Source organism: Pelmatolapia mariae, linkage group LG22, assembly GCF_036321145.2.
Source record: "Pelmatolapia mariae isolate MD_Pm_ZW linkage group LG22, Pm_UMD_F_2, whole genome shotgun sequence".
NCBI lineage: Eukaryota > Metazoa > Chordata > Actinopteri > Cichliformes > Cichlidae > Pelmatolapia > Pelmatolapia mariae.
The window spans coordinates 14,238,201-14,359,754 of NC_086245.2; the positions used below are offsets into that span (position 1 = coordinate 14,238,201).

At 40.6% G+C, this 121,554-nt stretch overlaps 8 protein-coding genes across 15 annotated transcripts; 6 read left to right on the forward strand and 2 right to left on the reverse strand.

The window, feature by feature from the left end:
* Nucleotides 1–31,841: 31,841 nt before the first annotated feature.
* cks1b (CDC28 protein kinase regulatory subunit 1B) lies at nt 31,842–33,834 on the reverse strand. Its single transcript, XM_065471955.1, has 4 exons — nt 33,704–33,834; nt 33,425–33,492; nt 33,138–33,265; nt 31,842–32,533 (listed from the first exon to the last, which is right to left on the reverse strand). Exons 2-4 carry the CDS (start codon nt 33,481–33,483, stop codon nt 32,484–32,486), a joined length of 237 nt encoding a protein of 78 aa, XP_065328027.1. The 5' UTR covers nt 33,484–33,492; nt 33,704–33,834; the 3' UTR covers nt 31,842–32,483.
* Nucleotides 33,835–36,328: 2,494 nt separating this feature from the next.
* On the forward strand, nt 36,329–50,140 carry pbxip1a (pre-B-cell leukemia homeobox interacting protein 1a). Of its 3 annotated transcripts, none has more exons than XM_065470678.1 (10): nt 36,329–36,453; nt 37,226–37,354; nt 38,571–38,655; nt 38,752–38,819; nt 41,223–41,862; nt 44,722–44,955; nt 46,145–46,188; nt 46,314–46,409; nt 46,568–46,748; nt 46,870–50,140. In XM_065470678.1, exons 2-10 carry the CDS (start codon nt 37,283–37,285, stop codon nt 48,144–48,146), a joined length of 2,697 nt encoding a protein of 898 aa, XP_065326750.1. In that variant the 5' UTR covers nt 36,329–36,453; nt 37,226–37,282; the 3' UTR covers nt 48,147–50,140. The 3 variants fall into 3 exon arrangements, with proteins under 3 accessions (XP_065326750.1, XP_065326751.1, XP_065326753.1); XM_065470679.1 differs by having other exon boundaries at nt 36,329–36,440; XM_065470681.1 differs by lacking the exon at nt 36,329–36,453 and adding an exon at nt 36,505–36,696.
* A 1,513-nt stretch (nt 50,141–51,653) lies between these two features.
* Nucleotides 51,654–53,576, forward strand: s100a11 (S100 calcium binding protein A11). Its single transcript, XM_065470684.1, has 3 exons — nt 51,654–51,780; nt 51,871–52,005; nt 53,254–53,576. Exons 2-3 carry the CDS (start codon nt 51,877–51,879, stop codon nt 53,386–53,388), a joined length of 264 nt encoding a protein of 87 aa, XP_065326756.1. The 5' UTR covers nt 51,654–51,780; nt 51,871–51,876; the 3' UTR covers nt 53,389–53,576.
* A 1,366-nt stretch (nt 53,577–54,942) lies between these two features.
* Nucleotides 54,943–61,938, forward strand: s100u (S100 calcium binding protein U). Its single transcript, XM_065470685.1, has 3 exons — nt 54,943–55,188; nt 57,805–57,937; nt 58,268–61,938. Exons 2-3 carry the CDS (start codon nt 57,818–57,820, stop codon nt 58,787–58,789), a joined length of 642 nt encoding a protein of 213 aa, XP_065326757.1. The 5' UTR covers nt 54,943–55,188; nt 57,805–57,817; the 3' UTR covers nt 58,790–61,938.
* A 1,750-nt stretch (nt 61,939–63,688) lies between these two features.
* On the forward strand, nt 63,689–65,905 carry s100s (S100 calcium binding protein S). Its single transcript, XM_065471958.1, has 3 exons — nt 63,689–63,698; nt 65,371–65,524; nt 65,717–65,905. The coding sequence occupies exons 2-3, from the start codon at nt 65,372–65,374 to the stop codon at nt 65,903–65,905; spliced, it is 342 nt and encodes a 113-aa protein (XP_065328030.1). The 5' UTR covers nt 63,689–63,698; nt 65,371.
* A 5,849-nt stretch (nt 65,906–71,754) lies between these two features.
* Nucleotides 71,755–82,246, reverse strand: LOC135932930 (SH2 domain-containing adapter protein E-like). Its single transcript, XM_065470689.1, has 6 exons — nt 81,252–82,246; nt 78,777–78,903; nt 76,280–76,516; nt 75,624–75,858; nt 75,171–75,290; nt 71,755–74,506 (listed from the first exon to the last, which is right to left on the reverse strand). The coding sequence occupies exons 1-6, from the start codon at nt 81,768–81,770 to the stop codon at nt 74,323–74,325; spliced, it is 1,422 nt and encodes a 473-aa protein (XP_065326761.1). The 5' UTR covers nt 81,771–82,246; the 3' UTR covers nt 71,755–74,322.
* Nucleotides 82,247–83,387: 1,141 nt separating this feature from the next.
* Nucleotides 83,388–89,947, forward strand: pygo2 (pygopus homolog 2 (Drosophila)). 3 transcript variants are annotated; one of them, XM_065470693.1, is made up of 4 exons: nt 83,388–83,578; nt 84,288–84,351; nt 84,965–85,017; nt 86,748–89,947. In XM_065470693.1, the coding sequence occupies exons 2-4, from the start codon at nt 84,300–84,302 to the stop codon at nt 88,410–88,412; spliced, it is 1,770 nt and encodes a 589-aa protein (XP_065326765.1). In that variant the 5' UTR covers nt 83,388–83,578; nt 84,288–84,299; the 3' UTR covers nt 88,413–89,947. The 3 variants fall into 3 exon arrangements, with proteins under 3 accessions (XP_065326765.1, XP_065326763.1, XP_065326767.1); XM_065470691.1 differs by having other exon boundaries at nt 83,388–84,351; XM_065470695.1 differs by lacking the exon at nt 84,288–84,351.
* Nucleotides 89,948–91,874: 1,927 nt separating this feature from the next.
* On the forward strand, nt 91,875–115,718 carry cgnb (cingulin b). Of its 4 annotated transcripts, none has more exons than XM_065470698.1 (20): nt 91,875–92,052; nt 96,368–97,528; nt 97,624–97,712; nt 97,896–97,965; nt 104,367–104,464; nt 104,569–104,701; nt 104,786–104,998; nt 107,197–107,345; nt 108,220–108,340; nt 108,605–108,817; nt 109,039–109,137; nt 109,773–110,030; nt 110,117–110,287; nt 111,708–111,869; nt 112,121–112,210; nt 112,329–112,412; nt 112,495–112,613; nt 112,778–112,886; nt 113,740–113,903; nt 114,053–115,718. In XM_065470698.1, the coding sequence occupies exons 2-20, from the start codon at nt 96,398–96,400 to the stop codon at nt 114,150–114,152; spliced, it is 3,573 nt and encodes a 1,190-aa protein (XP_065326770.1). In that variant the 5' UTR covers nt 91,875–92,052; nt 96,368–96,397; the 3' UTR covers nt 114,153–115,718. The 4 variants fall into 4 exon arrangements, with proteins under 4 accessions (XP_065326770.1, XP_065326772.1, XP_065326773.1 ...); XM_065470700.1 differs by having other exon boundaries at nt 91,875–92,010; XM_065470699.1 differs by lacking the exon at nt 91,875–92,052 and adding an exon at nt 92,480–92,607.
* Nucleotides 115,719–121,554: the final 5,836 nt, after the last annotated feature.

Consider the following 121,554-nt stretch of genomic DNA (forward strand, 5'->3'; position numbering starts at 1 on the left):
TTTTTGTTTTCTCCAAGTAACATTACTGCTAATCATGGTTGTGTTTTTTTTCTCTTGCTCAAAAGTAATATTTCCTTTTAATAGGAAACAGAATACTTATCCAATTTGTGCCACTTTTTCATAATCCAAATCATGCTATTGTCACATAATCCAATTTTTGGAGTGGGAATGTAATATAGCCATTACTCGAGTCCAGAGCACACAATCTGCATTTTCAGTTTTATAAGAATATATTGCAACATGTGGGCTCTCTGCCACATGGGCTTTCTCTAATAGTTTCTCCATTTCTGTTTGTTTTGTCTTTGAGAGAGAGAGAGAAAATAAACATTAACCTTTAATAAAGGCAGGACAAGAAACCAGCATGGGATAAAAACATATTATTAAAAAAAGTTGAGAGGTAGTCAACAGGCTTCAGCTCCCACAACATCAAGGAAATCCCAAGAGGAAAAGACAAGGAAGGGAGCTAAGTCCAGGAAGGCCCGTAGGGAGGGCGGGAATACATTACTGTCAACGATGGCACAGTTCCCCACACTCACAGAGCTACAGATTAGTGTTTAGGGCAAAGGGACCGAAGCACACAACCAATTTTTAAAAACTACATAGACAAAGAGTCCTAACTGTTAATGAAGCTGTGAATGATGGGTTTTATAGCAGTATGCATATTTGAATGTAGTAATCCTTGTACTGTATAGACATGAATTACCTGGCATTTATTTCTGAAGCTTTTTACAAAGGTTTGCTTCATTTTTATAGATGTACAGTAAACCATAGGTTTGCGTACTTGAATCTGGAAAGGGCTGTTTTTGTTCTGCAGTTGCTCCTAAACAATGAAACTCTAGCTTTTTTTCTCCTATGGCACTTTGGAGAACATTTCTACTACAGAATATAGACAATTTCACAGAAACCACACCCTCAGTCCTCACCATTGCATGATTGCAAATTGCACTGGAGGGGACATCATAAGTGAAATGCAAAGAAAAATAGCGGTGGTTGGCAAACAAAATAATCCCTAGCCAGTTGGCTCTTCCATTGATCCTGGTCTTCTATCATCCTTTGCCAAGAGCTTCAGCTGTCTTTGTGTTCACATTATAATAACGTAACAGCCTGCCATTTAACATGATTGACAAGAAGTCCGAATTTAAGCCTGTATAAGAGAACATTACAGTCTCTTAGCAGCACTGCGTTTTATTCCTCATGTGTTAGACTGAAGTTGTTGTTACAGTATATTAGCTATATTAGAACTGTTTAACATGCTTACCTCAATAGACATCACAGTAACAAATACACTCACTGGCTAGTTCACTAGTTACACCTTGCTAGCACCAGGTTGGAGCCCCTTTGACTTCCGAACTGCTTTAATTCTTTGTGGCATAGATTCAACAAGCTGCTGGAAACATTCATCAGAGATTTTGGTCCATATGGCCATGATACCAGCACACCGTTGCTGCAGAACATCCATAATGTGAATCTCGCATTTCACCACATCCCAAAACTGCTTTGTGGATTGAGATCTGGTGACTGTGGAGGCCATTTGAGTACAGTGAACTCATTTTCATGCTCAGGAAGGCAGTTTGAGATGCTTTATGACAGGGCAAATTATCCCGATACCGTCAGAAGATGGGTATGCTGTCGTAACAAAGGGGCTGAAATCGTGCCAAGAAAATATTCCCCACAGCATTAGACCGGTTCAGCAGCCTAAACTGTTTGTATAAGGTACGATGGGACCATACTTTCATGTTCATGTCAGCTACCCTCACTGGCCACTTTATTAGGCACACATATTCTTATAATTATTAGCATACATATTTAATCAAGCAATCACTTGGCAACAACATGATGCATTTCAGCATTTAATGGTGGAACAGGAGATTCTCATCATGGATGTGCACCTGGAAATCTGCAGCGACTCTGTGACACTATCATGTCAATACGGACCAAAATCTCTGAGGAATGTTTGTAGGACCGTGTTGAATCTGTGCCGTGAAGAATTAAGACAGCTCTGAAAGCAAAAGAGGGTTCAACCCAATACTGGCAAGTTGTACTTGATAAAGTGGCTGGTGAGTCTATGTACTGTATTTTGGTCTTTATATGTGAAGTGGATGCAGTCTGGAAGTCTGACCACAGCCATTTAGGTACCACATCGACTGTGTGGTTTTGCAGCTGCAGTTTTAGCTGTTGGGGTTCAAACCATTTTCCAGCAGGAACACATCACCGCTGTCTCTAAAGACTCACTTTTATGTGCAGTTTAATAGCATTTTTCTAGGATAACTCTTTGGACTCCTACTATTTTGTTTACCATCATATCAAAAACAGCGGCCATCTGTTTACCTGCAGCACAAAGTTTCCCACACAATAGTAGAAAAAAACCCAGCTTGCTTTAAAGAAAAAACCTGTGCATTTATTTTCTAACAGCTGCAGTTAGAGCTAACCTGAGAGATGAATACATTGCATCTGTTCAGCAATGAAACGTACTCTTTGTTTCAGCAGTTCAAAACCTTAAATGATAAGCCGCTGCGGTAGGAAATATTAGCGGTGATTAATTACAGCTCTGATATGAAACTTATCAGTGAGATAAAATTACAAACAGTAATGTATTATTTGCGTGCACTGTTTCTTTTTCACAAATATCAACTGCAATAATGAGAGATAATTATAGAATACGAATACATTAGCAAAATATGGCTCAGATTTCTTAAAAATCTTTAAGATTGCATCGTACCTGTTGAAGCTCAACAGCACATAGTTAAATTTACTTATCAGTTCAGCTTCTGTGGATTAAAGTGCCCGACTTCTAATCTTCAAGAATTCCTCTCAGCTGGTATTTAAGGTATAATATGTATAATTTCATAGCAAACTAAAGGTATGAAAGAGACAAGCCTACTAAGGCACTCACATGTCCTTTTGCTGCTATTATTAACCCAGGAAAAAAATTGAATATAGAACTTAAAACGAATGAGATCAGTTTCTTGATGTTGCTCATTTCAAACATTAGCTAGATACGACAGTCCCTGCCCTCTCCAGGTTATTAAATTGCCCATTGAGGGCATCTATCTCCTTTGATAATTAGGAGCTGCCGGGAAGCTCTTCCTTTTATTTAACAATTACATGTCTGTGAGACAGTCTAAGTGTAAAGATATATTTTCTCCCGCCTATGCTTCGTTCTTTCTGGCCCAGTTTTGTGCTGCCATCTCTTCCTAGATCTAAAAAGCTCCAACGAGAGCGTGAAACTGTGAAGTTTGTGAGAAACTCTGAATTTAAACGTTTAAAGAAGCAGGGAGCTATAGGAGGAAGCGTTTAAGGAGGATGTAGGGGGATAATGTAAAGAAGTGTAGAAGAATTTTTTAAAAGGATAGAGAGAGGAATATAGAAATAGAGATCGAAATAGAGGCCAAAATTCAGAGTGTGTCCATCGGAGACAGAAGGAGGTGAGGATTTGTTCGTTCAGCACAGTCAGGGTGCAGTGACTGTGAAACTGCTTAAACAAACACTGCATGAGAGTCAGAAGGGGTGGAGGGAGGGGGAGAAACTTAGAAATTTGTCCCCTTTCAAGGAGACAGAAAAAGGAAGAGAAGAAAGTGTAAAAAAAAAAAAAAAGAACAGAGCCTTTAAGGAGTTAGGCACGAGGGTAAAGAAAGCGAGGTAGATGGTGTGTGTCACCAAAAAAAGAGAGATAAAGAGGCAGATTATGAACCAGACCGTGGAATTGAACTCAGAGGTGGGGAGTTGTAAAAGATGGAAGCAATGAAGGTGAAATGCGGTTGGCAAAATAAAGGGAAAGATAGTGAGTGAGTGAGGAAAGCGAACTGATGGAAAGAGATGACTGCCAGAGGGAGGGAAAAATGCCTCAGGGACCGTTTCAACCTTAACTCACATAACGCGGCTGTGACAGAAAACCCTTTACCTCCAATCCTGGTAATTTCCATTTTCAATTCAGCCAGTGTTGGCACAGTCTGTTATGTGAGGAGCCAGAGTCATGACTCTACAGGGATTATACAGCCTGTTTAAACCAACTGACATTTGCAAAAACAAATGGATATTTAACAGAAAGTGCTGGAGTTAAGATCTGAGCTTTTTATCCATCGGGTGTCCCGTCTTTTTTCCAGTACTGTGAGTGTACTTTTGCCAAAGGCAGAAAATAATTTTGTAGGAACAGGCATATAATTACTGTACACTATGCATGGGTGATTCAAAATACATTTCAAATGGCGTTATGTTTGGAATTTCTTGTATGTTTGACTTTTATTATCGTCACTCTTTCTAGTTCTACAAATTGCATTTTTTTAATATTATTTTTGGCATTTTTGCCTTTTATTTAATTGGACAGTGAAGGTTTTCCTGACAGAAAAGGGGAAAGTCATGGAGCAAAGGGCTCTGCAGTGGAAAAGAACCCACGCTGCTCAGTCAGATGGTTGAGCAGATGAGTTAAACTGGCACCCTCTAAATTGTATTTCTGACTTGTTTAGGCATTTCTGGCATCTGATGTTTATCTTTTATTGATATGACCGATCAGTAATCTAGCAACACAGCTAATTAGTGACTACATGTATGAAAAGGGGTAATCAGGGTTATGGTGGGGCTGGAGATGGACAAATGTGATATCCAGATTCTTATCTGACCACAGTTAATAATAGTCCACTCAAGGATCATTATCAGGTCTTAGACTAGTGTTATACCTTATGTGTATCCTGAGTCTTAGACCAGGATTTTAAATTCTTATTTATTATTTATTGGCAGTTTGAATCTTAGTTTGCTTACTGTTCTTTAGTTTTTAGTTCCAGTTACTGTTTGTATGAAAGATTATTTTAACTGTGTCTCCCTCTGTTTCATTGTACTGTGTCTAGTTCACGTGTGTTTGGTGTTATTATTTCCACTGAGGAGGTTGTGTTTTTAATAGCATTTGCATACATGTCACCATTCTGTCTGTTAACACAACAGCTCAAAAAGAGTGATGTTTTATTAACAATCCATTAAAACGTAGCATAGATTCACCAAGGTCTTTAAGATCAACTTAATAATTCATTGGTCAAAAATTGACAGAAAGCCTTATAACTTGTATTGTATTGTCACAATATATAAAGTACTGCATAAGGATTTAAAATATCAAATATCATTTGACCTCTGACCTGTCCTTCAAGGTCAATAGATTGATGCAAGGTCAAAGTGAAAATAATACTGTAGAGCTATTTAAACTGACAACCAGTTTTCAGACTGATTATTTTTAACATGACTGTGTTGTGTGCATTAGAGTAACAGGTTATAACCATTTACATTCACAACAATTTGAATACAAGAATACATCTTTGTAAATAAGAAAATATTATTTTTAGAAAACTGGATAAAATTTGTTTTCACTTGATATTAATTACTAGTCATTCGTATTACTTTTACTAAACATGAAATGAATGTACTACACACATGTACTACATGCATGTTAAATAAAATTATGTCAAGTATCTAAATGAGTTTAAAGGGGAAAATGGCAAAATTTGTATTTTACACTTGCTTTTATGCAACTATGGAACTTCTGAAAGTATGAGCAAAAAAAATCAAAATGAATATGTAGAAAATTCAACATGAATCCCTTAAAAGTAAATACTGCCCAGAGGGTGAGCTGCCCTGGCGGAGGTTTGCGTTCTCTGAGTGCTTCTTGTTGATTTTATAAAGTTCTCGTCTCTGCGTCTTCCTGTTCCAGTGATTACTTCTCACTTCCTTTTAGTATTTTGTTAGTCATTTGTCTCCTGTGTCTTGCATTCATTTTGAGTTCTTGTGTGTCATTACCTTGATTAGTTTCAGCTGTGTCTCATTACCCTCCTGTTTCCACTTCCCTCATTACCTTGTGTATTTATAGCCTGAGTGTCGCTGCATCTTCTGTTGTGTCATACTGGGTTTCTGCCCTGTTAATGTGGTCCCTGCATGTATCCCTGCATATTTCTTCTTATAATTCCAGTTGTTCTGAGCTTACTTTGGATTTTGGACTCTCTTTCACTGCTCTATTAAGGCGCACCTTTTTTCTGTCAAATTTGTCTAAGAAGTCTGCATTTGGGTCAGCAACTTTCACACACTTCCACCTTATGGCACCTGCAGTTTGTGTCAGTTTGTTCACACAGACGCTACAATACAATGCATCATTTCCACATCCTCTGGACTTCAAGTGGACTTGAAAAAAGTGCAGTTGTCCATAATTGCCTATACACATCCCAAAGCTGCTGTAGTCTTTGCATTATTGACAAATGCAGAACAGCTTCCTGCTCACAGCTCAGGAGCTCATCCAAGTAGACATGATGTGTGTGTACATATGAAATGTGAAAACGGATTAGATTTGCTACGGGTTGCCCCAATAACTGTTCTGTTACAGGTTATTTTAGAAGGAAAAGAAAATAAGTCATCCATAAAGAATATTTTATTTACATATGAGGTGAGTTTTTTTTTTTTTAATTTGCTTCTCATCAGTTTCCTTGAACATATAAAATAAAGCGCATGCAGCACATCCTCTGGTAAAGCTTCTCATGAAGTTCAGTGATTTCCACCCGTGAGACTTAAATTTAATATCTGGCTTTTAGACTTCAGTTTATGTTTTGGCAAGGAAAAACATCTCTGACATTTGAATCGACTGAAGATAATAAATGATTTCTTCAAAATGTTGGACTGTTCCTTTAAAGTTCTGCAGATAAGGCCAAATAATAGTTTTTCTGCTTGTTGGGGGAAGAATTACTTTTTTTTTTTTTTTCGATAATAAAAAAAAATCAAACAAATGTTTATTTTTTTGTTATTATAGCGAGGTTATGTCCTTTAACAAGGTATCATAAGAAAATGTGAACTTTCTGAATTGATGGATATTCTGCACAGGCCTAGTTTATCCACTGAGGAAGACCTCACTTATATGGGTATGATATAATTCTATGTATCCTCATTTCAACACTACACAAGTAAAGCTGACAGTGTTGTTATTGTTCTTGGGGAAGAGGTTTGCAACATCAGATTAGTTTGGAATGTTATTACTCTCATATATCATATTCTCATACACATTTCTATTTTGTACTACATTGCGATACCTTATGCGCTTCCCCAAACTCATCCAAAGCAAAAGTGTGTGTTTCATCTTTCTGGCTGTGTTTGTATATGTATGGCCTACCCATGTGTGCATGGGCACTGCTGCTCCAGCTGCCACTTTCTGTCTGTCGTCTCCGGACCAAAGGTCAGCAGCTCAACTGTCACATTTTGTCCGTCACAGGATCTGCTCTGTCCTACAACAATGGTGTGCAGTTCAAGCTCCGCTGACGACATTCGACCCTCCAGTGCGGGCTGCATGTGAGCCAGGACGAGAGTGACAGGGACGGGTTGAGAAATGGCAGTCGACACAGGGGTCATGGAGCCAAAGGGCCATGAAGAGAGTCGCAGGGATGACGAAAACACAGCCAGGGTGATGGAGGATAACCAGAAGAAAGGACAACTTCACCAGGTAGCATGTGGGTCTCTTGCATGCTCCCATGCTCCGTCTTCCTATATTTCATTCTTCCACACCTGACTCGGCCTCCCTCTGCCCCCACACCCTTTCTCTCTTCCTTTCTCTCCCTCTCCTTTGCTCGCTCTACTGCTCCGTTGGCTTCAGGCGATGCTGTCCGTTCCCCCCTCTCACTCTGTGATGGAGGAATGGTTTGTGGAGTGAAGGCGCGATGAAGCGATGGAGGCCTTCAGCACAAGGAAAAACTTCCTTCCACTTGCAGCTATTACGCTCCCTAAATATCAGTTTTAATAATTCTTAACTGGCTGAAAGTAAGACTTGTAAGAACACAACAGCCACATTTATGTTAAAATAAAGGGCCAGCTAACATTTTCTCTCATACCTGTAGCCATTGAGTTTTAGCTGTGCAGATCAATCTGTTGAATTTTATTTTTAGCTGGCTGGAAACTCTTGACAAAGAATAGTCGTGGTACAGACAATCCAGAGAAACAATTGTGGGTAGTAACGATGCCTTTCTTTATTAAAGAAGAAATTGTTCCCTGGCAACAAAGTGCTATATCCCTGTTCTTATATCCTTATTCTAATGGACAGTGGTTGTGGAAAGTACTGGGCTCCCTGCAGGGTGTGCATATTGAGCGTTGCACATACTACATTAGTATAAAAGTTGACTTTTCTAAAACTCAATGAGAATTACTGCCTCAAGTTAAAAGAAAAAAAGTGCCTTTTGAGTTTTTTAATATTCCCTAATCCGTTCTTTAATTTGTTTCTTGACGTAACCAAAAAAGGATGGAGCATTTTTTAGCTATAATTAGAGGATGGTGCATTTTAAAGCTGGATATGGTTGAGAAACATTTAAATAACTGCCATGAGATTTTTACTGATTTTGCTTTAATGATGTTTCCCATTTCCTAATTATGTTAATGAAAAATAATTTTAGACATAAGGCATTATGTCTCTCCCAAAGGTCTAGGCTATTGATTATAGCCGTCAGCCTATAGTTACACGCGTTTTACAGCGTAAATAAATGTGCCAATAATGCGTTAATATAAATACCTAAATGTACACATAGGAGAAAGGAAACACGCTGTGAAATTAGGCAACAGAGGGTAGCATAATCGACACATCCAAATTATTTAGGCATGATTTTAATTAACAGGTACCCATTCTGTTACAGGATACCGCGTGATCATTACCAAACAACAAAGATGGAAGTTTAGAAGATATGGTAATGAGTCCTGTGGCACCTAATAAACCTGCTCTAATTTACTTGCAAATTACCATAAACAACTACAGACAGTAGATTGGAACAGATGTTAAGAAAATGGGTGTAACTAAACTATAAATGCCTCTTTTTTTTACATTTGGGGTATTAACTGAATCACTATAAGGCAGATTTGTGTTTTTACACTGCATCAAAGAGTGCAGGAAAAAAGTTTGAATTAATTTGTAGTTTGAAGACAGTCTTGTTTTTATTACAGTTTATCCCTCGTCATTATCTAGCTTCACATCTTGTTCCCTTATAACAATGCTTCTCAAACTTTTTGTCTGGCACCAAGCTCTTGTTTATTTTCCCCGATAAAACTGTTTTCGTTCAACTTTATTTCACCAGTATTGTTTTTCATGCCTCTCTCTGTACTGACACATTATTAATACATAAAAACGATACTTTTCCATTATTGTGCTATATGTTACATGCCATAATTTAGCGTTAAGTATAGTTTCTAGGAGACAGGATTGGGCTGGATATGGTCTATTGGTTTGGTAGAAATTGGGTGGAAGCAATCTTCAGAGATATAAATTACAAGAACCCAGAAGAATATAACAGAATACATGCATGTCTAGGTATTTCTAGTAGTTAATGGGAAAAGTGGGTATTTGTAATTTGGTTAAAATGACCCTTTAATAAAACAACTCATTATGCACATTGAGCTGTACCCTTAACGATCTCAATTATTGGAAGCATGTGCTCCAAGTGTGTGCTTATTGAGCTGACACCGACGCGTGCATAAATGTGTCCATATAATGCCATGTGTGAATTGACTCTGCTTGGGATTTGCATGCGTTGACTTCACATTTTTCTTTAACTTTGCACTATCCTTCGTTATCTCCTTGCACACCGTAATGAGCCAGTTATTCACGATTGGACCAATTAGTCTCAGTAACCTGGTCAATTTAGCCTCTCTGCTGTCTCTCACTGCTCTCCTGTTCGATGCCTTAGCACTGAATTGAATGGTACTGGAGGAAAGAGGGATATATTTGGCTTGCGTGGAGGTCAGTGGGGGTGGTGGCGGGAGGAAGGTGGAAGCTATCGGCAGTTCAATATCATAATGGTGCATTACGGCTCGGAAAGCTCCCAGAGCGCCTCTGCTAGTTGCGTGCGAGGTCAGAGAGAGTATCATTTAGCTGTGATAGAAGCATCTGTGCTTTGAGCGGCAGCCTCTCTCTAGTTTTCTCTCCCAAAGGCATTATCGTTTAATTGCAGGTGTAGCGGGTACACAGGGTTAGCAGGGGTTATCCTTAATGTGAGGCAGTGTGGCTCTAACCATGTATTGCAGCTACTCGTTTCTCCATTAGACTGAGCCAAGCATTGGGGGGAATCGATCTTCAGGCTTCATTTACATCCATGCTTTAACAATTATCTGAGCTTTAATGAAGATTTTATATCTGTATTTGGATCTGGTGTGACCCCTGTGTCTAGATGTGTGGTCCGTGGCCCCGTGTGCCTTCCCCCTGACCCTGGCTCCATTTTCTCTCATTATATAGTGACATTTGTGCAGCAAGCATGACTTCAATCTAGCATAATTAGCCCCTACGTATAATTAAGGCAGCTCTTGTTGCCCTTCTCTATCTGATTGTTTTGCTGCGTTATGCTGTTATTAACTTTGCAGAGGAAAAAACTCCACGGCTTCTGCTTTTCTGCTGATTTTCTCCTCGGGAAGACACATTTAATACTTTAATGTATATGTTTTGCAACTCCCTATTATAGCTCTGTGGCAATTTTCTCTTTTTTGGGCTTGTGAACATGAAAAGACACATTATTCTTGTCTGAATAAATGAAATGGAATAAAATTATAGATAAATCTCAGATTTTAACAATAAAACAGTGCTATTACATCTTGTGCAACCCGCTGGTTTATTTGTCACATCATCTTTCACTCTTCCCTGCTTTAGGTGTGCATAAATGACTCCTTCATCAAAGTATACACTAGCAAAATGAGCAGTTAATTGAGATACAGCATGTTTGTCTGGGACTAAATATACTAACATCATATCGATCCCAGGACCTTGTTTATGTCACATTTGACTGAGCACAATCAATTCTGTCTTGGGACTTTGATTGATCACCAATATGCTGTCACAGGTATTGACTGGGGCTATGGTTAGAATAATGCCACTATCCTAAATGGAGTGAATGAAGACGAGCATGCTGAGCTGGCCCGATTTGGTTTTGGTCTGTCCCTTCTCCTTAAAGATTCTCAGTATGTTTCTCCCTGCTCTCTGTTTCGATTATTGTCAATGTTTTTCCATTTCTGTGTGAACATTTCTTTCCTTCCTTCCTAGGCTCTCTGCAATAAGCTTCCCCTTTTTCTCCATGTCCCTCTTGGCTTTGGTCCCCCTCCAATTTGCACACAAACACATACTTTCTCCTCTACATCTCTGCTCATTATCCCACCTTCCCCAACTTCTTGACTTGTCATTTTTTTCAAAGCCTCTCCCAGATCTCCTCTGTGCATCTGTGTATTGTCTCTCTCTTCATAGCAGTGCCCCTGTACAGCCAGACTCTTCACTCCATCCATCTCTGTCTGACTCCTGCCTCTCCCCACTCCTCTCATCCATCTCTCCTGCTCCCTTATTCATGTCCTCTGAGCTTTTGCTCCTCTCCACTTTGTTGCGTGTCATGGCAACCAAGTTTCTCCTTGACCCTTTACATCAGAGGAACACGCACATATTACTGTGAAATGTCAATACGTGAGGAAATCGGTTTTCCTGTGATGTTCATGTTACATTTTTCTACCTACCAAAATTTGTGATGTTGGCCACTGATGTTTAGCAACAAGGCAATGATGCCTGGTTTGCACTGTCATCCATCCCGGAGGTGTTGGTTGTGGTTAAGGTGGGATCTCGGTGCAGGCCGTGGGAAAGCATTTTTTTATGAGAGTCTCTTTGTGCTTGAAAAATATCCTTCTTATTAAAATTGAATGAGATATTGTGTAAAATATGTACCTTGAAGTACTGAAGGTCATTCTGGTTTATTTCCTCTAAATGTGGCCATTACAGTCTCATGGTCACTTTTATTCAAGACATTCAGCCTGCAGTGGTGCAAAAAACAGCAACAGTTTTACAAAAAAAAATAAAGTAAAACACCGAAAGTAGCCGGCAGAAGCAACCATTATACCTAACTGCATTAGAGTGACATCAGGGGCAACTCACACTCTCAGTTTGTGTTCACGAGCTAATAGCAAACAAGTGCCGATCCTAATTGCCAAAATGAAATGGTAAGAAATACAATGCTGCTCGATGACAAAGCCTCCAGCTGTGGCTAATTGACAAAAACACTGCTGTGAGATGTGACACTCATTTCATTTATTTATCCACTTATTCTTTTTAAACATTTGAAACTTTGGTTCAGCCTCGACTTTAATCTTATTAAGGCACACATTGCACTCCTTCACGTACATCCACAAGCCATTACACTTTGAAATCTCAGGCATTTGGTCTAGTTGGCCTCTGGCTCATCTTTAATTGTTGGTTAATGCCAGTTCAGGTAAATAGACCACCCATTCCATCCAAAAGCCAAATGCAATTCCCCTTAAAAACAGATAACTAAATGGTGTTTCCATCACTTTCAGAGTTCACTTTCAGCCCAAGACAAGTATTTAAAATTAGTAATTTAAAAATCCAGGAGGCTCTTGTTGCTTGCTATGCAGTCTTTTGTATAAGTCCTCATTTCTTTGCAACTATGGAAAGAGGTAAAAGGTGAAAAGTTAGCACAGGTGAAACACAGGAACTACTTTTAAGATATACTGTCAGTCCATAAGTATATGGACAATAACACAACTACAGTGAAAGTCAAATTAAACAAACAAGTAGGTCTCAGTGGGGTCTCACAAAAGTATTGCATTAACTGTTTAGGAATTACAGCCATTTTTACACATAGCCCCTGTTCCCAGATGCTCAAAAGTAATTGGACAATTGACTGACAAGCAGTTTCATGGCCATGTGAGACCTTTTCTCTTATTATGGACTTGTATGACAGTGTGCCACACATGTGCAAATGGATAATGACCCAAAGCATACTGAAAAAGAGTTTCTCAAGGAAAGAAATGGCTTCAGTTTCTAAGTTACTCATCTGATCTCAACCCAAAAGGCCTAGAAGCACATCTCAAAGAAATAAACACAGCATTTGGTAACACCCATGAATTAGATCAACCATTAAATCCTTAAAATTATATGTGACATCTTAACTCATCTAAAATCTACTGGTATGTTGTACAGAGTCAACATTGCAAAAATTTTGTCATTGTCCAAATATATATGGACCTAACTGTATGACAGGTGAAAAACAAAAACTGCAGTATTCCTTCCATATTTATCTTTAATGCAGTTAAACAGACCATGCTGGTAAAAGCATAATTTTTGTAGATGAGAAGTATAAGTAGAAATAAAATATCAACCTATGTTTAATATAAAATATTCCTGAATGTAAGATAGCACAAAAGCTCTGTAAGTATGTTTATTATGTTTATTTTTTAACATACAGGTAACATGACAAAACTTGAAGTAGTGATAAAAATTCAGGTTTTTATGTACATTGTCATAAATTACGCTTTTTTGTGTGTAGTAATTACACTACATGGTCATGGCGCTACTGATGCAAAAAGCCAAATGCAAAAACTTCTTCCCTCCTATAAATGTATTCCACGATCAGCTGTGAGTGGTATTACTGCACAGCGAAAGTGTTAGGGAACCACAGCCACTCAGCCTTGTAAAATTAAAGAGCAAGGTCGCCGAGTGCAAATGCGTAACAGTCACCATCACACTGCAGAGCTCCAAACCATCTGGCATTAAAATCAGCACAAAAACTATGCACTGTGAGCTTCGTGGCTTGGTTTTCCATAGCCAGGCAGCTCCTATAAGCCAAATGTGTAGAATTCTGCACCACTATATTTGAACCACTACATCATAGCTGAGCAGTTATATAACCTAAAACTAACCTCAAAAAGTATTTCAAGAACTGCTCTGAGACTGTCTTGTCTCTTAGGGCTTGCATCAGACTATCGGTTCTACTGTACCAGTTACTGTTCATTAAGCAACAGCAGATAGGAACTAAAAAAGAAGATCACTACATGCTTGCCTGATATACTGAAAGTAACTGGTTACTTTACGGAAGCCTGGCCTATGGAGACTAAAAGCAGGGGGGGGGATAATCCTCCAACCAGCAGTTTGTTTAATATGAATAAAAATGTTGCAGTTTTTATATTATCATTTCAACACATTACTATTAAGATAACTGTTTAAAACGTTATACAGAATGGGTCATTCCAACTTACCTATCAGCAGTTGCAGATGTTACAGAGATGTAGCACAAGGTGTACTTTGGGGTGTACATTTAAACACACCGGCCACCTCTATATTGGACACTGAGAGGTAATGATCACACTTTAAACAACATTTAACCCCACTGACGGCATTAAAAATGTAACATTTTAACTGCATTTGAATGTGATTTTCGGACATCCTCTGAAAATGTGATAAGTCAGGAGTGACAGACCCATCTCTCTATTACATTGTATCTGTGTGACACCGGCAGCTGTGACAAATTTTCTTTCATTGCCAAAGTACTCAACATGAGTAAAGTAAACTTACATAAGTAGTGAATACAGTAAATAAGGTTACATATCTACCAGACGAAAGTCCAGTCGTTTCTCCCACTTCTCTTCTCCTCCCTCTTGTGCCTGTCTCATCTGTGCTTCTTGCTTTTTCCTCCTTCCCTCCCTCTCCACAAAGCAAGGCCAATTAGAGAACATCCCATGCTCCTTCTTGGCTCAACCAAGACACTCTCCAGGGCCGCTAATTAAACACAACCCTTCCCCCTTTCTGTCTCTTTCTTCCTCTCTTTCTTCCTCTCTCTCTGCACTGTCACCTCTCTCCATCTGCCTCGCCTCCTCCTGCTCCCGTTCTCCCACCCTGCCTTCTTCCTCCACTCACAGCAACCTCTTTCCATCAATTCACTGGTGCTTCTCTCTTTTCACAACTCTCCCCCAGCCCTTTATCCCTCACCCTCTTTGCCTATTTGTCACGGTGGAGGTTTGATATTCACATTGGGACAGTCTTCAGAGTCAATCTGTACAAAGCACTGGACTTGTTATTCTCTTCTGCTAGTGTTAACCATGCGCCCTGTGACCTCATGTACACTTTAGGAGAATGTCCAGATCTGACAGTGCTGCTCCTTTTTAACAATGTTCCTCCAGAACTACTGTTGCCCGCTGTCCACAGCTGAGCCCACTGACACTGACAACCAACCCTGTTAATGGGCCAGTCATAGTTACTGGATGTTCTCCTATTTTCTCCCTCAGTTTCCATTTTTCTTTTTCACCCCTGCTCGTCAGGGAACTTCACGAGGAATATATGCGGCTTTTTAGAACCATTCACCTGGCTTGGCAAAGCGTTTGTTGTCTCTGCACATAAATGTTGGCATACAAAAAAGGAGGACATCTGTTGTTGCCATATTTTCACATAATGAGTTTCATCCAAGAAACTCAATTAGCCAAAGATATGATCCAGTTGTGGTGTTTATTCCCTTTAAGCACATATATTTGTTCTTTTTTTGGCAGCAATGCACACTCATGTAACAACCAGGGAGCTAGTTAGTGCTCCTTTTTTTTTTCTTTCCTTTTTTTCTCCCTCATATCCACACAACTTTGAAGAAAACTTCAGACACCACAAATGGTTTCTTGCATCATTTTCTTACCCTCTATCACAGGAAACAACACCCAGTTGAGCACTATTTCTATGTTAAAAACTCTCTTGACATCCTCAATAAAAGGAAAAAATATATCACAAGCAAATCTTTCATTTCCAAGGCAAAATAGGAGCAACGAGAGATTCCTGCCAACTGCAAAAGGAACAGCTGTAGAGGCTTTTTCTGAATCATGTGCTGTAAACTAGTTTCTTGTTTTTGGACTGTTCTGAGTAATTACTTGTGATTTTTAGGAATCCAAAAAAAAAGAAATCTGAATGCACTACTATTCGCACTAATTCGCACTTTGTTTACCCATAGCTTCCATAAGCAGACACAACATTAATGCATGATACTGGCTGCCAGCATGGGTGTAAAGACTTCAAGAATAAAAGATAGATCTGCATATGCAGAATGATTATTATTTTAGTAACAGCTGCAAAATAAAGCAAATGTTTATAGAGATGTAGCTTGTCCCACATTCTTTGTGAAATACTTGGTGATCCTAACACTGACTACAGTACTGTGCAAAAGGCTTGTGTCGCCACTCATTTCTTTATTTTTTGGGGATGAAAATGGAAAATAAGTACAGCAATTTATTGAAACAAGCAAACATACAGTATATGAGACAGAAGTTTTACAATTCTAACAAGCTTAAGAGTCAGTATTTGGTATGACCACATTTTATTCTTAAACGCAACCTGAACTCTCTTAGGAAGCTTTCTTGTAATTTCTTTAAGTAGTCTGCAGGAAAAGTTCTTGAAGGACATTCAAAGCTATTCTTTGGATGTTCTCTGTCAAGATGATCCCACACTGCTTCAACAATGTTGTGGTTTGTACTCTGGGGAGGCCAATGCATTACTGATAGTGTTCCAGTGTCTGTTTTTCTATCCATGTACAGTATGCTTCTACTGCATTTGATCTCTAAGTTTGCATCAATGTGATTTTAGCAGTCGGTTTCACAGTGGCTGCCAGTAACTTCAAGCAACTACTTCCTGTCAGTCGACAAATACACATTTTTCTGGTTTTGGGGGTTGGTAAACCAGTTTCCAGGCCTAAACAGCGCAGGTGTTGTGTACCTTTTAAAACATATGAAATTCAACATGGTGTTTATTTTATACATTATGGCCACCTTTAGTGACCAACGGGATGATAAAGCAGGGTTTCCTTGAGGGCTAGCATACCTTGTTAATGAAAACTCTCTATATGAGCACAGTGTCCCTCGATTTTACAGTGAAATCCACAGTTTAGCATCTTGTTTCAAAAGAGCTAAGACAGCCATGGATGAAATAATCAGCTTGAGGCTGCACAAACCAGTGAATGAGGTCATGGTGGCCAGGTCCATCTTTTCTACTCAGTGAGCGGGAATCAGCAAAGTCACTGTGATTCATCTTCTGGGAGTGCCTTAAAATTTCACAGCAATCAATCCAAAAGGTTGCCAAGAAAAATGACTAAAAGCCAAAAATGTCAACCTACAGAAGCAGCAGAGAAGGAGTTAAGGGATCACCATGTGAGTAGCATTTAACTCAGTAGTGGATAGGCATATGTATGTTGTTGTTTTTTAGTGTACCAAAAGTGATTACAAAGTTAGCAATATTTTTAGGTAATTTTTTCAAGTATAGACACTGCAGTTCAAATCTTTTATTAACTGCTGCATCATTAGTTATAAACTGTGCTGCAGGTGACGTTCAGTAGATAGACACATCCCAGAGGGCTGTGAGAGTAGGAAATGAGAGAGATTGCTCTGGGTCTCACTTTGTCAACAATTGATTGATAAGAGGTTTTGTTTTCATGACGCCAACCAGATCACCCAACTCTCTCTCCCTCATCCAATCCCCAGCCTCTGAAGCAAAACTAATCCTAACTAAACTCCCAGGATTCCTCCCATCTCCCACCCCACTCCTCTTTCTCTCACTCACCCATGTTCTGTCATTCCTGAAGTGGCACTAATCCTCCCCTCTTCTCTCCTTTTCATCTCCTCCTTCCTCCCCTTCGTGTTTTTATGATCTGTCGTTACCGGACCAAAACTAATCTTCACTCCTCCTCCTCTTCCAGCGTCCCAGTCCTCTTTGCCCCCACCGCCCTGCCCTCCCTCCTTCCCACTCTGGCTCCCACTTCTTCCCTCTGACACCCAGCTGTTATTTACCTCAGACCATAACTGTATTTACCTCTCAGCCTACTCCCTCCCCACCGCAGTACATCTCTTCTACTCTCTACAGGCAAAGTCATATTGACAGCAAAGCCTTTGGAAAAAGGCTCAGGTGAAAGCTGCCGCCACGCATGTGATGCTCCTCCTCAAAGCATCTTACACAAATAGACTTCATCTGACACTTTGTATCCAAGAGCTGCACTAGGAGGAAGAAGATGTACTGTGTGATTGTGTTCTCCCACCTTTCAAAGAGGAGACAGTGGCAGTGCACAAGGAATAAAAGCAGAGCCAAAGAATTTCCCCATACTTACCTGCAGCCCAGCTGGATTCAGACATCCTCAGACGTCTCATTCATATACTGAGATACACCCGTGAGTCCTCACAAAAATACTTGTGCATTTGTACTGAAAAATGCCCTGCAATTTTTTTTGCTGCATCTCAAAGTCCAAAGAGGGAAAGTGGATGTGGAGAGATCATGAGGCTGTCAGCTCATTCTTCACAGCTTTGCTACAAATGTGAATATCTGCTGTAGCCGCATAATTACAGAGTTATCAGAGCCTTTCTCAGGTCCTCTGCTACCGACAGCATATGAAAAGACCCCAATTAAGCAATTATCTTTAAAGGTAGAGCCTAATTCAGTCATTTGAGCTCCAAAGAAGCATTGAGAAGGAGACCACAGTGGCTGACAGCTAATTCAGAAAGTGGGGCTAAAAGCATTAAGGCTCAGATAAAAATGGAGAGGGCTTGTCATCATGTAACGCTCTGAAAAATTGCAATAGCGGCACGCAAATGTCAGACTCTTTTCAGAAAAGATTACAGTTTTTTACATGCATGCCTTAGACACTTATATTACTTTATCATACATGTCCATTCTTTCCAGTGGCTTTCACATTGCTATAGCACTTACTCATGGAGTGCAATTCACTTTTATAAGGCAATCGAGTGTGGACTGTTTTTGTTTTGTTTGTTTTTTAACTAATTGCTAACATCTCAATAAAATGTCATTTTCTGTTTCATGCCACAATTTAGTGGCTTAATGCTGCTGCCATTTTTACAATCAGTTTCTCACGCTTTCACTCTGTCTTTTTCACTCTCGCTGATGTGAGAGGACCTCCTCCCTAAACTGGCTTCTCGCTGTAATGATTCACACAAATCAGCAAAGCACTTACGAAATTCCACATCTTTTTGAAGCAAATTAGGGCATTTTCTTTGCACCCATTTGCCACTTTTGCTCTTTTTATTTATTTATTTTTTTTTAATTTTGTAACTTTTTCATTGTGCACATCCTTTGTATATCTCCTCTCCGTGCTTGATTACTGGAACGTAGTTGTCCAGAGCTTTCTGTATGTCTCTGCGGTTGTATTAATCTCAATTGTCTGTGTTATACTGTTTGTCAATGTGTCTGCACTACTGGGGCAAAGCGAAGTGATAGACGACTCGACTACCTTCTTGCCTCTTGAGCTTACACTTTATGGGGAAGGAACTGACAACTGCAGTTCTAGCGTTTTATAACTTTTGGGTGTAGTGCCACATTAAATTCAAACTGTATAGGGGAAGCTGAGTATAGATGTGTATATTTGCCTTCGGACAAAGTGAAAGAGCTGCGCTGAACATCTTTTCCCTTCAACAACAGTACTTTGGTTCATTCTGACAATAATCAACACTGTGATAACCAGACATATTGTGATGCATTATTCATTTTTGTCTGTCTGATTACCCGCCACCATTTGACAACCATCACACTCAAATGTGTTTGGATTACAAGCAGTGAGCAGTGCAAAGGGGGAAATGGCTCATATATTGCCTATCTATCATGCAAAGAGGGTATTTTGCAGCAGCAAGGGAAAAGAAGTAAACATCCGCTGACTCACCGTGGGTATAGTTCATAAACACTAAGCCCCAGCTTGACACAATGTCTACCCTGAGGGAGGATAAGTAGCCTCACGAGTGGTCAATAAGTCAGACAGTACCCCACCATCCACAAAGATAAATCCACTGTTGCAAAGGCAATTCATAATATTTGAGTTGTGTGGAGGGTCATTTAACCATTTCCATTGATTACTGTCATTTTGGAAGTGGTTACTGTCAAGGGGCCTGAATGGAGCGACTACTTAAGACTCGACACGCTGATCAATAGTGCAGTCTCTAGGTCCAGACAGCATCTCACACCTCAAGGCCATGTGGAAGTCCTCCCCAGCTCTCCTCCAGCTAGATCAATATGCCATGCATACTCGCATGCACTCCATTTGCTCCAAACCACACATCAACAGGTGCCGCTTAATATGCCTCATTTATATGAGTGAGTCCCTGATTCACCTCAGATTGAGCTGCCTTGTTCTACATAAAGAGCGCAGTCAGACGATTCGACCGCCACTTGCCAGTGCAAGAAATATACTAATGTTTAAAACACCCCTAAAGGATCTGCCAAGGTTGGAAATCAAGATAAAGCGCTCAGCCTATCCTAAAATTGATTTATAACTCACCTCTTACAAAGAGCTCTTGAAAATACACGAGCCAGTGCCACCGTGTTTAAGGCTGATTTCATTTTGAGCTTTTTCCCTTTCAACAGAGTCTCAAGACATAATCTGAAAATATTCTTGGATAATACCGCCACAGAATGATGGTGAGGAAAGAATGACACCTTGAAATGCTGGGTTATGTGTTTACTGTACAGCACTTTAAGGACAGGCAGCTTGACCCCTGCCGCTCATATCGACTGACATTACTGATTTTTCTGCTATACAACTTAGTGTGACGCTTGCTATCCCGACAGGTCGGCTTACGAAAGAACTCTTCCTGCCAATCTCATTATTCTTTTCAAAAGGCCAATTCATAGTACTGCTCTTACACAAACATGTCTAATGAGCAGTCTGCAAGGTTAGATCAATACAGCTAAACAGAAAAGTGCCCGGAACCAAACATCTTAAAATCAGTATCACCAGGTGATGGAGTCATTTCTCAGGCCAGATCAATGGCTGACCAGAAGACTCCATTAGAGGACCTTTTAACAGCAGCAGTGATTGGTGGAGGTGAACGGGTTAGGCTCGGGCTTTAACATTTTACAGCAATTTCCAGTTGTTGGATTTTTTTTGAAGAAGCATTCAATAAAAACAATTAAGCCACATTTAAACCCCTATACGGACTAATTGCAGAATTTAGGCCAAGTTTGGTACCCTCAACAGCAAGATAGTATGAAACTGAACACCCATGGGGTTCTGGGTAAAGGCTGTCAGTGCTTATAACATTTATACTTCTATGCACTACCATCAGAAAAGTATATTATTGGTCACAAAAGCAGTCATGAGGTGCCATAAAGAATTGCCTTCAGCAACAAGGAGAACAAAGAGCACTGCAAACAAAGGCTCCAACAGAGCCATCATTTCAACATTGTAGAATCAGTCTGAGGTTACACAAAGAGACAGAAGACACAGAGTCCACGGACAAAGTGTTATCTTCCAACCAAATCCCTTGAAAATATGTTTACCTTGGAAAATGTGCTATATTTTAAAGAATAACAGCAGTCACAGGAAAATATTTATCTTACTCAAGTTTTCATTCTGCTTCAATGACATGAAAAGAGGAGGAACTTAACAGAACTCCAACTCCTTTGTCCCAATCAGCCCAACAGCAAATTAAATCATTTTCTTTATACTGATCCACATCTGCCAACCCAGGAGGAGTGCAGCTGGTTAACATTACTGTTTTCATTCTGTCATGAGGACGAGCCACTTGTTGCAGATAGAGGAACACTTCTCCCGTGCAGTGTTTGGCAAATATGAAATATGTCTTTTATGAAAAACGCTCCTGAGGTTTTTGGATTAATGCTGATATATTTTATCTGTGAGGCATCATAAGAAGACTGCTCTTTGCTTCTACTATACTTGAGATACAGGAAGACAAGAGTCGAATTGGTCTATCACACCAAACAATAAATAAAAATAGGTTAAAAATAAGAATGCATTTTTAAAATGACAGAAAAGATATCTAAATTTGATTCTGGGAAGATCCAAACTCTGCCTGCCAGAGTTTGGATTTTATGCTCTGGTTTCTTTCCTCAATTGAAAGACATGCATGTTGGTAATTGGTTGTTCTGATTTGGCCTGAGAATGTGTGGCAGGAGTCCATCCAGGGTGTGCTTTGTGATATATTTGAGCTAACTTCAACTGCTGTAATAGGATCCATACAAAAAGCCTGTTAATTAGTTTGCACAGGGTTAAAACTGAACCTATGTATCAAGTCATCAAGTTTCTCTGACCTGTGCTTGATGACAAAAAACTCTGAAATTTGATTCAGCTTCAATAGATTAGTGACAGAATATATTCCTTGCACCATACGAGATACTGTTGTCATACTTATTTGCATTTCTCTTGTGCAGTGCAGAATAAGGTATCCAGATTTGACAATTACTGAACAATGTTAAATATCATAATGCAACACTTAAGCTGTCGCCATGACTGACGTTCCCTTTTTTTAAACTTTCGTTTAAAAAGAAAAAAAGAACCTGGCATCTGAAAAACTCACAGTAGGGTTTTTCAGATGCTCTTTTCATACCGAAACGAGTTATTTTTTCATTTCTTTTTGTCTTCTAAAATGTGCTCAGCTTTGTGCCTTTGGCTCTGGACAAATCCCACCAGGATCTTTAATTTAATATACACTACAGCACTCATTTCGACAGAATTGCCCTTCTAGCCTCAAGGTCTCATGTTGTGTGTCTTAGGGCTGGGAGATCATTTTTATATTTTCACTTTCCTTGACAGAATCAGTCTGAGGAAAATCGGTAAATCATATTAGCTGAATTATACATTTTGTGAAATGTATTATTAAAAGATTAATTTATCACAGACGGTTTGTTTTTTCACAGAATATTAACCTTAGAATGACTTCCAATCAAGTGGCTTTTTTGTATACTTTGATAGATTAGTCTTATAAATTATTCCATGCTTCATTTTTAGAATATGATTTTCTGGACAGTCTAATGGAGCAATTTTGGGCTCTTTGTTCCATCAGCCATCTTTCAAACACTAGCGCTCTCTCATCTCTCGCACTCTGTATCAAACTTGGCTTCTTTCAGGAGGTGTCCCACTGTGCTGACGACACCCAGACATAAATATCCCTTCTCGCCAGAGCACTTTTCATCTCTCTGTCTGACCTTCTTTCTCTCCTCTCCTAATGTCTTTCTTTCTCTGATTCCTCCCTTTTTGAATTTCTTTCCCATTCACGTCTCTCTTCCACCTGCTCCTGTGAAGACTTACCTTTTTGCCCAGTTTGGCTTTGTCTCTTTGTGTCTCAACTTCTTCTTTATTTTTGCAGTTTTCAAAATTTTCCTCCTCTTGTTCTCTTTTCACATCTTTAACTGAGCACATCTACACACCTCGCTGTCCTCCTTTACACCTTCTTAATCCTTTTCAGTTGAATTTTCTGGTTAAACTTACTGACACTTTCGAGGTCTTTCAGAAGTTGTCTTTTTTTAATTGAGGTAAGAAGTCATTTAATAATAAAGATATAGAAGAATCACACAGAAGCAAACTCAGATTCTGTCCCTGAGTCTTTTATCCACTGGGGCTTTTGGTGTTCGAGGTTTTTTCTAGCATTATTTTTGGTTATCTCTGGATTTTGGTTCAACATTCTGTATTGTTGGAATACAGATTTCTTGTTTCTGGTTTATTTTCTGATGTGTTGTAGAAGTTACTGTTAATTCATGCCTTCACATCTGAGCTTCAGTTTCATTCAGTTAAATCAATTTTGTGTTCCTATTGTGTCCCCCCAGCTTTGTCTTCATGTCTGTCTTTTGTCTCTCTGTGTTGAGTTTAGATGTTTGCGTCTGTGCCTAATTGGTTGTTATTTCCTGTTTTATTTTGATGATTTTCTGTCATTCATGAATTTTATATAATTCTACTTCCTTGTCTCGTCTTCATGTGATTAGTTTCAGCTGTTCTCCCAACTGTTTCCTTTCCCTGGTTACCTGGTGTGTCTTTATTGTCTGAGTCTCCCCCTGTCCTTTGTCATGTCCTCCCTCGTGGTTGTGTGTCTTCATCTTCGGTGTTTTCTAGTTTTTAGTTTCCCTCTTCCTGCCCTGCTATTGTGTTGGACTTTTGTATTCTGTTTAAACTACAGCATTAAAGTTAATTTTGAGTGCATTACCACCTCCTGTCCTTCATCTCAGTCAAAATCCTGCCTCCCGTGCCACAGATCTGTTTTATGAAATATTTGCTGTCATGTTGCATAAACATTTCGATTTGGTGTCCTAATCTAGCATGTACGATGGTGTAACGGTTCTAATCAATCACTGCTATCACAATCCAAAGTGAAATACCATTTTTACTGCTTTACTTGTTTAATTAACCAAGCCTTTACACAATTAACACAAGATTAATGATTGAGTGAATATAAGCTCTATTTGTGAAGAGTAACTTAGCACCAGACTGATAAGTAGCACCTTCACTACAGTAGGTGGACGTTTTAACTCTGAGCATGTTTTGAATCCTTGAAATGGGTGTTTCCATTTTACTATCTTGGTTGCAAAAAAATCAGATGTGACGAGGAAGGGCGAGTCTGACTGGGACTTGTGATTGACTAGTTGTTAGCTAATGAGCATCCACTTTAGTTAATGACTAATCAATCACAGTAGAGACTAGTCAGTTACTGATGGAGACAGTTGGATGCAGAAAGGACTGCAATCACCCCTGAAAAAAATTTGTACACCAGATGTTGCTGACTGGCCAGCACTTCTGACACACACACACACTGACGGACACACACACACACACACACACACACACACACACACACACACACACACACACACACACACACACACACACACACACACAAACAAGAGAAACTTATCTCAAATCACATTGTGCACCGTTTCAAGGAAACATGTTGTTTGACCCAGAAAAAGCAGAAAAACAATATTGTGCACCGTTTTCAGATTGAACATGCCCCAGGTGAGCTGTTGCACCTCTAAACACACCCAACAGTGATGTCACAGGGTCATGGAGCCCAACTGTGCATCGTTCAAGAGGATGAGGCATTAAACGTCAGGAGGTCAGCAAAAATGTTTTCAGACAGTTTTTCTGCAGAGAGGAATTTTTAGCAGAGCCAAAGGAAAATCACCACCATTGAAATAATAGTTGAGGCTTACCACTAAGGAATAATATTGGTCATCAAAACAGCAGAAATAACAAGAAAATTCATCAAGTGCTGTCAAACAGGAAACTGACCAACGGCCAACTGTACATGGAACAATGGAACAATACTTATTATGCTGTCACCCAAGGCCCAAATCTCAGCCAGGGAAAAATCCTGGCAGTGGGTATGAGGTTAGAATTTAACTAAAAATTGCTCTGTTTAAAATGCTGGATCAGTGCAGCACTGATACACAACACTGAGATAACTTTGCTTTGTAGAAATAGGTTGTTTCAGTCCTGTTTTTATATTACTGTTGGGGTTACTAGACCAAAGTAAAATATAATTATCTTTACAATGAGTTATAGAAGTTTTAAGAGTAAGATATTCACCTGAGGCTTCCTGTGTTTTGTTCATTTTCTACATTTAGACTGAAAAGGAAAGATGCAAAAGGGAAAATGCAATTTATCATCGGGCAATGGCAATTTTTTTACAAATGGGAAACGTGTCAGACATGCTTAATTTTCTTGTAACTAACGGTACAGATACGGTCAGTTCAGCAGTTGTTAGTTTAAAAAAAGATTTTCTGAGAATTGGAAGGAAGCCTTGTGTTTTATCATGAGTAGTAAAGAGGCAAAGAGAAGATACATGTCAGGTTGGGTGGGGGCCTCTGTCTGGAGTTTCTAACTTCTCCCAGCTTGAATTTTCTTCAAGTTCTCCCATAGAAAGTTTCAATAGTGAGAAATCATGTGAAGGAACTGAGCATGATTTATTGAAATACAGAGTTTGAGCAATACATTTTTTTATTATATTATTTTAATTCCTATATTAATTTATCATATTTATGTTGTAATCATTATTATTATTATAATGATTAATTATTATTATTACATATTTAAGCTATTTTAAACTATTATTTTAATCTGATTAAGTTTATTGATGGTAGGACAGGATCCAGAGTCTAACTAGGGGTGTCAAGCATAAGGCCCGTGGGCCAGAATCGGCCCAGCAAAGACTCCAATTCAACCCCCTGGAAGGCTTTGGAAAATTTGATTGCAGGCCATAAATGTTGGGACTTTAACTGTATTTTTTTTAGCTATTTTTGTTCATGAAGAGGTCCCCACAGCCATTCATATTCTAATAAAGTAATTAAGTAATAAACTATTAAATAGTTAAAGAGAAAAATTCCTGTTTTTCACTGTTGACTTCGGAAATTTAGGTTAAAAAAGAGAAAGTTTACATTAATCAACAAAAACTTTGTTTGATAAATGCGGGACAGTCTGGGCCGTGAGCTTCCACAACTTTTTCTGTAATTTTACACATTTATCATGTAGAAAAACTGAGGGGTGCTGTTGAAATGTGTGTAGTTAAACGCCTTCAGACAAGTGGATTTTCACTTTAAGTGGGCTGTATGTAGCCCTCTATGTAAAATGAGTTTGACATCTCTGGTCTACACGCTGGTGGTGGCAGAGGTGAAGCAGGTGGAGACTTAGACAAGGACCTCTATTTGTGATGGAGAGGAGGTGGGTGGCATGATTGAAAGTCTGAAAGGCAGAATGACTGAAAGGCAGTGAGATTTTAAGCACACAAGACAGAAGCTGATTAGCTCACAGAAGGTGGATAAGGTGGTGACTGGGTCACAGTGATGACAACAGATTTAATTTTGACAGTGTGAGAACCAGAAGTGATGTAAAGAATAGATTAGCAGCTCAAACACCCAGGAATGCAACCAGATGTGTCAATACAGGTCCTTCCTACAGTTCGTTATTAACAAATAATCTTGACATAAAATGTAGCTGCCATGATGTCAGCCATTGCTTTCTGAAGTCCCGTCTTAAAGCTTTTAAATGAGCGTTTCCATTTTTACATGGTTTCAAAAAATCAGGCAGAACAAAAGCGGTTCTGCCTGGGATTAGTCGTTAACTAATAAGCGTGCACTTTCATACCACAGATAACACTGTGTTTTACATAATAGACTTCATTTTTTATTCAATCTGTTCCAAAATGAGTGACTAGATCAAAAACTCATCAGTAGAGGTCAATACAGAACACAGTTTTCTCATTGACTTCTATAGGATCAAAGTCTTTACTAATGGTGAATAGTTGTCCTTCTCTACCTCTGTGATGTAGTAACAACCACCTCTCACCTAATGTCAGGTGACCCAAGCTAGATTACATGAAATCTAAAACTGCTTTAGTGATCATTTCTAAATTAATTTCAAGGAAAAAAATATTGAGTGCCAGTTTTTGAATTTGAATTAGAACATATACAGCATCTTTGGGTTTTAAGATGGCTAGTCAGAGAAACAGAAAAATCTGAACACAAGTGTTTGTTTGACATTTCCTAAACCAAATTATTCATGAATTATATGTGAGGAGAATCTGAAGCTTACTCAATAATGAAAATTATCGATGTTTGAAGCTCTAATTTCAGCTTTCATTCACTCTGTGTTTCCTTCCTGGACTTGAAGTCAGAGTGAAATAATCTCCTCCTCTAAAAATGACCACAGTTATATTAGTAATAATATTATAAGGCGCTGACTGGTCGAGTTTCAGTAAAAAGGTCGTCGGCCTCATAAGCTGGTTCACCATTTTATTTTGAGAGTACAGTGTAGGTTACCATTTACCTTTAAGATTCCACAGGAACCAATTTTCAGCATGATTCATAGATATCTGGCCCAGAGTCAAGGTTTTTTTTTTTCCACCTTAAGGCGCCAAACATCTTATTCTGCCCACTACACGTCTCTGAATCTCAGCAGGAGGCACAGATTGCTGGCCATCATATCCTAGTTATTACCTGTAAAACATTTCACAGAAACTGTGAGACATTTTGCTGAAATTCAAGAAACATTTTCTTTCCTCCATTACCTCTGACTTCCAAAGTTGTGTAGTTTCTACCCACAGTGTGTGATTGTTGCCATGAGCTGCTTTCACCCACTGTTAGTCTGCATGCGTCGGGGACCTGCACACTAACACGTTTGCTTTTAACCACAGAGACACTACAAGCCTACAGTTCAGAGATGGTTTTAAAAATGTGATTCATGCAAACATAAGATGCAGATTAATTCTAATATAACACTGAGTCAGACATTTGTGTTTATTTTCTGTGTTCATTGCAGAATATATGCAAGATACCTGCTGAATTAATGTAAATGAGCCCCTCTGCTTTATACCTGTGTTGCACTGCCCCCCACAGTCCAAAGTGTGCAACTATGATTTTGTGGATGGTTGCAGAAACATTTTGACACGATGCTGTATTTGATGAGGGGGTTCTTTTTCATTTGTTTCTCTGTGAATGAGTCCATCACTTTGTGACTAAAATCATTCAGCTTAAGGCATCTGGTGCGGATGGTAAGCACCTTTTATTTACATTTCTTTGTTCTCAGAAATGATCGATTTTTGACTGCCAAAACCAGGGGTGTCAATATTTTATCATATGCAGCTCAATTTGACCTTAAGTGGACCACACCAGTGAATCAGAGTAGGTTAAGAGTGAGGTACAACAGTGAGTGTCTATAGCCATCTTTAGAACACGACGGAGGTTCGGTCATGGTTTAGTGCTCCATTTCAGCCAGCAGTGTCCATGATCTTGTTAAAATTGACAAAAACATTATGCACAGAGAAAAGTGCTAATTTGTATCAGCACGTGCAATGCTATCTGGAGTTTCATTTTTCAGCATGACAATGGTTCCGAAGATACAGCCAGTGCAGTAAAGGCACACCTGGATAGAAAAACACACACTGGAACACTATCAGTCATAGACTGGCCTCCCGGAGCCAAGAGCTCAACATTATTGAAGAAGTGTGGGATAACCATGACAGAGAGCAGAAAAAAGGCAGCCAATATCCAAGGAAGAGCTTTAATTGTCCTCTGAGAAGCCTGTAGAAGTATTCCTGAAGATTACTTACTGTAGTTCCATTTATGTTTCAATAAATCTCGTGTCTCACTTTCCCTGGCAAAATACAAAGAAATGAAGTGTGACGCAAGACTTTTCACTGTACTATATTAAAAACAAGTGTTTCCCACAATAATCACCTGGACATTGTCTTGTAATTAAAACCCGAAAAGTTCGGTTAATTCACACACACACAAAATTTGTTGTTATGGACCAACAATTTCTATGGTACATATGAAAAAGTGTCATTTAATAGAATACTAGTGGTAAATATCTGTCATTGGCTCGGTCCGTGATTTACTTACATATTTTCATGGGATTGCCAAATGTCTTTGTCAGTGAGAAAACTGTAAAACTGAACATTGTTACATTGTTAGATATTTCTCCTTTGCAATTCTGACATTTTCTGAGCCATCCAGTGGGCCAGATTAGACCCTTTGGTCGGTTCACACCTTCAGGCTGCATGTTTGACACTTAAACAGCCTAACCATTTTTTATTGCCTGACCCATCTGAGGATTTATTACACTGCAGGACTGCTGATTTATAGACATACATAGTCTCAAATGTTGTAGGAAACTCAACCAAACTCTTAAGTTAAGAGGGAAAATTCATTTTTAACCTGCTCTGATTTCCTCCATGAAACTGAGGCGTTCTCATCTTTTATCTTAGCGACCTCTTTCAACTTCACGCAACATCCCTCCTGAAGTTTTCACAACAGCTCTGTTTTTTCTAACCTGGAAATGTTAAAGCTGAAGGGATCTGATTTTAGATGCACAGTGATTCTAATTGTGTACACAGTTAGTAGAGCTAAAGTTATTAGGCAAACAAAAATTTACTTTTTTTAAAGTCAGCAATGCAGTAAGCAAGCTAAAATTTCTCCAGTTTCTTGATAGCATCATTGTAGCATTATTCTTTGAAAGTCTGTTTGTAGTTTCTCAGAATCTGACACTTTAGAGATCAAATGATCAAAAAATAATAATCAGATTAAGGGAGAGAAAAAGTACTAGTTAGGCTATTTGACAAATGGACCTATTAAAATTCTGCTGTCAAGTATCAAACTCAGTATTTTTGCTGTTGCCGTCTGCTTGTTTTGAAACAAAGACATGACAAATGAGGGGCAGAGAAACTGAAGGATACTCCACTGTCATGGGCTAGTGACTTTTTAGTCACGTAGCAAAGTATACCATTCTTTCAATTTCAAATGTGTTCCATTTGAAAGACAAAGTCAGACATCCTGACTTCCCAAATTTGAGCTGGAACATCCCTTCAAGTCGACTTCCTACTCGTAAAGTCAGAGAAGCCACACCAACCACGTCTTTCCTATCCAAGAGGGGAGGAGTGTATAAAAAAAATAGTAAAACTGTAGAACATGTAATCTGTGCCTCCACCATCATGTATTTGTGACTCACTAAACCATACAAAGAGTACCAAGTAGGCTCTATCTTGTAACATTTTCCTCACTGCTACTACTGACATCCAACTTCTGAACGCAGCACAATTTTCCTTTTTGACCCTATAGCTGCTATAATATATAAAATGAACACCATGTTGTATTAAATAAGACTTTAAACTACCGATTTACGCCACAAACATTTCAGGAAAGTATTTACTGAGGTCACAGATCAATAAAACAAAAGGGACATCACCTCATTAATTTCATTACATTCTCACATTTTTTTTAAAACGCTGAAGGCCATTGGGAAGAATGCAGGTTTAAGCCTCTCTTCAGATCTTGAAGCTACAACATTCTTGCTCTAGTGAAGCAAGTCTTACACCATTCACCCTATCAAGGCTTTTTTGTCTCTAAATTCAAGCAGCTAAAGTTGGTTCATAAATAACTCGCAAAACAAGTCCTCTGAATTATTCAGCCTCATTTCTGGTTTTGATCCCTGTGGTTAAAACCCCCAGTACAACAATAATCCATTAACCTTTTACACAGAGCATAACTGCTAAATGTGTGGCAAACATTGTGCCCGTCTCTCCCTTTATGTAAGTACGCCATCGTAACAACATGCACGTTCAGGAAAACACTCCCAGAGAAAGCAACTCGTAGATGAGACACATGCTGCACATTAAACGGCAGGAACTGGTGGTGGTTTGTAAGCAACTAATAAGAAAAATGAGAGTCTAGTCACAGTGTCAGACAACAGATGCAGTATGACTGCCACTGGAAGAACACCAACTGTGCACCATAATGCCACAAGTCAGCTGTCTGGCACACAAGTCTATTTTGTGAGATCACACTTTAATCTAGCGGGGCTTGCCACACTACAGTATGACAGGTAAGGCAATAAGGCAAGCTTTTCAAAAAAAAAGGTGTACATGTGCCAATTTGAAAGCAGCTATAACTCGCCTTTATTTAAATGTTAAGTCACAGTCTTGGGTCCAAGGCTTTTGGGGGAGGGGGGAGGGGGGGAGACAACCTATACAACTAAAAAGATGTCACTGGAAAAAAAAAACTTGCATAATAACTGCTACTAACTATAGATGAGACCAAATATTGGCAAGGTAATATGCATCATGAATAAAAAATTTTAATGCTACAGGCATCAGTGTGTTATCGGATTATTTTAGCCCACACAGCAGAACCATGTCAATTTATCAGGATTATAGAGGCTAACCTGGTTCAGAATGGGCCTCTGGGGAGAACTTCCACAACATTAAGTGTGATTGATCAGCCTGCAGTTGATGTGTAGGTGGATGTCAGCTGGAAGTCACTGACATTATATACATATTTGGAGAAGATAGAGTTGCTGTTTCTTTGCTATCATTTTGCATGGGTTATTTGCCTTTTGGGGAACATCAAAACTCCCTATGCAGCTAAAACCTTATCAAATGCATTACTCATTCAGTGCTTCAATGCATGCAATAAGTCGTTCATGGAGATTTTTAGCATCTGATGCAGTTCAAGTATTAAGATTTGCAGACTATGGTGCAAAAGTCAGTTAATTAGTAGGTTTCCAGTTATGAGCTCCAAATATCTTGTTGCTTCTTCCTGTAGTAATTGTGAATTTCAAGAGAAGCCATCAAGGGCTTCATACAGATTTGTTTCCTCACAAACTGACACAAAATAGATTTATTGAATTCAACTCTGCGTGAGCTGAAAATGTCACAAAACTCCATGTTGTAAAGATTCCCCACCACCAAGCTCATTCAGGTTCATGCTGCATTTTTGAGATCAGTAAACCAGCATAACACAAGTCCACACTAAGATTTAAAAGATTACATTTATTTCAGAAAGGGCAAAACGTTTCATAAATACTGAGCAGCTCATTGGTATAGACCCAGACATTAAGCCAGAACTAATACACATGCTTGAGAAAACTGGATCAAGACTAGCATCAATCCAACTCAAATGCAGGCTTTCCCTCATCTGCATATGGCAAAATGTCATTAAATGCCAGTCTACAGTGTCATTTTAACCAAGCAGCAACATGAGACTTTGAAACCTTGATTTGTGGCGTCAAAGTCCAACTCAATTTAGGATCCAACTATTCTGCTAGAGCTCGACCCAGAAAGCACTTAGAATAACTCAAATGGTTGATCAAGTTTCACTCCCCACATCTTACAGCAATTGTTCTAAAAAGCTGGAAAAATCCAAGCATGTTCACAAGATGGACAGGTTAAGTCAAAAAAGGACAGTTTAAGCTGAATTGAAGGTTTCTGGCAAACGTCGTGTTGCTCTTAACACATGCAGAAGTCTTTTCCCCAAATAGGCGGGTCATAGTTTTTTCCTTCAACACAATCCATTCCATAATCACTGTTCATAAATGCAGCAGTCCTTCTCCAGGTCCAGCATAATCAGCCCACATGGCAATCAGAGCATGGTGATAAGTTGATCTGCGACATGGTAGACTGATGTCCCTGAAGGACCCAGAGAATCTCCTTTATGATTTTGGGTTGGGCAGAGGGCGCCGGAATAGCAAGATGTGCGGCTCTGGAGGAGGAACAACAAGAAAGGTTCATTATCTTGTGGAAACTAGCAATGTGAGTCTTTGGGGGGGGGGGCGCAAACATCTCTTGTAACTCTTAATTAAAAAGACGGTGTGCCAACTGGATTTTGTGCTTTGGCCCACAAAATCCAGTAGCGGTGACCTCTAGTCTGCATCACCTCAAATGCAGACACTTAAGTTTTAAATTACTTTGTTTATTTAAATGTTACATTATTATCTTCTGTAAAAATAAATTCCTTGTTTTAGACTACTGGTTGGTCAATACACTACCACGCCAACTGGTCATTCTCAGAGCTTTAGTTAAAGGTAATGTCACAGGGTGAGAACAACAATAGCAGTGAAAGTGATTAGCTACAGTTGTAGTCTAATTTTGAGTTGGCCTTTCCTGCAAAATGATCACTATGAAGAACGAATAGTTATGTCTATAACTTCTGTTCCCTGAAGGAGAGGAACGAGGTACAACACTCGTCTCAGTTTCAGGCCAATATGATCAACAAGCTACACCACTACACACCCACCCGCTAGCACAAACTACCAAACTAATATTCAAAATCATGACGCTGACATAACTGGCTTGTCAGTTATTACCTGGTTGGTGAATCATGTAATGCACCCATCCTTGACTCTGTTGGACACCAAGGTTTCTCCACTCGGTCTCCGACATAAGATGGGTTTTGGGAACACGCTTGGCAAGCTCTTTGGGTAGCATTACATGCCTGCGGGGGGAAAAAGTAATATTACATTCTCAACGTAGTTGTGTTGGGCATTAAAAATACTCATGAGGTGTCGTGTAACGAGTTGGAGCCATTTTCTGCAAAGCGTCATCTTAATAAAACTTAATATAACTGCATGTCGTAAAAGCATGTCTTACGTACCTGTACTCGTATTTATCGTCGTCATATTTGTCGGAGTAGTAGATCTGTTTGTGAGACATGGTGGTACCCTGTGGGAAATGTTTTTTAAACATTAACGGTCACAATTAGAGAAAAAGGCAAGAAGCTAAAGGAAGGCTACATGAGTGTAGCTATGCTATAGCCGTTCAAGCTAGGTCGACAACAAGACTTCAAGACAAACGTGTACGTATTTATAGTCTTAAAATTAAAATTCGTGTTGTTGTCAATGCCCAACACGACTAGTTAAGTTTAAAAACTTACCTCTTGTTTTGTTTTTTGTAATTAACAAAGTTTCCCAGAGGTTTTAAAAAAGCCAGCTATTCCAGTTCTTTCGCTTCCGACAGCGACGAATTGTTTGCTCTCTTTGTTTCCCTCCCGAATGCGTGCAAGCCCGCTTTTCACCGTTCAAATAGACCTCGCCTCGTCCTATTGGTCAATACGACGGAAAAATCCGTCTGCTATTGGTTACTTCTATCTGTCGCAGGACATTAACGTAACTTCTTCTTTGATTTCCTAATTCGTCATCAGGGTGGAAAAATCTGGGAAAAAAAAACAAAAAACAAAAAAAGCAAACATCCAGTTTCAGTCCAAAGTTCGACCACAATTCTGTCCTGACATGCTTTGGTGTGATTACATAACCAGTCCCAGACTGAGCTTATAATCGGTTTTAGCGGTGATATCGTGAGAAAGTTTTAAGTCTATTATAGTTTTTGACACTGTTTTATTCAATTGAGAGACAGATGACGTAAACGAGGTGCTGCAACAGTCAATTTTTCTTCTTATTTTAGATGTAAATTTTTAAAATTTCAAACCGTTTTCACTTCCAGAATGCATTTTCTCATTGTGTCTTAGTTTTTATTTTTATAAGAGTTTATACAAGTTTCCGTATTTTTTTATTATTAGAGTAGTAGTAGTAGTATGATATGTGAAGAAAGAATAGCATCTAGAATGAAGGTTAGAGAGGCAAGGATGAGATGGTTTGGAGATATTCAGAGGAGGGATAGTGGATATATTGGGCAAAGTTACTGGATATGGAGCTGCCAGAAAGAGGAAGACCTCTGAGATTATTCATGTATGTAGCAACATTAGTTTTAGTTAACCAGCCTATAATTTATAGTCTAATGTTATCATTTCCACACCTATGGGCATTTTCAACACCCTACATGTGTATCTAGAATCTCTTAACTTTTTACTTCTAAATAAATTCTAAACCGACCTTTGCCCTGAAACCCTTATAAACACTGTGTCTCACCAAGTTATTCTAGCTCACTTTAGCTTGGCCTGCAGTACTTCTGTCAGGATTCTTGGGCTTAAATCCCTCCTACTTAGGGGCTTAAAACTTTCCTTTTTAATCAAGCTCACATCAGGGACAGATCATGTGACCCTGAGCCACCCCTTATTTATGCTGCTATACACCCTGGCTGCCCATTATACTAAGCAATCCTTTGCTTTTCTCTCTTTCACTCTCCAGTTATTAATATATGCCACCATCACGTTATTATCTTTGTGCCCTCTCTTTCCCGTAGTTTGTCCATTGTCCTCTCTGTGTTTTTCTGCATCCTGAGCTGAATGTTCCCTTATCCCCCAAGCCTGCAGAGTATTTATTGTTATATTGTTTGCAGTGGCTTTGTGCTCTTCTTTTCTCACCCCACTGTCAGATGGCCACCCTCCCCGAGCTTTGTTCTGTGCAAGATTTCTTCCTGTTAGTAATGAAGGTTTCTCTTCCCATGCACTGTCCTCATTTGCTTGCACAAATGAATGTTTTTTTGTCTTTAATGTTGTAAGGCGAGGTTGTTATATTACAATGTAAGAGTCCTGGGATTACTTTTGTTGCTAATATGCATTACATTATGCACAATATAAATAAAATCTAAGAGATCCATCTTTATGCAAAAGTGTTTGCCTATTTCCCGATTTTTCCCTCTTATTTGTCACACTTACATGTTTCAAATCATCAAACAAATTGTAATATTAGACAAAGATAACCTGAGCAAATAGAAAATGCAGCATGTAAATGATGACTTCGAATATTAAGGGGAAAAAAGCTATCCAAACCCAGCCCTATGTAAAATAAAGAATTGCTCCCTAAACCTAATAACCGGTTATTAATGCAATTCCTTTATCACACAGGGCCAGGTAGGTTTGGATAACTTTTCGCCTTAATATTTGAAATCATCCCTTAAAAACAGCATTTTGTATTTACTAGGGTTTTTTTTTCTCTGATATTTTTTTTTTTGATGATCTGAAACATGTGTGACAAAAAAAAGAAGGAATGAGGGCAAATACTTTTTCACACCACTGTATGTGTACATTTACCTCTGGGGATAGACCACCACAGTAAACATGAGCAGGCCTAATCTTTACTTTTTTTTAACACCCTACAAGAGAAAGATATTCTGGGGAATGTAGTTATGTGATTGTTGTTGTTTGATTTAGGAGTACAGAGGTGTACAGAGGTGTAAAAAGGAAAGTGCTTATCCCAAAGAAAACACTTAAATGACTAATTTTAGAGGAGAAGGGGTCAGATGATGAAATGAATGCCCACATTGGAGCAATAGTGGGAAAGGGGTTGTCCACTCTGGCAAGTCCCGTACAAATATAGTTCAGCAGACGTGTCAGTGAGCGACTGGTGGCTCCTGTATATATATATGTGTGTGTGTGTGTGTCTTGTGGGATCACACATGAACTTGTATTATTATAAACCAAGGAGAAAGAGCCGCGACCATCACCTGCCACTTTCACCTGCGTGCGTCAATCATGCTGGGATGCACGTCGCTTTCCTGACGCGACACTTTTATCCGATTGGTCCAGCCATGATTCGGGGGCGGGTGCTCCCAAGGCTTTGATGAAATCCCATTGGATGTGAGACACGTTGGTCGACGTGACGCTACTTGGAATTCCCGAAGTTCCCAAGTTCAGAGGAGGAGAGGAGCTGTGCTCGTGCTAAACAAAACAAAAGCAAAGGGCTTTGAAGTGGAAAACGCCGAGCGACTCAAGTGTGAGCACGCGGGGTAAATAAACGTCTTGTTCGCGTTCGCGGTGATGGAGCCGAGCTCGTGTCGGGGGCAGCCTGCTTAACAGCTGGGCCTGAGTGAGAACGCGGAAGAGTGGGAGTGGGAATATTCAGCCAACCATCCTTTGTTTACCATCATGAGTGAACCTTGAATTTGGTTGCTACAACAACCACAGCCTCCCAGCATTTACCTCTTATATGAGCAAACCAGAACCTTAGCGCGCGCTAGCGTTGCCGATAAGTGAGTATTGACCTTTATTTGCACGCTTGGATCAATGAAGTACCCGTGCAGTTTGGGGGGGCGCTTGACCATTTTTGGGCATTTAACTGCTGCACAGATTGCCTGGATGAATGGATCTGAATGAATGGCTGGCTGGAAATAGCAGTAGCGATGAATGCAGTCAGGAGATTCTTGTTTTCTGCACTGACTGAAGCCTTTGTTTCACTGCGCAGCGGTGTATTATGGATGCCTCCGTTACATAACTTGAAGCGGCGACAATCTGCTCTTTATCCCGTTTGCGTTTGCAAGGTTTTAACTGTGCCACAACTGCGCGATTCTGCCCTCTTTTACCGTAGTTTTAAAATTGCGTGCGAATGCTGCATAAAATCACACACGGCTCATCGAGTTTGTGCATTTTTTTTAATGTTCTCAACTGCGCCTGATGCACCTGAACTCGTTGTAGTCGGGTTATTGCATGTTGATAATGAGGCTCACATGTGTGCATTAGGCGTGCTCGCTGAAGACACGTTGTTTCTGTCGTCATATGCAGGATTTTTAAAGCTCAATCTGTCCCGTGTGCTGTGCCAAGTTAAGCCTGACGGGGGCGATGTCTGACAGCAGCAACAGCACAGGCAGCACAGGCTCCTCCACCAACAGCTGGACCCTCCTCTCCCCCGAGGTAAGACGAGATGAGCATAGCTAAGGAAAGTCTGGGTATCATTTGGAGCACCATGATTATTATCCCGCTCCGTGAATACTGGTTCATTTATAATTTGTCTTGTCCTAACCTGCAGCCCAGAGCTGCTTAAAGTGGGAAACATCCTGGTGAATGTTTGCAGAGCGCCAAATTGTGACTCATCAGGCAGATAATGTGCACAGTTCAGATGAAAATAGGATTTATTTCACTTTGGCCTTTTATTTATGCTTTATTTATACTATTCTAGCAGTTCTCATACTTTATCCAATAATGTACCCCTCTGGAATAGCTTTCTATGCCACTTGGCTATCTGACCAGCACAAGGTATTTATAGCAAGCAAATATCCCAGTATACACTGTGCCAACTAAGATAATATTGTAGTCACACTGAACTGAGTCTTTCTGGTATGTTGCACCTCAGATTTAGTGACACACATGTGCTTGCACTTCCCTGTGAACCGTTGTCATTCTCAGTGGCAGAGAGGCAACTGCAGTCAGTCGGTGTGATATCCAGCACCAGGGTTTTTGAGTCATGATAGAAAAGCTGCAGCGGTTTCAACCACAAATTTCTGTTAATCATTAAATATCAGAAACGGGCTTCCCACTCACAGTGACCACACCGAGGTTTAACAGCAGCTAAGAGGTGGCACTCAAAACAGAAGTACTGAATGTAAAATGTATTTTTTTTATTGAAGTCATTACTGTTTAATTGCTTCCAAAACTATATATAACTGGCTTTTACATCAGCTTTTATATCAACAACTTGTATCCCGTACAGTACTCAACTTCACAGTTTTTGTGTGTGTGTGTATTAGCTCAGTGTGCAAGCATGACTTGGCCTGTAGTAAGGCTGCTGTGGTTTTAGGAAAACCTTGTGTTACGCTGAGAGGTGTTACTAATATTTTACCCAGCCTCGTTTGCTAGGATAGAAAACCCATGACAGCTGCATGGATATTGTTTTGTCAGTTTGGGTTGGAAAATGTGTAAAAGCTCATCAGACAGTAGTTTGACTGTGATTTGTAGCTTTTGTTATCAAGTATTTCAAGATCATTACAGGAAAATCTGACTCCATAATTAATTGGTAAGCAGTGCCAGTTGTAATCATTGGTGAGTGTGAATGCTACTCTAAATGTCAAGGTTATGGCTACAGGTGTAAATTTTTACCAGCCGGTTCTCATTAGGTCTTCTCACTCAACAGGAAGCTGCCATTGAGAATGTCGGGCCCGTGGATGATGGCACAGAGAGCCTGGGGGATGTCCCCAGTCTCTCCGAGGAGGTGGCAGGTACTGACAAGTCAACATATGTGCCTGGTGTCTAAAGCTTTGACCTTTTCTTGGGTTCTTCATCTTTGTTTTTGCATTGTGTCGGTGTTATTTCAGGAGCTGCTGTGGAGTTCAAACCCGTTGGTATCCCCATAGAAACTGTACTATCTGAAGAAGGCCACCAGGTTAGTAACTACACAGCAGTTCATTAAGAAGACAAAAATCCAATCACATCATATTTGGACTGAGATTACCAACTGTGCCAAATGTATTGCTGTTTGACAGGTCACAGCTGAAAGCCAGAATATCATCTTCTTTTCTGAGTTTCATAGCTGCTCAGAAGGTGCAGCTCCACCTACTTTACCACAGTGTGTAACCTCAGGGTATTTTTGCACATCAGGATAGATTTAAGGGGGGGGGAACACATCTGCAAAAATATTTTAAGTAGGAGCGCTTCCTGGATTCAAATTGTTTGTGTGAGGAGGTCTTTGGAAGTGATCTATGATTTAAAACCCCAAGCTCTCTATAAATAAATATCATGCCTTTCTTCTCATAACATGGTCACATTTCACCTAACAGGTTTCAAGCTTAAACCTTGGGAATTTTTAAAATCTTTTTATCTGTATCTTATCTTCCGATCCTCCATTTAAGAGAAATAGAGCTTCTTCTCGTCTGTCCTCACCCTGTCTCATAAAGCTTATGCAAGATTTCTGAATTATATTAAAAAAAAGCTTAAGCTTTGCCTCCCTATTTCCAAATAGAGCTTTTCATTATGTTAGCCTCTAATTTCAACTCTTACTTTGCAATTTTGTCTGCTTTCCCATTGCCCTCCACGCTAACATGAGCATAAGTCCAGCAGGACTATACACTCATGCCTACTCCATGTATTCTGACTATTTTTGTAAGTATTTCCTTCAAATATTTACCTCTGATTGTTTCTTTTGACTTCAAACTACGAAGGACTGGTACAGAGTCTCAATAACTCATAAATCAGGTCTTCTGATGTAGTAGGTCTACAACTGTAGCACCTGTTTCTGCTGTAAGTACAGATAATCTGTCTGTAGTCTTTTTCATATGACTGCACCTAATTCATACACATACACTGCCACCCGAAATCCAGTAGTAACTACTGGCTATATAGTTATCACAACGTTACCTGTAATATCCTTTCACTACAAATCCGATTAGCACAACAAATTGAAGGAACAGATGTTTATAATAATTCCTGTTTACACAGTAAAAGTAAAAATAAACATCCAGTGTTATTCATATTTCTACCAGTGAATTTTCTCTTCTGCTTCGGTCTATAGTGGGCACCAAAATATCCATGGGCAAATATAAGTCCACACACAGAATTTGGCCCATACTCTATTTAAACAACAGCTTAACTCCTCAACCTTTCTGTTGCTTTGAATACTCTCAACAATCACACAGCATCTACTCCAATATGCAGCTGACAGCTTTGATAGACTTACATGTAAATGAACGTTCATCAGCTTGCACCAGCAGCACATTAGTAGGAGTTTAATGTATTAAGAAGGCCCGAAGACGTCTAGAAGTGATTAATTAACTGTTTACTTTGTACAGTACGACATTAAAACTTAAGTTGCATTATCTAACCTTCTCTTCCTGGTAAAGAACACGTAGCATGACTTCATCACTCTTATTTTAAAACCACAGTCATATGACCACCTTTCTATCTTAAATGTTTACCCCTTAAAAGCCTGTAAGGAGTAACCCTTGAAGCTCTTTTCTGAACTTTACAGATGCCTGAAAAATGAATAAATAAAAATTTAACATTTTAATTTTAAAACCTGTAAGTAGAATAAGAGTAATGATTCATCTCTCTTCATCTACATAAAACTATTGCTCACTATTTCTACCAACATTTATAAAATATAATGTATCATTCTGTTAAAAACAATAGGACTAATAGCACAACGTTGGGGAGTACAGTTTGTAATCTCAAAATTCTCACAGAAAATTGATCTTTAATAATGACTTTGGATCCCTGCCTGCATCAAGACACTGAAAGGAGAAAACATAACAGTAGACATTGTGTTGTCTTTAAGTTGACTTAAAAAAAAGTTACAACTCCTTCAGTCTTACTGTCATGCTCATTTAATATCAATTAAAGGGTAATAAAATTGTCAAAGTAATCCTGGGCAGCATCACTTAATGAAAGAGAAATACTGTAAACGATACTGTTTGCAGGGAAATAACCTCAATAGCATGTAAAAGTCGCTGCACTTTATCAAAAAATAAAATAGAAAATAACAGCCAGCAAGTTATATTAGTGATCATTTTTATGCAAAGAGAAGTTTAATAAATTGTACACAGAGAATTACTTTCTCGATTCTTGCACGTGAACTGTTACTCGTTAACACTTTGAGCAACAAATGAAGTCATCATAGGCAGGGTGTTTTTTCATTCATTCATGACATTTCTAAACAAACATCTCGTTAGTAGACGTGTTTAAAATATTTTGTGCAGGAACAGTCAACACTGAAGTATTTAACAGTTTAACCACCACTCTGTTATTTGAAGATTAATTAAAATGACAGTTACATTTTTGTCCTTGTCATCAGGTGTGTCAAGAGACCTCTCCAGAGTCCAGTGAGGGTCCTGTCCCTTCTAGTCCATCCCGTATGAGCCCTCTCCCACCCAGCCTTCTTGACCCACCAGATGTGGATTTGGAGAGTCAGCCTCCAGTTATCCATGACATTGTAACCAGTTCTCCCAGTGACAATGAGCACCTAGGTGCCATGCCATTTGTCACCAACATTGACATGGGGGCTCCACTGGATATTACAGCTGTTGAAGTCCCCCCATTCGAGTCCGAGGAGTCCTGCTCTGCACCTCTGATGACTGAGATCCCCATCTCTGCAGAGCATGAGCTCCAGAAGCCTGCTGATGTTGGACTGATTCCCGCAAGTCCTCCTGGGGAGAGTCAAGTCTTCAGTGCTGAACCCGAGGTTAACATCCCCACCGAGACCCTTACAGCCACGGATCCCCCGTCTCATGTTGAAGCTGATATCAGCTTTGTTCCAGACAGCACAGAGTCACAAAGCCCAGTCCCTGAGAGCCTGATGACAGAACATCCTACTGATGAAAGTCCTGCACCAGAGACTGTTGGTTCAGCTGAGGCAGATGAGGAGGCGGCTGTTAAAAATGAGCCTGCAAAGCCATCAGAGCCAGTGAGGCAAGATGAGAGAGACGATGAAGAAGGTATTTGATTATCCTACATAAGCGTTTCAGTAAATGTAAAGGCACTCACACAGTATTCCCAAATCCAGCCAGGCACACACGGCTGTGTATTCTACTTTTCTTTGATTTTTCTTTTCTCAGTCGAAATAGATTCTTTCAAAAAATCTTCACATGAAATTATCAGTGATGGCGAAAACAGTGTGATTGGAAATCCTCAGTAAAGTCATGGTATGCAAATAGCTTCAAGCACACAACCTCATTTTAAGAGGTTGTAAATCAAAGAGTGTGGAAGATCCTGCAAATATATTTTCTAAAACTTAAATTTACTATCTTCTTTTAAATGAGAGATGAGATATCTTTTTTCAACAAGCAGGACAAAAGATTAATAAAATTAGAGATGTAACAAAAAAGAAAACTAGCGCAATAAGAAAATGTAATTAAACAACACAAGTTTCTCATTTCTGGGGAACCGGTCTTCTTATTCACCGTGGGAAATGGACACCGGAGGCTGAAGTCAGGGCAAAAATTTGTTGTTGGAGTCTTGTGAACGTCTGTCTCCTCTTTCTGTGTGCAGTCAGAAATATACATTATTGTGCAAAAGTCTTCATTTCTTTATATTCTACTAGAAAAATAGGAAATAAGTGCAGTGATTTCTTAAAATATGCACTAACATTAAATGAAAATACAACATGCTAACGAGGCTAAAGATCAGTATATGATATGACCACCATCTTCACCATAGCCTCTCTTTGGCAAGCGTCCTTCTTTAACTGGTCTTCAGGAATAGTTCTCTGCAAGGACATTCAAAGCTCTTCTTTGGATGTAGGCTGCCTTTTGTTCTGTTCTCCCACACTGCTTCAATAATGGTGAGGTCCGGGCTCTGGGGAGGCCAATCCATGGCTGATAGTGTTTCATTGTGTTTTTCTATCCAGGTATGCGTTTACTTCACTGGTAGCGTGTTTGAGATAATTGTCATGATTAAAATTAAGTTGTTTCAAATTAGACATTTTCCAGATTTTTTCCACTGCAGGTGAATTAAAATCTTTACTATGTTCAGAATTTCGTCAGATTTTACAATATTGCCAACACTACTGGCCAAAATGAGGCCCCATGACAAAGCCTCCACCATGTTTTACAGCCATCTGTAAAATATGGTGGCTTTCTGGCTCTCTTCCACAGCATGTCTTTTATCCTGCCTTCCTTCTCTCACCCAACCGGTCACGGCAGATGGCCCCGCCCCTCCCTGAGCCTGGTTCTGTCGGAGGTTTCTTCCTGTTAAAAGGGAGTTTTTCCTTCCCACTGTCGCCAAAGTGCTTGCTCATAGGGGGTCATATGACTGTTGGGTTTTTCTCTGTATGTATTATTGTAGAGTCTCAAGGCAACTGTAGCTGTGATTTGGCACCGTATAAATAAAATTAAATTGAATTGAATAGACACTCACTGTTGCACCTCTCTCCTGACCTCCTCTGTACATATTGATGACAATTTGAAATAGAAATGTGGATTCATCACTGCAAAAGAACTGCTGCCAGTGATTTTTCAGTCCAGTTCTTGTGTAATTTGGCATAATTCTGGCTTTTCTCTTTTTTCTTCATTAAAAATGGCTTATTGACAGCCATCCTTCCACTAAGACTACTTCTGTTGAGACTTTAGTGAACAGTAGATGGATCAACTGAGGTCCTGTGTCAGGGCTTTATCTGTTTCTTCCTCTACTGTAAATACTTTTTTTTTCTTCATTTGACCTCCCCTCATCCACGTTTAGTTCTTTTAAGGATACAGTCTTTTTTGTTTTTTGTTGTTTTGTTTTTGTTTTTTTTGTTTGGTTGGGTTTTTTTGTTTTTTTAATTTTTAATTTTTTAATTTTTTTCTTTTTTTGTTCTATTTTGTATAAAGGAAAAAGTAAATAAAAATATGATGATTAAGGATACACTGTACACTATGCTTATAAGTTTTCAGCTAATAGCTCTTTAGGAATCGTCTTGTTAGTGCAAAATTTTCTGTTTTATGTCTATTAAATCAGGACTTTTGCACAGTTCAGTATGTGAACCTCCCTTTCTTTGTTGTCAGTTAATCTTAAACCCAAACAACTGTAAAATGTCTTTTAATAATGGATGTCTTAAAGCTTGATTTTGACACAGTAACCCTCTTTTATTCTCAATCTCAAGATAAGATGACATTTTAAGTCAACGTTGTACCTGTGTGTAACAATATTACAGCTGATCTTATTTGTAAAGTGACATACAGTGAGCATCCTGCCTTTAAATATTTGCATCTAGGTCCCAGGCTCTGAGGCTCTTAGCAGGTTTTCCCAGCTGCCTCTGCAGCTTTTGAGGAAAGTAAGTGGTGCTTTATAATAGGAACAAGTTGATAAAAGCAGAAAAATGAGAGAATTTGTTAACATGTTTCTTATCTATGTCTCGCTAGCAGCTGGAAAGTGATTTATCAGTATGACAGGAGAGCCCACACCCCACTGAGAAAATGAAGAAACCCCCATGCATGAAATTACTGTTGTTGTAATTTAGTGAGAAAATGTCATCCATTCTGAGAACCAGCAGTCGCTTTTTTTGTCAGACACTTCACATGCTGTTTACACGCTGTTGTGTTTTGCAGCTCATTTGCTCACTTAGAGTCTGGTATTTTGCGTGAGGAAGTCGGCCAGCACATAATTATTCACTTCTGACAAAGATGCCACAGATGTTGAGATGATTTGTTGAAGTGACTCCAGCCCACAGTTGAATACATGTGGTTTAGGTTTAGGCACATTATCATCATCTGTCACAAAAATACATCAGAAAATGTGACAGCTCTTTGCTGTCTTGCCATTTCTTTCTCATGCTTAGAATTTCTTCTTATTTTCTTCTTACATTTTTCCTTTCTTAGAGCCTTCCATTAGGTATGACTCGGGTGACAGTGGCAGCTTTGATGATGGACTGCGGCGGAGAAATGTGCCCACCTTTGAGGCACAGAGACTAAGAACATCAGACGAGGAGGATGAGGAAGAGGAAGTAGAATTCAAGCTGGCTGAGAAGAAGGAGGAAAAGCCATGGTTCTCCTTGAACAAATGCATTGTGGGTGCTCTGGTCTTGCTATTTCTAGGTTCCCTCTTTCTCTCAGGTCAGTTCCTCTCATAACTAAGTTAGCTAGCTTGGTTCTGCTTTTATTGTTTGATTTAGTGCAGTATTGTGGCTACAATTTGTATGCTGCACATTAACAGTAAGAGTGAATGTTTTAATGCCATAAATTATAATATTTATAGAACTGTGCAAAAATCATGAGCCACACTGCATCTTTAAACTTTGCTTTAAAGTGCTTTTGAGCAATAGTTCTCAGGTTTTCCTGACCATTTTCAGAGTCCTCTGACCTATGAATCATTCAAGTATAAACGGACGAACCAGTGTTTTGTCTGCACACAACAGAAAAGAAAACAACGGTTTTTATGAGCAGCCTGTTGCAAAAGACAGATCATTTGTTCCCATTTCTTTAGATGAATCTTCAGAAAACAACTTTCAGACTTTTTAGAATTGTACAAGCTCTGTTTTTGTCTCGTATGCCGTGTTTCAGTATATGTTTGTGTCCCATCAAAACATAAAGAAATGAGGGGTTGGCTCAAGACTTTAGCACAGCACTGTATGTTAAAATGTCAGAAAAGAAACTGTGATCTTCCTACACAGCATCAGAGTTTGGCAGTGTTAGGCAGCATTAAGAGTTTAGAGTAAATATTGCCATAAATTTCCATCATTTCACAGTTTCTGTTTGACAATGACAGTATTTACGAGTTACATAAGCACCTTTATTTGCTGTTGTCAGCAATAGTTAGATGTCTGCTTTCAGATCTTGTTGACTAAGCTCTACTATGTCAACAGGCTTCCACAGTGACCTGGATAATGGTAGGTCCAGAGCTAAAGATAAGGCAGCAGTGTAAGCTTCTGCGCTCACTGGCTAATGCTCAATAGCTTGCCCAAGCACTTATCTGGGCTGACAGTTGATGCTGCAGCAGCAGAAAAAGGCAAATAACATGCATTCTGAATTTTAACGCTCCTTATAATATTTTTGAAGGACTCACTGAATGTTTTCTGGGGTTTAAATTAAATGGGAATGCGTCTAATGCAGTCACTGTGTTGAAGGTAAAATATGCCATACTTATTAATGAAATGGAAAAGAAAAACAGTTGGTGTGGTGTGCAGAGAGTGGCCTGAGCTCATAAAGTTCACATGAGCATCTTGAAAAGCAGCATGGCAGTTGTGTGTCAGTGAAAGTGCCTGTGGAAGGACTCGTTCTAAAACGTTGTCTTCCTGTCTGACAGGTGACTTTGACGCCTCCGATTTGAGTGACGGAGAACAAAGCCAGGTCTGTTTCCACAGATTCCTACTTCACATGATCATGTGATATTAAAATTTTAAAAACAAACATAAAGAGATAGACATTTTTTAAAAATATGTGTTCTATTCATGTGCCAATGATTTTAAATCCAGGACGGGCTTAGCAGTGATCCACAGGATATGAAAGAGCTATTGGATAAACTGACACAGGAAAACCAACAAATCATTCAGCTAGAGGCTCAACTTCAGGTCAGTATGGAGTCACACTGATGCTAATTATTTAGTTTTAATTGGTTTTATGATGTTTCAATGAATGTTTTTAATTGTTATACAACTTGCGCAGCACCTTAATTTACCTACAGCTTTGTCCACGTTATAAACTGTCACTATTTGACCATATTTCTCAGTCTAAGAAAGAAGAACTTGACTCAGCACTGAAGGCGTTAGCAGCAAGTGGCGATAAAAAGGGTGAAGCAGATCTGGAAAAAGAAAATGCAAAGCTGAAGGAGGAGCTGTCATCTCTGCCAGAGCTGAAGAAAGAGCTCGAGACTCTCAGAGCCAGAGTGACTGAACTCAGCCAGCTCGCAGGTATAATGTGACAACTACATCGCCCTTTAAGTTTATACTTATTGAACGTATCCTGCATGCGTAGAGACACACTGGTAACGACCAAGGTCATTTTAAGTTTGATATGTTAAATCCTTCACAGCTGATCAGGAAATACTTCCAGCTGCATCTAGTTCGGCCCCACAGCCTGAAGACAAAGATGGTCAAAGTAACCAGAAAACACCTGGACCAGAGAGGGGGAGGGACGCAAAGCAGGGAGGAAGGCTGAAGGAAGAGCTCCAGCGGCAGAAGGTTCTTTTGGAGGAGAGCAAGAAAAGGCTGGACGCAATGAAAAAAGATGGAGGCAAGAGAAAACAGGTCAGGGATCACTTGGAGGAGATCCAAAGGAAACTCTCCAAAGAAGTTGAGATGTGGGGGAAGAAGAAGCCCCAAGAGTCCAAATGGAAAGGGAACAAAGGCAAACACAATGAGCGGGACCACTACAAGAAAGAGGAGAGGGGAGGAGAGAAAGGGTGGAAGCACAACAACGAGGGAGAATGGAGGGATAAAGAAGAGAAGAAGCAGAGAAAGGGGGAAAAAGAGTGGAAAGATAAGGAGGGCGAATGGAGGCACAAAGACAAGAGGGAGGGACGAGGAAAAAAAGAGTGGAAAGACAAGAAGGAGGAAGACTGGAGGCATAAAGATGAGAGGGAGCAAAGAGGAGAAAAACAGTGGAAAGACAAGAAGGAGCAAGACTGGAGGCACAAAGACGAGAGGGAGCAAAGAGGAGAAAAACAGTGGAAAGACAGCAAAGAGGAAGGGTGGAGAGACAAAGAGGAGAAGAATGAGAAAGACTGGAAGCCTCAAAAGCAAAACTCTCATAAAGAGGCTTGGAGGAAACACCAGGACGAGTGGGAGAGCAAGAAGGGTGAGAGGAGAATGGACAGAGAGGAGAGGAGGAAGGAGAAACCGTGGCACAGCCGGTCTGCTAAAAACCACCAGCATCACCATCAGCAGCCCCGCCATCCTCATCAGCACCACAACAACGATTTCTGGAGAGACCAGGAGCAAAAGCTCCAACGCAACGTCCGTCCCCAGCTGGGCTGCACTTCCGTGGAGGACTGCGCCAGCAAGGAGGGGCTCTATCCAGTGGAGCTGTCCGAGTTTGAGGAACTTCTGGAGGGCTACCTGAGCAAGCTTGAAAGGTCATCATCAGAGAGCAAGGATAGGTTCAGGAGGCTGACTGCAGACTACTTTGAGGACGGCATGTTCATCCACGACAGGATTCGTTTCAGCGACTTTGCTGAGGATGTGGCAGACATTTTGGAAGACATGGTGGATGTTTTAGAGGGCGACGGGAAGGAGGACGACGACTCCCTGGAGGAGGAGATGGAGGAGTTTGAGCGAGAAGCCCTGTGGAAGTTTGCTGCCACGGCTTAAAAAAACGGACGCAGAGAGGAAACCAGTGGTGGTTTTATAGGACATTTCTTGCCTACCTTCTCTTCGGAGCTGTAATAGTAGTAGCTTCTGGCACAGAGTGGTTGTGCCTCTCATAAACATGTCTCTCTGAGTCTGTAATTATAAGCTAGACTTGTATTTGTCATCTTGGACTTAGTCGTTGTTACCTACCTCTGTCGAGTCATGCATCCTAAATCAAAGTCCTTCAGTAATGTGTTGTGTGAATTTCCTCTGCTGTTTAGTGCTTTACACACGTGTAGTGCATGTTACAGTTCATTATAATGTCAGTTTAAATTGATCACACAGATCACAGAAGATGGTATTTGCAAATAACCATCAGCACAGCTTATATACCGTTATATAAGTTGTGAATAGGAAAAAAAAGGGGGGTTTATTTATGTCATTTCATCTTGTATGGGAGCCTGACTAATCTCTACTCCAAGCAGGTTAAAAAAATACTGGAATGTTTTTGCAGATAGCATTTATCCCTGCTCGGGTGTGACTGTCCAATCCCAGAGGATGAGATCCCGGTCCTTTCAGTGATAACAATCAGATCAGGTCGGACCAGTTTTCTGTCAGCAGCTCTTTATTTGGCCAAACACACACAGAGGACTGCCTGAGAGGGCCTGATTTCTAGATTTGAAGAACTTTTCCATCCTCTTGGCCGACGGCAGATGTGTGGAACAACCAGGAACCAGTTTGTGCTGCTCAAGAAAGAAAAAAAGCAATAGTCTATAGCCATAGTTAAGTTGAACATTGCTAAACCACTTTAGCACTTTTCTCAAACATTTGAGAACCGTCTTTTTTTAAATTTTTTGTTTCCAATTAGATTTATTTTAAATAGGCATTTTTGGTTTTTTTGGTTTTTTTAGGACAGGTTGTTTTTTTTTGTTTGTTTGTTTGTTTGGTAGTGTATCCATGGAGACTGCTAACACCGCTCAGTATCCCACAATCTGAGTAAAATTAGAGAGGTTAGTGAGCTGAAGTAGTTTCATTTACTTAATCTGTTAATTTGCCAAAATGAAATTGGCAACAAAACAAACATATATACATATTTTTTCCTTTTTTCTCACGCATAGATTTGAAGTGGCATGCGTGGCAGTGACCTAGATATAGCTTTGTTGTTTTTAGGTGATATAAATAAGCACGAAAAAAAAAAAAACCATTTCATTTTATTTTTAATTTTATTTTAGTGTAGGTAGGTGAACCAACACAAAGCAAAGTCCAAAATATATTTCAGAATTACTTTAAAATTGTGAAAAAATAGTTGTTTTATTTGTATTTTGATTGTAGTGAAATTTGACTTTTCCCTCTATTTGTGGATGTGAAGTTGAACAGATTGTGATTGTTTTCTCTCAACAGTGATTTCATGTTTATTTATTGTCTCACTACAGTGCATCTCTTTTTCTTATTTTTAATGAGAAGAACCACAGATTTTATCCCAGGCCGTATGCTTTGAATGTGAAAATGGTGACATTTTCATTAATTTAGCTTGCCAGCTCCTGCTTATGTGCCTTTTATTATATTACAAATCCTTTTGATTAGACGAGAGGTAGTTGATTTTATTAGCTTCTGCAAAGATTAGTAAGAAAAGCAAGTTTACACGACTTGTAATTTTACTGCTGTTTGAATGAATGTCGTAGAGTTTACACGTAAAATGTTGAGCTGATTTTAAGTTTTGGAGAAGGATGTTTTGTCTTTTTGAAGGTGTCCAGACCAAAGGATTCAGAAGAACGCTAATCACAACGGATGAATCTTTTAATGAAGCAGAGTTTAATATTTGAGGACTATTTTTGTGTTTGTGGGACAACAGTAAGGCTCTGTGCTTACCGATAATGTAGGACCTGACTCAAACATGCATGTAATTGATCACTGGACAATTTCTAGTTATTCCCCCGATCAACAGTTATGTCCTCATTTTGAAGATCAATATTAAGTTCAATAAATCTTTCACCCTTGATACGTAAACAATGTCTTTATTTAATCATTTCTATTGTTTCAAAATATTCACACGTTTTTCTTTTTATATGATACTCCTGTACATATTCCACAAGCAACTGTAAATGGTATTACTGCAAGGTGGAGGTGTTTAGGAGCATGTGGCCCTAGTGGTTTACACTTCTTCACCTAACAAGTCAAAGGTCCCCAGTTCAACCCTGAGAGGAGCAAATCCCTTGGGTGTCAGGAAGGGCAGCTGATATACCAATATACCAAATGAAGTATGTGCCGTAAATAAGAGACATATTTACGGACATGAACTTTGCTTATTGGAAGTATTTAGGTACAACAGTAACTCATCCACAAAGTGGCACTCTGCATAAAGTTACAACATCCTCTGGCGTTAGCATCAGCACAAAAACTGTGTGCCAGCAGTTTCACTGCATGGGTTTCCATGGGTGAACAGCTCCTGTTGGTGGCACAGTACTTATGTCTATACAGTGTACATTTTATGAGGAATTTAAAAAAAACTATTGCTGACTATATCCCTAGTATTTGTCATAAGTGATAAGTATCAGTGTGACCTGTGAGCGTTTTTGAAATTGTACCGAAAAACGTAACGCCAGATACGCAGCTTACTGGAAGTGTTTAGATGCCGTGCGTGCACGACATCTGACTCAGTCTGGGTGTGAAGTGGAAGTGTTGGAACGACAGGCATCTATCATCACAGCTGTGATTGCAAACTGAAACATTTACACCCAGACCAAATACTCAACAGCTACACGTTCACAGGCACGAACACACTTTGCTCACGCTGATACGACAGTCACAGACCTGACACGCTGATGAACAAGAATGTCTCTCAGCGATTATGAAACTGCAGTGAGAGCTTACCATTCTTTAAATTCTACATACCAGTCATTATAGAAATGTTTCAGTACATTTTTGCTTCCGTCCGAGTTGGGCCCTCTTTACATGTCCACCGTGGAGACGTGATCTCATTTAAATGAAAAGGATGACTGGAAGGGTCATTAAAGCGCAGAGGGATTTTCAGCTATAAAACATTGAGACAATCCTGAGGAAGTGAAAGACAAGTGAAATGCTGAGGGGAAAAAAAGATAAAATGTCTAAAGTTTAAATACTGTTTTAATCTTTTTTAAAAAAAAAAGTTTAATCAGCTTAGTACAGTTGGAAAGCCTCACACATGACACTGTGTGTTTGTACCATATTATTTGAGTCATGTTTTGTATAAACTAATTACTGCTTAGGCATGCATGATTCGGTCACTTGATTAGAATGGCCTGATGCTACCACTAAATGCCTTGCTCTACAGTTTTGCCCTTTGTAGGACAGAATGGCCGTTTTCTGTTCTGTGTGTGTGTGTGTGTGTGTGTGTGTGTGTGTGTGTGTGTGTGTGTGTGTGTGTGTGTGTGTGTGTGTGTGTGTGTGTGTGTGTGCGTGTGCGTGCTTTGTTTTGACATCTGTCTCCAGAGAAGTGGAATCAGGCAGATAAGGGCAGCCTGCTGGCTGGAGGAGAAGGGGGAACGGTTTAATGTTTTCCGCTGATGTTTGCATCAGTCGTGAAGATGAAGCGTATATATTTGGAGAGGTGATGGTCACAGTCAAGGGACAAGGTTCTCGGTACTTATAGCGACACGCCGCACTGCAGACACAGAAAGTAAGATGGATGCTTTTTTCTTTCCTACTGCATCTCTTTATTTAAGCTCTTGTGTGAGAAATACATTCACTCTACTTGTTTATTTTGCAGGTCATCATGGAAGCTGCTATCTCAACCCTTGTCACCCAGTTCAAGACATATGCTGGGAAAGACGGATCCTCCAGCACCCTGAGTAAGGATGAGTTCCAACACCTGGTGGCTTCTCAGCTGCCCAACTATGTCAAGGTGCGACTCTTAAGTTGTTCTTCCTCTTTTCCTTGTTATTTGTGTCCCTGAGCACCCTACACACAGATATTAAAGAAACTGTAACTGTGGCATTGATCTGTTTGGCAAATGCACATTTTTTCTACTCTGAGCATTCACCCAAACATACATGCACTTTTCTATACTTAAGCACCTTGTATGACATTCACACATGCACACACATTCACACTGCAAGCATCGGGGTCAACATATTACTGAAGGATACTTCGACATGCAAACCAGAGTAACCAGAGATTGAACCACCAACCCTCCGATTGGTAGACGACCCACGCTACCTCCTGAACCACCACAACCACCCCAGCGTTTGGAGCCGTGTCACTCTTTGTTGCTCCACTGGTAGGGCTGTATCTCCACTGGTATTTAAATAGCAAATCAGTTTTTGGCACCAGACACTTTTAAAGATGCTGAGCACTGTGGACAAATATTAAGATTACGTCCTTGGCAACCAATCAGAAAAATCCTCCCTCATCATGTTGTATCATGTGTACTCTATACAACATGATACACACTTTGCATGTAAAAATTCAACACTTGTGTGTGTAACATATATTATATTACTATAATTTTGCTATCAAATTCTAATACTGTGCATTTTAATTCTACATGCAACATGTGTGACTGTACATCATGTGACATAATTCTTTTTTTTTTTACTTCACTTAATGAGTTTCTCTGATTCTGATTCTGATAATAACATTTTATACAAAATTGACTGACAAAATCACCATCTGCATCATAAGGTAATGTCTGATTTTGTAGTAAAAGATTTTGTATTTACAGTGGAACTGAAAAACTGTCAATACATTTATTTGATTATAACAAAATTATTAATTGATCAAACCGTGGTCAGCTGATTCTTGTAAGGAGTGTAATCTTGTAATTTGGGATTGTATCTGTGTGAAAGTGGAATGAAATTAATTATAAACTGTACACTATCAAGCAAAACACTTCTGCTGCATATATATTGTAGTAATTTAATGTGTTTTATAGCCCAATGGCCATAGTAACTTACAGGGTTTGAGCTCTTTTCATAGCTGTTTTCCCCATGATCAAGAAACGTTGTGAGTGTGCCTACAAATGCTTTTCGGGTGTTTTTGTTACTTCATTCAACCATTAGGTGGCAGGACAGTGTTTCAAAGTAGCTGATACTGCATCTGAGATCATTATATTGTATTGATCCTGAACTGTTCTTGTGATCACCCTCTGCAGAATGCCAGTGATCCCGCAGTCATCGACCAGCTCATGGGCTCACTGGATGAAAACAACGACGGGGAGCTGACTTTCTCCGAGTTCTGGCAGCTGATCGGAAAACTGGCGAGCAAGCAGGGAGGCTTCAGTCAGTAGAGCTCGTCGCTTTCTGTCAATCGAGACTGAAAGTGAGCTGATTGTGCAACGCCAATCGTCTCAGTTTATGCTTTTGAGTTCAAGACCGTTTGAATTCTTTTGTCAACCTGCTGGTGCCATTCTTCAGTTAACCATTTGTTGAATACAGGAAACTATGAATTAAAGGCTTGATTGTCTTAAACCAACAACAACAACCAGCACTGCCTCCTGTCATTCATTCACTATATTATATGATGTCCAGCCACCCACATTGTATTACAACCCTGATTTAGGGGGCTGTAATCCAATATGCATTACCACTATTACAACTACACCATCCAGACAATATCTTGTTGCATAGTGCTTTATAATACCTGTACAAAGCTGCTTGTCCAAGCATTAAGCAGGGATGATGTAAAAGCATAGCTTAGCCTTTGCTGTCCATCAATGTGGCCTCAGTAGTCTGCAAAAACATTCTATTATATTTTGCTTGTGCAGTTTAATTGCAATGTGCCTCTTCAGCTGGCAGTTCTTAGTGCTACGGTCACTTTGTATTAATTCCAATGTCTAGACAGAGTTATGTGTGCTGGCGTGCTCCCCAGCTGTTTTATAGCCTATAGGCCTGTTTTAATTTTGCCAGAGAGACATAAGGAGGTTCTGCTAACTGATTTGGAGAACAATGATCTTTAACTGATTAATAAATGTGACCTTTGTATCCAAGTTACACAGATTGAGGTGCCAGTGTGGGAGGAATGATGCAATGAGTCATCAACTCCAAAGTGATAGACAAAATGAAGTTGGAACACACAAATGAATTGTCTGTATGACCAACTCCCTTTGGTTTGAAGTCCAGAGCGTTACCAGATAGCATCAATGTGAAGGCTTCTTTAGAACTTATCAGCAGAGAGCGGGGAATATTTAGTAAGAGATAATCTGTGGCATAAATTCAAAATGTCAAAGTCTCAAAAGCTCTTTCGGGGATCTGGAAAAACTGCTTTACCTCTTCAACCATATTTGCCACCCACATTAGCTTTCCTGCAGTATGTTCAGTAGAGTCCGCCTCACCCCCACATTTCCAAAGTGTCAGCAGGAAAAAGAGACAGGCCATTATTTTTCAGCCTAATATAAGTTTTATCCTATTCTGTTAGTTTAAAAGCGTTTAAAAAAGTATTTATTTATTTATTACAATTTTTATTTCCGTCAAAGAATGTGGATGCGTAAAATTGTGCCAATTGTGTGTTATTCAGAGACGTACAGATGCGTGTCTGTTTCACATAAGACACATCCTCCCGCAAAATATTGCAGGATTCTGACGTATCGCTATGCTTTTTCTTTACTTTTACTGAGTGAAATACTTTGGAAAACGCCTGAGCTGTGTGCAGATGAAGTAATCCCACCCGCCCTGTCTCCTCGTCCCAGCAGATGAAGCCGCTCCAAGCCACAAGCCTGCCTAGTTGGCGTGAAACTGAACAAATCACACATGACGTGAAACAGCTGGCTCGAGAGCCAAAGATAATTCCAATAAAAACCGAGTATAAGTGTTTTGATACACTTTCACTCCCTTTTCACGAAAGTTGGGGTCGCGCTCTTGCACATTCCCAATTCTCCGCTCTCTCTCTCTTCCAGGTACACGCCCTTTGACTTGTGAAGGGGGAAAAGTTTTAAGGACAGGAAAAAAACCTAAATCACGGAAGAGATTCTGCAGTCCTACTAGTTTGGCAAGTTCTCTGGGCGCAAAGCAGCGTAGAAAGGTGGAGAAGAGGGCAGAAACTCAAATTTGCGCACATTTGTACACTTCTCTTGTCCCGCAGGCTGTAAACGGTGAGTTAAAAGCGTCCTTTTTGGCTTATTTTAGTATTCTCCTCCGTGTATGCAGCTTATTTGCTCATCGGGGTTTTTTGCCACGTTTCGATAAACTCTCGCAAGAGCCATCCCATGAAATTTGGCCGCTGTCTGACTGCGGGACGGTTTCAATGACTCGACTCTACCGAAGTTTTGAGCTCACGTTGCACTTCCATAAAGTAAATCATTATAGTTAGTGGCTGTTTTGCTTTCATGTGCGTTTAAATTTTAGCTTTTACAGACTGTGTGGGATTGAAGCATGAGCTCCTTTTCTTGGAAAATATATTTGATATGATTAAGGCAGATGCCGACCATTTTGCCAAATGCCTATAAAAAATTAAAGTAACTGTGAGTGACAGTATTGGGCTTTAACGTGACACATCCACCGGGCATCCGGGTCGCGCGTAAAAGTGCATTTTTGAGCGATTTTTTGTGGGGGGGTTTTAAACCTTTGCGCACAATATGCTTTTAATCGAGAGGGCCGTGAAGGCGGCAGTTTGTCTTGCTGAGTGGAGTTTTGTATAGTTGTGTCTGTCACTTGTGACAATTTTATTTGTTTTGGCTTAAATATTTAAAACTAGTCTACTTGTGGTATTTGGGATGAGTCCTGGAAAAAACCGTCATGCTTGTGGACGATGTGGATTCAACATTGTCTGAGTTTTCTGTATATGCAAACTTGGAAGAAAGACAATGACTGCGCGCTGTATTTTACAGCCACAACCTAACTTGTTCCTCTCTCAATATTTAATGCCACACTAGCGGTAGTATTGTCATTACTCTGCGCACGTACCGTATCACATTCGCCCGTTTGGAAACGCAACACTCAATCCTCTCTGGGCTCTGGAGGGAAATGGGAAACCTCTGGTTGTAGGCCTGTATATTTAATTATTTGCGCAGTGGTTTTGGGGCCTTTAAGGCAAATAGCGGGGATTAATGTGCCTTCTCTCCCGAGTTCAACAAGGTGAAGCTCTGACGTGGGATATTTGTTTAAAATCGTGCGCGCTTTTAGAAGTTATTCAAGCAATACTGACTTACAGCAGGTCGTAGGTAAACAATGAATGTGAGAAATGAAAGAAATGTCAGGCTGTAAACAGAAGAAATTTATTTTGAGTAGGACGCAGTTAAGCAGTTAAGGCTCTTGTGTATTCAGGCTGTGGAGGGTGTGTCACCAGCGGAGGAAGAAGTCCCCTAAAGTTCCTAAAAGGCCCGAGTTTGTTTGTTTTAGCATAACAAGAAATTAATAGTCGATTTCTTCATCCATAGCTGGACAATTTAAAACTGGTGAAACTAATTTTCCTTGAAAATACTTACGCACACACACACGCTTGTTTATAACTTTATTAGGTCACTATTGTTCAGTGACAGCTGTTTTGACGATCAGAGATGTGCTCACTCGCCTGCATGCAAACGTGTGGTTATATTGTGCGCTCTGTTGTGGCACAACAAGGTCAGACAGTTACAGAGCAGTAGGTCAGCTGCAAGTGTTAGATTTGAAACACTCTGTGGTGTCAAAGCCTGCTGCTATTTAACATATGTTGAGACTAACACTAGCACCATAAACTTCAGGTGGGTGTTGTAAAGTGCACAGACTTTAGTCATTAATGATGTTAATTTTCTGCATGACAGCTTCCTTGTTGAAACAAAGAACAGTTTGTTTTTACTTTGTACTTTGTGCTGCTACATTTGAATTCTGAAGTTGACATGCAAGATGTTTGCCTTAAACGTATCTTCTCTCTGCGTTGGGGCAGACTAACTCGGAACTGGCCTGTAAATTCCTGTCTAAGTGATTTCAACAGGCAGCAATGAATGGAATTTCTGCAAACATGTGTCACCTATTGGCATGTTACACTTGGGGAAATGCCTGTAGACTATATGGACGAGTTTGTAAAGATCTAAGGTCCTGATAGTCTCTCTGTCAGACTCCAAACATCTGCAAAGGTTTTAATGTATAGGAATTGGCTGCTGATGTGTAATGAAAGAGTGATAATCCACAGCAGGCCTAATTGTCCCATTTGGTAGCGTGAAAGGGGGTAACAGAGTGAAAACAAGAAAGAGACAGTAGCAGGTAAGAGAGAGGCAAGTACAGCTGGCAAGGTAGCAAAAGCAAGACAGAATGAGGGAGAGGGGGAGCGGGAGAGAAGCGCAAACAGGGACTAGGTAATCCCTTAGGTAATCTGAAGCCCAGTCCCCTCGGTAGCTTCAGTAGATCAGATGACCTATCAAAGATCAGAACTTCCATTGTGTGTTACAGCTTGTCTCTCAATCAGACTCCCTCTCACCCTCTCCACTTATCTCACGTCACCATCCCTCCCTTATTGGAACTCAAGGCTCAACACCTGAAACAAAAGGACCTGCATGGAAATGAGGAGATCCTCTGTTTCATTTTCCACTGCATGTGCCTATTACTGCAACACACTTGAACCACACTGTCTCCATGCAACTTCCCTTAAACAGCACGCCACAGTGATTATTACTATCTATCTATCTATCTATCTATCTATCTATCTATCTATCTATCTATCTATCTATCTATCTATCTATCTATCTATCTATCTATCTATCTATGATCATTGTTTTTATCTCTCCCTTTTTTAGAGAGAGAGAAGTCATGGAGAGTGCCATTCAGACCATGGTGAAGGTCTTCCTGAAGTCGTCCAAAGGAAGGGAGAGTCTAGGGAAGAAAGAATTCCAAAACCTTGTCTCATCCCAGCTGGGAAACATCCTCACGGTTAGGAAATCTTTGTTGAAATCTCAGAATTGTTGCTTATATTTGGATTATGTAATCATCTTCCACAAAAGCAGACAATGGTGTTGTGTTAGCCCTGACCAGCCTTAACCTGTCCAGATTTTTGAAATATTAACTGTGAACAAATGTTGCTGTAATATACAGCCAGTACATGGGAAAAGTGATTCGGTATGATGAAATGACACGGATCAACATTATAATGTAAACGGAGCTACTGATAGAGGGCCATTTACTAATCATGTATGGTGATATGACCAGTAAGAGGTGAGGTAGAGTTACTAATCATCATGATTGTATGTGCCTACTATTCAGGACACAGACAGCAAAGAAGCGATAGACAACATGGGTAAGGGGCTGGATAGCGACCAAGATGGCAAGGTTGGCTTTGAGGAGTTCATGAAGCTAGTCGGCTATGTGGCCTGCTCGCTGAGTGAGCAACGTTCGCTCGCCAAAGAGGAACCTGCACAGAATTCTGCATCTGCACAAGTGGCACAAAGCGTCCCCAACAAGGAGGATCAGAAGCCCAAGGCGAACGAGGAAGCGAAGCCCGAGGCGAACAAAGAGGCAAAGCCAGCAGCAAGTGCTGAAGTGAAGGTAGAAGCAAACGCAGACGCAAAGGCAGAAGTAAAGGTAGAAGCAAAGGCAGAGGGGCAGACGCAGCCGGAGGCAGCAAAGGAAGCAGCTGTGGCAGACACAGCTGCAAAAGCAGGAGAAGCGGCTGTAAAAGCGGAGGAAAAGGTGGAGGAAACGGTAAAGGTGGGGGAAACTGCAGACAAGCTCCCCGCTGCTGTGAAGGAAGATGTGGAAAAGAAGACAGAGGAGGCGACCTCATAGGGGACAATTCATCCTTCACAACAAAAAAAGAAAAGAAATCACACTACACACATTCAAAACACTACACAAAGCACAGCCTTAACAATGGTAAAATGAATCGAAAAGCCACTAATGATTTTTTTTTATGTTTCAAACACAGAACTTTGAAATAAAGCAATATTAGGAAAGTTAAAACACTACAAGACCAGCTCTAAAAAAATAACAAAATATTCCTTTTTATAAGATAATAACTGTCAGTTTATTGCTTTGTACTACTAGTTACCACTATGTTCTTATGTACAGCATGTGCATCACACTATATAGCACATTTACCTCATTATGATAATATACTATGATAGCATGCAGACGTACGCTATCCCGTGCATGCCGTGTCCCTGTGAAAACCTTGCTGCACACGTGACCAACGCACCACTGCCAACGAGACCTTTAGCTTAAACCCAAACCTGTGCTTCCTGCACAGTTGTGCCATGCAGTCCTTTGGGTCCTTGGTGAAACAGAAGTAAATTACATCTTAAAGGAATAGTTTGACATTTTAGGAAATATGCTTTGGAGATTAATAGCCAAAAATTCCTATACATTACACAGCTTTGATTTGGCTAAAAATAACAACACAAAACATCTGCCAGCATCCCTAAAGATAAGAAATAACATTTTACAACAACTTTTTTGTTTAATCAGTTGTTCGCATCTTTTTAGAACAAAATACATTGATCATATCTGTTATTTAGTGCTAAAAGAGGGTAGCTGTTTTCCTCTTTAACTATAATTGATTTTCCATACAGACCCTAGGGTACTATTTTTCTTCTCTTCCAACTCTTTAAAGTGTATTTCTGAATGTGTCAAAATGTTCCTGCATTGGGTGCATGAATCTGACAGTACATTTTTACTAACATTCTCGTGCTATGTTTCTGATTGAGCATGACAATAAACAGAAGTGTTTTGCTGATGCTTTGCATTACTTCAGCTTGTCTTAACTGTGGTATTGGCCCCCTTTAAACCTTCTTCTTCTTCTTTCTCTTTCAAGTCTGCTTCACGGGCTCACTGTGCTGCAAAAGTTAACTTCATCTGGCGTCTGCAGCGTATTCTCGTCACTTTTAGTCTTCTATAAATTAGGAACTGGAAGATCAGGTGTGACCCTTGGCTAAATAATTAAGGTTCAGGGTTGGAATCCACACCAAAGGGCCATTAAGTGGCCAAAGGGGAGCCCAGATGAGCCTCATATGAGTGGGCTGGTCACTAGAGGGGCAGGTCAGAAAAGACGCTCTTGTAACCTAAGTTGAAGAGAAGAACATGATAACTAAAAGCCAAGAAGTCAAGCAGCCTTAACAGGTGTCACTTTTTTAAAATTAGTGCCGGTATTATTGTGTATTTGAGACACCAGGTCCTGCCTATTTAACCCTTAGGTGTTGGGCGGTTCATTATCAGGAGTGATCACTGGCAGCACAGGACAGAGGAGGAGTGACAAGCAGAAACTTGACCTCTGTTTTGGAGGCTTTCCTTATAATTGCTCATCCTCTTGGGTGTTTTTTTTGTTTGTTTGTTTTGTTTTGGGGTTTTTTGCTGGTTTAGGCACCGTTTGTTCATCCCTGTGTGTTTGTTTGTCAGTCACACTCTCATTCTGTTTAAAGACCCTGTTTGACCTGCAACTGGATCCTTGGGCATTAGGCATTGGGAAACTACTGGATTAGGCATTTGATGGGTAACACACCCTGGGACACAAACAATTACATGAAAGTAATCCCGGGCTCCAGTGAACCTGCCTATCAGACGAGGTGGTAGTGTCAAAGGTATCATTGTCAGAGGTTGTGCTTTTTTTTAAGCAAAAAAAAAAGAAGAAAAAAAGAATACTGAGCCATCAATGTGTGAGCTTCTGCAAAAGGCTAATAATGAGATGTTGCATGCTTTTGGAAACTTATTACCATTTTATTACCATTATTGTGGCCATTATTTAAGTTCTACATGGCCTCTTTATAATTAACTTTTAAGCCTATACATAACTCTTATCTGGACCACTATGGAGATAAACTTGAAAGTGTACTTCTTTGTCACATTATATGCAATTTGTTAATTACAATTTAATGATTTGCAAATTGTTTCATCATCAATAATGCACCCATGAAAACAAAAAGGTTTGTGTTGCAGGCCTGCTGTGTTGCAGGTCTGTGAGACCAGCTGCAAAGTGCTTCAGGCACACACATTTTGGGCAGCGGACCAAATGTGTACCTTATGTACTGTTAGAGCACCTGGCACCGAAAACCGCTCAACAGCAACACGGGCAAGACAAATAAGCTTTGAGTCATGTGACCGCCATGGCTTACTGCGACACTCCCATTGTAAATAACCTCATTTACACACTCTGCTCAGACTTTATACTCACAGTATGCTACGTTTCCCGCCGCAGTTATTATTAACACACTTACTGAACAATCTGGGCTTTTTACACTACGTTATGATTTCTTTTAATAAAATACATATAATTTTTATATTGCAAATACATTTTGGTACTTCCTATGACTAATAGAACCATCATCTCTTAAATTGCTGCAGTCAGCTTCCTGTTTAACTTGCACTAACAGCAGATGCCGTATTTTTGAAGTGAGCATACCTGGGTTGCACATCATCTAACAAAGGTAATATTTGAATCTCTGCGATGATGACCTATGAGAGCTGCAGCCTCTTTCAGAGAGCTTAAACTGTCTGCAATGGCAGTGTTATTATTCTGTCCCTTAGTGCAAACCCCACCCAGCTTTAACTCATGTAGATTAAAAACATGCTGGAACTGAGCACAGCAGATTTGCAGTGGGGATTGTTTGCCGTCGTGTTTTCGTTGCTACACAATGAATCTCATTCATTCTGAGATACAGAAGATGAAGATAACAGCATGCGTTAAGAATCTTCAAAGTGATACACGTACGAGTGTACGAACGTGTGAGTCATAATGTTTGTGATTACGGGGCCGTTCCCAGGGAACTGTGCAGGCTTTTATCACTGTGCATTAATGCAGTCCTGCCAAGTACAGCAGTTGGACTTATTCAGGTCCACTGACCTGTTCAGTAAACTTTATTATGCAGATTTTTTAACTTCATATGTAACGTTGTATCGTTTTGGATAATTTTATGTAAAGTGTAATGGCTAATATTGAATAAACTGTGACAATAACAAGTTTTTGTAGATTTTTCAATTAAAAATCCTGGTGTCGGTTTTAAGGTTTTTACAAATCAGGACATAAAATACCAGAAAGTCAGTGACGTAGAAGCTCATCTGACTGATGATGCACCACAACTTACAGGTTAACATAATCTGTGAAGTAAAGAAAGTAAAAACATCACTGCATGGGTGTTTTGCACAAGTGTGCCCTTGAGCTTGAGCACAATTTGGATGAAGATCCATGAAGCTGAAATTCTGTTGCATTGTTAAAAGATGACATGAGGTAAAAATCTATCCATCCATTTTCTATCATTTAATGGTAGTGGTCAGTGAAAGTATTCTAATACAACCTCAGATGAAAATCAGCACATGACAGATTACACAGTTTCATCATTTATTTAAAAGAAATTAAGCCAAAATGCAGAATCAGTGAGAAAAACTAAATACACCCTTACTGCTTCCAAAGAAATTAAGAGGGTAAGTGTTGGCAGAGTGCCATGAAGGAAGCACATAAGCAATGATCTTAAAGAAGCATTTGTTGCTGCCCTTCGATTTGAGAAGGGGGTATTTTGCCATTCCCAAACAAGTTTTGGTCCATCATTCTACTGTGAGAAAGACAGGTGGAAAGACAGTTGTCAATCGTTCCAGGAATGGGCAGCCCAGCAAATTCACCCAAAGGACAGACCATGCAATGCTTAGAGACTCTGCAAAACACCCAAGAGCTGCATTGGAGACTCTACAGGTTTCAGTTAGCATGTTAAATGTTAGAAATTTAAAAAGACTAAAAAAGTGTGGTGTTTTGGAAGAGTTTCCAAGAAAAAACTGTTTTAAAATGAACATTGCAGCAGAGCTTAGATTTGCAAAATTGCACCTGAACAAATCCCAAGGCTTCTGAAACAGCCTTGGACAGACGAGACCAAAATGGAGATGTTTAGCCATGAAGCACACCTCATATCAACTCTCCTGCACGGTGGTGGAGGGGTGATGATTTAGGCTTGTTTGGCAGGTGCAGGACCTGGGCAACTTGCAGTCATTAATTTCACCATGAACTCTAGAGTGAAATGTGAGGCCATCTGTCTGACAGCAAAAGCTTAACCCAAACTGGGTCATTCAACAAGCACAGCAGCAAATCTACAACAGAATGGCTGAAAAAGAAAAGAATGAAGATTCTGCAGTAGACAGATCAAAGTCCCAACCTCAAACTGATTGAAATGTTGTGGCAGGACCTTAAAAGAGCCGTGCGTAAATGAATGCCGGCAAACCTCAATGAACTGAAGCAACGCTGACAAGAAGAAAAATTCCTCTGATAAAGTTATAAAGAAAACGAGTGCTTCAAGTTATTGCTGCTAAAGGCGGTTATATAAGCTAATGAATCATAGGGTGTACTTAATTTTTTACACACTGCCTCTGCATTTTGATTTAGTCTTAAATATATTACAGTGTAATATATCACACGTTGTTCATCTGAGGCTGTTTTTACATAAATTCCTTTTCATGACTGTATGCATATGTGATGAAGAGAGGAGGGGAGTTGAACACCTGCGCAGAGAGAGATAGATGTAAAGGAAACTGAAGTAGTATACGTAAGTGGGTGAAGGAGTTGGGGGTTGGGTGGGGGGGGGGGGGGGGGGGGGTAAGGAGGAGGAGGGAGAGGTACAGGTGATATTTAAGCCACTGGCAAACTCTCTTCCCATCCATCTCCGCCTTGGCTCTGTCCCCTGCACCTCTTCAAAGACAAAGGAGGCCCTCCATCAGTGCTCAGGTAAGACGGATAGCTTGGATTTTGGACTTTCTCCTCTGTATCCGATGAAAGTTTCTTTGTAAAGTGTTTTAGCAGCTGCACAGCCGAAGTAAATACTCAAATGCCGTTAGTGCAGAACGGATAGTGGGCACTCAGCAGCAGACTTGGAAAACAAACTGCGTGAGTCAGTTGGTGATTTTTTTGTCTGGACAAAGCACTGCTGGCTTTCCACTGATGTGCAAGCTTTGAGAGGAGCATGACAGGAAATTTGCACATCAGTGAAATATGGAAACAAGCGAAGCCAGTAGGGATTTGTGGCAGAGCAGCAGAGCACTGGTAGGAAAGATAATATACTGAACATACTGGACATACCAAATCTTTTAGTCTCAGCATGTCTTGTTCCATTAAGCTGATTATCTTTTTTTTTTTTTTTTTACTCAAGATATTTAACGCCACGCATCACTCAACACGGATATTGCTTCATCGTTAAGATAACTTCATACATATGCATTATTACTATACTCACTTCTGTGTCACTGATAGCATTTCCATCTCCATGGCTTCCTTTTGTATTGTGCCAGTCAGTGAGACAGTGACCCCTATAGATTTTCCAGTGAGCCAGCTTTGGTGTCCACTGGCCTCATCTTTTGTCTGTGCTGCCTGCAGCTCTGACCTCTCTGGTACAATGCTCTGCAGCATGACGAGAGGCAATAACCGGTGACTGACATTAACATCCCTGTCTCCTTATGTCAGAGATGATAATTAATAAATCATGCACAGGGGAGCATGGCAGACTGATTGTGCCCTTTGGTGTTACGTGTGGTAAGGATTAGCATCAACACAGCTCTGCACATTGTTTTCCAGTTAATAGGTCCCTGAACTTTAAACTTTGGGCCAAAAGCTGAATGCATCTTGGCAAGAGTGGAATTGAAGTCCCTCATCTGTATGCACTAGTTAGTGTATATGCTGGCACCTCAGGTTACTTGCCCCCTTAGTTTCTAAATGTCGTTACCAGGCAAGTGTTATGTTTCACTTGTGGTTTCCATTTGAATGATAAGACTTGTTACAGGATCAGCAAATAGAGAGATGCGGTTTACATCGAAACCACTCATTGCTGATGCCGTGGAGTTAATTGGTACATGCATTACCAATTCAGCTTACAACACCGATAACCCAAGGATCAAAGAACAATGAAGAGTGTGCTTTTTTTGTTGTTGTTGTTGTTTTGTTTTGGGGGTTTGTGTTTTTGGAAAACCCTTCACACTCATGCTTCATTGACAGTGACTTATCTGTGTCTGTGTGTGCACAGTCTCTCCACGAGTCCAGCACAAGAAGCTCCACGATGCCGGACACAATGTGTGTAAGATTGTTCAAAAAAAAAGCTTTCCCAAAGCTATCCTGCATCTTTTCACCCAAACCTCTGAAATGTAAAACCTACTAAGGTTGCACACACACACATACAGTGACCTTAGTAGACTCTGCAATGCATGCAGAGCATTATTAAACCCAATGTCTAGAAATAGGAAAAAAACCTCTCTGCTTTGCTTTCCTTCCTTCCATCCATCCATCCATCAACTATCACTCTTATGGAGGTGGCTTCACCCTTGACTGCTATGTGACCGCACATGCAGCTGGGGCTGGAGCGGGCATTATGTGGCAGAGTCTGACCTCTTTACTTGAATCCCCCTTCCAGCATGTCCAAGGAGCCCAGTTCCAACCTGGAGAGTGCCATGCAGATGCTCATAAAGACCTTCCACAAGTATTCGGGGAAGGAAGGCGACAAGTACACTCTGAGCCGGGGCGAACTGAAGGAGCTGCTACTAGAGGAGCTGGGGAGTTATTTAGGGGTAATTATGTGGTTTGCACACTAACACACTAATACAGTTTACAAATATGAATGATGCAAGTAAAGATATTGGCTCATCTCCTCAGACGCACAAGAACGAACAAGCCTGTGCAGTTATGTATGCCCACAGACGCACGTGCATGACACCTAACACATTCTTAAGCCTGTCTCTCTCTCTGTTCCACACTGACAGAGCTCCAAAGATAATGAAGCAGTTGAGAAGGTGATGAACGACTTGGACGCCAACAACGACGGGGAGGTGGACTTCACTGAGTTCATCATTCTGATGGGCGCCCTCACAGTCGCCTGCAACGACTTCTTCCTGGAGTACAAAACAGACGACAAACCCAAAGACGGCGAGTCAGCGCAGAAGAAAGATTGAAACACTGCAAAAGAAGGAGGGGGGGTGGGGGGCGAGAAAAGTGAGATGGAGAGGGCGTAAAAGAACTGTAAATCAGGAGAGGGGATAGAGGACAGAAGTGCAATGGCTTCTCTTTTTTTTGTCTTATGCAATATGTAAACACTACAGCTACACACAAGGGAAGAGGTCCAGCACTTTAGTTTATGGTTTCACAGAACACGGAGCATTCAGGAGGAGTAGTGTTTTTCCTTCTGCAACTGTTTCTCATACCACAGCTTATCCGGAGCTAGTTGCACTGTTCTCAGAGCAGTGGCTAGTTTTATATACACGACAGGGTCAATTTCAGCTTCTTCTAACTCAAATTCAACAGTCCCTTCGGTTTAATAAGGGAGGGAAAGACAGGAAGGTTGGGGATGTTTGAGAATGTCTTGCACGTGAATAACTTGAGAACATATATTTAGTCACAGAATAAGTTACAGATTATACCAGATTGTACTCAGTCTTGAAAATATTTATGATTTGTCCCCTCTCTTTTGCTTTTGTAATCTTTTCAAAATATTAAACATGGCATTTAACCAAATATTAAGTGTGGTGTTTGCAGTGTCACGTACTTGAAAATATAAGCGGACTCTTACAATGCAGAAGTACAAATCTATAATTTGTCACAAAAGCATTCTCCGGCACGTGTGGCAGCTGGAAGTCGAGTCGAATATCAGCAAACTGTGAGGCTGTGGTTGAGTGTAAGCACTGACATTTTGTGAGTACTGCTTGTCTGTGTGTGTGTGTTTATGCATGTCTGTGTGTATCTGTATATTGGGGATTCCCACAGAGTAAACTGCTCCGGCTCACACATCCTGCCAACAATATCCTGCAAGTCTTGTTCCACTAGATATAAGCTGACCCAGATGTTTGACTTGGAAGTGCAAAGAAAACTTCTTCAAAAGAGGAAGACAGAGGGAGGAGAGAAAGAAAAAGAGCGAGTGTGAGGCAAAATAATGAGTGCTTTTGTGCATATGCCTGTTTGTGTGTAAATGAAAAGAGGGACAGCAAAGCCAGAGAATGGATCCAATTTATGAAATACATCAGTCAAGTATGTAAGTTGGAAAGTGGTGGTATAATCACAGAGGAATGCTCAAGCTGCTGTGACTGTGAGCACACTAACTGTCCCTCTCTCACACACGCACGCACACATAGATCAGTAAATCAACACGTCCTCTTCCACCTCATTGGCTTTTGCAGCTGCTCGTCACTTTTAAAATATGGCTGGAGAGGGAACACAAAGCAGATGAATTACATTAGATCCTCTCCTTTCAAACCACTGAGGGAATTCACTTGGAGGTGTAATTGTGCTTGGACACTGATGAGCTTAACTACCTGCTCTTCTTACCTTCAGCAATATTAAGAAACTGATTCCAGGTCAGCAGTGCGTCAGCGGGCGTGGCTTAAGCGATCCGCTTTCATTCCTCTGCCCTCTGTGTTTTCCAGAGGTGTCCTCTGGTTGGTCGGTTTGAATATTTGAGCTCGAGGTGCGCAGCCCGCAGACAGGTAATGATTTCAAAACAACGCGTGTAAATGTTAACCCTGTTTTGGCCCGAGGCAAAGCAAACGACCTTTTATGGCTGTTAACGGTCTTGTTTACAACTTTTCTTGTTTCATTCCAGAGCAATGATTAGTTTCAACAACTTGCAGTGAGGAAAGTAAATAAGAGAAAAGTTTGCAGTACAACACACACATATGGATCTAGCAGTCAAGGAAAAAAAATATACAGATCATAACAGTGGACCTAATTCTGCAGAATAAAATTTGTAATTCTAGTAATATTTTCCCTCTATGTTGCACATTTCAAGGCTTGGCTTACCAGCTGTCTAGCTATCTTAGACTAGAAACTGTTTTTAGTGAAGATCTTCACTGAATTCTTCCTTTTTGCTTTGAGCATTTAGGTTAATCAGTGTCAAGGAAACTGCCTGTAAATGTTTATAGTCACTTCAAATAAATAACTCTAAAACTCCTTCAGCTAGGAAGGGTAGAAAGATAAAGATGTTGAGGGCGAGAGCAACAAGATGCAGGAAAGCCACAATTCACATGTGAAAAACAGGCAGCACAAAATCCTGAAATGGAATTTAGTTTGATTTGTTTGTCACCTGAATCTAGTGAAGCAAACTGGTTTGTCAGCTCTGCTTGCCTTTCTGTACAAGTCTGAGATACCAAGCCAAGTCAATCTGCAACACACTTGGAGGGCACACGTCATATATTTTACTTGGGTAAAAGTGCCAAAGTTTTAGCTGCTTTGGTGTTAATGAAGTTAACAACAAGTGTGCTGGAGTGGCAACAACGACACAACCTTACAAACAGGTCAATGACGTTTTTTTTCCATGCTCGTCTTTTCCGACTGTTTTTCACTTTTTGCATTTGACTAGGGTCAGAGTCATGAAGTGAAAGTCCAAGTCCCCCAACAATGAACATCAATAAGTGCTATTTCTAGAAGGTTTGCTGCATCTCCCATCAAAGTCTCAAGAGGATGAAGGAGATAGGCAGTTACACTAGGAGAGCTGGACAGGGTTGTAGAAGGTCCTTAAATGGTTTGTATTTGTAAAGCGCTTTGGGGTCCCTATGGACCCCAAAGCGCTTTACACTACATTCAGTCATCCACCCATTCACACACTGGTGATGGCAAGCTACATTGTAGCCACAGCTGCCCTGGGGTGCACTGACAGAGACGAGGCTGCCGGACACTGCCGCCACCGGGCCCTCTGACCACCACCAGTAAGCAACGGGTGAAGTGTCTTGCCCAAGGACACAACGACCAAGACTGTCGGGGCTCGAACCGGCAACCTTCCAATTACAAGACAAACTGCTAACTCTTGAGCCACGATCGCCCCATCACCAAGACCGGTATCTGGTCCTTTCTGCAAAGAAGAACAGGATGAGCTACAAAATGACTTCCAACAGGCCACTGGTGTGAATGTCTCTGATCAAACACTCAGAAACAAACTTTGCCTTAGGCCCGATGTCCTCTAGTGGAGCCTGATCGGAATTTGCCATTGAATACCAGAATTGGTGCTTCAACCGCTGGCACCGTGTACTTTTCACTGGTGAGAACAGACAGGAAAGGGTCTGCCTGTAAGATTGTTCAGCATGACCAGTTTGGTGGTGGGTCAGTGATGGTCTGGGGAGGCATATCCATGGAAAGACACACAGACCTGCCATTAGGTATCAGGATGAAACCCTTGGACACACCATCAGATACTACACTGGTGCAGTGGGTCCTGAGTTCCTCCTGGTGTACAACAACGCCTCATGTGGGAGAGTATGCAGGCAGTTCTTAAAGAATAAAGGAATTGATGCCATTAACTGCCCCCCACGTTCACCTAACCTAAATCCACTAGAACAGCTCTGGGACGTTGTGTCTCGGTCCATCCAATTCCACCAGGTTGCACCTCAGACTGTCCAGGAACTTCCCCAGGAAACCATCTGTTCTGTCATTGGTAGCATGCCCCATCATTGTCAGCCATTCATAAAAGCAATAAAATTTCAGCAAAATGTACTAGCCTGCATCATTTTCAATTTGATTTTCATGGTGTCTTTGAATTCAGGCCTCTGTACGTTGATAATTATCATTTCCATCAAACGATAGGGCATCCTTTCACTCCTAACTCATTATTGAGTCCATGTCACGATAGATATCCAGCATTCTACTGTGATTTGTCTTTTTAAAGTTTTTCTTTCATTTTTTGAGCAGTGTACTACTAAAGTGTAAAAGTCTTAGGAGAACAACATGCATCACATAAAAAGTACTTTTCCTGACTCTGCAATTCTGTTTTATACGTATATTGAGAGCAGTCCTGGGTTTGTCCAGTGAATTGTAGGCTTGTAGCTGAGGTTTATCAGCTTTGAATCAGGGTGAGACAGACATGCTGCATGAGTTATGCTTCGGAGCAGTTACTTAATTCTCAGTCAAATGACCTTTTCAACCACACGGGGATGAACAACAGTGCGAAGACATCCTGCAAACAGTGTCTAAGAGCACGCCTGACCTCGTGAGGTGAGCTGATTTAAACTTAAAGACAACAGTCTCTGCATGGCAGGTGCATCCTGTGTGAGGAGAGGAGATGAGCATTACAAAGCCAGGCCATGTCACTGGCACAGAGCCTGAAGCATCTGATAAGGACCTGCAGGAACACTTCGGTTACCAACAGAGCAGGTCAAGCGACACCCAGATGTCAAACCACCCTGTCCATCAGGCAGCGAATCCTGAAGCGATCATGTCAGGCTGTCATGCAAGCCTGAGAGGGGCTCAACGATTGCATGACAGCCCTGATGGCACTGATGTGAGAGCAAACTAAAATTAGTCATTCGAGTATACAGTAGCATAGGTGGCTCCAGGTCTATATCATTTGACGATTCATTCTTTTCCAGGTGTATCTCCCTCCCTCTTGGGTAGAATTTGAGAAGGCCTGCTTTCCTCCGCTTCATGAAATCCATCTTGATAGAAGACCGCAGGGAAACCTTATGGGTGCAGCACAGTGCCAGAAAGAAGTCAGCAAGCAAGTGGATTACATTCATAAAGAGCAGGCTTTGTTAGTGAAAAGGGCATTACCTCAACGTCTGAGGTGCTTTTTGTTTCTTTTAATTGAACTTCAGGAATTTTTTATGCTTTTGCATGACCATTTAAATTACAATTCTTACTCATAAAAATTCTGAAATAATCTTTAAAAGTGTAATACAAACCACCGACTTGACCACGCACACACAAAGAGCACTTTAGACTTAAAGCTAAGAAGATCAAGATGGAGAAAAGCCTGAAAGGAAAATGTTATCAATCATCTCGCAACCCCACAGATTTATGTTGTGACTAAGTTGAGGTACAAAGTTTGAAAACACTGTACTAAATCTTATAAGAAAGATTTACAAAAATAATGTTGCTCACAGGGATCATTTTTCTGCAGATTGACATCTTTTACTTTTGTTTCTTTCAGTATGTTTTGTTGATAAAGCGTCTATTTCTATATTCTTGCATTTATTTCAGAATATGAAATATTGGTATTTTATTTAATTAAGTAATCTCTGTGTGGTTTTTGCGAACATTAAAAAAACAAAACAGGTTTATTTTTGCAGCCAAGCAGGTTAAAAAAAAGTGCTACGTAAGTCACCCGACACCGATGAACTGCTTAAACAGGTAACGGCAAACAAATATCCATGACGTGACAACACGTGGGAGAAGGCTGAAAGTCATCTCCATATTAGGACTAACGAAACCCAACTTGTGGCTCTCCTTAATGAGCTTAAGTACAAACTCTTGGCATCACACACAGGCGAACGGTGACGGTGTCCTCCGTGAGAGTCAAGGAGACCTCAAATAACACCGACAGGGTGAAGAAGGTAAAGGAGAGGGGCGAATGATACGTAAGAAAAGTAGGGAATGAGAGAGTGATGGTGTCAATTGCTCCTGTTTTTTCCCCCTTCACATTAAGTGTCCTTGACATGGCTGTAATGATACTACTCTACCTCTTTGTCTGTTTTTAGCACTGCATTTATCTTAGATCTACACACGGCACATGCCGCGGTGCTCATTGTAGGCACATCAGCCATTTGTTCTTAACATGATACTCACCTGAACTCCCCACTGGACTTTTGCCCTTAACCTGGAATATTATTCTGTCTCCTCATTAGCAGCACAGAGTACTAAACTTCCAGGTAAACGATCAAACTGCTGAAACCACAATCAATCTCTCACATTTAAAGATTCATTGTGCTCAAAAATGCCCTCATTCAGTCACTTGACTCCTCTAGGATGTTGGGACACTTTGATCTCTCTCTGTCTTTCAGCGCACGCATCACTGACACAAATACCCTCACATTCTGCTGTTTATGTTGCTGATTTATTGGGATCAGAGACAGGCTCACAGGGGATATCCAGCATTGAGATTCAGGACCTTTTATTAGAATCTGCTCTACAGTGTTCACACAATAGGTTTTCATATATCAAAAGAGACTAATCAAAAAAAAAAGAATGAAATGTATAGCAGGTGTGTCTCCTCAGATTACTACTGTTTGAACTGAACTCCCATAAAATCTTTGAAGAGACATGTTAATGGCAGACCTCCAAAAATGTATAATAAAGCCAAATGTAACCTTTGGTAGGACTGTATTTTCTTGTCAGCGGACAGCTTAACAGGAGACTGTGCTGTAGATCAAAGTGGTCCAAAAATGAATTCCAGCATTTAAGAGTAAAGACACGATGCCAAATATTTTAGATTTAGAACGCAAGAAGAAACACACATTAAGACTTCAGTGAATATAATACAGTCACCAGTTTGCACTTCTGCCGTTTAGCACCAGAGGGCATTACACCTGAGGGATAGCAGCGTTAGAAACAATGGAACGTTAAACAGAGACGAGACTGGCATTTCTTTCATGCACTTTTACTTTAGGAGCCCTGTAATTAAATGGAATTTCACTTCTTTTATTTAAAATTATTATGTAACTATATTTACCTACAAATACTTAAAAGGTAGGCACACTAAAATAAGGGAGTAACAAGTCAGGTTTTTATAGGAAACAAAGATATATAAAAATATTATAAGTAAATTAAAATACTGTTCAAGTGATTGTAAGTGTAATTTCATGGTAATTTTACAGAAAAACAAAACAATATTTCCCCCATCTTTTTTGGGAGGTCATAACATGGAGTGGAATAAACTTGCCGTTTTATATCTTTATCTTTCTTTTTCTTTTCTTTGTTTGCATCTTTTTTGAATGTTCCTTATGTTGATGTGTATTGTGGATGTTCCATTATTTAAATGTCTTTTTATTTTACCAATAAAAATGTGATAAAGATTCTTCTTGCTTACAATCTTAGAAGAAAACATGAATAACACAACTTGCAGATCTATGTGACCTAATTGTGGAGCCAAGCAGTGGCAGATCTACAAAATTTTAGGTAGTGGGGCAAATGAGGGGCGAGAGGTCGAGGCAGGGTGGCACATAACTCTTCTGAAGTAGTGAAAATCCCATATATGTTAATGGAGTCAACAAAATATAAAAAAAAAAAACCACTTTAAAACAATTTATTGTATCATTATCTCTTCTAAGAAAACAAAGACAATTTTTAGGTGGTTAATATTAGACAATTAGTTTTTACAAGTATTTTAAAGACATTAAAAGAGGGAAAGGCTCTACAGCTTGGGGGCAGTTGCCCCACCCCCGCCCCCCTGTATATCCGCCCCTGAAGCCAAGTCTAACCTATTTTTTTGTTTGTTTTTTTCACAATCACTGTTCAACAATAATTTTCAAAAGAAGTGTACAGAAGATGGGAGGGTCTTTATTGTGTATAACACCTTAAAATCACGTAAGGGTTAGGTTACAGTATTATTGTTTATTTCCTGTTAAAACCTGACTTGTTTCCCACATATTCTAGTGTACCTAACTTTAAGAATTTGTAGATATGTATAATTACATTGTAACTTCTAATAAAATACATTGAAATTCTGTTCATTTATAAGGGAATTACGCCGTCAGTCGTGGGCCATATTAAAAAATGTTATCTAAAGTTTTCTTACCACAAATCACAGTAATATGCAGAACTCCTTTACACATACTCCCACTAAAGTCTCATTAAGCTGGACCCAGACATTAAAATTCAGCCTCAGCTCTAACTATTGTAAAGCTTTCATGTCTTCAAGCACATTGCACCAAGGTGAATCACCAACTCTTCACAGTGCAGATAATACAGCAGAAACAACACCCTCATTCACAGTAACACAGTGGAAATCTTCAAGGCACCGTGGTTACAGATAACCAACAAGCATACAATCATAAATTAGAAATGCATTAAGATGATACACATAAAATAGATGGGCTTTGTTCATGTGTTTGTAAGTGGAATTAAATGCTTATGTGCATGGGTTTTTGTGTGTGGAGAATTCTTTTTGTTGGGAATTTGGTACAATGTCCCAGCAGCTCCACTAGAGGGCGAAAGAGAGCCAACTGAAATGTTAGGTCTCCATGGCAAAAGTACTTTCTGCTTCATAGACAGTGTCACATTGTAGCTTTTGTCATAAACATAGTGAGTGATTAAAACATCTTGTGTGTTTACAAACTTCAAGTGACTTTTTATCAGTAAAAGTGCCCCATCGTCCCTGCTGAGCATGCTTACATGCAAAACAGCAGCATGGATGTTTTGCATGAGCTGCACATCAAAGTGAAATAAAGGAAGCAGCCAATTGTACATTTTAGATATGGAGACAGTCGCAGTCAATTTGGTGATGAAATAAAGATAATAAAAAAAAGACCACATAAGGCAGGGTGAGTTTGCTGTATGGATAATAGTTCCCTGAAATCAGAGCTGATGTTTTGATTGCTTTTTGGAACCATTTCTTCTCCCTTACTAACATCCAGGGTGTGTTTGTTTTGCATAGTCAATCTAAGTTATGATTGAGTCAGTGGATGCGAGGCACTGGGTGCAGCAGGGTCATGTGCTCTGCTCCGTTGAAAGGCAGACGCTGAGTGGAGTAGTGGTGCACCACCTCTGGGATGCTGGGGAACACGCAGCTGCTCTGATCCAGGGTGTAGCCATTTTCTTTAGTTTGGGCAACAATTATATGAACGCATCCCTGACTGGTCCTGACTCACACACACACACACACACAGAGAGGAGAGGAAAAGAAAAACAAGATTTGACTGCGCTGCTGAACATCCAAAACTGATAACAGATGGACAAAACCAGCAGTTGTCTGTCTCTCTTCCCTGTTCAGCTTTGCACTTTAAGTGGGAATCTTAGCTTCAAATAAGTTACTGAAATAAAAATATGTAATAAATAAAAATATGTGTGTCCTGTATATGAAGTGTAACTTGGATATATTTACTTATAAATCAGCTTCATGTGTATATGTAAGACTATTTTACTGGTTGCATATTTTTGCCTGCTCCCTTTTTCAGTCTCCATAGTGGATCATCTGCCTCCATTGCACCCCATCCCTATGCTCTTTTGTCAACCTTCTCTATGTCCTCCTTCACTACATCCATGAATCTTCTGATGTGCTTCTCTTTTCCTCCTCCCTGGTAGCTCTATATTCAACATGAAGCCATACTGCTCACATATAAAGATATCATTTTAAGCAAAAACGTTGAACAGTCTTAACAAGCTTAATTAAAGTATATACTTCAAGCTCTTTAGCTTAGGATCTTACTTCTTTTAATCTTGTGATACATCAATAATTCATGTGAATTAAGTAAGCAACATTTCAGCTCTCCACACAGTGTCAATGCACTTTCAGACTGCACTCACTTGAGGGCGATGGAGTACTTGCTGTTGTCCGACTCGCTGTTCCGGACCAGGAAGCTGGCCTCTTTGCAGGAGTGCAGCTGAAACTCCGCCTCCTGCCGAGTCACGCAGCCATGGTACCAGCTGAGACAGAGGGTGGGAGCGAGGGAGATGTCATTTCATCTGCAACTGATTATGTGTAGGTCCTCATTTTATGCAACTCCTTGGAAATGAGCATTACTCTTACATAACACAAAAATTTATTACTGCTCTGGAGTGAGATTTATAGCCAGAATAAGAAACAGATGCACACTGTGACCATGAAATTCCTGGAGAAACTGTTTTATGTGTCTATGAGGAACATTCCCCACTGTGAGGTACAACTCTGATTCTGCCTCACTTCATTTGTCAAGATTCGCATTAATAAAATGAAACATTTACTAGCCTAGTGCAACGAGTACATAAAAACCTCCTCACCTCTGTTTTTCCAGTGGCAGGGAGGGGTCCACGGAGCAGGCCTCGGTTTCAGAGCTGCTGCTGGAGGTAGAAGATGGCAGCAGGGCTGGCAGGGAGGATCTCAGAATCTTTTGGGTCCAGCTTTTCTGCCTCCGATGCTGATGCTGATGCTGGGCTGGCGGATGTTGGGGCTGTCTAGTAAGTGTAGGGTGAGGCGTCTCATCTTTGGCGGGGCGATCAGAGCTGTCAAACTGTGCTAGGGGAAGACGAGCGCCACGAGAAGATAAGAATTTATGTAAAGAAACAGCTGACTGCGGTTTGAACTGGGTGCAGAAGCCTCCCGTCAATATAAAATAATAACACAGACTTTGATGCTGCTACATGATGCTTTTCAGTATGCAGTTGGTCTATGCAGTAATAAAATATAAATGTGAGGCTAGTGCTGGCTGGTCTTTTGAGCAAATATATTTCACATTTATCTAGCTGGGTTGTAGAAACACTGTTTCTATAAAGAAACTGGTTGAAAAGTGGAGTAAAGTCTACTCAGGAGTGCACAGATGCAGAAATGTATGTTTTTTTTTTTGGGGGGGGGGGGGGGGGGGGGGGGGGGGGGGTCTTGCTGTTGGCTTTCATTGCATGGCTGTAGTATGAGTACACATGAATAAATTCTACTGTACCTGATAGGGTTTTAACAATATGCTCCTTCTTCCACTCCCAGGGTAGCTCGTACTCAGTGGAGGGACGAGTGTCCAGCTCTGGCCGCGTGATTGCCGTCTTCTCGCTGTCGCCACCTCCCTCGTATGGGATGTCATAGATCTGTAGGGGGGCAGGATGAGCTTCATCTGCTGTTGCCTCACTCCCCTCCATCACCACACACACCTTTAGCAGGTCTTTAGATCCTCGACGTCTGATTTCTAGAAAGCAAGAGATTAAAATATGATCAGACATAAGCACCTGAACCTGGAGAGGAAGGCTGCAGTGATGCATCACCTCCAGTAGCTGAGTAAGGAAGATGGCATCAGTGAATGGCAACAGCTGCGGGCTGGAGACTGAAAAACACTTGGAGCACTTAGCGTCAAGTCTCTGGACCAAAAACTACAATAAAAGCAGTCACTGCTGCCATAGCTAGTGACCATGAAGTCCACAAAAACACATCAAGAAGGGCATAGATATTCATTCTTAATCATTTATTATTACAACTACTAATCTGTAAATATCCTTAATCCATAAATCAATACTAATAAGATACATTTGAATAGATATTGGTCCATAACATGACTTATGATATGTTCCACTGATTTGAATGGATTATTCAGTTTCTTTTCCAAGTTACTCTTCTTAATGAGTGCTTCTAATAATAATGTAACACACATCAGTGTAGTTCTGAATCTTCATTAAGGTAACCATAACTGTCACTATTCAATAATGAACCCTTATAAACATCATTTTAACAGCCATTTTATTTGCTAGTCTAATTCCAGTAGTGCATTCCTCAGCAGCTGTTGGGTGCTTACATGTGTTAACTGGATAAATTAGGAATAAAAGTGCAATTTTTGCTCTACTGCTGTATATCAGAGCATCATTATCAGAACCCAAACAATATAGTTGGTGGTTTGTTGTTTTAAAAGTCTGATTTACTGGCAGATTGTTTTATCCCCCAGATACATAAAGTTACATAAACATTTATCATGCTTCGTTATTTATTATTCCTTATTGAGATAATATGAAAATATAGTTTAATAGTAATCTGGTTTTATTGTCGGGAAAAACTGTGTTAGCTGGTTGATGTGTTTGTGGCGTATGCTTCTCAGTGTTCAGTTGTAATCATAGAGAACAGAAAACTCTAATAAGGCTTCACTCACAAACCTTTAACACATCTAATGCCTTAAAACACAGAGACATGCACTGGACAGCTGCACTTTACGTCAAGTTTACAATGCTGCCTTTTAATGTATTGTGTATATCTATTTATTGTGAGTCTGTGTTTTAAGCAGAGAACTACCACACAGAGATTTGTTATGTGCGATAAAGAATAATTAAATCTTTGAATCTTGATGTCTTCTTATTTTGTTATGTCAGTGTTAACAAGTGAAAATCTGAAGTGATTTCAATTCAGTTTTATTCATATGTGCCAAATCACAACAACAAACACGTTAAGGCAGCTTAAGCCATTTTTAAAAGAGTAGAAAAAGGTTATTATTGCAAAGAGTCCTGCTGCGTTTTAGAGCAAGGTTGAAAGTTATTACACTTTCATAAAATAAAACAGCGACCTTCAGGGGAAAAAACAGAAGCCGTTACATTTCACATTAAAGAGGGCAATGCATTTAATGACTGAGACAAGTGTTTACCACTATTAATTTAGCAGGCTACATAAATCAGGGGCCATGAGAGAAGGGTGTTTTATCTTTGCCAGACCATTTTTGCTAATCATGCACAAATTGGGGGGGGAAGATTTAAAGCAACATCACGATTAGATGTAAAATAATTGTAAAACAGTCATTAATATATTATTATTTATTCTATCTATGTAATATATTTTGTTCTAGTCACTGAGATCAGCTGCCAAATAAAGATTAATAAAAATGCTGTATACTGAGTCACAGTATTGTGCACTGCTTACTTCCTCAGTATGATTTGAGACTCTTAAACTGACTCATTCACATCATCACATCCTCAGTAGACTTCTCTGATGAGGTGTGGAAGTCGCACAGCCACTCACCAGACTAGAAGCTACTACAGCAATAAAACATTTTCTCATTCACAGCAGGCTATTGTGAGTAACTCTTTCAGTTTAAACAATGGACTGATGGAAGGAAAGGTCAGGGGAGCATGTGATTGGACGACTGGTCACCAGTCCTCCTTGACGCTGGGAAGTTTTGATTAATGGTCCGACAGCTCCATATGGGGGTTTAAACAAAACTGTGTCAGAAATGCAGGGGGAGCGCACTGAGGGCAAACTTCCTTTTTAATGAATAGTACCAGGAAACAGAGGCAGGAAAGAGGAAGCAGGAACAGGAAACTACACCCATTGTCCAGATGGGGTACAGAGAGAGCGCTACGGGAGTGAGTTCATGTTCTCACTGCGCTGCCTGGAGAGACTCAAAATGGGAATGCTGTCAGTCACAGGAGGAGCCTGTGGTAGTAAGGACCAGAGCATCCTGATCAAAGTCTTACCGGTTATCATTTGCTGTGCATCGTACGGCTCCATGTAGCCATCATTCTCACCAACCCTCTCTGCCTCCCTTTGCTCTCTGGTTTTCTGAGCATCAAAAGGATCCGCATAGTCCTCAAGGATAATGACCTGGTTAAAAACACAGTGAAATCATTCTTTTTTTCATGTGTAATTAGATTCTTTAAACACAAAATAAGGTTTTCACAATAAAGTTTGAGAAGGGTCAAGGAAAAACTGTAGGAAAGCCCAAGCAGTAATCTTATATAGACAAAGAAAATGCAGATGTTGTCAGATGATGATCACAATTAGAACAATTAAGGGATGCTGGTCTATTTATAACTATCAATAATCAAGAAAGTTGGACAGGCTGAATGAACAGGACACACCAACCTGAGTCAGAGGTAACAACATAATAAATTGTCTTATAGCAGGTGCTAAATATAATGTCATTCATCATCTCTAGAATGAAATACAGCTCAAATTAACAATGCTTTCATTAAAAGTTGGCCTTGAAGCCATTTTCATACTTTTTTTGTCTATAAAATGTCAAAAATAGTGAAAAATACCCTTTACACTGTATCCTGTCAGAGCCTTTTATTTTCTTTTGGGAGAACAAAAGTTTTATAGTACTCCTTTTTTAATAAGAGCAGATTTCAGCATAAAATATTTAATACAAAGAAAAAGGTTACACCAGATCCTAAAATTTGAAGATAAGCAGAAAAAACTGAGCATTTTCCAGATGTTTTTTCTTGTGCTAAATATAGTCTCAGCTTCCCTGAAGACACTGGGAACGAGGTATTAAATTAACTGCAGTAAACAACGAGACAGGCTTCAGTTAGAAGAATATTTAATGCCTTGTTTTACACATTTACTGAAGTCTATTGTCTCTGCACATTTACTTAACCTCAATTATTCTGCTGCATCAATCACACGCGAGTGTCCTGACACCTTATCAGTGACACAGAATTTCTTGTTTACTTTACAAGCCATGAGAGACAATGGCAGGCTGTAAAAACTGCCTCCCTAAAATCACTTCCAGCTGCCTTTGGAGTTTGAATAAAGGCGAAAAAACTCAGCCTGCCGAGTGTAAATGAGCACACCGACAGCTGTTAAGGGGTTTAGTTCAGAAGGATTCAGCAGGACAAAGTAGTGCAGATGACAGCACAAGTATACAGACATATGAAGCCTTGATCAAGTTTTATACTCTTCCTCCCTGTGAAGAAAAGGCATCAAGTTTTCATTAAATGGGAGAACAAAAGTTTAGATGTGCAAGACTAGAACTACAAGAACTTGACTGATCAAACCCAGCAGCAACTGCAAATGTCATTTTTTTTTCTTACTATCTCTTCCCTCACTTTTCTGTGATTCTGTGGGGGTTTTTTAAACTGAGCTGGAGGGCACTTTGGTTAGCGCCTGAGTGTCAAGTAACCTCTGCTTTTTATAACATGATAGCCATTACTGGAGGGAGGGGATGAATGTAGTAAAAGAGAGGGATGAGGTAGAGGGAGGAGCTGAATAAAAGGACATCACTGAGCCATATCACATACACGAGAGGGAGGTGAAGGCTTCACGTCTGACCACAGCTTTGTTTTCAAGGTGGGGAAGATGGGCGTATGGGCGAGGGGTGGAGAGGAAGAGAAAGAGAGAGAGGCGGAAAGAGAGGAGGAGGAGGAGAGGACACAATGGGAAGCAGAGACAAAGGGGGATGGGAGAAAACAAAACAATAATATCAATTTTCAGAGCTTGGACTGGATCCTGCCGATTTTGTTGCCAACAGATTTGATGACTTTCAGTGTAGAGTTTGCTTACAAGGTGCAAACAGGTGGTTTTGATCCACTGCTGCTACATCCGTGTCAGTTAAAGTTATTCCACAACTGCTTGAAAAGTTTTTGTATAACTCAGAATATAATAAGATTTTATTATACTAGTATAATTAGGCTGAATAAAGTACAGAAACAAACAAACAGTAAGCAGATGTTATTTTTTATATATTATTGTGGATCACTGGTGTAATGTATACGGCCAAGTTGGAACTAATTCTTATAATTTATTGTTTAATATAATAAAATAAATGTACTTAAGGCCCATTAAAGGTCTGTGTGCAATCTTAATCTGAAAAGCAACGAGTGGATATAACACAGAGGAATATCTTGAAATGAAATGAATTAATGAAATAATGAAATACTATACTCTGGTACTCTGGATACAATTATTAAGTATTTAATAGCTTTTAGTGGCCTATTTAATTTTCCATCTAAATGAACCAACAGCTGCAGCACCTTGAAATTATAATCGGGGGGGGGGGGCTCTTTTAATTAGCTAGTCTTCCCTCTTTTCCAATTTTTTTTCAAACTACACAACAACACGATTTAAATCAGATGGGGTTTTTTAAAGATCCATATCCCAGAAGCAGTATTTATCTGATGGGGCAGCTTACAGGGAGGGTTAAACCTTCTAAATCTGAAAGGGGAACTTACGGTTTCTGTTTTGCACTGGGCTGCTTTCTCCGCCTCAGGTGCCACTGCGCTGGTGATGGTACCGCTGTTGAAGCTGGGACTCTTGTCCTGCTTGTCCACTCTGATCAGCCGACTGATGTATGCGTTGGCAGACGGAGAGCTCTTAATGGATCTGGGCTGCTCATCAAACACCGGCTCTGCTTTGGAGTTCTTGCGACTTTTCCCAGACAGGAGGTTGTCCCACACTTTCCCATCTTTCGGAGAGCTCACGCCGTTTCTACTCAACTCTATAGCCGAGTTCTTTCGGTTTCTTCCGGACAGGAGAGACCCGACTCCTCCACCTACTCCTCCTCCTCCGCCTGTGCTATCCGCGGAGGAGTTTTTGCGATGGCCCGTTTTGGAGGCCGGCGCTTTGGTACCGATGCTCGCCACCAGACCTGCTTTATTGGCTCTCGGCTGCGTGCCTGATTCGGAGACTGAGCGGATCCTGTCGGTACCATTCTTCAGGTTCATGGGGAACTCTTTGAACCACTTTGCCATTGTAACTCGGATGGAAACCTCCAAACCTCTCTGCCTGTTCCGGCACTTTGTATCTCCATACACCAGGGCCCCAGAGACGCACCTTTAGAAATCACAGCCTTTCTAACAAAAGACTTCCGCTGCTTTATTCTAGGATACAGCCTGTGTCGACTGGATCTCCTCACCTCAGTTTAAAGCATGTCATAAAAGCGTGTAAGCGAATGGATCTATTCTTAAATCTTCAATTTCGAATAAAAAAATAGTTTCTCATGCCTGTTTGGCAGGCAGTAACAAATACCTCAATTTTATCCCATCTGTGATCTCTTAAAACTGTTCCCTTTTCTACTCTGAGGAAAAGTTTATTCCCTTTGAATGAAGAGATGTCTCCGGAGGGGAATGATCCGAAAGAATGTCAGGGTTTTCTTGCTTCTGAATTGTGGTCCCATTCCCAGGGTGGCTTTTCTGAGTTTAAAAACTGTCCACTGTTTCACTGACCCTCCTGGATGTGCCTGGAGTATGGAAAGGAGGGGGTATCTGAGGTCTAGAAGGGGGAGCCAGGACATGGTAGGCGGTGATAAGCCTTTAATTGTAGACAGCGTGGAAGAATATCCATTTTAGGAATTTAGAGAGTCATGTGTCCAGGTAGCCGAACAAGGAGAGTGACACTTTAATTATTCCTTATAGGTCTTATTTTAAAGGCCTCTATTTTAATATGGAAATGAAGCAACAGAAGCATAAATGCCTCATAAAATTGTGTTTTTATTATAGATTCTGCATTTCACAGTGCAGAGTGACACTTCCATTTATACATTTTCTTTTCATGACGAATTTTCATAAAACTGACAGATGCAGTTGAATATTATATTTAGGTCATTATTAACATTTAATCTTAATAAAAACAAAAAGAATTATATACATTATAACATTGACAAGCAAGAACTGAATTCAACCATGTGATTTTTGAACTGTTTTTCTTTATTATTTACACAAAGTAAACACCACAGGGTTAATTCCTCATCCCAAGTACTCCACAAAACGATCCCTCTGACAGATATATATTTTTTATTTTAAATATTTGAGCTGGCCCTTGCTTTTTTTTTAACCTAGTTAAAGTTACAGTTATTGTGCAGATGTGACCTCAGGTAAATCGTAAAATATTATTCGTATAACTTCTGTGGCAAATAAACTGGATTTGTGTTGGTTTTCTATGCGGTTCCCCACTCAGTAGGTCATGTACAGAACTGTATAATGGTTTTTGTATTCAAAGTATCCGTATTTTTTATACAATATTGGTGAATGATCATCAATATGCCACTTAATAACGTGCTTAATTAGCAACTTCTACTTAAGATGTGCATCACTACTTTAACTGTACAGGGTATCGTTGAAAAATGGTCCGTTCTGGGCCGCTTCACCTACGTCAATCAAAGGTGTGTACATATTCTATAGATTCAAATAATAAGGATATCGAGGATAATAGTGATAATTCTTCTGATACAACATCTTAAACTCTCATATATTATGCAATACAAGTGGTCTTTTAAGAGAAATTCTTATACGTACGCTTTATAGTTTTTACGGATACCTTTCGACACCCCCATATTGGTTTTGAGATAGAACCTTCCACGGTGCGCGATACTCTCGCTTTATCCCTCTTTGTCCGGTTGCGATAGAAGGCCATGATAATTATGGCAAAATTTGCGTTTTTGAATGAATTATAGTTGAATGGTGAAACCGACAAGCATACACCGTGTGACGACTGGTTTGCTGGCAATGACACACCAGAGATTTTCAATTTAAAGGACAGCAGAGCGAGCAACGGAGAAAGGGTACAGTTTGCTTCCAAGACAGTCTGCAAGATGGCTATTAGTAGCATGCTAACGTTAGCTAGTAAGCTAATGTTAGCAAAGTAAACAACAGCTTTTTTTTTTTCAAAAACATAACCGATTTCTTTAAGTCATAAATGCTTTGATGAGTGAAATTGAGTGCATATGTTCACACTTGGATGTAGAAAGCTCAACCACGCTCTCGGATTTTTTGTCGCTACTAGCTAGCCACACTGAGTAACGTGGCTAGCTAGTTAGCCAAGGTAGTAACTAGCTTGCGTTAGCTAGCTGGTCATAGCTACACATCTGTAAGTGATCATTGAGAGAGAGGGAGGGGGTTGCTCTGTAACTTGCTGCTTGTACTGGCAGGCAGAGCCAGGTATCAAGCAACCAGTTTCACTCAGCTTGTAGAAACTGGCTTGCAAAAAAACGTGAACGTGCTCAGTCTTAAGTGACGGTGATTTGGTGACCAAAAACCCGGCGTGACAGACACCGTGGCCAAAGATTTGCAGCTGGAAAGGAGTTTGCAGACCTGGGCCAGCTTATCTAGTTACCACTAAGTGCCAGTTTATGTTGTGATGATATTAATGGTAGTGTTACTGACATGACCTGAAGGCAGAATCCACCTAGTCGCCCTATAGCTTTCAAGACGTCGTCATTTTTAACTTTTTTTTTCTTGCATATGAACGGTGATTTGCCACTTCACCGACAGTCATATTAGCCAATGGCTGCCGACTCGGGGAGACTACAGGCGGGACAAGGAAAACGAAGCAGAGGTAGGAATTAATTTCACCCATCTCCAAATCAGATCGGAATCATCCATTACTGCGCTGCAATGGGCTGCACTGGTGCTGTTAGCAAATCCCTTCTCGCCTCCCCCATATGTAAACTTCACGACTGTCTCCGGTGGTGGCTGTTTCTCACAGAGTGGATCTGTGAACGGGGTTCATGTCTATCTTGCTATCAATGTACCTTCAATTCCGTTTCCTCGTTCTCATGTCTTCGTCTTTTCCTGTCTCCCTCATTGACCTTACCTCTTCTGCCTCTGTTTGCGGCCTCTCTCCCTCTTGCCTGGGTCATTTGGTCTGCCTGGGTCATTTGCGATTCAAGGCTTCATAACCTTGGTGATGATAACGCCTGGATGTTTAGCATCTTGTCCTCATGCCAGTCTATGTCCCATCATTGAATCCATCTCAACTGTTGGACTTGACAAAGAGGCCCTAGGTCTAAAGCTGCTCCAATCTGTCACTAAGGGGTATTGGCCAATCCAAATGTGATGCTGCTACAGTATGGTGGTGAACCAAAAGCATGAGACATGGATGCTGTGTTTGTTGTAACTTATGGTGTTTCCATCTTTCCACCCCTCCCTTTCATGTTTTTCTTTTTCAGCTTCACAGATGAAGAGCCCGGAGAAGAAAAAGGCGAGGAAATCCACGGCTCAGGTAAAAACTGTTAAAAGTTGATTCTGTTCATCTGGACGTAACGTTTTGAGTGGGAGAAACCTTTTGTCACTCATTTAAGTGACTTTTTCAGTCTCAGCTGAATGCAGGTTTCCCCAACCTAAACAGTTATTGGCGATCTACAGTGCTGTGAAAAATTGTTTCCTGTGTTCCTGATTTCATCTTTTTGTTTTTCTTTTTTTTTTTTTTTTTTTTGCGTATTTGCCATATGCAAAAATTTTTAGATAATTAAACAAATTTTAATATTTGACAGATATAACCCAACTAAATTTAAAATGCTGTTTTTAAGAGATTATTTCTTTTCTTGGGAGAACAAAGCTAGCCAACGTCTGCTGGAATTGTATTAAAAAACAAACAAAGAAACAAAAAGTAATTCTAAATCATTATTTAAATGTCATTAACCGCATATTTTGGAAAGTAGAGTTCAGTTTCTCTAGCAACACCCAGGCCTGATTACTGCCAAACCTGTTGAATCAAGAAATCACTCAAATAGAACCTGCCTGATTCTAAAATCAAGTAGGCCACAAAAAAAAAATTCAAGAAGCAACACATCATGCCATGATCTAAAGAAATAGCTGAGAAACAAAGTCAGTGACATCTATCAGCCTGTTCCAGTGAAACACGGTGACAGCCATTATCCACTAATGGAGAAAACTTTGAACAAGGTGACCCTTCCCAGAAGTGAGCAGCCTACCAAAATTACTTCAAGAACACATCAATGACTCATCCAGGACCTCAGTCACAAAAGAACCCAGAACACCATCTAAAGAACTACAGGTCTCACTTGTCTTAGTTAAGGTCAGAGTTCATGATTCAACAATAAGAAAGACACTGGGCAAAACAGTACCCATGGGAAAGGAGAAAACCACTGCAGACCACAAAGACTCGTCTCACATTTACCAAAAACCATCACCAAAGACTTTTGTGAAGGTATTCTGTGGTCTGATGAAACAAACTGTTTTGGAAGGTTTGAGTCATGTTACATCTAATGTAAAACTAACACAGCATTTCATTAAAAAAAACCATTGTACCAGCAGGAAAACATGGTGGTAGTAGTGTGACGGTCTGGGGTTGCTTTGCTGCTTGAGGACCTGGAGAAGCTGGCACAATTTAGGGAACCACAAAATACGAATGCCCTGAAACTCAAGCTCACTTTGGTTACGCAGCAGGAAAATGACCCAAAACACAGCAGCAAGTCCACCTCTTGCTGTTGTGCATGGTCAAAAACAGGTTTTGCAGTGGCCTAGTCAAAGGCTGTACTTGAATCTGAGCTATTTTAGCATGACCTTAAACAGGTTGTTTATGCTCAAAAACCTTGCCTTGTGTGTTACTGAAGTAAAACAATTCTGCAAGTAAGAGTGGGCCAAAATTCCTTCACATGTGATGTGAAAAACTCAATACCAGTTATCGCAAACACTTAATGGTGATAACTTAAAAAAACAAAAGAGCATTTTGTATTTACATGAGTTATCTTTGTATAATATTAAAACTTGTATGATTTAAAACATTTAAGTGTGAAAAATATGCAAAAAATAAATCCGGAAGGGAACAAATACTTTTTCACAAAACTATATTTACATTGCTACACTAAAGAGAATGTTCTCAGTAAACAGGTTGACCTAAACATTTATTAGACTGAGAATTTAAATAATTTGTCTCATATAAGCAGCAAAAAAAGAAAGAATGCATTGTATATTTTATCTCTGTTTTAGGCTGCGGGTTTCTCCCACCTCACTGAGTTTGCACCCCCTCCTACCCCCATGGTGGACCATCTGGTCGCCTCCAACCCGTTTGACGATGACTTTGCATCCCCATCCAGACCTGGTGGGGCAGGTGGACCAGGTGGTGCTCCATTTCTTCCCAGCCCAGGTGCCGGCGGAGGAGGTGGGTATGGAGGTGGAAGCAGAATGACTGGAGGTATGAACTTCATGGGAGGACCAGGAGGACCGGGCGGTGGCCAGCCTGGACGGAGGCCCCCATTCGGCCCTCCGTCTAATGCTGGACCCCACCACCAGCTAGGTTTTGGAGGAATGCCTGGCTTTGGAGGTGGTGGGGGTGGAGGCGGTGGAGGTGGAGGAGGAGCGGGTGGCTTCCCTCCTGGTGGCCCCTCTCAGTTCAATATGCCACCCAGCTTTAGTCCACCCATGCATCCAGGGCCAGGATTCAATCCCATGTTGTCCCCAGGAGGTATGGGAGGACCTGGAGGAGGGGGGCCACCACACCCGCGATTTGGGATGCCTCCACAGCAGCACGGACAGGGTGGGCACCCATTTAACAGCCCTCCGTTACCTGGTGGTGGAGGCCCAAGAGGGCCCTTGCCTCCCATGGGAGGAGGCATGGGTCCAGGGATGAACATGATGGGAGGCATGAGTGGTGGCCCGGGTGGCAATATGGTGGGAGGTTTGCCAGGAATGCCCCCTCAAGGACAGTTCCCGCCTTCACAGGATGGCCCTTACCCTGGCCCCAGCCCACCGGGGCCAGGCAACGAGGATGGAAAGAGCTTCGGTGGAGGTGGTGCACCACCTGGGCCTCAGCAGCAGCAACAACAACAGCAACAACAGCAGCAGCTTAACATGAATCCAAATGGCCCTCCTCCTAATAATACAACACCTGGGCCGCCTCCAAATTCTGGCCCACCTCAGCCTGGGGGTGGCTTCCCTGGCCACTCTGATGTCCAGCAGCCCAATGCCAGTACGCCTGTTCAGCCTCCGTCAGCACCACCACAGCCTAACCCCAACTCTTCTCCCACTGGTCCCTTGAATGGATCAGGTCAGCCCCAGCATCCAACACCAAGTCAGCTACAGCCCCCTAGCAATACAAACACCCCTAACTCTAACAACTCTACCCAGCAGCAGCAGCAACAGTCAACCCCACCTAACTCTGCACCAGGCTCCACCCCTTACAACCAACAGAACAGCACTACTGGTACTGGGGGTCCCATGTCAAATACAGCCACCAATTCAGGTCAGAACAACATGACCAACAACAATGGCGGTAACACTCCCGGCAGCAACCCAAACCCCCCCTCTAATTCTACGTCAACTCCAAACACCCAGTCTCCCCTGCCTTCTGGCCCTGCTGCCCCCTCAACCGGGCCCGGCTCTGGCCCTGGAAAACTCGGCAGCTCTGGGATGATTTTCCCTTGCGGTCATTGCATGGCAGAAGTGCACGACGACCAGGACGCCATCCTTTGCGAGGCGTCGTGCCAGCGCTGGTTCCACCGCGACTGCACGGGCCTGACGGAACCAGCATATGGGCTGCTGACTCGAGAGAGCGCTGCTGTTTGGGCTTGTGACTTCTGCATCAAGACCAAGGACATCCAGGCAGTGTTTGTGCGCCAAGGATTAGGCCAGCTGGTGGCGGCCAATGAGAGCTGAGGAGTAGAAGAGAGAGAGCAGCACTGATTTGGGGCGCCTAGGGACAAATAGAGAGACTGATCTAACCGAATGACCTGTGTGTGTCTTGTCAGCTACTTGCCCAGCTTTCTCTTGACTAGCCCTTTACTTGTTCACTACACAGAGAAACGCGCTCATCAACTTTCATGCTTATATATAGCACTTTGAGTGACTCTCGGCAAATGATTTTTCCTCCTCTGCCCCCCCCCCCCCTTCCTTCTTCCAGGAGTCAAAACATGATGAATGTTAAAACTACACAGTCCTTCAGATCTCTAGCCTGCCAACCAGCAAAGCACTGACACCAACACACTACCTCACACAGTTTGTGACTGACTGGCACGGAAGCTCCCACTCTGACTGTGATTTACTCGATACACTCATGTGTCATATTGGTGCGGTGATGACTTAAACAGACACACTTTAGGCGGGGAAGGCGATGTTAAAATATTCCCACAACTGTGTACGGTGAGGCTAAATGAATGGAGGATACGTTATTTGACTCGCATCTTACTAAAACGCTTGAGTCTAGTACTGCCCTATCACATGTTAGCCTTTTTTTTTCTTCTTTTTTTTTTTTTTACTGCAAGAAAGTGAATGAAAATGGAGGAAAAACATCACTATATTGCAGTGTAAAAACCTCAGCATCATGTGTATTGTGAAATCTTAAGTGTCAGCTGGGGTACGAATTTTTTTTAACAGTTCCTGCACATCCACACACACACACTCTTCAGCTCTTACTTCTTGTATCATTTTATACCCAGTGCTGAATAATCCAAAGGAGACTCGGACTGAGATTTCATCCGCACTTCAGAGGATCATGCTGTCGAAACAGTTGTAAATATTAGGACAAAACATTTGTCTGGATCTTCCATCAGCTGTGAACATGCCGCAGACTCTGCCAATGATCAAAATAATGAGTTGAAGTCGTGCATCTCGGTTGTATACGATATGACGTTTTGTTTTTATACAGTGCGTTTGAGTCAGCTGTTTTCTTTTTATCTCTGCAGTACATCATAAATTGTGAAATCAGTGCTTTTGGGTGGTGTTGGCATAGCAAGTAGTGACATCATGTCATATCAGATGTGCATAGTCCTTTTTCAAAAAAAAAAGAAAAAAAGAAAAAAATCAAGATGGGCGAGGGGGGTGCATGTGAGCCAATGCAGTAAGTGTCTGATTTGTTGATGTTTATATTCTGGTTTCTGAGCTGCAGGAGACCTTAAAGTAGACCAAATAACAAAAGAACGAAGAAAAAAATACCCATTTTTCACTTTTCTGGAGCAGTATAAGATGTTTCTCTTTCTTCTCGCTTTCCTTAATTTTCTTTAATCAATGTCCAAGTTGCCTTTCTTTTCTTGCTCTCAGCTGTTCCCTTTTATTTTGTACTGGTATTCGTGCTGTGCTCTTGTTCTGCTCTGGTGCCTCCTGGTGGAACCTGGAGGAACCAGAGAGTCCTACACCCGGTGGGGAACAGAAAGGTACTGAACTCTTGAAGTAAAGACAGATTTTTTGTACTTGTCCATGTCTGTTTTTATTCCCATTTTTAACTTTTATCTGCTAATCATTCTATTAAAATGATTAGAAAACGCAACAATGTTGTTTGCTGTAAATGCTGAGTTAACGGTGCTTCTTTAATATTTGTGTGGCTTTATTCATGGTTTCATCAGCTGGGATTATTAGATTATTTTGTTAAGCCTTTATTAATGGATGAATAACTGATTCGTAATACTATTGTGACTCAAAAAACACTTTTAATGTCTAATTTACTAATTTGCAAGTATTCTGAAAAATAGCAATAATGAAATCAGATTCCTTGAAATATTTTTCCCTTAATTAGTCCAAGTTAGAACTAATTACTACATTCATAAAAAAGGGAAATGTTTAAAGCAAATTATCTTAATATTTGAAATAATTAGCTTTATACAGTTTTCATAGGACTGTACAGTCCCCTGAAAAACTGTACTACATTTAGCAGCATTAATTAAATAACATCATTCTTTTCTTTTTCAGCCATTCTGTTGTAGATTTGCTGGTGTGCCCAGTTTAGGTCGAACACATTTGGCTGTAGAATATTTTGGTATACAGAAGGGTACATGGTTAACTCTGTGGCTGCAAAGCAAGCCCAAAACATCACCCCTCCAGCACTATGCTTGACAGTTGGTAGGAGGTAGTTGTGCTGATATGCTGTGAATTATGGCCAAACATCTACTTTGATCTCATCTGTCCAAAGGACATTGTTCCACAAGTCTTGCAGTCTGTTCAGATCCATCTTGTGTTGCTGTGTGCTGTTTAGAGGGTTGCCTTTCTTCTGGCAACCCTTCCAAACAATTCATAGTTGTTCAGTCTTTTTCTAATTGTACTATCATGTCATTTAACATTCTAACCGAGGCCCTGGGGTTTTTATTGTCCTGGGTTTCTTGGTCTGACCATGGGTTAAATTTGCTGGCACGTCCGCTCGTGGGAAGACTGGCAGCTGTCCTGAATGTTTTGCACTTGTGAATAATCTTAGTGCAGAACAATGGACTTAAAATTGTATGGCGATGGCCTTATAACCCTCCCCACACTGATGGGCAGAAACTAAGGCTTCTCTAAGACCATTGTTGATGTCTCTACTCAGCATTATGCTAACACATCTGAACAGTGTTTATGTACTACACTTGCTGTTGATCAGTTAAGCACATTTGATTAGCGGCACCTGGCTGCTACTTACCACTTCATGAAAGCAGCATACTTTTTACAGACCTGTACCTGCAGGAGTTCAGATGCAATAACATTTATTATAATATTAATGCACATTATGAAGGCGCTTTTAAAAATAAAATAGAACCAAAATTATTAACTGAAGCATTTGCTTCATACAGTTACCCTTGTTGTAAAACCAGTTTTTCTAACCAGGAACAATAAAATATATAGAAGCTACATTTCTTAATCATATCTCAGTTTTATATTTTCCCACTTTGTTTTTGACCATTTGTGTAGCTTTTACATGGTCGTCTAAAATGAACAATGTTAATTAATTATCACAACTATTCTGCATTTTACTGTTCCATATTGGCAGATACACATTTATTTTGAACCTCCTGCATTCAGACGTGTCACTCCAGATAACCCCTGGATACATTTTGCAAGTAGAGTTTAAGGATCTTTAACAAAACAGACATCAAAGGATGGAGTTGCATTGTGTAAAAACTTTGATAGTGAGCTGTATTGGATGTGATATATTAACATATATAAATACCACCAACTCAAACGCCATTATCAGCATGATTAAGAGATTATTTACCGTAAAACCTATGCATAGATGAAATGGGTCACACTCGATGTAGTGTATTAACCCCTGATGTGCAGGGATGTGACCGATCCCAGGCAGCAGGCTCCTCCCCCTCGGTCTTCCTCCCAACCAATGAAGGCGGCACTGAGGCGGGACGCTCACTATCGGATGTGCTGGCAACAGGTTGTACTGGTAGCAGGGGAGAGTTACCCCTATGTTATCGGTTCACTGAGTAGCACCTTCTCATCCCACCAGCACTGTTTAGCGCTGCTGCTGCTGCTGCTTCTTGAAGGACTGTCAAATGCAAGATCCGTAAGTGAGGAGGATCATTCAGCATAAAGATCATTTTTACAGGTGCAGTAAAATAACCATCTATGTGTTTGTCGTTGTTTGTTTGTTTTTTTCTTTTTAAAAATTAAACCAAATGTGAGTGAGCTCTGTTTTGCTGATGAGGCATTTTACAACATTTGGGTTTGCGCAGATGGACACCTGTGGCTTTGTGATTGGATTTGGCAGCCGCCCTCTCGTGTTCGGCTTTTCCTGTTCTTGATAATGAGCTAAACCAAAAAAAAAAAAAAAACCCCAAAGCCTTTTATTGTAGGCTGTCAAGCGTTTTTGTTTGTTGGGTTTCTTTTAGGTTTTTTTGATGCTCGGTGTGCGCTCACAGCGCTGATGCGCGGGCTATAATCGGATCCTCAGGCGCTGCGTAAAGAGGATATGAGAGATTATTATGGCAGGTAAAAGCTACAAATAGGCTGCGACGACGTCTCGCTGGGAGGCAGGTGCGTCGGTTGTTTATCTTGTTGCTCCGCTCGTGGTCCCAGTGGCCCGTGGAAAAGAGAGAGAGAGGGAGGGGAAAAAACACAAGACTGTGGTTTCGACGCGCACCGATACTGACTGACCGGAAAGGTGGGTGTGACGCAATTAATCCACGAGTACACAGGTGCTCGGGTTCCATTTAATGGTTAAACTTGAAAATGATTATTTGTCGTATGAGTCAAGGTTTGTGAATTAAGTGTACCGTGGAAATACAAAGCAGCCTTTGTAGCGCTTGGAGTAGACGGACGTGGCGGAAAAGTGGGATAAGCCTCATGACAGCTCACTAAAGTTTACAAGCTGTTTTAAAATCAAGTGTTTACTTGATTTTTGTCTTAAAATAAATTGCCCCAGAAATAGTCCTGACCTCAAATTTATGCTCCAAGCTCATTTTGAGGTGTTTGGGTAAACATGCGCCTTTAATGAGGGAATATTATTACCATGTTGTTGCTATTTTAGACCACAGAACTGCCCCCTTTCTTCTCCCAACACACAGCCCCAAAAACTAGTTCTTCTGCTGTAGATAGTTTGATGTTTTTTGTCATCAAATGAATATTTTTCTCTTAGTGTAATCATGGTAATGTGTGCGATTTTTACATAGGCTAGTTGTATAATGTAAATTATTTATTACAAGTAAGTTATGACCCACACAAAGCCATCCATGTGTGAATCGAGAAATACTGAGAAAATATTGCAAAACCATGAGAATGATATCATAATGTGTGTTTTGTTGGTGTCGTGGGGCTGGAGTGTTTGTAGGATTTGAATGTCTCAGGGATGTCAGTTTACATCATAGCCCAGACTGGAGAAACTCTTCTTTTAACTAAACATTTAACTAAGCAACAAATTCTATTTCAACAGTATCTCTCTGTTTCCTCCATGATAAATGTGTAAAACAGCAGAAAAGGTTCTGGCAGCTCATTGCGCAAACTCTTCTGTATTTATAATAATTTTTTTTTTTTTTGTCTATAGTAGAAAGTTTCTATAGTAGATATTGGAAAACAGGAAGTGTCATTTAATTGTTTATCTATTGTGCAACTATTTGGTGTAGTATGAATGGCAAAAAGGGAGGCCTTTATCATAGAAAAAGCTGTAAAATTAATGAAACTGCAGTTAAAAGTTCAAAATCTATCCCTTTCTTCACATTCTCCAAAGCCCTCCACTGGGCTGGATTGGAGTCTTTGCTGGGCCAATCCTGGATTCCGAGCCTTATGTTTGACACCCCTGCTCTATAATATTATTTGACTGTAGGTGTACTTGGATATGTGTTTGTATCTTATACTTGGCCTATTGTTATGTGTACCTGGGACTGCAGATGGTGGCTGAATCCGATACAAGACGTCTTTTGTCTGATGAGTTGCAAGAATAAAGAAAGAAGCTGGAATTTTAATGTGCAGAGGTAACAGATTTCAGCCACGTCACTAAACTGTAGTATCAAAACTCGTCTCCTTAACATACTTGTGAACAAAAGAAACTGTGGGATAAAAATGAAGCTGATTATGGTGCAGGAACAGCACCGGAGGAAAATTAGAAGAGCCGGCCGAGTGAGGAGAAAGAGACCAGAGATGGCTGATTGGCCAGTTTGGTGGCATTCCTGTGTCTGTTGACACAGCCAATCCTTGTGCATGAGAGAAACAGAGAGAGTATGAGAGGAGGTGAACCAGTTGTCGCCAAACAGTTCTCGGCTACTGGCTGGTTAACAACAGCTGTACAACAACTGAGCCTTTGTGTGAAGCCGAAATAGCCAAGAGAACATAAATACACCTGAGAGATTTCAGTGTAAGGGCTGAGCGCCTGGGCAATAATACAATAGGCATCTTCCCTTTAAAAAAAAAAAAAAGCAAGCACAGATTTTGCTCAGGCATAGGCCGTTGTTTTGCCACACAACATGGTCTGAAAAACTGGTTGCTTGATGTTTGATTTATCTCGCCCCGCATTCCCCACTTTATCTTTCAGTTTTTCCGCATGTGTAGGCTTTATTGTTGATGCTGACCATGTCCTCAATTTCTTTTAATCTGTTCTTATTATACAAATGCAAACCACGCGCAATGCTGAAAGGGAACGTCCGGAATCCTGAGAATGTTTTTAAGGGAAGACAGAGTCCCTTTGATCTGCTAATCTAACCTCACTGGCGGTCGAGGTCCTGCGTGTTACACTGTAACCAGCAGTCAAGGACGGTTACATTTTAATCAAAACGAGAGGACAAATGAGATGATGGTGAGCTAAAATTAACTTTAGGAGCACCTAAATACATGCAGGAGAAGGCAGAGAAGGGTTTTAATATGATCACATGCAATTTCATGTTTTTCGCTTGCAATGAGAGTGAGAGGAGTGATGCTTATTCACTCGACTACAACCAGATGGGGAATGCACAGCAGGTGGATGTGTGTATGCACAACCTTGCATATTAAAGTAAACAGTCTATGCCTGAGTGGCTCTGCTCTGAAGTTTGGTGGCAGGAGAGGGGGAGCCCATTCCTCGCATAGCCCCTTGTGTTTTATGCTCCGCGGAGCCTGGACAAAGGGAGGAGTATTCACCTTCTCATGGCGTTCATCGCCGAGCTCATCAGACTGTAAAAGGTGGACTTGGTTAGGCTGTGCTCTTAATATTATGGCTGACTGAGTCACTTAAATTTAGTCTTTAAACGCAAAGTCGAGCTGCAATTCCAACCATCTTGAGCGCTGCGATGGTTCTCTTTGTCAAGTTTGTAATATACACATTATCTTTGGTTTGACATTGAAAATAAGTTTCTGCAGTCATTTAGTGTTGCACTTCTATAAATTAAAGGTTGTAGCCCTGCAGCAGGTGGTGGTGTACCCCCTTTTCGTGCTGTCAGCTGCCATAGGCTCCAGCCCAACCACAACTCTGAATTAGAGAAGTGGAAGAAGGATAAATAGACTCATATAAAGCTGAAAGACTCTCAAAAACAGCTTCTGTTAAAGCATGCACTTTCTCATATTGAATCAAATATCATCCTTTTGTTTGACCCTCACTGATATTCCTCTCAAATACGAAGAGGGTGGCAGCATTTTTAACCTCCGAACTAGGATTCATTTCTCCTTTTAGAAAGTTTCTTCAGATGTGCAGAACCGTTACAATAACTCTGATCACAGACAGAAGTTTATGGAGACTTAATGGTTAAAAGTGGTGGATTAGATCTTTAACTTGATATTAAAACTTGTGTTTTAAATAAATTGTAGTGCTAACTGTCAGAGTATGGGGTTGAGTAGACTCTGTTCCACCTTTTTTTCTAAGTTTTAAATTAAAATAAGTCATTTAAATGTTGCATTGCACTCATAATCTGAATTATAATCAACTGAATGACCCTCTTTTTGTATCTTGTGTTTGTTTTGTTAACATTTGTACAGAGTGTGACTGTATAAATAAGAGGCTATAAACCTCCAGGTGTCTCATACAGAACGCCTCCTGCAGTATTTTTCCTTCTTACAATAGACACACCCTCTGGAAAAAAGTAGGCCTCGACCTGTACAAAGAGGTGCTGAGTGCCCCAGTGGCATATTTGGCATGGCACGAATACAATACAGTTCTTGCTGAGAAGGAATTCAACTTGTAGAGCAGCAAGAGAAAATGATAGTTTCATCAAGATATACGTGCAATGTGATATTTTTGCCCAGTTATAATGACTCCACCTGGGAAGAAGCAGGCAGTGTACACATCAACAAGAAAACAGGCAATGAGAATTTAATCTTCAGGATGTCTGGTGTGTGAGAAAGATTTTAAAAATGGTGTCAGCAGTTAGTCTTCCGTGTTCATGCAATAAATGTCCTTGTTACTTGTTCCACTGAATCACCTGATTTGCATTCCTGCTTTTTTTAACCCCTTGTTTGCTCAGGCTGCTTGCACCAAAAACCAGGAAGTGAGCATGAGTAGCCTGTCTGCTGACAGGAAGACGCCGGTGGATCATGGCGTTCAGATCCGCTTCATCAAAGACCTCCATGACACAGGCGGCGTTTATCCTGATAAATCCAGGGGAAACAACAGTGCGGCGACTCCTTCCAACAAATATGGTGTGGCAGTGAGGGTTCAGGGAATCTCTGGGCAACCTTACGTGGTCCTGAAGGATGGAGAGAAAGGCGACTCATACGGAGTTCAGTTAAAAACCCCCACCTCCAGCTCGGGGACACCGTCACCGTACAACAGCCTTCCAAAAATTAATAAAGTTCCAAAAGAATTCTTAAATCCCTACACACCTGTTGATAACTCATCACAGTCCCCTGTTTCCCCAGCAGAGGATGAGGATGGGGAAATTTTTGGGAGCCCTCTCAAAAGACCTCCAGGGGATGGTCAAGCAGGGACACAGGGCGAGGAGGAGAATGGGATGGGCAGAGAAAAACAGGTAGAGAAGCCGAAAGCTGAACCCCTACTCAAAGCGACACCTAGTGAAACAGAGAAAAACACAGACTGGACAAGTAAAGGAACATATAACGAAGCAGGACTTAAATCTGTCAAATTTAACCCCGTGGGACCCAGAGGGGTAAACCAAACTAGCTCTGGTTTCACCGGCTCTTTGGGGAGGTACAGTGATAAGAAACCAAATCCAAATTCTTTGTCACAGTCATTCCCCGAACCTCCAGTATCAACCAACGAGGAGCCTGTCCCTGTAATCGACACCAACTCCCTGGCACCCATCAACAAGCTCATCAGTAAGTTCAACAGTGGAAAACCGGGAAGCACCCAACAGACCAGAGGGCGCTCTGGAGCGAGGCAGCGGCTCGGATTTGAAGAGCGGAGAAGGTCCACGAGTCTTGACGCTCGAAAAGTTGTTGAGCCGGAAGTTTCCCTCCCCTCTCCAACTCCGAATCCCTACGCTTCACCCCAGTTTACCTCCTCCAGCATTGAGCTCAAGACCCAGGCTACTCCAACAAGTAGCAGCCTCGGAAAGAGCCCTCGATCTGTTGCCAAGGTGACAGCTTTCGAGGCTCCCAAGTCAAATTTCAAGTTACCAGAGAAGTTTACTGCCAAGAGTACGCCTCCAACTATAGCAAAAAAGCCTGTAAGTAATAATGATGCAGAGCCTGAGCTCTTAGCAAGAATTGAGCTGTTTGTTTTGGGTTTATTTTCTTATCTTAACTGATTCTCTCTTTGAAGGAGACACTTCCTAGAAGTCAAAGTGCAGAGATCATGGGTGGGGGAGATACTCCAATCAAGCAAACTAGCTTCAACATCCTGAAAAACAGGTAATTAAAACTACATGATAAATTTAAAAAATGCTCTACTTCTATTGTTTATGTGGCTTGTTTTAACAGATTGTTCATTTAACTGTGTCATATTGTATTAAAAAATAAGGTGTAACTCTCTAAATTAGCGAAAGGCCACAGGTAAACTTTTTTCATTCTCTGTGTCTGATGTTTCCTTTGTAGCATCGGTGACAGTGAAGGATTCCTTAAACCAAAAGTCAACCCCATTGCTGAAACAACCAGCAGCTTAAAGGTATGACACAGCCTGGGTTATCTAACCACAGAGAGTATAAACTATATGGACTATGGACATGGCCACAGGTGTATAAAATCATGCATCTATCCATGCAGTTTGCCTTTACAAACATTTGTGAAAGAATGGGTCATTCTAAACACTCAGTGAATAATAGTGTGCTGTTGTTATAGGATATCACCACTGCACCATTGCAACAAGTCAGTTTGTGAAATCTCTTCCCTCCTGGATATTCCACGATCAGCTGTGGGTGGCGTTACTAAATGAGGCTCCTTGTCATAGGCGATTTGTTTTGACCGCTCTCTTGTGTTCATGCTAGCTAAAGTGATTTAGCTTCATGGCCTTTGTGGGATTTTAAAATTGTAAAAAGAAAAAGAGATTTTGCTCATTTTGTCCATCAGTTAGGTTTGCAGTGGTGATGAGGAGGTCAGGCAGGAGTCTCTGTGGTCTGTGATCTTCACAGTCAACAGTGTGATCTTTAGAGAAAGTAGAAAGGAGGTGGAGGTATGCACTGGAGAGAAGAGGAATGAAAGTCAAGTCAGGATAGATGGGTGTGAATCAGATGGAGAGGAGAAGATGCAAAAAGCAGAGGCAGTGAAGGTGGATGAGTTTCAACACCTTGGATCAACCATGCAAAGCAACAGACAGCGCAGAAGGGAGGTGATGAAGAGAGTGCAGGCAGGGTGGAGTGTGTGGAGATGAGTGTCAGGGGTAATTTGTGATGGAAGGATAGCTTCAAGAAAGCAGATAAAGATGGTAAGATTTTCACTGTGAGTGATCCAAATATACAAGATTAGAAATGAGTGTATCAGCGAGACAGATGGTTTGGACATGTGTTGATGAGGGATGGTGAATATATTGGGGAAAAGATGCTGAAGATGGAGCTGCCAGGCAGGAGGAAAAGGGGACATCAAAGAGAAGATTCATGGATGTAGTGAAGACGAACATGCAGAGGGTTGGTGTGACAGAATAGGATGGTAGGGATAGCATAAGATGATGGAAGATGATCCACTCCTAAAGGAGTGACTCCTAAAGGGAGCAGCCAGAAGAAGAAGAAGTAGGCCTTTCCTTTTATTCTAGTAATTTTTAACAGTAATCATGATAACATGAGTCAGAAAAGCAGGTACATGCTGGAGACACGCATAAACGCATTGTTTACACATTTAGTTAAATACGACACATCATCTTTCTACCATCCATAGTGTTTTCATATTCCCACATGAACACAATGAAGTGAAACTCAAGAACTCCAACCACGTCAGCAACACTTGAATGCTTGGATAATGTTTTTATGTTTACATCGAGGTGCCAGCAGTATACTGTGGTTTTGTTTTGGGGATGTCTAACCTACATCTCAGAAAAAGTCAATTATCTTAATGCTAAAAGTATAAAAAGACATTAATCACATATATAATTAAAGGTAATTTGTTTAGCTTTTAGTGTAGATGTTGCATGTTGGTTAGACAAATTGTCATCTCTTGGACGGGAGCTGTTTTCTCCCTTCATCTTGCAGTGAAGCTAGCAGATGGTTGGCAGCCTGAAGTTTCTGTTTCATTCATCTTGTCTCCTCGATCCTCTTTTGGCAGGCCAAAAAACTTGAAAAGTAAGGAGCAGGCTGACATTCCTCTCCCCGTCTTGGTGCCATGTTTGCTGCTTTGCGCTTCTTGTTACGCCTTATTGAAACAGATTGTTCCACACTTATGAGAACACACACGCTTCCTCCTTTAAATTAGCATCTTTTTGAATAAATCTGCATACAGAAATGATTCCTTTGTGGGCTTACCTTCTCATATTACATGCCCTTGATTATGTATGATCCCTTGTTATGTACTTCTCATTGTGCTTGTGACCATGGCTGCCTGTGAATTATTTTGCCCATCTTGTCTCTTGGCAACGATGCACCTGCAGAGGAAAGCACAGTGTGGTGAGAGCGCAGTCATTGAGAGGCATCAATAATTGAGTTGGAGTGGAACCCTGCACCAGCTCGGGGTTGGCTCGCTGGATGGGACAGAGCCTCCTCTGAGGGGTCTCGTTGTAAAAAAATATCCTTTTATTGTGACGTTAACCACACTGTCCACTTTAGTATATTGCTGTGGCTTTAGTGGCTTATTCTTTTTAGCAGAAGTCATCTCGGGCTCTTCAGCAGCTACTGAAAAATCCACAAACGGCATCAAGCCGTAGGATGAAAGAGTCTCCTTTTTTTTTCTTCTTTTTATTTTCAAGGCTATTTATTCTCCAGCTCTGCCTTTAAAGCAAAGTGCTGCTTTTGCCTGTATCAAACCTCAACATAAGATCAGAGCAGGGATACATGATTGTGTTTCCAGAGGGAGATATTTTTGATGCAACCAGTGTCCAGATTAAAACTGACTAATAATTAGCCCTTCACATTTCCGAGAGAAGTTTGTATTTTGAGCTGTATTGACTTTGTGTCACTTCACTGTCAGCACACTCGTGTCTCGGCTTTCTCAAAGTGCTTGCGCTGTGTTTTGAGTGTTTTACTGTGGTGTTACCAGTTAATGCTTGTTAAAGGGAAACTTGTTGAGATTATACACTGACACCCTTTCATCTGTGTTGGCTTACTCGAGTCTAACATTGCTAATGTATACTTGCTTGTTTGCATACAGTGTGAAAACTGTTGTCTGTTTGTTGACTCACAAAGGTCACATTCACATGTTGTGACCTGCTAAACCGATGAGTGAAGATTCGATTTTATTTACATTTCTAGAGAATTTTACTTCATACTGACAGACCATGTTCAATTAAAAAGGTGAAACTACTTGTCTTCGAGGTAACTAAGTTAACAAAGCCCCTGCTACAGATAGCAATGGTAACCCGCAATCAGGATTAGCTTTTGGGTCTGATCACTCAAGCCGCTAGCTTTGTCCACATGTCTTTTGTAGTGTAAACATTCATGTGCCCCGATGCTTTGCCATCACGGACGTAACAGGAAGATACACTCAGCAGCCACTTCATTATTAACACCTGTTCAGCCAGTCACATGTCAGCAACTCTGTGCATTCGGGCATACAGACATGGTCAAGACGACCTGCTGAAATTCAAGCTGAGGATAAGAATGAGTAAGAAAGGTGGTTTAAGTGACTTTGAGCTTGGCGAGGTTGTTGTTTGGCGTATTTCAGAAACTGCTGATCTGCTGAGATTTTCCCACACATGTCTAGGGTTTACAGAGAAAGAAAGAAAATATCCAGTGAGCTGCAGTTCTCTGTGTGAAAATATCTTGTTGAACCCACAGGTCATAGGAGAATGGACAGCCTGTTTCAAGCAGATAGCAGTGCAACAGTAACTCAAATAACAATTTGTTGCAACTAAGGTATGCACAGAAGATCATCTCTGGATACACCAAACATGAAGGTGTGCTACTGCAGCAGAATACCACACCAGGTGCCACTCCTGTTAGACAGGAGCAGAAAACTGAGGCAACAATTCACCAAAACTGGACAACAATAGACAAAAGAATGTTGCCTGGTCTGGTTTCTGCTGGTAAGGTCAGAATTTGGCATAAGCCAGCTCGTGCTGAGTGTGTAATGGTGTGGAAAATTTTCTTGGCACACTTTGAGCCCCTTAGTGCCTGCTGAGCATAATTTAAACACCACAGTGTAATGAGTATTGTTGTTGACCATGTCCATGCCTTTATGACCACACTGTGCCATCTTTTGATGGTTGCTTCCAGCACGTCACATCTCAAACTGTTTTCTTGAATATCACAGTGAGTGCACTGTACTCAAATGGCCTCCAGTCACCAGATCTCAATCGAATACAGCACATTTGTGATGGAACGGGAGACTCGTATCATGGAAGTGAAGCAAGCAAATCTGCAGCAACTGTGTGATGTTATCACATCAATATGGACCAAAGTCTCTTAGGAATGTTTCCGGCACCTTGTTAAATCAGCACCATGAAGAATTAAGGCAACAAAAATAAAAACATACAGTGAGTGCACTGTACTCAATGCAGGATGTGTTTATCCATTTCGTCATCTGCCCTTTTTTGAATCACAAATTTATTTTTCCTGCACATGTCAACAGCTTGAATAGCCCGTACTTCCCAAACTTGTTCTTAAAACACTTTCTTTCCTTTGCTGGTTCTTGTTAAACAAATCTGACATTTGGATAGCAACACAAGTGGTAACCTGGACGCCTTTGTGATACATGGAAAAGTCCTTGTAGAAGCAAGACTTGATGTAAAAGTTTGTTGTTGGAGAATAGATTTCAGTTCGGGATACTTCTAGTGCTCTCTCTCTCTCTCTCTCTCTCTCTCTCTCTCTCTCTCTCTCTCTCTCTCTCTCTTTCTCTCTCTCTTTCTCTCAACTGATGTTGAAATTACAAATGAATCATTTCAACCCACAACATTAAAATAAATACAGGTCATTACATAAGAAAAAGCTGTGTAAGTACCAGCTGTAATTCTTAAAGGTTTAAAATCTGAAAAGAGAAAAATCTTTTTCTTCTACGTTGATACTTCCTGTGTTTTAGAGTCCAGAAGAATGATCTGGTCATTTAGGCAAGAAATGTATCAAGTGTGAGAAGAAAGTCTTTCTTTCTTTTACTATTATTTAACCAAATATGAACCGTTCGCTCTTTCGACCTTTCTACAATCACGGGACTACAACCTGTCAGAGGCTGAATGCCAGCTGTGAATACTGATGTGCAGTTGCATTTGAATGTTTTCAGGGACATGAGCATTAGGACAACATCTGGCTTTCAATAATTTCTTTAAAAAAAAAACTGTATTTTTTGCAAATTTGTCACACTTACATGTTTCAGATCATTAGACACATAATATTATACAAAGATAAACCAAGTAAAAACAAAATATGTTTATATAAATGTTGATTTCATTTATCAAAGGAGAAGAGTTATCCAAGCCTACCTGGCCCTGTGTGATGCAATTGTAACTGTAATAATTTTGGCCCACTACTCTTGTTTTAATTCGGCCACACTGGAGTGTTTTCGAGCATGACCATCCAGCAGTTCTTTAGATGTCGTTGTGTGTTCTTGTGTGGCCCCCTGTATAAGTCATCAATACACTTTTGTAATAATTTTAATAGGCCAGTCGCTCCTGTGAAGGTTCAACGCTGTGCTTTTTCTCACTTTTCTCCATTTGTAGATAACGGCTCTCATCGTGGTTCATTGGAGTCACAAAGCTTTAAAAATTGCTTTGTGAGCCTTTCCAAACTGATAGATGTCACTGACTTTGTTTCTCAGCTGTTTCTTTAGATCGTGGATTTGTTGCTTTTTCGGATCTTGTAAACTACTTGATTTTGTCAGGCAGGTTCTATTTAAGTGATTCCTTGATTCAACAGGTCTGGCAGTAATCAGACCTGGATGTGACATGTGAAACTGAACTCAGTTTTCCCAAAGAATTTATTAATTCATGATTTAACAAGTGGGGCAATTACTTTTTTTAAATGGGGCATTATTCAAAATTTCCATTTTGCTTTTACTCAGGTTAGCTTTACGTAAATATTAAGATTTATCTACCACATCTTTAGGAACAAAAACAAGAAATTGGTAGATAAGTTTTATTCTATTTAGTGTTCTGAACTAAATGCAGGGTTAACATTATACATACCTCCAACACTGCTAAACTTTTGAACTGTAGACCCAGCAAGAAAGGCTCTTTGTTTTTTTTTTAATTGTTAATACACATCATTATACAGCTGATGCAATTCATACAGAGTGCTCAGAAGAGCTTACACTTATTCCCTTATTATTTTATCCTCTTTTAATTATCTTTTTGTGAGGATAGAGAGCAATGTCCCAGAACGGGATTATCTACAGTCTGTCCTGCGGGGGACGAGAAGAAAGTGAAAACAAAATATATCTTCATAATCAATCAATGATAAGTAACAGAAATGTGAAAGAGTCCCCCGAGGAGCAGAACCGTCCATGATCCTCGCTTTGTCTCTTTCTTCTCCGTGTGTGCGTCCTTGTAATGAGTGTGTAGGAGGATAAGAGGAGTTTCATGGGCAGGCAGGCTGCACTTATTCCCCCTTTTTCACTGAGAACTGGAGGCCTTTCCAAACGGCAGAGCGGTGTGGGCGAAGAGCGAGCTTTTTGCTGCTTCTCCGGCTCTTTTTTCCCCCTGCAGCCTGTCAGAACGAGCTGCTTCTGTGGGGAGAGCGTCTGTGTTGACGATATCTGAGCACACTGGCAGGGCTTGTTCTCCCAAAGATTTTTTGACTGTCAGAAACTAGGGCAAAGAATCCAAGCCAGGGGTTTTTCTTTCAGTGGTTAAGATAATACAGAGTGCATAATGCATTGCAAGGCCGAGAGTGGCACTAGCTCCAGCCTTCCTCTTTGTGTTTGTCCCTTTGCTGTTTTCTCCTCGTCTTACCTTTAGTCTCTTCTTCTCCTTGTGTGTGTATGTTTCATTTTCTGCAGAAGGGAGGATCTGATGGAAGCCTCAAAACAGGGAATCTTGAGGAACTTCAGGAGCAAATCAAACGCCTCAAAAAAGAACTGCAGCAAGCCCAGGAAGAGTAAGTGTGTGTGGTTTTAAAACAAAGCTCCAACTTTTTTGCTTCTGTGCTGTTTTGGAGCATATTTTCACTGTTGCAGCACTGATTGCGTGTGTGTGTTTCAGACTGGATGAAGAGCGTATCGCCAGAGAAATCGCAGAATCACGTCTGCACATACTGGAAGATCAGCTAGCTGAGCTTCAGGAAGAATTGAGGAGGGTTTCCGAAAACTCATCTCATTCAGACTTGATGCAGACGGTCAGGACGCTGCACAGTTACGCATGCACAAACAAACTCACCATTGCACCCATCTGAATGTGCCTTTTTTTTCCCTCTCTGCAGGATGTGGCCGCTCTGCAGGCCCAGCTGGCTGAGGCCACCGTGCTGCGCCAGCGTCTAGAAGATACGCTACACCAGCGAGAGCGGGAGTTGACGGCCCTGAAGGGGGCACTAAAGGAGGAGGTGGAGTGCCACGACAAAGAGATGGAGAGTCTGAGGGAGCAGTACAGCCAGGACATGGAGAACCTGAGAAAAACCATGGAGCAGTTCACACAGGTGGATGCCTCTGTTGATTATACGCAGATAAACAGTCACGCAGGCATGACACAATGTAGAAGTTGGAGCTCTGATTTTTCCAAATCGATCTCCGGAAGTGCACGACGCCACCACCACCACCACCACTCCCCACAAAAAAATACACATTACACCATTTTCTTTTCCAACAAATTTTAAAATGAAATTCCTTTACTAGATAACTCTACAGATGTCAGACTTGTCTTAGTTACGAAAACGATTAACACTGAAACTAGAGATGAAAGCAATTAAAACTCTGCAGCTGAGAGTCATCAGGGGCTGTCTTTAAAAAAAATCATAAATTTGTCAGAAAATACTGGAGCTGTTTGATGTGAGGTCTGTGATCTCTGCATGATTATCAGCTTCCTTAGAAATACATCTAAATTAAGACTTTTCCATCACCAGCTGTATGATTTTGGCTGAATTTCTTGAGTGTAGTCTGACCTGACAAGCTCTGGAAGAGAGATTTTATTTTGGTCAGTTAAAAACTAGAAACATCACTAGAAACAAAGAGTTAATGACACACTAGTAAGTGCCAATTTAAGAACAATAGGTTAACTATTAACTGTTTAAGCATTCCTCTTTTATCACAAAGTCAACCTTCTTCACAAAGATAGAGGCTTCAGGCAATAAACTCTGACTGTGATGGAAACAAAAAGAAACATGTGCACTCGCTTTATCAATGAGCAAAATCAGCACAAGTGTCCGGCATTTCCGTCTGTACTTTCATAGTGAAAAATATGAAACAGTGTCCTTTTTTATTTCTATTTCATTTCTACTTTGATCTTCCTTGTGATGCTGCTTCAGTGTCACACCAAGAGACTACAGATTATAAGATAATTTGCCTCTTCCTCCCTTGAGCCCTCTGTGCCAGGTCCAGGCAATATCTGTTATGAAAATGGAGCAAGTGTCTTTTATGGGGGGAGAGGGGGATGTGCCCCACTACTGGAGCTGCCTACAGTGGATCTAACATTTGTTGTCTTTGATTATCTGAAGGTTCAAGTTTGGCAGGCTGTCATCATTTAATAAAATCACTGTCACTTTTTTTAGTTAATGTATGACTAAAAATAGGCAGTTTGCTAATAACAACTAGGAGATTTACTGTTTTACATAATTCTCCTGCTAGTTTTGGATCCATGGAGACGAGGGTTAGCATTTGGGGCTTGTTGACAAGGAAGGAAATAAACTCTGGTTACAGGAAAACCTGCAATGCAGCAATCACAGTGAAAGTTTCTCTGTTTCCGATCACTGAGTGGATTTTTTTTTTCTTGTGACATCACAGTCATACGCAATTTCTTGGTACAATTGTCTTGGGAGAACAATCAGGTTATGCCTGTCAGGTAGTTTGTGTCCTGCATGAATTATTAAGGTGATGTTAACTTGTGCTTTGATGTTTTATCTGCCCCTCATTCACCCAGGCTTTATCTTGCCATTCAGTTTAATGCAGTCAGTGTTCAAACCAGGAGTCAGGGTATCACAAGGTCAGACTGAGCTTGGTGTGCAGAGTTAGAGAAAGAGAATTTTGCTGCTTGTGATTGCAAAGTAAAACTTTTCTAGCTGAATCTTTGGTAAAGTTTCTGTTTGCACCAGCCGACTGTTTCTGGGTGCTGCGGGATGTGGTGAAGAGGAAATCTGAAGAATATATGTATATACAGAAATAGATCATTATGCAGATTTAGGGGAAAGTAGCAGCAGTGTCAGAATAAAAAAGTGTAACAGACAGCCGGAGAGCAGGAAGTAAGCAGACAAAGCTGGCAGTTGCTTTTGATGAGGTGATTGATTTGGCGAGGGGAGGATTAAAGCAGTTGAATTGCTGTTTACACCGACCGCACAGTACCGACCGTACAGCACCCTGTCATGTTTACCTGATATATTACGGTGATATTTCTTATGTAGTATTCTTCAGATGTGGGTTGCTTGTTGATGAAGGTGCGAGCTGAAAGATCTGTTGTTTTCTTTTTGTTTTTTTTCTAATCCTGCAGGCTGAACATTTGTCAGAAAAAGAAAATAAATTAAATGAAAATGTGATAGATTTGAGTGCGTTAGCTCCTTTTGAATCACTGTGCTTTAACATGTCACGATAATGACGAGGTTAAATGAATGTGAGGACTAAAAGCATTTTAAACGCTCACTTTCACATCTCTAAAATGAAACTCTGTGTGCGTTTCCGTGCGCCTCAGTCTCAGGAGCAGATCGAAGAGGAGAGGGAGAGGGTGAACGCCTCCGTGTTGACACTAGAGCAAGAGCTGGAGAGCTGGAGAGATCAGGGAGAGCAGTGGAAGACAGAGCTGGAGGCCACCACGCAGGAGCTGCAAAAGACCAAAGAGGAGTTAGTATCACAAGTCCTGCATCTTCTTTTACATAAATGCATATATGATCGATCACCTCAGTGAGCAGCAACAAAGACATATTTGTAAACCTGTTAAAAAGCATGAATATGCATGCTGGTGCAACATGTTTCAGCTTTGGTCATGCATCAGAAACACTCTGTCACTGTCACATTTCATATTTCAAATGGGGAATTGGTTCAAATCATCTGCACTGCTCACTGAAAACTTTACAACATCCTGTGAGAAGAGCTCTCTATGCCTCAGTCTAATAATAATATATTTTTCCAGAGTTATTTTTAATGCCTGGCATGTTTCACTTGGCTTTTCATTCGGCAGGAACGAGGCGAACCCCAGCAGCCAAATGTGAGAGAGAAAATTAGTCTTGCTGTGTTTGGTTTGAGTAGTGTAGATTTAGCCTGGTTTCAATCAAAACTTGAGATCCACTCCCTGAAATTCACCTGTGAGGCTCCCATCAGAGTGGATTCTGTATCTGATGATGTCTGATTCGATCATTAGATCAGTGAACCCGTACTAACAGCAACTTGGCGTTAGCAAACCCAACTTTACTAAACAACTTTCCCCTGCTCATCCTCACTATCCTCATAATTTTTCTGTTTGCTGATGAAATTCTTCTTCCTTTAAATAAATAAATAAGCAAATGATAAATTACAGTTTCGTGTGCAATCTTAGAGTCTGAGAGTTTTTTGGTTGTGGTGATTTCATAGTAACTTTTACTCCCTTGTGCTTTGTTTGTTGCTTGCGGTTGCTGTTTTTGTGCAGCGTTTTACCCGAGCTGTATGCATATGTGTATTTCATTTATTTATTTTTTTAATGGCCTTGCTGTTTATAAAGTGACTCTCTTTCTTTTCATAGCTTGCAAAAATCTCGTTTGGGAAAGGAAGACTTGGAGGGTGAGCTAAAGGATCTTCAGGATTCATTGCTTGCCAAGAAGAAACAAACGCCTGCGTCTGATGATAACCGTTCTTTAGCAGAGGTAATTCAGCAAAGATTATGCTCAGTGTGTGGGTGAAATGCAGGAGCTCATCTCCTTTGTTTTACAGTATGTTTTACTCCCTCTTTTTTTTTCCTTTAATGTGTCACAGCAGCAGTGTGGGTGTGGGCTTTTGCTCTTTTTCTTTAAATTTTCCTGCAGACAGACATGCTCACACTCATATGCCCCTTATTAATACATTATTATGCACCCTGGTACATTCCTCTCACTCACACACATTATCCATCTCTGATTGCCCGTCCCTAGGAGCTTCGGTGTTGCCATAACGACCTGAAGAGGGCTCGCACCGATCTGGACAAACAAAGAGGTCAGCTGGACGAGAAAATCGAGGCACTTCAAGCTCTGAAGAAGGCGAGCGGAGAGAAAGAGGCCGCGCTTCAGTCCGAGATCAGCAAGTTGAAGGAGCAATTTCAGAAAGACAAGACTGAGCTGGAAAAGGCACTCGAGAAGGCAAAGGAGGTGAAGCATCATCTGGATTGTAGAAACGAAGCAAGAGTCTTACAGCATAAAATTAAGGAATCTTGCACCATTTGATGTTTAAAAATAATGCAGATATGGAAGTTTCTCTTTAGATTTAAAAAAAATAACAGAAAAAGTGTAGGCATCATGAGCATGTTCGACACGGAGAATAAAGCTTCAGTTTCTGTCTTCTCTCTGCTTTGATCCACTCCTGTCTACAGTCGTCAGCTGGTGCAGGAAGTACTGTGGTGGACCACGGCAACAACAACCTGGAGCTCCAAGAGACAAACAATCGCCTGAGGGAGAGGCTGGCCCGCATGGTACTGCTCAAAAAGCGGCTACAGTCCACAGCTGTACACACACGCAAAATTATGTAAACACATATACTGCACAAGAACAAAAGGAGTGTCCTCCCACACAGACACTATATTCAACCAAGTGATGTAAAAAGAATTACACACAAAAAAAAACCCCAAACCCCTTTAAGCACATAAGGCTTAGAAATCCCTCTGGGATAAATTTGCTTAAGATGAGCATTGTGGATTGTGCTGTATGTTGACTGGAACAGCTGTGTATTCCAGCTGTTTAAAGAGCTGTAATCTGTGTGTGGAGCAGTCTTTCACAAATCTGTAAACAGAATCAGTGCACAGCAATTTATCAAATATGCAGACAAACTGGACTTTTTATGCAGTCGTCACGTTAATGCTTCAAGTGCAGAACTTCGATTTTAACTCTGCTTTAAATATGAAAGCTTTTTATTATTTGCCATTCTCCTTGTTTTGTATGCCAACCAAATTTAATAACTCATTACAAGCCCAAATTATAAAATAATTTACATAATTCTCCTGCTTTTTTTGGCCCAGTGCAAGTCTTGACTTGTAATATAGTTTTTTTTCGAGTAATAAAAAGACAATTTAGTCTGTCTGCTGTGTTCATAGTTTGATATGCTCCCCAGACGAAGCTTCACTCCAGCATGCCTCGGAGCCCGGAGGACGAGGATGCCGTGGAAGCCCTGGAGGATGAGAACCGCTCCCTGAAGTCTCAGCTGGAGGAGGCCAAGAGAGGAGCCGCCCGCCTGAGCAAGGAGAGGGACGAGCTGGTCCGACGGTTGGAGGACCGAGACATGGAGAGGGAGGCACTGAGGAGGGGCAAAAGCGAACTGGAGGAGCAGAAGAGGCAGCTGGATCGGGCGGTTGAAAAGCTTAACAAAGAGGTGTGAAAGAGTTATGGATGGACGAATGTCTACACAGATGGAGATGTCATTTTCTCGAGTCTTTCTTAATTCTGTCTCACTCTCAGGTGGAGCTGATGATGGGAGATTCTCGTCACTCGGTAACCAACCTGCAGATACAGTTTGATGAATACAGGGAACGCTCGAGGAAGGACCTGCTGGAGGCGCAGCGCAGCAGTAAGGACAGGCTGGCCGAGCTGCAGAGGGCTCAGTCCAACCTGAAGGCTCAGCAAGAAGAGGTGAGGAAAGATGGCTATAGAAATGTACAGGATGGTAGCTTCAACTGCTGCTTAGCTGACACAGTAAAGGTGGGCAGATCGATCTAAATATTGATACCAATGCTGCTATTGCTATCAGATCGATACTTTGTTTCTATCCTCTAAGTTCAGTATGTAGCAAATTATCTAGTAAATTATTGTTTGGAAATGAAAAAATACACCTGAAACATTCACTATAAAAATGTCTGAACCTTTTCCTGTTGACTGTTACTATTTGATTTGTAACCTACAGCACATTTAAACAACAGAAGTTGACCTAAAGTTCTTTACAGACAGACACATTTACATTTCAAGTCTCCAAAAATTTCAGTTTCAAACCATAATTAAAAGCTGAAAGGTCTCTTTTGTTGCGTTAAATAATTATTGTGGAAAGTAAAAATGATAGTGATTTAAACCAATGATTCATCTGCTAAATCACGACACACTGCTGTCTCCTACATGAGCTGCCTTAATTGGTTAAAAGTATCGGCATCTGTGTCGCTATCGGTTTTGGCAATAACCTGTATAACCCTGTATTTATTTGGTATTGGATTAATACCAAAATTTACAGTATGACACAGAACTGTGATGTGTAAGCAAGTAACAGCGAGTGAGCTGGATTCCATCGTCTCATTGGTGGATGTGAATCTTCCCTCCCTCCAATTGGTTGATATTTTTCACGTGTTTTCATCAAACAAGTCTTGTATACACATTTTAATCTATTTAAACCTATTTGCCTCTCAGCATCCCTGCCTGACTGTCTGTCTGTCTGTTTCTGAGTGTGGATATTCAGTAACAGTAACACAGACACATTTTTGAGTCAGTTATCTGCTTCTATGTGAGGTTATACTGCAGTTCATATTAAAACCATCACAGTTTCAAGTCTTTCAGCTGCCACTCACACTTTAAAGCTGCCTTAAAACCCTGCCTTAGTGGATTTTTTCATCAAATATTGACTGCTATTTGTCTTCAGTTTTCTTAGCCAGCCTATTTATCTCCAACTTTATAGCAGCAAGCAAGTCCGGCAGTAGCAACAATCCCACTGCGGTTTCTCCAAGAACTGCATAGTTGAGTTTTAGTGTCTAATATTTTTTTGCTGAAGAGTCGCAATTACTTATATGGGGCATAAAATAGATCAAAACATTTGGAGGAAAAATGTGGTGAGATACTGAAGCTGTTGAAACTTTAAATAGAAATTTATGGAAACATCACATTCGCAGAAGGTACATTTAAGTTTCTCACAGTGAAGAAGTGCGGATTCTAAAAAGAGCAGCCATGCCCATTAAACTTTGAGGTAAGCCTGGAGGGAGTTATGAAGGCAAAAAAAACAGAGAGAGAGGGGAAAGAAAAAATCCATGAAAATAGAAAATTTCATAAATAATACTTTGTATCTTTTATCCAGGTTTCTCGTCTGAAGAAGGAGCTGCTGACGTGCAGTGAGGAGAGAGACAGCGCCCAGCTGGAGAGAGACCTGCTCAACAACCGCCTCAAACACTTGGAGAGCGAGTTCGAAGCAGAAAAGAGCACGCACACTGACCGTGCCCGGGAGGTCAGAGGCCTGGAGGTAAGGCTTCAAGGTCAAAGGTTATAACCCCGGAGTTATGGAGGGGATTAAGGGGTGGGTCAAAAAATGGAGATCAAGTGTTACAAGTGGTTTGGGAGTCATGCACGGGATGTCGAGGTGTCAAGTGGCTTTGAGAGAAATGTGAATATGCGTCACTACACATTTACTTACGTGTGTGTGTGTGTGTGTGTGTGTGTGTGTGTGTGTGTGTGTGTGTGTGTGTGTGTGTGTGTGTGTGTGTGTGTTCATAGGATAAAATTAAAACCCTGGAGATCGAGCTGGATGAGGAGAAGAGTAATGTGGAGCTTTTGAACGATCGCATTACCAGAAGCCGAGATCAGGTGCGACATACATTTGAATACACATGCAAATAAGCAGGAGTCATTTCACTGTAATATACATTTCATAACTTAACCTGCTCACTTTATCTACATATGATTATGGGGTTTTTTTTCTCAGGTTGACCAGCTTCGTTCAGAGCTCATGCAGGAGCGTTCAGCCAGACATGACCTGGAAATGGACAAGAGTGCACTGGAGAGACAGGTACGCACGTACACAGATCTTTAAAATGGCTTCTTACAAAATGTGTGGCTTGCTAGTTGTCACACTGTCACTCTGCTTGCAGATGAAGGAACTAAAGTCTCGTGTGGCAGACATGGAGGGACAGCCTCGACCCTCGGCTGGAATCACACTTCTAGAAACCAAAATTCAAGAGTTAGAGGAGAAACTACACAGTGAAGAAAGGTATGACTAAACAGGTCATTTTTGAGCACTATTAATGACATTCACTATGCAATCACTACAACACTTGGGAAGAAGAATAAATGTTTTTAAGTGCTAATGCATACAGAATAAAAATTTCAAAATGTCAAAGAATGACGTGGTTCATTCTGAATTTCCACATGCAGAGAGAAGGCCACTATCCAGGCTTCTCAGAGGCGGACGGAGAGAAAGCTGAAGGAGCTAAATGCCACATTAGACCAGGAGAGGAGCCAGCACGTTGAGCAGAGAGATCAGGTAAATATGAGGATTTGCATGCTCATTGGCTAGTGTTTGCTTTAAAAACTCAAACTACTCAAACGGGATATAACCATTTAAAGAAACAGATTCACATTTTGGGTTTCTTGCTAAAGGTTGCATGAGAAGATGAGATTTAACCACCTAAAATTGGTTTAATGGTGGTTAGTTTAGCAGAAGGAGCTGATACCAAACCACCTGTGACTTTTTTCCACACTTCAGGTTTTGATTTTAATAAATAAACAGGAAATTGAACAGTATGTTAATCAGAGACCATATAAGATCTGTTGGTAGGGAATTTATGACCTTCTAGCTAGTTATTTTCTAACTTATAGTCTCTTTACTAAGCTTCCTTAAAAAGATGGTAGCCTAATAATCCCCTCCTGTATATGTAAGCGCTCACCAAACCTTACAAATAAGTGCATTTTTAAAAATATTAAACTTTTTGAGTTTTCTTCTGTGAAATGTACTTTTTAAGTTTTCAAACTCTGACTTTGTACTATTTTACCAACTTAATAACTGTGTTGTAAGAATTATCCAGAGATAAAGTTTGAAGTATGCCTTCTGCTTAACCGCTGATGCAGTTTAAACAGTATTTAATTGCTTACATCATCACTAATCTCATCTGCACACCTCCCGACCCAAACCCAACCTTACTCGGGTGCTAAAATGCTCCCTGACCTCCCGTCTGTCATCCCTCCTATATGTTACCTCAGCCTTCATAGCTGTTGTCACTCCCTTACAAACCCACACATCCAGTGATGCTGATGCCTTTAACCCCCAGCTCTACTCCTTCCTTGCATCATCTCCTCTGTCCCCCTTTAACCCCCGTCCTCTCCCTCTCCATCCCCAGTTGACGCTGCGCGTGAAAGCTTTGAAGCGTCAAGTCGACGAGAGCGAGTTAGAGGTGGAGCGCTTGGAGGGAGTCCGCCGTAAAGTTCTCAGGGACTTGGAAGAGCAGCGGGAGCTGCAGGAAGCACTGCAGGCCAAAGTAACAACACTGGAGAGTGAATTAAAGTAGGCCTTCTCCTTCGTCACTATGAAATAATGTGGATTTCTACATGACTCGTGTGCATAAATGCTCTTTGCACTAGGTGGCACTGTGTAGTAACCAGCTGAACAGTTAGTCAGTCTGAATGGATTTTCTGTTGCTTTCTTTCTCTCAGGCGGAAGTCGCAGCAGGCACATCGCTCGACTCTGGCCTCCTCTGCTTTAAGCTCTGAGGACGAGGACGGTTTCTATGACAGCAAAATCTCCTCTGAATGAGAGTCCTGAACGAGAGCGACCCACACACCTCCAACTGCTAAATGACAATGACTACTAGCATGACAAGACCACAAAACTTTTTTACTCTTGAGCATAAACACATTTTCTTGTATGAGGTTCCACTTGTGCCAAAATTATGTTTCCCTTGTGTCTTTTCAACTTTGAGCTTTAAACCTGCTGTGTTGCTGAGCTTTCCATCACTGTGCAGAAAGATCATCTGAAAATGTCATGTAGCCAGCACATTCTCAAAATGTCAACAAACCACTGAAGCTGTGTCTGAAACTAAATCCAGAACACAGCTTGTGTAACTGAGGTTTTGCCATCAGTGAGTCATTTGTCGGCTGTCAAACGACAGCGAGATGACAGCAACGCAAAAGGACGACATAACAAAACAAAAGGGAGCACGACAAGTCAGAACAGCATCAAACAACAGCGGTCAAACAGCAAGATGTTTGAACTGAAACGGCGTGACGTGACCATAATTTTGGCACATAACGAGCCTCGTATGTGCACAGAAATGTATTCAAGTCCTCAGTTTTGTGAAGTCATTTGCGCCTCTCAGTTGGTTTTATTTTCAGTTCGGCGGTCCAGTCCAGAGGCGGGCGGCCGTGATCATTACACTGCATTTTTGAGCCTTCTGATGTGATTACGATCACGCCAGTGCTGTCACGTTTTATCATTCTCGATCTTTCGTTTCTCTTTTACATTGAGAAGAATTTACAGCTGCTGCAGATTTCTACTTACTGTGCTTCAACTTGTGTTCTCAAGAAACTTCTTTACTGTGTTTCTACAATAATTACTGTTTATTACAGCGGTAGTATCTGACATTGTGGTACCGTTTATGTTCCCGTCGTACGGTAGATGTGTAGTTTCATATCACAAACCAAGAAACAAAAAGGCTTTGTTTGCTTCTGCATGTTAAGTTACTTCTTGTCAGTGTTTGAAGCTCTTAGTGTTTCTTTGTGTATCCAAAGTGATGTAATGTTTAGTTTTTTTGTTTTACTTTGAATGTGACTATTACAGGCAACTTAATCTGAGCCTTCATTTTTACACTGGATAGCCGAGCATACCTGAAGACAATCAAGTACACATACAGCACTTTGTAGCTTCAAAGACTAAACTTTTCCCCGTGATGCTTTTCTACTCCACCCATCGTATTTCTCATGCGGTTTCATGTGCATGTCTTCACTCAGATGCCTTAAAAATGAGACCCATATTTTTATTTTAATTGCCGCATGTGTTCTGTTTATAAGCTGCTGCTGTAATGATTTAAATAGTATTTTATATGCTTGCCTTTGCTTGCGTCTTCCTCTATTCGTCCCCTGTTGGAAGAGAAGCAGATTTCCTACTTTTCTTTTGCACCAGGTTGTTCTAAATGTTGCTTTTAGTCTCCTAAAAATGTTTTATTGGTGTTGTTTATAACACGTTAAACATGTTACGTTTGTGACACATTTGTTTATACTGGGGCAATTCAGTAACAATGGTGTTAAAGTTAAGATGAGTTTATTAAGCTGACATATGGCACAAAACTTTGTAAGGTTCCCAACATTTTGTGTACAATAAAATAAAGAGTATGAACCTTGCTGCTTTTATTTCATAATGTAAATCTTCTACACTCTACCTATGTTTCCATATTTTTACTGCAATGATTTCAAAAGCCTGTAAACTCTGCGGGTAAAATGTTAAAAGAAAAGATACCGGAGGCATTTTAAACATTTATTACAGATATTAGAAAGATGCAGAAAATAAGTCGGAGAAACATGCTAGAAAGATTTGTATTCAAATTGTAATTTGTAACAATGTGTTTGAGAGTTAAAAGATATGGCATAACCTTTTTAAGTGGTAAAACAATAATTAGGTGCTCATAGACTTCCTGCGATCATTCCCCTTAGTCCTTTGGTTCTGCATAAGCTCTGATGAAGAGAAAATACAGACTTGATCTTGTTGTTTCTAAAATAGTATCAGGTGGACATCTTCCAGAAATACTCTGTGTAGTATAAACTATTCTTTGTGATACCATCACCAAGGAACAGGGAAATATGAAAATATGGCACTAAAAAAACTACCAGAAGATATTTTGAGTGAACAGAATCAGGCTGCTGAGGCCTGATAATATTCTAGGATTTACAAAAACAACAAAAAACGAGTGAAACATCATAAATGGAGATACAGCATATAAGGCAAATACAAGAAAGCTGCCTAATAGAGTTCCGGCTGTGTTGAAGAATAACGGTGGCCATACCAATGATTGACTTTCAAGCTCTTTGGAATTGTGCAAACCCTGTAATTTCTTTAAGTAACCTTTGGGAATATTTCTCCAGACTTCTTGAAGGACATTCAAAGCTCTTCTTTGGATGTTGGCTGCTTAGACCAGTTATTGGCAATTATGCTTGTAATTTGGCATAGCTCAGAATTTTCTTCAGCAGACACACTTCCACTGAGACCATTTCTGATTAGACTTCAACAGACAGTAGATGGATCAACTGAAGGCCCAGATGTATCTCTTAGATTCTGTGTCAGGTCTTTGCTTTTCCTATTTCAAGATATGACTGATACTGTTCATCTGCTGTAGATATTTTTTAGGCGTGCGGCACCATCTTTTGTCCCCTGCTCTCCAATTTCTTCATGCTTATAAGGACACACTGCACACAATGCAGAGATATACCAAGGTTTTACCTAACAGCTGTTTGGGAATGACCTTGAAAAATCCAATGAGATATGAGATGAGAAACAGAGATGATTCAAGACTTTTGCACAGTACTCCATATGAATATATTAGTACATCTTCAGTCCTTTAGCATTAGAAACCTCATAATACACATTTATGTTTACATTTTTTATATGCTATAATTTCTGCTGTGCTGTGTGAGGCATACTAAAGTAAGGCTTTATTGTGATTTATCTCTGTCATTTCCTCCTGAAAGGAAGTCGGGAGTTAAGGAGACACCAGCACACTACTCACACTACTAAACCATATTTATGAAAGCTGGCTGGTTGGTACCAGACTGCACTAAATGCTATTAATGTTTCATTTTGAAAACCAAACTAAAAGCAGTGTGGACAGTTCTTCTTACCCGTGTGTGCTGCATATGGGAGGAGTTAACTTCCCTACCAATAAAATGTTCCTCATTACAAGAGAGCCACAAAATTAACCAGTTATGTAAATTTATATACAGTATCAAACATGGTAATGATGCTTATAAATTAGATGAATTGTTTGTAGGAGACTTGGCTTGTTTGCTTATTTTCATTCAGGAGCATCCAGGTATTAGTGAAACCTCGGGAAAAGTTCAAAACTTTGTCCAGCACAGCGGCAAAGGAAACACGAGTTTAAATGTAAATATTTCAGGTTCAAAGGCACATAGACTCACAGGTGAAGTAATGTTATTCTGGAACTTTGCACTTACAACGGAAACAAGAATACAAGATCAAGGCTTGCCGCTGGCCGCTGTTCTCTCTGCAAAGCAGGTTTTAGACCACTTCCTCTTCCTCCCCAGTGAAGCAGGCCTGATGTTTACTATCAATGGGGAATCAAAACATTCCCTCACTAACACTTAGAGAATAAAAGTGGATGAACTGGCTTGTATGGGACACCTCAGCCTGTTCTCACTCCCGAGGCATGATATACTGACGATTTGTCAAGTCCGGAGGAGTTCCTGAGGAACGCGAAAGGTGACCTTCCGCGTTCTTATGCTACGCATGGGTTACGGATGAAATCCAGCAGAATGAGCTCCCGCGGTAATACTCAAGTGTTTTCTGATTTAAGTAAAACGAACATACATGTGTAGATTCATTCCAAACGGTTCTCCTGTTTCCTCATTTTCCCGATCTCCTAGGAACGTGTTGGGTGCCTGGAAGCGTAATAAATCGACGATTTGTCACCTAGGTTAAAATGTTACGCTTTGGATAGGAGTGAGAACGTGTTGGACACCTACATCCAACAAGTTTTCATCTTCATAACTCAGTGAAGCCTTGTTGTGATAATTATAAATATTAACAACATTCTTTTAAATGATGTGCAGGTGGCACTGAGGGGCCCAAAGTGTGCAAAACATATATACCTACGGAATTACACAATGACTACCATCGTCTTGCAGCTGAAATCAAGACCAGCAAATCCTTTGGTGGGCCTGTGTGAAGTGTAGTCTCAGTTTCCGGTTCTTAGCTAACAGGAGGGGCACCCGGTGTGGTCTTCTGCTGCTGTAGACCATCCGCTCTTCAGAAATGCTCTTCTGCATACCTTAGTTGTAACAAGTGGTTATTTGTGTTACTCTTGCCTTCATATCAGGTTGAAGCAGCCTGGCCATTCTCCCGTGACCTCTGGCATCAAAGACATTTTCACCCAGAGAACTAACTCCAGCTCACTCAGTGTTTTCTCTTTTTCTGTACTTTCAGTGAAAATCCCAGAAATGATTTTGTGTGAAAATCCCAGTAGATCAGCAGGTTCTAAAATACTGAGGTGAGCCAGCAAGCCCAGCTGGCACCAACAATCATGCCAAGTCATTTAAATCACCTTTCTTCCTCATTCTGATGCTAGCTTTGAACTTCAGTGGGTCGTCTTAGCCATATCTACGTGTCTAAATGCACTGAGTTGCTGCCATGTGGTTGGCTAATTAGATATTTGCGTTAAACAAAAGTTGAACAATTGAACAGGTGTACCTAATGAGGTGGCCAGTGAGTGTAAAAGTCAGGGAGTTTCAGAGAACATTCTTATTTAAACTTGAGGGGCTGATTATTTCACAAGAAGAAACTAATTATTTTCCAAATCAAACTTGTTTAAAATCATAAATGACACTGAACAATAAGTGCTATGAAGATGAGATCATAATCCAATATCAAATGCCAAGTATCAGTGTCTTCTGAAGGTATTTTATGATATTCGCTCTCTTCTCTGAATAGCTCAGCTGAGTCTTTCTTTTAGCTCTAGCTAAGTTTTCTCCCTAGAGACTCTCAGCCTGTAATCCTAAGGTGGTTTACTGTAATTACCAAAGACATCAAGCTGTTCCAGGGACTCCACCTCTTTAAACGTCTGTGTCTTTCCCCTTAGTGAAGAAAGGCAGGCTTAGTTTTTCCATTTTTTTTTTTTGTTTTGTTAATGCACTATCCACAAATTAGAACCAGTGAAGCTGGCTGGATGCACTTAATGATAGAGCCTTTGTCTGAACGCTTAAGTGTAAATAAATTACGCAACTGCACATCATATAATTTGCTGCATTTAAAATAGGAGTGGCATGAAAATAGATCAGCGAGCCGCGAGAAAGTAAGAGGCATTGTTTACAAGCGCTGGTTGTAATTATGTGGAGCGCTTCTCCTCATCTAAGTACATAACATCAAAGGAATTTATAGTACCAGTGAGAACATGTAAAACACAAAGCAGTCCAAATATACATGTGAGCTCAACGCAAGAGCTGAGCATATATTACTCACCCCTGTTTAAAGTCCTAACCAGAGTTATTTTACAGTGAGATCACTCATGTGTGACATGACCACAACTTCCATTATAGTCAAGCCTTTCAGTGTGGGAGAAAAAGAGGCTTTAAAATAACCTACACACTTTATAGTGCACAGTGTACAAAGGTAGCAAAGAATAACAAAACCATTTATGCATGAAAGCCAGTGCGTGTTTGTCGTGGGCTGAACCTTTCCAAAGAAGCTGCCTTTGGAATTTTCATCAGAAGTCTGTTTACCTCCAGAAGCTCCTCTCACAAAGCCGCCGTTCTATATTTACAACGGCCTTCATTGTATTTCGGTCATGTGGACAAAGTGGTTACTTTTATGTAGGTGTCGTGGAGCAAACAAGTGTGAATGACAAATAATGTAACAGTGGTGTCTGAAGCCAGGATGCAAAACAGCAACTGGAGCGGAAGGACATTGTAGGAAAATAATAATGTGGGATTATATGGTTTAATCTCAAGTTTAGTTTGTCTATAAGGTAAAGTCATATAATTTCCCTTAATCCCACACCTTCCTGGGTGCAAGTGACAACAGGAAAATAGAGCCTCTGATAGCTTTAGGTAAGAGGTCATATGGCGGGATGTTTTATATGAATTTATGATCACCTAAGTTAGAGTGTTAGTGAATTGTTACATGTTCTGTTTGATCCAGGGCTCTCATATTGTAGATGCTAAGTAGAAAACTTATCTCTGCTGATGTTTCAGTCCTGATGTCAAAATAAAAGTTTCAAAGCCTTTGTCACTAAATGTAAAAGAGATTGAATAAAACATCATTACAGCAGATTAAAAAATCAAGTTACAGCAGTTTTCCTGTGAATCCAAATACAGCGGGATATACAGTGGGGCAAAAAAGTATTTAGTCAGCCACCGATTGTGCAAGTTCCCCCACTTAAAATGATGACAGAGGTCAGTAATTCGCACCAGAGGTACACTTCAACTGTGAGAGACAGAATGTGAAAAAAAAATCCATGAATACACATGGTAGGATTTTTAAACAATTTATTTGTAAATCAGGGTGGCAAATAAGTATTTGGTCACCTCAAACATGGACAATCCCTGGCTCCCACAGACCTGTAACGTCTTCTGTAAGACGCTTTTCTGTCCCCCACTCGTTACCTGTATAAATGGCTCCTGTTCGAACTCATCATCTGTATAAAAGACACCTGTCCACAGCGTCAAACAGTCCGACTCCAAACTTCGCCATGGCCAAGACCAAAGAGCTCTCGAAGGACACCAGGAAAAGTATTGTAGACCTGCACCAGGCTGGGAAGAGTGAATCTACAATAGGCAAGCAGCTTGGTGTGAAAAAATCAACTGTGGGAGCAATCATCAGGAAATGGAAGACTTACAAGACCACTGATAATCTCCCACGATCTGGGGCTCCACGCAAGATCTCATCCCGTGGGGTCAAAATGATCATGAGAACGGTGAGCAAAGATCCCAGAACCACACGGGGGGACCTGGTGAATGACCTGCAGAGAGCTGGGACCAAAGTAACAAAGGTCACCATCAGTAACACACTAAAACGGCAGGGAATCAAATCCCGCAGTGCCAGACGTGTTCCGCTGCTGAAGCCAGTGCATGTCCAGGCCCGTCTGAAGTTTGCCAGAGAGCACATGGATGATACAGCAGAGGATTGGGAGAATGTCATGTGGTCAGATGAAACCAAAGTAGAACTTTTTGGTATAAACTCAACTCGTCGTGTTTGGAGGACGAAGAATACTGAGTTGCATCCCAAGAACATCATACCTACTGTGAAGCATGGGGGTGGAAACATCATGCTATGGGGCTGTTTTTCTGCCAAGGGGACAGGACGACTGATCCGTGTTAAGGACAGAATGAATGGGGCCATGTATCGTGAGATTTTGAGTCAAAACCTCCTTCCATCAGTGAGAACTTTGAAGATGAAACGCGGCTGGGTCTTCCAACATGACAATGATCCAAAACAC

Bases quoted from the DNA above. Each gene is read 5' to 3' on its own strand.
- cks1b (XM_065471955.1), bottom strand. From the start codon at position 33,483: ATGTCTCACAAACAGATCTACTACTCCGACAAATATGACGACGATAAA. The intron at 33,266-33,424 runs GTACGTAAGACA...TTCCCCCCGCAG, and splicing joins GACGATAAATACGAGTACAG to GCATGTAATGCTACCCAAAG. The intron at 32,534-33,137 runs GTAATAACTGAC...TTCCTCCTCCAG, and splicing joins TTACATGATTCACCAACCAG to AGCCGCACATCTTGCTATTC.
- pbxip1a (XM_065470678.1), top strand. From the start codon at position 37,283: ATGTCTGACAGCAGCAACAGCACAGGCAGCACAGGCTCCTCCACCAAC. The intron at 38,820-41,222 runs GTTAGTAACTAC...CCTTGTCATCAG, and splicing joins TATCTGAAGAAGGCCACCAG to GTGTGTCAAGAGACCTCTCC. The intron at 46,410-46,567 runs GTCAGTATGGAG...CATATTTCTCAG, and splicing joins AGCTAGAGGCTCAACTTCAG to TCTAAGAAAGAAGAACTTGA.
- s100a11 (XM_065470684.1), top strand. From the start codon at position 51,877: ATGGAAGCTGCTATCTCAACCCTTGTCACCCAGTTCAAGACATATGCT. The intron at 52,006-53,253 runs GTGCGACTCTTA...CACCCTCTGCAG, and splicing joins AGCTGCCCAACTATGTCAAG to AATGCCAGTGATCCCGCAGT.
- s100u (XM_065470685.1), top strand. From the start codon at position 57,818: ATGGAGAGTGCCATTCAGACCATGGTGAAGGTCTTCCTGAAGTCGTCC. The intron at 57,938-58,267 runs GTTAGGAAATCT...CCTACTATTCAG, and splicing joins AGCTGGGAAACATCCTCACG to GACACAGACAGCAAAGAAGC.
- s100s (XM_065471958.1), top strand. From the start codon at position 65,372: ATGTCCAAGGAGCCCAGTTCCAACCTGGAGAGTGCCATGCAGATGCTC. The intron at 65,525-65,716 runs GTAATTATGTGG...CCACACTGACAG, and splicing joins AGCTGGGGAGTTATTTAGGG to AGCTCCAAAGATAATGAAGC.
- LOC135932930 (XM_065470689.1), bottom strand. From the start codon at position 81,770: ATGGCAAAGTGGTTCAAAGAGTTCCCCATGAACCTGAAGAATGGTACC. The intron at 76,517-78,776 runs GTAAGACTTTGA...CTTGCTTTCTAG, and splicing joins TGCACAGCAAATGATAACCG to AAATCAGACGTCGAGGATCT. The intron at 74,507-75,170 runs GTGAGTGCAGTC...TGTGTGAGTCAG, and splicing joins AAGTACTCCATCGCCCTCAA to GACCAGTCAGGGATGCGTTC.
- pygo2 (XM_065470691.1), top strand. From the start codon at position 84,300: ATGGCTGCCGACTCGGGGAGACTACAGGCGGGACAAGGAAAACGAAGC. The intron at 84,352-84,964 runs GTAGGAATTAAT...TTTCTTTTTCAG, and splicing joins ACAAGGAAAACGAAGCAGAG to CTTCACAGATGAAGAGCCCG. The intron at 85,018-86,747 runs GTAAAAACTGTT...TCTCTGTTTTAG, and splicing joins CGAGGAAATCCACGGCTCAG to GCTGCGGGTTTCTCCCACCT.
- cgnb (XM_065470698.1), top strand. From the start codon at position 96,398: ATGAGTAGCCTGTCTGCTGACAGGAAGACGCCGGTGGATCATGGCGTT. The intron at 111,870-112,120 runs GTAAGGCTTCAA...GTGTGTTCATAG, and splicing joins GGGAGGTCAGAGGCCTGGAG to GATAAAATTAAAACCCTGGA. The intron at 112,413-112,494 runs GTACGCACGTAC...CTCTGCTTGCAG, and splicing joins AGAGTGCACTGGAGAGACAG to ATGAAGGAACTAAAGTCTCG.